This window comes from Alexandromys fortis, unplaced genomic scaffold, assembly GCF_014885135.2.
Source record: "Alexandromys fortis isolate MF-2015 unplaced genomic scaffold, M_Fortis_MF-2015_v1.1 scaffold_160, whole genome shotgun sequence".
Lineage (NCBI taxonomy): Eukaryota > Metazoa > Chordata > Mammalia > Rodentia > Cricetidae > Alexandromys > Alexandromys fortis.
In genome coordinates, this window is record NW_026068035.1 from 3410754 (window position 1) to 3550796 (window position 140043).

General features: G+C 49.0%; 4 protein-coding genes across 10 annotated transcripts; 2 read left to right on the forward strand and 2 right to left on the reverse strand.

Annotated features, from left to right (window-relative positions):
* Positions 1–13132: 13132 nt before the first annotated feature.
* Kcng2 (potassium voltage-gated channel modifier subfamily G member 2) lies at positions 13133–78490 on the forward strand. 3 transcript variants are annotated; one of them, XM_050165024.1, is made up of 4 exons: positions 13133–13227; positions 36989–37081; positions 54422–55119; positions 77430–78490. In XM_050165024.1, exons 3-4 carry the CDS (start codon positions 54457–54459, stop codon positions 78207–78209), a joined length of 1443 nt encoding a protein of 480 aa, XP_050020981.1. In that variant the 5' UTR covers positions 13133–13227; positions 36989–37081; positions 54422–54456; the 3' UTR covers positions 78210–78490. The 3 variants fall into 3 exon arrangements, with proteins under 3 accessions (XP_050020981.1, XP_050020982.1, XP_050020983.1); XM_050165025.1 differs by lacking the exon at positions 13133–13227 and adding an exon at positions 13252–13614; XM_050165026.1 differs by lacking the exons at positions 13133–13227; positions 36989–37081 and adding an exon at positions 54173–54249.
* Positions 78491–81255: 2765 nt separating this feature from the next.
* Slc66a2 (solute carrier family 66 member 2) lies at positions 81256–120436 on the reverse strand. 5 transcript variants are annotated; one of them, XM_050165033.1, is made up of 6 exons: positions 119577–119705; positions 118782–119114; positions 112558–112691; positions 102846–102899; positions 90195–90411; positions 81256–82368 (listed from the first exon to the last, which is right to left on the reverse strand). In XM_050165033.1, exons 2-6 carry the CDS (start codon positions 118982–118984, stop codon positions 82161–82163), a joined length of 816 nt encoding a protein of 271 aa, XP_050020990.1. In that variant the 5' UTR covers positions 118985–119114; positions 119577–119705; the 3' UTR covers positions 81256–82160. The 5 variants fall into 5 exon arrangements, with proteins under 5 accessions (XP_050020990.1, XP_050020991.1, XP_050020989.1 ...); XM_050165034.1 differs by having other exon boundaries at positions 119492–119584; XM_050165035.1 differs by lacking the exons at positions 81256–82368; positions 90195–90411; positions 119577–119705 and adding exons at positions 96008–96030; positions 120416–120436.
* Positions 120437–127977: 7541 nt separating this feature from the next.
* Hsbp1l1 (heat shock factor binding protein 1 like 1) lies at positions 127978–133880 on the forward strand. The gene is made up of 4 exons (XM_050165038.1): positions 127978–128539; positions 129760–129826; positions 131732–131826; positions 133653–133880. The coding sequence occupies exons 1-4, from the start codon at positions 128336–128338 to the stop codon at positions 133656–133658; spliced, it is 372 nt and encodes a 123-aa protein (XP_050020995.1). The 5' UTR covers positions 127978–128335; the 3' UTR covers positions 133659–133880.
* Positions 133881–137100: 3220 nt separating this feature from the next.
* On the reverse strand, positions 137101–137534 carry LOC126515406 (thioredoxin-like protein 4A; the record flags this gene model as incomplete). Its single annotated transcript, XM_050165041.1, has 1 exon — positions 137101–137534. A coding segment is annotated over one exon (255 nt), but the record flags the coding sequence as incomplete, so codon positions are not given.
* Between the last annotated feature and the right edge of the window lie 2509 nt (positions 137535–140043).

Here is a 140043-nt window from a genome sequence, read left to right on the forward strand (position 1 = left end):
ATGGAACTTGAAAGGTCAAATTTAGTACGTGTGTTTCCATATGCCTGTAAGCACAGAGGACAGACCTCAAGATCATGCAAGAGAGCTTGCTGTGGGATGTCTTTTCTGTACGCTGTGAATATGTGTTGTTTTCATTGGTTGATAAATAAAGCTGTTTTGTCCAATAGCCAGACAGAATAAGGTTATGCAGTACATTCAGCCTAAAGATGGATATGAAGAGGGGTGGAACTGAGGCAGACTTCAGCCAGCTGCTGAAGCAAGATATATATAAAATGAGTTAATAAGCCACGAGCCATGTGGCTAAACATAGATAAGAATTATGGGTTAATTTACATATAAGAGCTAGCTAGAAATAAGCCTGAGCCATTTGCCAAACATTTATAAATAATATCAAGCCTTCAAGCCAATTATTTGGGAAGCGGCTGCCAGCTTTTTGAGAACAGGCAGGCAGGAGAGAAATGTCCGATTTAAGAGCTGCTTGTTTAACCAGTGTCCCAATACCACTTTCAAGTCTAGGCTCCCAAGACCACCCTTAGAGGGGGAATTCATCAGAGTGAGGTAGAGCTCACACACCATCTTGCATGCATATTAAAAGAGACTTGGACAAAGCGCAGACTATGCCAGACCAATGGGGAACATAAGAGGTGTCATTCCCGTCCTGATCAATGGTTACAATATGGTGGGCTTTCTTCAGGGATCCTGCCCAGGCCAGGGCCCCAGATTTATGTGAGGTTTCACCTCAGGACTGCAGGACCTCCTCAGATCACTCTGTGGTACTTTCTAAGTGGCTGTAAGTTCCAAGCTAGCGATGGCAGTGGGAGGTGACAGTTCTGCAGGTGAAGTTGGCTGCAGGGCTCAGGCTAAGGCAGAATGGCTATGGTACCGCACCAAGAGTCCTGCTGGCCAACTCTGCAGAGGGGCATCTCACATGGGAGGTGTTAAAGGGACTTGTCTGTGGTCACACACTGATGTGGCAAAGCTTTAACTGCATCCACCGTCTAACCCGGGGAGGTGTAGTAGTTTGAATATAATCGGTCCCCATAAGTTCATAGGGACTGGCACTATGAGAAGTTGAAGGCTTGTTGAAGCAGCTGTGGCCTTGTTGGAGGAAATATCTCACTGTGGGTGTGGGCTTTGAGGTCTCTTTCGCTGAGTTGCTTAGTGTGACCATTAGTTGACTTCCTGTTGCCTATAAGCCACAGCCCTCTCAGCTCCACGTCTACCTGTGTGCCACCATGTTCCCCATCATGACCGTCATGGACTGAACCTCTGAAACTGTCGGCCAGCCCCAACTGAATATTTTCTTTATTAGAGCTGCTGTGGTTGTGGTGTCTCTTCACAGCCGTAGACACCCTAATGAGACAGGAAATATCCCTTCTGCCCTCTGAGAGACCAGAACACTCTGTCCCACTAGGGCCTAGTCAGCCTGGATTGCAGCAGTAGGTAGAGAGGCTCCAGGCTTCCTTTCCAAGGATGGCATGCCAAAAAACAGTAGCTAGTTACTAACTTGGATATTTCCCCCTCAAATATGAGTCAGTCATAATATAGACGGCTTTCAGACCACACTCTGTATACATATATGCACGCACACGCTTGTGGGCTGAGATGTACCTTCCTTTTGCTTCTGAGAGACGTAACCAACGAGAAGGATCTACAGGCTTCAGAAGGAGCTCAAGTTGGCTGTGTGGGTTGGTAGGAGGTGGGGGAAGGACAACACCAGAGATATATTTTAAAAACACAACGCTATTTAAGCACTTCCTTATGGTAATAGCTGACTGCTATGTGAGGGGCAGGTTTTATGCCACACACTTAAGTTCCATCTGAACTCCCTCCCATAAGCCAGAGAAGCCGAGGGCTGGGATGAGTGCTGAAGTCAGCGACATTTATTTATGAAGCGGCTGGGTCACAGAGGCCTCAAACCTTAATACCTTCTCTGTCAGTTCAGCTCTTCTTCAAGGCTTCAGAATGGATGGGCCCGAAAGCCAGATGACCCAGCTCTGAGTGGGCCAGAAAGCAGCCCAGGCCAGTCCTCAACTGGCCCCCTGCTGACAGGAAGGGAGTTTGGAGAAAGACACTCCCAAACTCAGATTTGGCTTCTTCAATGAGCCGTCACTCTGCAAACTGGGGCACAGGCACAGAGAAGCTGTCATTAGGCGTGACCTGACTCAGCACTTTCTAGATAGGAAGTTAAGTGGTAGCCAGGGAAATTTCTAGAAAGACACAGATTGATGGGTGAGGGTTACTGCAAAGGCAGGCCAGTGCCTGTGCAAACGGGGCAGGAAAGCCAGCGGGCAGGAAAGCCAGCATGCAGAACGCCTCTAGGGCCTCTGAAATATTGAGGGCTTCAGCAACAGAGAGAGACAACTGGGGGAGGGGCGGCGTGGTCCTGAGCGGAGCCCAAGACCAACATCTAAGCATTTGCCTCCGGGCCCACCCTTTACATCACTCAAAGAGTGAAGACACCCAAGGGACACCTCACTGCTGGATCCCTCCTTCAGACCGCCTGGATGCTCAGGCTTCAAGACAGCAGGCAGCCCACCCTACAGGAGAGGGACAAAGACCAATCCCAGGGTGTAAGAAAAGGGGAACCATCCTGATGGAGGGGTCCTCAGTCTCACCTGCCGCTTGTCTGGGTATCTTTCTTGCCTCCAGCATCAGCAGTCTTCAAAGACAGAAACCCCCTGGCAAAGCCCAGAACTCTGTGTGAAGTTAAGGGAAGGTTTTTTTTTCTTTCTTTTGGTTTTTCTAGACAGGGTTTCTCTGTGCAGTCCTGGCTGTCCTAGAACTCACTCTGTAGACCAGGCTGGCCTCAAACTCAGAGATCCTCCTGCCTCTGCCTCCCAGGTGCTGCGATTAAAGGTGTGCACCACCACCTGGCCCAGCCGTTCAGGGAAGTTCTTGAGCAACTACAGTTATTTTCCAATAAGGGGAATTTACTTGCCAGCATCCATGTCTGTCATACAAGCAGGGTTCCTACCACGATGTTGACACGTCAGACTCATGGAATACCGGAGGGAAATTTGGGGCTGATATTCTGAGTCATGGCAATTGAGCTGCTGTAAACCGCCTATGGAGGACAGACAGAGCGACACCCTCATCATGTCCCAGTTCACCCCTGCTTGTAGGGAAGATGATTTTCTCTGAGACGTGTTGGTCGGAACTCTGTTGAGTGCAGACAGACATTCCTATACAGAGATACACCCATCCTCCTTACTATCCAGCCTTGATTCCGACAGGCCCAAAGCTGGGCTGCACTCTGGACCCACAATGCTAGAGAGAGGGGGAGTCTCGGGGTGGGTGCTCCACAGCCACGCAGGCAATTGTGCTGCTGGCGGATACATCCTAAGAAAAATTGCTAACAGAATTGGAACTCCTTAGCTGGGAGCAGGGGGAGGCGGGCTGCAGCCATTACCCCGCTGCACTTCACAGCTCTATTTTTGGCTCCTGCAATCCCTGTATTGCAGGTTGGGGAATTTGAAGACTATTAAGGCAGTCACTGGTTAGTACTGCTGAGGCCAGTTCTCAAGCTTGGAAGAGGGACTTCATGCTTCTGCCCGTTTCCTGGCCCTTCCTAGCCCATTTTCTCCCGTGTGCACCATCAGAATCGTGTTTCCCTTCACCACAGTGAGTTACCAGCCTGCAACAACTGACACAAACAAGAGCTTTGTCTTTTTCTTTCTCTAAATTGTATTTGAGATGGTTCTGAACTCTTCTCACCGGTGAAGCGAGAGCAGGGCAGAGCCGCTGCTAACATTAAGTTGAAGTGACATCACATCTCATCCTGCTCTGGGATGCAGTCTCTTCCTTTTGACTCTAACAGAGAAGTCAGGGAAGGCGCGTTGCACAGTGTAGAGTTCTCCCTCAGAGGACATCAGGGCTGCTGCTCAACACCCAGCATTCCAGAACTTATCCCTGACCATGGCCACACCCCCAAGCTCCTGCCAATGGCAGCTGAGAGACCTTGTTGTCATCCCCGGATATTCAGCAGCACTGTGCTGGCCTGGACCACTCACTGGTTCCACGACAACCTTAGTCCCCATCAGATCCTACTTCCTCCAAGACCTAAAACACATCCCTTTGCTGAGCTAGTCCCCGCTTCCCCCCCCCCCCCCCCCCCCCCCCCCCCCCCCCCCCCCCCCCCCCCCCCCCCCCCCCCCCCCCCCCCCNCCCCGTCTCAGTATCCTCCATGCTTCCGGACGTGGTACTTTCGTCCCAGTCAGGGCCTCCTTAAGAGTTCTGCCAGACTCTTTATTTGGGTAGAATTATTCCAACAAAACCTGGAGTCATTGTCTACATGGGAGCATTTGAGAGCAGAGCTGAAAGACACCCCAGCACGCTGGCGATGGAGGTTAGGTCTCTGCACACGTCACACGAATTTGGACATGGTTGTCAGTTTCCACCAACAGTCCCAGCTGGCCCTCGCCTCTAATAAACGCTGTTAGTGAGAGGCAAGATGGTTCCAATGAAACATGAAACCACAGTTAAAGCCTCAAGGGGCAGAGGAGACAGTGTTCAGAAAGCCAGGCATTAGTTTAATGTGGTTCAAGCTATTTGCAGACTTCCCCTTCCTTTTCCTTTTTTTAAAAACTAGGGTGAGGAAGTCTAATGAATTAGGAGGATTTATTTTTCTGTTTTTCACTTGTTTGTTTTATAGTCACTCAATAGGTCCATGGTTAAGAATAGTACTTTACATTCTTCATATTTCACACAATAAGATGATCCGTTAGTGAAATATTTCCAAGACCTCCATGCCTTGGGGTCTACTCAACCTCTCAGAAGATCAAACCACAGGATCAACCACAAACGGCAGCTCTGGGGGATGGACTCCGCACAGGCTACAGAAATGGGACGACCAGAGAATGGTGAGATCCTTTTGCTGCTGCACACTCCTCATTTCGTGTGGCTAGAGAAGTTACAGAATTCTTTGTAGAAAACATAGAAAAATCAAAAAGGAACAGAATCATTCAAACCCATTATCCCAGAGGCTCCCCCATTTCCCTGATCCCTATCTCATGTTATCCACATAGGGAGGCTCGCTGCTGCCCTGTCCATGTTCTTTTCACATAGATCAGCTCACTACATCCCAGTCCCTCTCTCTCACACACAGGGCGGCCCTCTGCAGGCCAGGTGCACAGCACCCACACCAGAGTAGCATTAAGCTTGGAGTTCAGACCAGGAGCATGAAGGTTCCAGATAGTCCAGACTTTCCCAGACGTGGTGAAGTAAGTAACCAAGCACATGAGGTATTCCATCAGCCACCGGTTGCTGTGACTGTTCCACCACAACTTGGGGTCTACTCAAGATGTCTACTATGGACATCAGGCCGTCACAGGTCTACATATGCCTTTTGTCAGAGTGTCATGAGTTATGGCAGTTTTTGTTGAATACCCAGCTGACAGACCAATAGGCAGATCCACGGGAAGTGTATACATCCACGTCCACATGGAACAGCCTGTTTTGCAGAGCTGTGGGAACACTTGTCTTTTGGAAAAGTCACTGTCATATCTGTAGAAACCTTGTGAAGCCATGATTCTTCCCTTCGAAATGGGATTCGTTCCCAAACACCTCAGTAGTATGACTTGTGCACAGATAGGCCATGCTCCATTCCCCCAAACCATGAGGCCTTGGAGTGACAGCATCCACTCTTTGTTCTAACAGTCAAATTTACATAGAGTCAGTCTCACAAACTTACCTGCTAACAGACCACACAGAAATTTCTACAGAAGACAGGCACAGAATAGGAAGGCAGCATTCCCCACCTTTGCTAACAAACAAATCTGGGCGTCCCCAAAACTGGCTATCACCAAAGAGATTGGATGAGGAGAATGGGGGGATTCAGGATTCAGGGATGTTTAGTAACTTTATCTAATGGTTTGGGACGTCAGGTATTTCCCCTTGGATGCTGGCTCTTTCCTGGGTCGGGTCACCTGTTCCAGAGTACTGCTTTGTCAGGTTCTACCTGCCCTTTTTGTGGTTTTGATATGCATAGTATCATTGTCTTTGCTTGTGGCATTTTCCAACTGTGTCTGTAAAAACTAGAAACCTCGTGGAGAGCAGCCCTTACTCTTGCTCTTCTTCTTCTTCTCCTCGCTGCTTCTGTTTCTTCCCCTTTTTTTCCTTCTTTCTTTTCCTTCTTCTTCCCCTTACTCCTCTTCTTATTCTTCCTCTCCTCCACGCCCCCTTCACTTCATTTTTTCCCCTTGCACAAAAAAGATGCAGCAGTAACCTACTTGAGTTAATTTTTCTACCCTTAGATCCTCGCCTGCCATCGACATCCAATTCTGAGCCCTGAGGGGGTACTGAGTCTGGTACTCAAGGACCCCAATAAGTTTTATTCAAAAAAAATCTTTGGATTTGTTGTTAATGTTTGGTTTTGGGGTCTTTTGGAGACAAGGTCTCATGTGCCCAGCCTGTCTTTGAACTAGTTATACAGCTGGAGGAGACCTTAAACCCCTGACCCAGCTTTCCACACTCAAGCACTGAAAACAGGTATGTACTACAATGCCCAACTTTCCAGAATACTTTTAATAGCTGCTTGGTTCTGTGTATAATGTGGCTGTCACGTGATCGAGCAAATCAATCTATTGTTGCTGGTTCTGATAGTACTGGTCTCTCAGTACTATAATGGAGACATTCCTAGACATAAATATCTAGCACTTCAAGGGCTAGGTAAGGAAGTTAGGTGTTTTGTAGCTTGGAAACACTGACAGCATTTTTGTAAGAAGCAGCAGGCTGGGAGAGGGAGGGGCAAACCTGAGGTAGCCTCTCCTCACTCCTAGAACCCTGTGGCCAGAGCTGCTGCTAATGCCCGGCTGACTACACCTCTCTTGTTTCCGCCCCGATCTTCTCCAGGCCCCTTCCGCACCCCAGCCTCACTGAAGGAAGAACTAACCTTCCTCAGAGTTCTGCAGATTTATTAACCTCCAAAGGGAGGTGGCCATCTCCCTAGCAGGCAGAAAACCCCTGCTGGGAGCTGCTCACTCATGGAGAATGGTTTTGTTCTAATTGGGTTCCGGGGGTGAGAAGGCCATGCTCCCACACCCCTGGCTCTTTCCAGGTGCTGGGTCTATCCTCTGTGACGAGTCTGAGGGGGAGAATTTAAAGCGGTACTGTAATCTCACTCAGCCTCTCTCTCCAGCTTGCTTTTTAACCATCTCTCTGATTTGACTTGCCCTTTGGCTAAATACTTGGATGTTTCTTCTCTGACAGTTTTTGAGCCTTCACCCTCTCAAGAGCAGTAGCTGTTTGAAGCTTCTGTGTCCCCACGTCTGACCTGGTGGGAGGGCGTGTCTCTTGGTGTGACAGGTGACCAGACAAATGTACGACACTGAGTACAGACAAAGATCTACCCCAAAATGAAGAACGGGTTTCTGTTATGTACAAGGCATGAGGCAAATCTCCTCAGAATGTCTCCATTACCATGGAATGTGAGGAAAGACGGCACCCAGCCCCCAGCACCTCATCCCCTCACCGGTCAGCGCTCAGCAGTGCAGATACTTCAGCACGTGACTCTGTCCAGACTGAGATAGCTTCCGTACCTCAGAAAAACTGATCGCCAACTGGTCAGTATCACAGCAGGTGGGGGAAGGGTTCTGTGTCCCACAGACCTGTGACCAACAGGATGCTGCAGAAGAAACTCTGGGTGCTTTCTGGACACAATTCTGAATATTAAAAAAACAAATGAACAAACAAACGAAACAACAACAAAAACCTGTGCTGTGAAGCTGGAAAGATGGTTCAGTGGTTAAGAGCATTTGTCTCTTTTGCAAAGAACCTGGGTTCAGTTCCCAACACCTACCAGATGGCTCAGAATCATCCATAACTCCAGTTCCAGGGGATCTGGTCCCCTCTTCTGATCCCTGTGGGTACCAGGAACATCCTTACAAGCAAGCATACATTCACCTACATAAAATTAAAAACTCTTTTTTTAAAAGCTGTGTTGTGAATGTCTTGTGACTCCTCCATAGACCTTGATCATGAACATTCACAAGCATAGCACCGCACAGCCATGCTGGCTGGCTTCAGTCACACAAGTGGCTGCACTTTGCAGGGGGCCAGGAACCCTGTCACAGACAAAGCAGGCTACTCTTCCCTTGTCCCCTCCCTTGCCAAGTAGTGAGAGACTGACTGCTCATCCCCGAGACGTCACAGAGAGGAACACTCTGCAGGGAGTTGTTGCACGGAGGACTAGCATGCAAACATTTCGGTTTACACAGATTTCAGGAGCACATCGCTTTCACACATGAGACTGGCTGCTCCTTCTGCATGCAGGCACATGCCCAGAGGACAGAGTGAGCTTTACCTTGCAAAGTCCGTGTGCAGAGATGGGAAGAAAAGCTGGAGTGACGAGGTCTACATTCTGGCTGCCTCCCTTTGGAGCCCAGACGAGGTGAGGACACAAAACGATGATAAATGTGGAGGTGGGGAATCTAGGAGCCAGGATTCAAAGTCACGAACAAAGGTGGGACATTGAGGAAGCTCAAAGAAAGTACAGATTCCCTAGGATGAAGGATGTTTGATCTATCAAAAGCTGGGTGGTAGGGAAAACAAGAAAGAGGTGTGACTGGCAGACAAGAGCTCTGGTGGGACAGTGGAGGAGCAGATCTGGGGGCGATTGGGGCGGTTGTGTAATGGAGCAAAGACGTGCAGTGCAGCACGCAGTCGACAGAAGAAAAGCCAGAGACCAGAACAGCAAGAATTGCACACAGCGTTGGAGTTCGTGGGAAAAGAATGACCGTGGAGATGTGGACTGCTCAGGAAAAGGCTGCCTGTGGGTATAGTGAGGTCCACAGATCTTCGCTCAGCATTCAAGAGGGGTGAGGCTTTGGAAGCAGAGCCGTGTCTTCTAGAAGAGAAGACTCTATGGGGATTCCAGAGCAAGGCAGACTCACAAAAGAACACATGTTTCCAGAGTGGACTGATGTCCAAGAACAGGTGGCATATTTAACACAAGGCTCCTCCAGGTTCCCTAAGTTCTGGTCCAGGAAGAGGAAGGATGGACAGACAGAAGCAGAGGCACCGAGTGTGGGGAAATGTGTCCAGGTTTCCTTAGGGACGGCAGGCATGTAAAACTGGCTGCAGAGATGGGGGCACATGGTAAAAGCCACAGAACTGGCCACCATGAAGTGCACAGTGTCTAATTGGATCTCATTGAAGCTGTTAATGGCAACAGAATGGAATATATCAACTTCCTTTGAAAAGCAGCCAAGAAATGGAAATTGTAGTTAAATGTCTAGGAGGAAACCACCAATTTAGAAAATGCCAGCAATGAAAGTAACTTGATATCTGCTCAAGTTAGATAAAAATGGAGTCCCAAGCCTGAAGAATCCTGAGCAGATGGAGCCAGGCAGGACTCTGAAGCGACCCAGCGCACTTGGTTTGCAAACATCAGGAACACTTGGCTGTGCCTTGTAAATGCCTGTGTTAAAGAGAAACAGAACCTAAGCTCAGGCAGTCCTGTTACGTAACTAGTGCTCTCCAGCAGAGATGCTGTCTATGTGGCCCCACCATCATACCCAGTCCCACTTCTGCCGTTTGCCACATTGTATCGCTCCTGTGACATCCTCACTTCTGGGCTGCAGCTGCCCAGTATGCTAATCTTTGTGGACTCAACGTCTCTACAGGTTTATTGTGCTTCTGTTTACTTTATAACACACAATTTACAACAGTATCCACTCACCTCCTTACTGACACAAACAGTAAGGATCTATTAACTCACAAGCTCACATGGTAGGCCCTGTACTGAGGATCAATGATGCAGAAATAAAGCATGCCCCATCCTTGCAGGCCAGTGTTTGCTAAGACAGAGAGGCCAACGTGCTCATAGTTTCCTGGTTCTTCAAAGAAATAATTTTTCAACTTCAGGTCAAAGCAACATTTATATCTGAGACTTTTGGCTAACAGTGTGCCAACTGGGATTAGGTAATACGTTAACATAGCCAAGAGAGGAAACCCAAATACGTCTATGAAGGTAAAGTTCTTTGAGAGTGGAAAGTTGGAAAGAATACCACGTCGATTAATAAGGCATGGTACAAGTCCCAGAGATTGGAATTCCGTTTCAGTAACTCCTAACTTTTATGTGGGACTGTGGAAACATGGGGAACATTCATTACCTGTTAGGTGGTGAAATGCCAATATATGTTACATGCTATTATTGTATATAAATGAACCCAAAGTATTTTACATAAAAATGACCCAAATGTTTTGGTGTCAAAATAGGACCAAAATATTAACAGTGGTTTACATAACAGGGCTACAAGAAGTTTGCTATTTCCCCTTTTGTGTTGATTCTTTGCAAGCTGATTCTTTTTCCCCTATAATAATAATGTACCATGGACAGAAATCATTCTAGAAGATCCCTCCTTCCTGAAACAGTGGCTACCCCAAAGTGTAAACGCCTCACCCAGATGTGAGCATCATGTCATTTAGAAAAAAAAACAAAAAACAAAAAACAAAAAACAGAGTAAGCCCATGTTGGCAGGATCACTACTACTTCCCACCAACTTCCCAGGGCTTCCACATTGGTGGGAGAAGCTCATGGTGGCATCAGCAGCCAACAGAATGTCCCATGTCCTCCCTAGTCAGATTCTTCTGGTACAGTCTAAGACCAGCATACTCAGAAGTCCAGAGATGAAGCAATTTGAATTGGGAAGGTGGCTCCCAGTCGGGGATTATGGGACCTGGAGAGATGGAGGCTGGCTGGAAGAAGCACAGGCATTCTGCCTACATGGAGAGCTGGTTTTCTGAATGAACACTCCTTAGAATATCACTATGCCTGGAGACACCATGGTTCCTAGGGCAGGAAGCTGAGCCGGTGACCTCACCACACCTGCTGGATCCTGCATCCCAAGTTCTCTCTCCACTGCAGCAACGGTTAGTGTGTCAACCTTCCTGAAACATTTTTACAAAACTTGTAACATTCCATTTCAGTGTTTTGCAAGTTTTTAACAGTTTCAGTGCCTTTACAGAGGGCCTGGCATTCCCATTACTCCATTAAGTTACCAAAGGGAACAACACAGAATTCTCGCCATCGTTCTCAGCCTACAGACAAGGGCACTCAGACAGAGGTAAGGGGTGCAGACTCCTATGAAACCAGAGGCAGATGAGCTCACCTGCCCCGATCTATAAAACATGAATTGGGGTGGTAGATACTGATGAAGTCATGTTGGGTTATACGTGTTGTCCTGTTTGGGGATGTATGTAATATTGGAAGTAGGCTTCTCAGCTTAAACGTCGCATCAATTATATTTCAATTTCAAAGGATAGCAGATCAATGCTGCCATCATTCTAAAACACATGAGAAATATTGGATGGATAAAGCAGCCGAGTGGGGACCGGCATTGAGGCTGGTATAACACCTGAGCCCACAATTGTTAGTTCTTGCCAGAATTAGAGCCTGCCCTGGGGTGGAGTGCTGGGTTGTAGCATGTGTGTGTGTGTGTGTGTGTGTGTGTGTGTGTGTGTGTGTGAGAGAGAGAGAGAGAGAGAGAGAGAGAGAGAGAGAGAGAGCACGCTATTGAAAACCCCACCCACACTGAGAACAAACCACCCTAACCAATCAGTTTTGTAGATGTCCAGGGAGCTAAGGGGACAGAGTAAAGCTAAGATTCTAAAGCATCTGACAAGCTCATTAACAGGGGAAATAAAAAATGAATGAGATAAAATTTAATAGGAAAAAATTGTAATCTATATTTTAAAGAATTAAAAAACCCTGAAGATTGCAATGCATCAGGGAAATGAATACCAACGACCACATGGAAAATGTAGGGACCTGGGTTGGACAAAGATGGGGTCATCTGCAGGTGTGCTGGGTGCCAGGGAAGGGTAATGAGTGCTTTGGCTGAGTACACAGAAAAGTGAGGGAGACAGGTTAGGTCCAGGGCATGGTCACTGTGACCCACAAACTTGACACAAGGCAAGGGTCTGAAAGCTGGACCTGGACCTTTCCTACCAGGAAGAACAGCACAGGGCCAGAGAATAAGAAGCCCAGACATCACCTGGAACCCTGTATCCCTGTGAGAACTGGACCAGCTGGGCACTGGCTGCCAGCTTCCTGAGAGCTGCCCGGCATCTCAATCTGCTTATCATTGCATCAAAGGCATCCCCAGCCTGCCCTGCCTCTGTCGCCACAAGTATCCAGAGGGCTGGCCGGGAGCACCTGTCCCCAGAGACAGAGTGTGTTGACAAGTGGGACTGCCTCAAAGCGCACAGGTCCCAAAAGCAGTCATTTCCTGCGGAACATGTGGCCTTCTAGAGATAGCAGTGCCTGGGCTCCTGAGCTCTACACCCAGTGAACGGTTTCCAGGGAGAAAATCCCTCTCTTGCAGGCCTGGTGCAGGACAGAAGCTGGAAAAGGGCATTGCCATCTCCACGCAAACAATGACACAGCGGCCACAAGAGGCCTCCTGCCACCAGATCCATATAAGGTCCCTATCAGAGCGCGAAGCCCACACCTCCTGCTTGACGCGTGCCTCCAGAATCCACAGTTGGAACTTGTCCATAGACTGGAAACTCAAACCTCATCCTCCCAATGTCTCTGGAGTTTGTTTGGAAGAGCTTTGCTTCCTTCTCTTGGGGCATGGGTATGTAGGAGTCTGTTCGAGCATCTCAAATGGCACACGGTGTGAGTTCAAGGGAGTGAGCCCCTTACTTGGTATGAGTGACTGTGCGGGTGTGTGTAAGAATGAGTGTGCCATGCCAGTGTGTCTGATTGTGTGCACTAGAGAGCACCCTGTTAGCTCCCTAATGTGTGTGATCAAGTGCTATGCATAAACCATGAGTGTGTGCCTTGTGCTTGTAGGAGTGCCCTAGGTTGTAGACGGATGGTGAATGGGTGCACTAGTGAGCATGGGAGTTCATATGTGTGCACCTGTGTAGCTCTGTGTTCCTTTCTGAGTGTGGTTGAATGTGAGTGAAGAAGCCCATGTGTTTGGGTGTGTGGGTGCGGAAGTGTACGTCTTTGTCCTTCCATGGTCCCAAGGTCCCGCATGGTGCCCAAAGAAGCCAAACTCGAGCTCCCCCGGCCATGACGGGGGTCCTCGCCCTGGGACCCTTTGGGCACGAGGGGGCGCCTCGCTACCGTAACCGGGACGCGTTGGCCTGGGCGGCCCGGGGGTGGCTCACGGGGCGGTGCCGGACTCTGAGCTGTGGGCTCTGGGGACGCTGCGCTCCGCCCCGAGGAGCCACGGCCGGGCACGCGGAGCAAGCAGCCAGAAGCCCGCGCCGGAGGTAAAGTTGAATTTCCAGTGTGTGACCCAAGTCTGCACCTATCGGCCCTGGGACCGTTCGGGAATAGGGGCGTAGCTGAGAAAGGGGTCCGTGCGGCCCGGCCCGGGTCCGAGCAGAGCGTGGGTACCTGTCCGCGGGCGGCCACCGGAGGGAACACAGTTCAGTTAGGGTAGCTGGCTGCGCTGAGGGCGCCGAAGCCCACAGAGGGGCGCTCGAGGGGTCGGTCCGGGCTGGGGCAAGCGGAGCGGGGTCGCCCGCGCTCCACGCGCTGGAAGCCGGAGGATCGGGCTTGGCCGCGTAGTGCGCTTTCATGGAGGTTCGGGCGGCTGCCGGAGACTGGGTCCTGCTGCCGCCCCGTCTGCCCGCGTCGGTTCTACCGGATCCTGGGTAAGAAGGGGAGAGGAGGGCGCAGGAGGTCTGCACCCGGAAAGGGACCAGGGCTCTCCCGGACAGTCCCGGGCTCGAAGGCTGTGCGCATCGGCTTCGGGGGAGAGGTGACTGGGGCGAGTCCGCGATGCTGGTTCCCTTTTCTGGTCCGAGACGGTGATGTGAACGCCCACCCACCCACCGCTTACACGCGCAGTCGCGCGCACACGCGCCTTGCACGCTTGGCTGTCCTGTCCCTCTCTAACCTACCAGGGCACCGGCTTGAATAGGATGCGGGGCGGGGGCGGGTATCGACTTCCACACTCCGAATTCTGCGAAGTCTCTGTCCTCCCCGGCTCGGACAGCTACCTCTGGTCGGGACAGTGGCCCTGAGAGTGAGGAGTGTTGGGCGCTGAGGGGCTCTGAGCCTGGGCAATTGTATGTGGAAGGTGAGCTGGTTCCTTTACGCCCTGGAAGATTGTCCAACCTCGCGATTTTGAGGGCACCCTACACATGTTTGCCATCGAAGGATTTCAGAGTTTGGAAGCCCCTAGGTCTCAGTCGAGTTCTGACTCTTGAAGCACTGCCCCGCGAGGAAGCACTGAGATCATGTGCTGTCCTCGGAACATTTTTGGTCACGTCCAAATTCGCTTGCTCTTGGACCCTGGAGTTTAGAAGCTCAGAAGCAGCCTTGTCCTTGGCCCTTGGAGGCCCTAGAAATCCTCTCTCGCAGCCTCTGTCCTCCTTTGTCTCTCCTTTGCCCTTGGCTAAAAAAGGCCAGGGTAGCTTCCGGAGCAATGGCATGCTGTGAATAATGGATTTTGATCCAGTCTGGAACTCTGGGAGTGATTAAGTCGTGGCTCACACTGTGGCCCTGCCCTTGGGTCAGTTAAGTACCCCACTCCACCTACCCCAACAGGAATTTGTCTTCAGCAAGTGGTTTTCATTTCCACTGTTGGGGGTGGGGAGGAATCCATAAGCCTCAAAGGCAAGAGGACTGTCCTCTTCCCTCTAGGGCCATGCAGGACTTTCACTGACCTTTGATGGATTGGGTAGGTAGTCACTGGCCTCTCACCGGCTTGGGTAGGTTGTCAGTGGGATTGCTGTGTCCCTTATGTTATGACTCCCGGGAGGGGGGGTTGTTGCACATTCAGGGGTGAAACCCACTTCTTGGGGGACCCCTCTCTGTATGGTCTACGCAGACAAAGAGGCACACACTCAGTGCTGTCTAGAGACGATTCTCGTTTCTGGGTCTTTTTAGGGAGACCAATGACAGCTTCCCAAGGGCAGTGCCAATTTATACACTCCATTTCGAGTTTTCACACCCCCCACCTTGAAGTTGCCATAATTTAAACAAAACAAACAAAACAAAATAACAAAACTAAGTTGGGTGTTTGTGGAGGCAAGGGGGGAGAGGAGAGCGAGTTCCTAGTTGACACAGAGCCGAGCTGTGTGGTTTCCTTTCCCAGTGCCTGGCAGAGCCATGCGTGGGCCAGATGCTCAGAAAATGTGTGCTGGTTGATTAATTGTTTGAGTTATAATTAAGAGGCTCTACCTAGTGTATGGCTGGGAGAGGCATTATCATAATTACAGGTGTGTGTGCCGTAATTAGTAGGTCCCATAAAACACATAGGTTGATAGGAAATGATAAAATGTTGGGGTTTGCCCTGGCAAGTGCAGGTCCTAAGCTCCTGGGAGTTGGAGGAGGATGGGTTGAGGCAGATATGATGAAGCCCGGGATCCTCCCTTCCCCTTCTACTGGGCTGGTCTTCTGGACGAAGTGTGTCTCACCAGGCACCCAAAGGGCAGGGCAAGCCATGGGATGCCCGGAGAGGAGAGTGTTGTCAGCTCGGAAACCCTGTGCAGATTATGTGGGAGCAGACTGGAGGGGAGCAGATGTGTGGCACTGAGCGTGGAGGTACTGAAGGTGGGCGGATCTGAATGATGAAGCTGGCCTCTGGTTCAAAATGGCACTTGGGGGCTGGAGATCTGAGTGCCTGCCCACTGATGGTTGTTTGGTGAGGAACAGAAACATTTAGAGCTAACGCTATCAAGGGACATTGAAAAGGGTGGGGTATCAGGGAGCTCCCCACTGCTAGAGTGGGAGTATCTGACTGAACAGAGACTGCCCTCAGATGGCCCCAGCGCCATGTTGCTAGGGGCTGGTTTGCTGAAGCCTCCACAGTGGCTGACAGCTACTGAGCCACAGCTGACTTGCAGCCCCCGAGAGGCAGAGTCAGAAGTCCCTTTAACAGGGGATTCATCTTCACCTTCCAGAACTTGAGGGTACTTGGGATCCCTTTCTGTGACAAGAACCCCAGCAGTCTCTCGAACCCATCAATTTCCTTAAGCAGAATTCCAGAGGTTCCTTTTCCCAGTCAGGCCAGGAAGTGAGCCAGTCCTTTACCATCCAGACACCATCTACAGACACTAACATCTCCACTGAGATGGGGGGAGATATGATGGGGCTTGAGGGGGTGATCCTCTCCCCCTCTCTCCTAAACAGCTTCGAAGAAGACACTTGAAAAGCAGCCATCCATCCAGTTAGCGGTCACCTTCCCCTGAGGACATGGGTATAGCGGATATGGGGCTCCGTGTCCACAGATGTGGGGCAGTCTGCAGGGTTCATGTCAAACTCGGTCCCTGAACCGGAGGCTGTACCACAAGACAGCGCTGTACTCTAGCTTCAGGGAGATTTGCCCATGTAGTAAAACACAAACCACAGCTCGTTAGAAATACCCAACATTTTGATTTGATTGCGAGTTTAGAGAAAGTCGGATTAAAATGCGAGTGTGCTACAGACAATTTTGTGTTGCTTCCTTCCCTGTAGAGTGGCAGACACACCAGCAAAGCAGAGGCCTGGCTCCAGTGGCTCCAGGGTCTTGGACAGAGCTTCTCTCTCTCTCTCTCTCTCTCTCTCTCTCTCTCTCTCTCTCTCTCTCTCTCTCTGTCCCTGTCTCTCTCTCTGTCTCTGTCTCTCTCTCTGTCTCTCTGTCTCTCTCTCTGTCTCTCTCTGTCTCTCTCTCTCTGTCTCTCTCTCTCTCTGTCTCTCTCTCTCTCTCTGTGTGTCTCTCTCTCAGCATGCCAGTTTCCTCCACCAAGGCAGCTCCCTGAGATCTGGGCTCTAGTGAAGAAGGCAGGGTGCAGGCTGCAGCCCAAGAACTCAGTGACTTCTGGATACTCTCAACCCCCTTAGACATTTGAATAGCGGCGTTTAGATGTTAGACTAGACCCGAGTGGTGCCTTGAATTGGAAGGCTAGAATTCAGAGGCTCCGCTCAGCCTCCAAATCCTCTGGCTGATGTGAATACGGGGGCAGTTTTAGCTGAATTCCATCCCTAAGAGGCAGATTTATTTTTGTCAAGGCTTGGCTGTGGTGGGAAGGACTGTGGGATCCACTTGTGCCTGACTCTTTGCCTCGCTCTCCCAGTGGCTTCCTAGCTGTGAAAACTTCCTCTGCTGGGCATCTCGGGGTTCTGTGCCCACTGTATTCACATATCATTCTACCTCTCAAGCAGAGGGTCTTTCAGACAGCTTGGCATGCATACCACGTGGCCGTCCCTGCCCTGCGTTGTAGAGATGGGGATGCTCTAGTTTGGTGGTGAAGATAGAGCCTGGGAATGTAGATGAATATGGATCCTAAGTCAGTCTGCCTGTGTGTGTCTGTGTGTGAGCGTGTGTGTGTCTGTGTGTAGATCTAAGTCTTCCAGAGTGTGTGTGTGAAGGTCAGAGAATAACCTCGGCTATTAGCCCTTACTTTCCACCTTGTTGGAGTCAGGGTCTGCTGTACGTCACTGGCACTTGAGTCTCCGGGGCTTCTTCAGCCTCCTGTATCAGAAGACAAGGCTCCTCATGTATTACCCTGGCTTTTTACACAGGAAGCTTGTATGGGATGGACTCCCTTACCATGTGGTATGTCAGCATCTTTAGTCTCTACATCTTCACTATGTGATTATTGTGGAAGTCATCCGGGTCCCTCTGCAGTGTTCCTCAGGGGAGGGGTTGCCTCTGACAGCAGTTCCCTGTAGATGGAGCTGGTTGTGGTCTCCACCTGTGTTAACAGAGACAGGCTTCGGTCACCGATTTGATGTCACTGAACTTGGAGATGATCTTGATGTCTCTCTGCCATCTGTTTTCTTTGACACAGCTCTGCCATAAGCTTCTCCCCAGATCACTTTCTGCACCCACCATGGCTGGCCACATGCTGCCTGTCTTCCAGAGCCATAGCGGACACTCTGGTGCTTGGTGGCTTCACGGCCGTGCAGTGTGTGCCAGGTGACCAAAGTGAGCTCAGTGAGCGGATGCACCCAGGTATGAGCTAGAAGCTGTGCTTGGATCCGTGTGCTCGAACTGGGGAAATGCCTCGACCGCTAAAACCCAGGCTTTCATTGCATAAACAAAGAAATGCGCATGGGTGCGTACCTACACACGTGTACGCATGCGCACACTCGCGAACACAGGCCTGGTGGGTGGGGCTGATGTGAAGGCCTCGGAAGGGGGTGCAGAGAGCCTGAGCTGCATGCTCTGTGTTTGCCAGCATCTCTCCAGGCTATATTTCCAGAACAGAAGATAGCATAGCTGTTAGTCATCTTTTATAGCAATGCTATAACAAGATATCTGAGGTAGGCCACTTTATACGCACTAGATGATCTTTCTGTTTTTGCTTTCTGGCTCGCTGTCCCAGAGAGATATGGTCCGTCATGCTAAGGGAAGACATGACAGCCAACAGGGAAGAAAAGGTGGCAAGGTCAGGATGCTGGCGGGTCGCGTTATAGCCGTACTTTGGGAGCAGAGTACGAATAGGTAGTAGTGGGGACAGGATATGGAATCCGAAAGCCTGCCCCCGACGACTCACTCCAGCAAGGCTCCATCTTCCAAGGTCTCGCTCTTGTCTTTCCCCAAAGCACCAACAGCCGGGGACCAAGAGCGCCTCTGGGGGACATTCCCCAATCCCATGTTCAAACCTCCTTATTTCCTCTCCTGTGAACCCATCAGGATCCAGCCACAGTTCCACCCTGACGACTCCATCTAATCCAAATACCTCTCAAAGACTCTGCCCCTAGACACACAGTGGGGGTAGCAGTTCACCTCCTTAATACAATAGCCTTTGGGGGCCTAAACTCCTGAATGGGTTAAACCATATTCGAAACCACAGAGGGTGATGAGCATGGTGGTGCATGCCTTTAATCCCAGCGTGGGAAGGCAGAAGCAGGCGGATCTCTGTGTGTTTAAGATGGTAAGAGCCTGTGGTAGTTTGAATGTAATTGGCCCCCATAAACTCATAGGGAGTGGCACTATCAGGAGGTGTGGCTTTGTTGGAGTGGGTATGGTCTTGATGGGGGAAGTGGGTCACTGTCAGGGTGAACTTTGAGGTCTCATATATGCTCAAGCCACATGCAGTGTCTCAGACCCACTTCCTGTCGCCTGCGCGTTAGGATATAGGAATGTTAGTTCCTTCTCTAGCACAATGTCTGTCTGCACACCATCATGTCACGCCATGATGATAATGGACTGAATCTCTGAAAGTGATGCATGTATAAATATGTGTGTGTGTATGAGATCACTTGGATGTATATATATATATATATATATAAAAATATAAAAATAAAAATATATATATATATATATGCCATTTGTGGAGGCAGTATGAGCAGGTTAATTGTTGGGAGATGGTGAAGGCCAGAGGGTGACATCAATTGTCTTCCTCTACTGTAATTTTTGGGGGGGCTAGACAGACTTGACAGCAAACCCTTAGGATCTGTCTGTCTGTCCCCTCCCTCCAACCAGTATTAGGGCTATGGCATACTACCTCATTTTCTGTGTGAGCTGGGGATCCAAACTCGGGTCCTCATACTCACACAGCAAACCCTTTATCCACTGAGCCATCTCTTCAGCCCTCTGATGCCTTTTAAGATAAGTGCTGATAGGATTCACCCTTGCTAGGAGGAAGCTGGAGAACACTGGCTGCTTCTCCCTCCAAGCGTTAATCCTCTCTTGCTGTCTCCCGGGCACAGCTTTTAGACTGTGTAGTGACTTTCTTCAGGCTGACACAGAGGCCAGGTATGCGCATCTCCCCTAGCAAATTAGTGAGAAGGAAAACACGTCCCTTTCTTCCTTGTTAGCTCAGGGCAGCCGGCTTTTAGCTGTGTGCCTCAGCTCAGGGCTAGAACAACAAAATTAATAAGTGAAATGTTTCTGCCATTTTCTTCCCACTTGTCCTCAAGTATCCAGAGACTGTTCAGGGTCTTGCAGTTCCAGCAACAACGGAGCCCTCCTCTGTGTTGAGTAAATCTGAAACCTCTGCCCTCAGACTCAGACCCTCAGAACTGGAGAGGTGCCCAGCCAGGTACGCAGGTCTCCTGTCCGGGTTGGCCCCGAGGTTAGCCGTGGAATGTTTGCACACCCAACACTCAGACATCACTTGTGTCTCTAGACATCATCGTAATGAGATGTCATCAAAACCTGAGGTTGGGATGTTTATCTATAGACAAGAAACCAGTGTTACTGAGGGGCATCCGGACCCAAGTGACTGCCAGCCCTTTTTTGCTTCAGGTCCTTGTGGCTACTTAAAATACTACTTCAGAAGCCGGGCGGTGGTGGCGCACACCTTTAATCCCAGCACTCGGGAGGCAGAGGCAGGAGGATCTCTGTGAGTTCGAGACCAGCCTGGTCTACAAGAACTAGTGCCAGGACAGGCTCCAAAACCACAGAGAAACCCTGTCTCGAAAAAAAAAAAAAAATACCACTTCAGATAGTGGAAGAGCAACTGCACTCACCTAGCCCAGAATTTAACCAGCTGCACAGTTGCCGTACATTTCTAGAAGCTTCCTTCAGCGAAGTTTTAAACTCCTTTTATCCATGTGATTCTGGGTTCAATGGAGCCCTTGGGCTCTTCCCAAGGTTTTCACCTCCTGCGTGTCACCTGCACATCCTCACAATGGTCATGTGACTGGGCTCGGAACAGAGAAGCAAGCCCCTTACTCTCTGCGGGGCTGAAGGAAGACAGAGACAGCTTTCTGCCTGAGTCAGGGGAAGGAGCTTCCAGAAGTTCTGTTAGAGCCCTGATCTCATATGGGAAGATTTCCTGTCTATCTGAGGGGGAGCTGTGTTTAGTTTCCTCGGCGTGTAATTAGTGCACAAAATGTGCTTTATTATATAATGCACTTTTTAAATCGTATTCATGGCTCCCAGTTACCCCCTTCTGCACCTCCCCTTCCAGTCCCTTTCCTCTAGGCCTCTTTCGACTTTCATGTCTTCTTTATGTAAATCTATCACAATCCGAGGTTTTTTTTTTTTAAATAGGAACTTAGAAATAGCCTAAGAGATAAAAGGAAGCACAAAGGGGACAAAGGGAATTTTTTTTAAAAGAATAGTTGAAAAAGAGGGAGGGCTGGCATAGGACAGGGCAGGAGGATCAGGAGTTCAAGGCCACCCTTGGCTGAGGAGTGAGTTTAATCTCCTATTGACTCCAGTTTTGTTGTCCTTCTACCCCTGGGTGTTGGGCCACCTGCTGGCATGTGCTCAGCTTGCCAAGAGCCACATTAAAGTAAGCTACCTCTCTCTTCCCCAAACCGTCAGCTGTCCCTAGTCCCTAAACTAGGAGTGGGGGCTCACGGGCCACGTCTCGCTCCATGCTGCAATGTCGCCTGCCCTCAGTCTTGCGCAGGCAACAGAGCTGCTGCGTTCTTGGGTTCAGCGGTCCTGACACATTCGGAAGACGCGGTTTCATTCCCATCACCCCTGACCTTTGGCTCTTACCATCTTTCAGCCCCTTTTTCCGTGCTCCCTGAGCCTTGCAGAGGAGGTGTGATAGAAACATGTCCCATTTGTCATTGAGCTCTCCACAGACACTCCTCTGAACTGTGACCAGTCATCAGTGTCTGTCCATGTTAACCCCCCCTCAGCCGCACAAAGAAACTTCTCTGCTGAGGTCTGAGGTCAGTGCGGATATGGGAGTAGAGCTATCTGAGTTTGCAGGGCCTTTCTTTATTATGTCAGTTCAGCAGATTAATGGTAGTTGCTTCACGATTTGAGCAGCTTTATAATGCCAGGCATATGTTCCCTCTGCTGGAGCAGGCCTTAGGGCCAATCAGAAGGCGGTTGGTTACCCTCAAGACGTCTGTGCCACTGTGGCTCCCCATGGGCTTATCTCACAGTAGTAATCACTGCAGTTCACACGGTTCAGCTGAGTAAGACTGCTCGTTGATCACTTCTCCACCGCCGCCGCCTACATATAGCACCTCCCGGTGCTATGCAAGCTAGTCAGCAGGGAACATGTTTCTAGGTCAGTACCAACTGGATTTCTCCACGTCTTATGACTATTGGGTTCCTTATCTTCAGCAATATTGTGAAAACGGCTATCCTTCTAAAAGCAATCCATAGATTCAATGTGATTCCCATCAACATTTCAATGCAGTTCTTCACAGAATTTTCTTTCTATTCTTAAAGTTTATATGGAAGCACAAATGAGCCCAGGTAGCAAGCAAAACAAAACAAAAACAATCCTGAACAATATAAATACAGCAGAAGGTATCACCACCATGCCCTGTTTCAAGTTACGCTACAAAACCATAGTACTACAAACAGCATGGTACTAGCACAAAATAGACTTGATGGACAATGGAAGGCCATTGAGGGCTCAGTTATGAGTTCATGCAGCCTACTTGAGTTTTGACAAAGATGACAAAAGCATGCACTGAACAAAAGACAGCATCTGGACCCAATGCTGTTGGGAAACCTGTCATCTTGCACACAACCAATTCCAACGGATCAGAGATCTCAGTTAGACCCGGAACTCTGAAACTTCTAGAAGGAAGAGCAAGGAGTGCTTGTCAACATTAGGCTTAGTAAGGATTCCTGGACAGGACTCTGGTTGCTCAGGAAATACTACTCCAATTAGTAAGTGTAACTGCATTAGGTTACAAAGTTTCTGTGCTGTAAACAATACTGTTAGTCAGCTGAGGAGGCCGACTGTAGGGTGATAGCTAAACCCGAGTGATGGAGGATTAGTGTCTACAAAACACAAGAAACTCAAAAATCAAACACCAAGAAAACAACTCAGTTAAAAAGGAGAGTATTGAAATGAACAGTAAGTTCTCAGACAAAATACAGATGGTTAAAAATTGTTTTAAAGTTGGTCGGTGGTGGCGCACACCTTTAATCCCGGCACTTGGGAGGCAGAGGCAGGTGGATCTCCGTGATTTCAAGGTCAGCCTGGTCTACAGAGTTCAAGGACAGCTAGGGCCACACAGAGAAATCCTGTATCGAAAAACTGAAAAACAAAATTGTTTTAAAAAGTGTTTGCCATCCTTAGCCATCAGGAGAATGCAAATGCAAATTGCTTTGAGATTTTGTATTACTGTAGTTAGAATGTCTAAGATTAAGAAAGCTAAAGACAGTAAATGCTGGTGAGGATGTAGGGGACAGAGAACCCTTGTGCATTTTGCATTGGTGGGAGTGTGAATTGGTGCGGACACTGGAAAGCGGTCTGGAGTTCCTCAGAGAACGATAAACAGATCTACCATGTGACCCCACTGAAATACTCCTGAGAGTCAAAGGACTCTCACCTCCTACTACAGAGACACGTGCTCATCCATGTTCATAGAAGCTCTATTCATAACCCGTCCATACTCATCATCCAGCAACTGGTGAATGGATGATGATATCATGTGACCTCTATGCAATGGGATTTTATTCAGCTGTTAGAAAAAAATGAAATTTCAGGTAAATGTATGGAACTGGAAAACAGACTAAATGAGGTAGCACAGACACAGGATGATAAATGATGCCTATGAAATAGATTAATTTTAAATAAGTGTGAGCCAGAGGAAAAAGTCAAAAGAATTATCGTTTTGCAGAGGTCTCACAAGGTAGCCCAGAATGTCCTCTAACTAACTATCTTCTCACCTCATCCTCCTGAGTTTACAAGCATGACCTACAATCCCTGGTTTCAGAGGAAATTTCTAAAAATACGTATAACTAAATGAAAATTAAAATACAACAAATCAAAATATTTACGACAGAACTGGAGCACTTGGGAAACTTAACATCACCAGATGCTTACAGCAGAAATAGAAAAGAGTTAAAGCCAGTGATTTACATCCAGATTTGAATCAGATCTTTTAAAACTCCTAGAAAAGAGATGCCCTGCACTCAGGGTCGGAGAGATTTTTTTCATGGAGAATTCTACCAAATGTCAGAAGAAGAGGGAACGTCCCCTAACTCACTTGGTGAAGTTACAGTTACCTGGTGGCCACATGAACAGACAGAATAGAAACAGCAAACTGCAAATAAAACCCTCCGTGAGTGCTGTCTTGGTTTGGGTTTTATGGCTGTGAAGAGACACCATGACCATGGCAACTCTTATAGAGAAAACATTTAATTGGGGTGGCTCATTTACAGTTTCAATGATTCGGTCCATTATCATCATGGTGGGGAGCATGGCAGTGTGCAGGCAGACATGGAGCTGGAGCCGAGAGTCCTACATCTTACAGACAACAGGAAGTCAACTGAATGTCACACTAAGGGAAGCCTGAGCATGCTTAAGGCCCTGGGACCAATCCTAATACCACAGAAATAGGGGAGAAGATATCCAAGAGGCACCTGAGTTGAAAGTCATACCCTGTTCATGGATTAGAAGACTGGTGCTAGTGTTGGTTCCCAAACTGATGTAGGTTCAGCACAACCTGTGGGAACATTCCCACAGTTTTCTAGAGGAACTGCACATATGCATATTAGCCTCATTCTGAAGCTCATAGGGAAAGTAGGCGTGCCTTAACAGCCCAAAGAACCCCACAAAGGCTAATAGTGGCTGGAGTCATTCTGGTCATATTTGTCCTTCCTCTCCAGCTACCATTATCCAGACAGTGCTATTGATTGTGTCCTGGAGGGGTATACAGATCAATGACAGGACACAGAGCCTATATATTATGCCCAGCTGAGTTTTGGGCTGTTTCAAAGTCAGTTCAATGGCAAGTCAGTTCAATGGTGGACCATCTCAGTACAAGATGCTGGAGCAATTGGTCATCTGTAAAGCACTGGGCTGACCCTCACCCTAGGCCTGGCAGCAAGCAGCACTCTGAAGTCTGGTGCACAAACCTCTGTATGACTAGGAAAACATCTTTCTGATCTAAAGTAGGCAAAAAAAAAAATCTTAGGTTTAAAACCAAGACCCATAAAAGACAAACCGGATACATGAGACCTTATTAGAATCAAAGACTACCCTACAATGACCCTTTTAACAGTGTGGACGGAAAACTACAGAGAAGGAGGATATATTTGCAAGCCGTACATTCGTGAAAGAAAACAAGAATATGAAGAATCAATAATCTGTCAAGGAATTCCAATTAAAACTAGGCAAAATATGAGAGCAGAAGAGGAAATCCAGATGATAAATAGTCATGACAACATATTCCACGTCATTAATCTTCAGGGATGTGGAAATTAAACCACAGTGCGATGTATCATGGTGCATCTATCAAAACGGCTACAGTAAACATACTGGCAACACCAAACGCTGACAGAGGGGCAGGGGAGCTATTGCTCACACAGGCTGGTACAGCGCCTGTGGAAAACCACTTAGTGTTTTTGTTATAACAAGACAAAACCAAAAAAACTGAAACAACTAAAAAAGCATATAACTACAATATGGTTTAGCGTTGTAATCACTATCTTGAAGTAGAAACAGGACCAACATGAATGTCTAGTGAGTGAAGGCACTTCTGCTAAGCATGGTAGTCTGAGGGGGCTCCCCAGGACCCCCACGCGGAAAGAACAAGTGTACTGTCAGACCGTTCTTTGGCTTCCTCATGCATGCTGTGGCATGTGTGTGTGTGCGCGCGCGCCCGCGTGCACGCATGTGTGTGTGTATGTGTGCATGCCCCCCCCACATACACACACATATACACATATAATTTTTAAACTTTCAAAGGAGGGAACACCGTACAAAGCCTAGCCATAGGTTTCCACAGTGCAAACATGTTCCTAAGAAACCCAGATGATCTTCAAGAGGCGATGGTTAGCCAGGGTGCTGTGACTGCGCCTTCCACCCTCCTTGCCTTTCTTTTCCCTTGCTCCAAGGATCCTCCTGGAGCAGCCGCCTCCCTTCATCCCTGATTCTCCTTTCCTGTCGCCTGGAGATTATTAATTAAGATTCTTTCAATTTTCTGAGCAAAGTTGGTGTGTGAATGAGGCGTTTGTGTAATTCTCTCTCACGGTTTTTCTTCCAGAAGTGGATAATGGGCTCGTTTCAAATTGAATTAAGAGATAATTAACACACGTGCAGGCACAGACAGGAGAGTAATGTCTCTCTCTCTCTCTCTCTCTCTCTCTCTCTCTCTCTCTCTCTCTCTTTCTCTCTCTCTCTTGTGTTAAATTGTTCCTACAAAGGCTTGGCTGTGGGCCTGACCAGGGGGATATAAAGAAATGGCCCCCGAGCCTTTCCTACATAGACCATGGGGACCCTTGGAGAGCACGTGAGCTGGAAGGGACACAGCAGCCCTGGTGGCATCTGGGCCACTAGGAAGGTGATGAGGACCCAGCCTCACCAGGTCTAGCATTCCGAGTTAGCTGGTGTATCCCCAGGAGAGCATTGCCTGAAGGCTTCCAGGGAGGTAGCTAAAAGGCATGTGTCACCCACTGCCGCACAGTTGTCACCCCCTCCTGTTGTCCTATCACACCCTGTTGTCACATAGTGATGACACCCTATTGTTGCATGCTCTCAACAGACTGGCATGACTTGTCACTGTTCCTGTGCTGGCCCCAGACCACTCACTCACAGCCTGCGGAGGAGACACTGGGGACCATTCCAGTAGCTCTGGCAGTTCCATACTCCTTGCTCTACTTTTGACAACTTCCCTCTTGACCTTCTGAGGGTTGAAGGAGGCCTCATCCCCCAGTCAACATCTCCCCCATCCAGAGACTCCTTGGCTTACCCCACCATGCTTAACCCAAGACTATGTGTCTCATTCCCACTTATGAGCCGGTTAGAAGCCGCGCAAGGCAAGGTGGCTTCAGGTCATCACCAGGTAACCATTTCCAGTTCTTTCCTGGAAGGCATGGGGCAGCTGAAGCGGGGGAGGGAGTCTGAGCCTTTCCAGGACCCATAGCCTCCTGAACCCCCCTCCCCCCAGTTTACCAACTCCTTCTTTAGGTCTCTGCTCACTTCCGCCAGGACAGATTGTCCCCTCCTCATTTGGGAATATAATGAGGCCAGAGTTGCTGCTCAGGCACCTTCTGCCAGACCCCAACTGTTCCCCTGGGCCACCACAGGATCAGCTTCTCAGAGAAGGTATAATTGAGGCATGTTCCAGGAAGAGGCCCCTCCGAGGAAGCATCTGGCTTCCTCCTGGAAGGCAGGCAGTCTATGGCATCTCTGGTATGGTGGCCAGGAGAGCCTCTGCTCTGGTCCTGATGATCAGACCTGACTCATCTCAGACCACATTCAGCTGTAAAAGCCTCAGCTGATGAGACAGGAGCATGGTTCGGACATACAAGCTACAAATCCCATCCCCACAGGAAACAGTATTTCTTCCAGAAAAAAAAAAATGTGTTTTCTAGTCCTGAACATCTAAGCAACCCACACACAAATTACCCAAAGGCGTGGGCAGGAGTTCCACTGGGGCCCTAATTATACCGTACAGCATGGGGGAGTGTCAGGTGCTTCTGTGATGAGCGCTGCAGGGCCCATCAGGCAGAGCTCAGCTCTGGCAATGATCCTGGGCTCAAGCCTCTGCCAGGCAACCCGCTTCCACCCCCAGAGTGCCCAATGCTGCTCCCCAGGCTGCCGGATAGAGCCTCAGAGCCCAGCCAGCAGAGACCGCCACTCTAGAGTCCACCTGTCCTGTGCTTCTTCATAAACTGTGTGTAGATATGAGTGACAGACTGACATTTTAGCCATCTTAGTGTATGGTTTAGTAGCACCAATTGCATTCACCATGTCATGCGGCCATTACTTCCACTCCAAATTTTCATTACTCTAAACAGAAACAACCCCAACCCCACCACACACACACGTTACCATACGTTCTAATCGTTCCATCTTTATAACTTGGCCTGGTCTAATTCAGGGCTTCTTAAGCTTTTCCCATTTGCAATCCCTTCTCACCCGGAAAATTTTTATGTGACCCTGGATATATATATATACACACACACATACATACATACACACAGTAGGTATAGAGATAAAACATTTACTGATAATCATACTGAATTTAAAAAAAGATTCTTTGGCGTGTGTGTGTGTGTCTATCTATACACATCTGTATTACTGGTTTTGTGTGTCAACTTGGCACAAGCCAGAGTCATCAGAGAGAAGGAGCCTCAGTTGAGGAAATGCCTCCATGAGATTCAGCTGTAAGGCATTGTCTCAATTAGTGATCAATGCGGGAGGGCCCAGCCCACAGTGGGTGGAGCCATCCCTGGGCTAGTGGTTCTGGGTTCTATAAGAAAGCAGGCTGGGCAAGCCATGCAGAGCAAACCAGTAAGCAGTGCCCCTCTATGGCCTCTGCATCAGCTCCTGCCACCGGTTCCTGCCCTGTTTGAGTTCCTGTCCTGATTTTCTTCAGTGATGAGCAGCAAAGTGGAAGTATAAGCTGAATAAACCCTTTCCTCCCCAGCTTGCTTTTTGATCATGGTGTTTCGTCGCAGTGATAAAAACCCTAGCTAAGACAACATCTAATGTTCACCATGAACTGAAGATGAAAGCAAACTTGCATATTACTGTGATAGAGAACTTTTATTTTTACAGAAAGGTTGAACCTTGCCTGAATATATGACTGTGTGGGTTGCGGGGCATCGTCGGTGTTTTTCACAGTTGACTAATGTTTCAATCTTATAGTTAACAATGTTGAGAATGCTACTTAATGTAAACATATAGTACAAAATGACAGTGTATGTTTAGGAACCATTCAAAAGTTGTCGGAAATGTTGTGCTAATCTCAAGCCAAAGTTCATTTAATGGCTTTTTTCTTTAAATAAAATTTAAGTCAGCAGCTCAAATGCTGACTTTTTAAATTAAATATTCTAACACAGCAGAGTGTCAGGGTATTCTAACATTCTCGGGAATAGTGGCAGGAATATATTGAAAGTCTCTTTCTGTGATTAGACCATTATATTTCTGGAAGAGTGGAGAGCATCGCATGTACAGTTAAAAGCCTGCAATTCATAGCACAGAATGGTCTTGAATCTGAGCCAAGGTGTTTTAGGTGGTGCTTATTGGTACTGTGTGGCAGATTGGCACGCACAGTGCAGAGTGCGTGTGTTGAACACTTAGGCTGCACTAAGGCTGCAGAAATGAGCGGTCCTGGAAATGGCTTGGATTCGTGTCTTGTTTGATTTTGTTAATATTTGCCATGGTTTGTGAATTTAGAAATCTCTTCCTGTTGTCAAATGTTTCACGGCACCCCTCCCCCACACATTGTTACGTGAGAAATGGTGGCCCTCAGTTAAAGACGCTGTGCTCTCTTTAACATGTGCGTAGTTCACGTCCTGAAGCCGTACACGGCGTGAGGCTGGACCTTCTGCACGTGGATTTCCCCTTTTCCCGCACCATTTGTGCAGGCAACTCCTTGCTGACATTCTATACTCTCCTTCCCAAGTGTGCTGCCCGTAGACAGCAGGATCTATGTCTGGGCTCTTTGTACTATTGTGTTAGTATATATGGTCCCACACTGTCAAAACTGCTATAGTTTTTTAGATCCTTTGGCAACTGGGCAGGATTCCAGTGTGGTCTTTCCATGCCAGAATATGTGGGCTTCCCACAGGCCACTATGACTCCATATGCATTAAGATTAGCCTTTTCCATTTCTCTGAAACCCTCTGAGATTTTGACGGGCTGTTCTAGAAAGGCCTTGCTTGTGAGGAAGTCCCAGCATGAGCATTTGGGGTGTGAAGACTTAGGTTAACACATCGAATTCTGACTCGGGGTGCTTTTCTTTCCAGGACCCCAGGGTTTAAGCTGGAAAAGTTAGGTATTTTTAGACTTGCAGAAGAATTGGGGAATGTGTGCCGTTTTCTAAGCCGGTGTCCTCCGGTGCTGGTGTCTCTTCGTGGGATGAACAACACAGTCTGTTCCTCTACTGGCTCACTGTAAGGGCTCTGTCCCGACCTGGGACACATCGTGTTTGTAATTCTTGGTCCCCTGCTTTTCTAATGACTCTGCAGGTTTGTCTGGGTCTTTACGATCTTGACATTTTAAAAGGGAGCCTCTTCTCAGCCTGGGGGGCCTTTTTGGCTTGACGAGGACCTTCAGTCATAGATTTTGTCTTCGTGCCCACTGTTCCTAATGATCATCTGGTAACTGGAATGCTGTTCTGCCCACAGTTCCCGGGGGCTTTGCGCTTGCCTGGGATGGGTGCTGTCCTGTATGGTCATGTGACTGTGGTTCTGTCTGTGGGGTGGGAACCGGTGACTGACTATAGAGACAGTGGCCTGTTGGATCCTGTCCTCCCTCCCACCTGCAGCTCAGGACCAGTGTGTACAGTGCCTCAGCCCTGGCCACTGCCCTTATACCCACCCAGTGTTCTTTTGCACCAAGGCTTCTCCCTCTGCAATAGTAGTCCCTGTACCTTGCTCTGGGACGGCCAGACCCTCTCCCTATGGGTGCACTGTGTTCCTGTGGGTGCCCATGTTTATCCAGACTCTTTCCTGTGCCAGGAATTGGGATCTTCCTTTTGCTTGCCAGCTAGAGCCGCTTCGCAGTGAAGAGCCCTGTGTGTGCATTTGAGGTTGCTCTGGGGTTCTATCCTAGAGTGGGATGGGCTGAGCACTCCTAGACTTCCTGCAGGGAACTGGGCGCAGAGTGGCCTCACAGCTGAGTGACACCATCCCATGGTAACAAGGGGCTCTTCAGTCATGTGCCAGTTGGCATGTGCCTAAATAGGGGTGAGTACAGACATTTTCATCCAGACACTTGAGGGCCATTTTTATCCTCTGATTGTCCCTCGTTCTCTGTGGAGTTTGGTCCTTAGTCACCCCATTATCAAGAATTCCTCAGGCCGGGCGGTGGTGGCGCACGCCTTTAATCCCAGCACTCGGGAGGCAGAGGCAGGCGGATCTCTGTGAGTTCGAGGCCAGCCTGGTCTACAAAAGCTAGTTCTAGGACAGGAACCAAAAACTACAGAGAAACCCTGTCTCGAAAAAATCAAAAAAAAAATTCCTCAGTGTCCTTTCATGCCTGTACTTTATTACTCAGGTGTCGTCATTCAGAATTAACTTATTTTGTTTTACGGGGAGTGGATAGGATTTAATTTATAATTAATGCCTAAAGGAGAGCATCCTGGTGTGTGTGTGTGGGGGGGTGCTTAGTGGAAAACTCTGAGTTAGGATCAATGGCACCCAGGCAAAAGCTAGGATGGTCACATATGTCTGAAACCCCAGACCTGGGGATGTGGAGACAGGAGGATTGCTGGGGCCTGCTTGCCAGCTGGTCTAGGTGAGCGTGGTGAGCTCCACGTTCAGTAAGATCCCGTCTCAGGTGAAAAAGGTATAAAACTGATAGAACAGGATACTCAGTATCCTCCTCTGCGTGGGTCTTTCAGAAGGGGGAGGGGACATCACAATATCGAGCGGTCTTGTCCAAGAACAGAGGATTGTGCTCCATTGTCAAGTTTGTTCCAACACTGGATGGAACCCAAGCCTTACATATACCCAGCCAGCACTTGACCACTAAGCACACCCCTAGGCCACCTCTGTGTTTCCAGAATGTTGTCAGTTCTCCTTGTTAGAAACTGTGCACACGCCTTGGGAAACTTACTCTTCTGCTGTTGTTGTTGTTATTTTAAGAAGACTTCTTTTCAGTCACCGTGCCCTCTGTTTGTTGATTTCATCACCAGCCATTTTAATAAACTCTTTATTCATTCAAGGCATGTCCCCTAGATCCTTGAGGTCTGCACCCTCTTCCAGTCCTGTCTGTAAACAGAGGTGCTCATGCCTCTCCAGCCCAGCCCAGCCTGCGCCACCAGCTGCTCCTCTGAGGCAGAGGCTTGGCTGCTGCCTCTCAAGCAGTGACAAATGGGGCCAACCCTGTCCCATCCGTTCACTTGCTCTTTGCTTTCATTCCTCCCCATTAGACACAAGAGTGGCTTTAGACCCTGGCGGTTCATCCATCTTGACCCTTGACTCCCTGAGCATTTGGAGAGGGCTTTCTTGGCATCCGTGGAAATAATCATACGTGGCAAGCGACAGAGTGTTGCTCACACTCAGCTGGCACACACTGATGGGCATGTACAGCGGTGTGTTTTTGTTCTTCTGTCCTGTGGGTTCAAGACTTGCAACATGAATATCATCTTTGTTGCTGGGAACTGCAGAAGAAGGGACCAAGCCCAGGACCACTAACATCCTGATGCACTCTGACTCTTAGCTAACCCCAGGCCATCCATAGGCTTCACACCGGACCTCAGGTCATCCACAGGCTTCACACCTGACCCCAGGCCGTTCACAGGCTTCACACCCGACCTCAGGTCATCCACAGGCTTCACACCTGACTTCAGGTTATCCACAGGCTTCACACCCGACCCCAGGCCGTCCACAGGCTTCACACACGACCCCAGGTCATCCACAGGCTTCACACCTGACCCCAGGCCGTCCACAGGCTTCACACACGACCCCAGGATAGCCACAGACTTCACACCAAGGATGTCCATGAGGGTTTGGGTGCATAAGATGACTCATTATCATTTCACAGGGACTACACTCTCCTATAAAAAAAACTGTAAGATGATATTTTCTCTCCTAAAATTGGAATGGTTTCAATCCTTTCTCTTGTTACTAAAATTACCTGTATCTTTTGTTCAAAAGAATCTTAAAGGGAAAAACACAACAGGGAAAAACCAAGGAAGAAGTGAAAATTGCCTGGAATTCCATACCCAATCTGTGTACTACGAAGCTTCTTCGGGTGTCCACTCCTGCCATAAGTGGCTCCCTATGACCTGTGTATCGCCCGAGCGCTGTCTCGGGGCACTGTTCCCACTAGAACCAATGGAAAGACTAAAGAAAATGCGTAGTCTTAAGGGAAGGCTTGGATTTCTGAGTCCATTTCAACTCCATGGGCCTGCCCCCTGGATTGCCTCAAATATTGTCAGGAGGGGGGTCCAGCTGATGTGATGCCTGTGGTCTTGGGGTGCAGGGGCATAAGGGAAGGATTTTGTATTTGCCAAGGGTGACAAATACAAAAACATTGGTACCAAAGTGAGAAGAGTTTTTCTGAGCATAAGCCAAGGTGAAGGAGGCTGATGCTAAGGAAAGGTTAGCAGTTCCAGGTCTGGGGACCATGCATAACCCCTAAAGAGTGTCCCCTGGAAACCAGGCTAACAGGGTGTTGAGAGCCCAGCATTGGCCCTAATACATAGCTACCCACATAGCGCAGTGTGGTCTTCAGAATGGAGCAGCAGACACCCCAGTTTAACACTGTGTGCCTTGCATGTGATGAGGGGCCTGAAATAATTACTCATTTATTCAGTAAAGTTGGAAAAGACATCATCAGTTAAGAACCATAATAACTGTGAAGTAAACTCTCGGGGCTGGGAGATGTCTCGGTTGGTAAAGAGTCTGTCATGCGAGCATGAGGACCCGAGCTCAGATGATGCCCAGAACCCATGTGAAACTGCTCACAGCAGCCCACATCTGCAATCACAGCTCTGCAGAGGAAAGTGTCTCTCTGGAGCTCATGGTTAACCAGCCTAGCCAATCAGTGAGCGCCATGTTCAGTACAAGACCCTGACTCAAAAACTAGAGTGGAGGTCAGGGGAGCTAAAGATGGCTCAGCAGTTAAGAGCACTTGTTGCTCTTGCAGAGAACCCGGGTTCAGTTCCCAGCATTAACGTGGTGGCTCAGAAACATCTGTAACTCTAGTTCCAGGTGACCCAATGCCTTCTTTTGACCGCCATCCATGCCAGACACATACATACATGTAGGCAAAACACCCATGTACATGAGATAAATAGATATTTTTAAATTTTTAATAAATAAACTGGGGAGGAATCAAAGAAATCACCTGATGCTGACCTCTGGCTTCCAAAGATGTGCATCTACCAAGCGTTTGTCCAGACATTCACATAAGCACCTCACGCTCCCGTAAACTTAATGCATAAAATTTAAAAAGTAAAATTTAATTGTCTGAAATGTGTCCTGGTTTTTGGTCATTTTCTGTGAAGTGCTGGGTTTGCTTCTCAGGAACCTGGTTTAATCTGTGTGTGCTGGGCATTGACCTCCGCTGGCCAAGACCCAGACTCTCCCCAGAGGCAGGCTGCCAGCAACAGCAGACTCTTGGGAACAGAGCTGGAGCTTGGAGGAATCTACAGCCAGTTCAGGCCATCCTGATCTTTGGTGTGCCCACCCTTGACCCTTATGGTTCTGTTCTAGCCTGGCACTCAGTGGTCATTAGTGGCTCCATGTCTACCTTGACCCTTGATGATTGACCCTCAGTGCAACTACGTCCACTCTGATCCTCCGTGGATCTGTGTCCAGCCTTCATCCTCCGTGGATCTGTGTCCAACCTTCATCCTCCGTGGATCTGTGTCCAGCCTTGATCTTCCGTGTATCTGTATTCACCCATGGTCCTCTGTGAATCTACATCCACCCCTCACCTTCAGTGAACCTGGGTTTATCCCTGGCCTTCAGTATGTCTACATTTATCCCTGAACCTCAATGCATCTGCGCTCACCCCTGATCCTCAGTTGACCTGTGTCTACATCTGGTTCCCAGTGGGTCTATGCACATCCGTGTCTACCCCAGCCCTCAGTGGCTCTCTTTGACCCTTGGCCCTTGGTACACACCCATCTTGTATTACAGTGTGTAGTCACATGTACCCCCAGTGTCCCCTCTGGACACCTTGCCCACACATCTAAGTTTCTTCCTGGTGTAGGACATGCCATCGATAGTGACACACTGCTATCACACTGACAGGCAGGAGTGGACCCTCTCCTCAAGCAACCATGAGAATTCCAAATCAGATCCTTAGTTTCTCCATCGCTGTCATCATCTCTGCCTCTGAACATCCTGCTCATTGGTCCCCATCCAGGGTGAATATATCACAGGCAGATGGTCTCCTTGGCCTTAGGAAGAATTCACTCCAACCCCTGGTGGAGCAGGAGGCCAGGACTTGGTAGTTGGTTACCATGACTCTCAGATGTGACACCTTAAGAGGGCTCAAGATTATCAGGACTTATATCCATGAAAGAGAGAACAGCATCCAAGGTCCAGAGAAGAGGGACTCTCAGGTGTGCCGGGGTGGTGCGAGGCTGTGTTCTTAGCGCGGTAATGCCCTGTTACCCTTACTGCCTGCAGGTCCTCAGACAGAGCTCCGTGGGCTGGACCTAAGTCCCTCTTCTCTGGGCTCCACAGCAAAAATGCTGACGTAAATAACCACTTCAGAGGGGAAAAATGGTCTTAACCGTGCATTTGCATACAAATACACTAATTATCCTCCTCTTCCTATGTGCTGGAACGGAATTAGCAGTTACAGCTATTCTGGAACACAATATTCTTAAAACCTGTAGGCATATAGGCATGCAGAGATGCCTGAGTACACATGGAAATGTGTTTGTACATGCATATATGTACACACTTTGCATCCATGTGTCTGTATAAATACCTGTGTGTGTGCCTTTATACCCGTATGAGCATATATGTGTCGTGTGTGTGTGTGTGTGTCTGTCTGTTTGGATGTGCCTGTGTGAACATGTGTGCATGTGTGTCTGTGAGAACATGCATGTCAGTGTGTGCCGGTATATCTATTTGTTATGTCTATGTATGTCCTTGCACATTCGTGTGTCTCTGTGTGTGGTTGTGTCTTTGTGTCCATGTGCATACATATGTGTGTGTGTCTGTGTAGCTATTCATATGTACCTGAGCACTGGGGACAAAGGCTTCAGCATATGAGTCTAGGGGGACATCTCATGTCAAACCCATGCCAATGCTGAGCATCTTTGTAGCTGGTCGATTTGTGGTTATTAGTGCCTGTGTGCTGGGGCAGGAGATCTTTGTATTTCTGAAACAGATGAGATCGGGCATGTTCAGAGTGGCAGCTAGCTGTAGACTATTTCTGAAATAGAACCATGAAGTTCCTGGGCCTGTCTTTGAAGGCCTTGCCTTCTGTTGACACCCACTTCACCCCACCGCCACACGATCTGTTGCTGCGTATTGTGACTGCCCTTTGGAAGGCAGCAGAGAGAGCAGCTGGTGTTCCTGATGAACTCCAGCCCCCTCACACGCAGGGAGTCACAGCAGCAACACCTTAGTAAAGACTCCTGCTGTCGGGGGACAGCCTCGGGGACTGCTTTGCGGTGGATGGAGTTCGCTAGAAAACCAGATTGGACTGAAGGAACAAACTGCAGCCTTCCAGGGAAGTGTAAAGTCCTGGAAACAGCCAAGAATGAGCATCCTGTTTCTTTTTTATCCTGTTGTGGCCACAGCATCCAAGCTGAACAGCCACTTTTCTAAGTCAAGAAGTCAACCAAGCTAAACAGAGGAACAGCTAAAGGTTCGGGGAGTGGAGCGCAGTGGGGATGCCAGCGATTGAAGGGCAACCTTCAGGAGGGAGGGCAGGGAAGAACAGGACATGGGCATAAACAGAGAGCGAAGCAGAGGGGGCTTTGGAAGGGGGTTCTGTCTAGTTAGGACCCTTAGATGGATGATCCACGAGGCCTGTGAGCCTGGGGTTAGGCACCACTTTGGCAGTGGTAGGGTGGAGGCCCTCCTTCAGAGATATGGGTTGGAGAGTGAGAAACAGGCATAGCCTGGCTAGAGCCACAGGTCTGAGGGAGTTTCTGTCTTTCTGGAGAAGGGAGAACCTGGCAGGGGAGCTTGGGAAAGAGGAGATGAGAAGAGCCACTCCTCCCACTGTGGGCGGGTGGGATCCACAGTACAGAGCAAAGCCCTTTTCCTGAAGGAGCAGGACACGTGGCGTGAACAGAGAGCGAGGCAGAGGAGGTTCTGTCTGGTGAGGACCCTTGGATGGGAAAGGCTGGGATTTGGGTCTGAGCTTCGGGAGTTGGTTCTTGCCTTCTCTGGTGTGATGTTCCCGAACCTGTGTCTCATTTGCTAACGGAAGACAAACCGCTAAGGAAGAGGAGCCGATTCCAAGAAGCCATTATGTTTTCATTCATCTTGTCAGAACCCTGCGCTGGGAGGCTCATTTGCACAGTGAGGACGTTGTTGGGAGAGAAAGCACAAACCACTGTGATTCAGTTAAATGCTCTCAGAATAGATGTAAAAGGTCCCTGAAATGGCTTTTAACCAGGGGTCAGGGCGGCGGAGACTAATTCCATGGGGTCCCAAAGCCACATGAAAATCAAGGCAGTGGATGGCTGTGTGCATGCTGTAAGGAACGGAATGCTTCCTGATTTCTCCAAGGGCTGGATGTCCCTAAACTAAACATGGGATTTGTCCTATCATTACAGGGGTTTGAGAGGCCCGGGCAGAGATCTCACGAGATGGCACCAGATGACAATAGGCACGTAGGATGAGGCCCCGCCTGGAAACCATCATCACGGGTAAGGAACGGGGCTGTTGAGCAAGGGCCTATTGCCTGGGAAGAAGCAAGGGTCCACCATGTGCAGCCCCAAGGCAACATTAAATGGCAGATAGCATTACAGTTGGACGGTAGACTGGATGTGGAGGAAAAAGCAAAGGATGAACATTCAACCAAGGATGCCCGTGGTGTTCTGGGAATGCCGTCCCTGCTTATGGGTTGGGGAAGCTGGCACGGGGGAGCTGTTTTTGGAACTAACACTGAGTTTCATGTATTAAAAACCCACATGATGGGTATGTGTGGGAAGGTATCATCGTCCTTCAGAGAGCTCAAAGCCTCCTCAACCTGCCTCTCTCTTACCTGCCTGCCTTGCGGGGGCAGGTGTTTCTTGGAGGATGGAGCTTGGAGTTTCTGCCTTCCTCCTGCAGGGACACGGGCCCTTCTGTCACCCCAGCCTCTGCGGGAAGAACAGCAGCTTCACAGCAGGGAGAACCGTTAGGAAGGCAGGTGACCACTGTGCCGCAGCGGCCCTGCCCACTCACGGAGCGCAAAGAGTGTCCACCTGCCTCCTCTCAAGTATGCCCGCTTCAGTCTGGTTCCTGGAGCTCTCCCTGCACCCCACACTCTGTCCAGGGCCAGGCTCTCCTCACCTGCCTTCTTCCCTTCCCTCCCTTCCTCCCCTCCCTTCCTGCATCTCCTAACTCCTCCTCCTTACCTCTCCCCTTTACCCTCACCTACTCATTCTCTCTTCCTAGCCTGCCCTGCCCACCCTCCCTCCTTCTTCCTCCTTCCTCCTTCCCCTCATAACCTCTCCTCCTCACCCACGCTTCCCCAGCTCCCCCTTGCTCTCCCCTCCTCTCCTCCATCTTTCCCGTTCTTCCCGGTCCCTCTCTGGGTTTTGTTTTGTGTGCTCTTCTCGGGTGTTTTCAGGTCCTGCATATGTTCTCAGGCATGACTGACAGGTGAAGAGACAGGCATGGTGTGGCCAAGCTTGACCTGCTCTTCCCACTCAGTTCCTGGTCTTCCACCCAGGGAGTGGAGGGTCCTCTTCTGCACACAGCATGGGTGCTCCCGGAGCCATGCCTGGGTAGATGAAGGAGGCCGTCTTTCCTGCAGTCTTGCCTTGTGCCGCCCATAGCTCTGTCTCCATAAGTCACCACCTCTTCAGGCTGACCCAAAGGTGCCTTGGTGGGGCACCCCGAGCTGCCTTCTTTACTATCTCAATTAACATAGCCCCCAGACTAGAGGTGGTGGAGGACCATAATTGCCCTAAACTCTGGCAATGAAGGAAGGATGTTTTCTAATTTCCTCTGCTGTGTGCCCCAGCATTCCTCGAGTCAGTCATTAAAAACGTCTTGATGTCTAACCTGAGTCCCTTCACTGCTGTTTGTTGACTGTGTTACCGTCGCTGGGAATTTTCATTGAGAGTCTAATTGTTGTTTTTCTTTCGACACCCACACTGTTAGACTGTTAGTACTATGTTTGGGAAGTGAGAAATCAGAGACTGTGAGCTGCAGAACAAAACCCAAATTTGTTTGGCCACAATAGTCTAAAAGAAGCAACCTTTTCCTCAGATGTTGGTCTCACTGACAGACACAGTTGAGGAAGTCAGCGGGTTGTGTGAATGAGTGCCTAAGAGGACCAGAGGCCTGCACTTCTGTGATGGGCTAGAGTCAATGTGGGCAGGAAGCCTGGTGCCTACCCTTCGAAAGAGCAAGCATATGCTCTCCCTGCTCCCCTGCCCTGTACATTTCAGGGGCTGGAGATGGACCAGGTTTCCCATGAGAAGCTCCACAGCACCCCACCCTCCCAGTCACGGGATGCCTATGGAAAGCTTCTGCCCGGAGTCTTGAGGCGCCATCCTCGGATGTAGGCAGAGGTCACAGGGGAAACCTGGGCTCCTTCCACCTGCCAGTCACTAGCTGTTGTTCAGTGCCTTGCAGCCTGGTGTCAACAGGACTCAGCCACAGTGGAGAATCTGGCAACATGGGACACAGGTGTCCAGAGTCCAGCAAATTCTGCCACCATACAAAGAATTAGAAAGATTTCAAAATGAGGAAGAAAGGACAATCAGCAGATCTGAGGTCAAGATGGCCAGACACTAGAACTTCCGGACAGCGATATAATCCCCTACTGTGAAGATGCCCCAGTGAACAACCAGAGCTGCGGAGGGATGTGAGCAAGTGGAGCCACCACCGTGGATCAGAGACACAAATACAAACTGGCTGAGAAATTTAGAACTGAGAAATACAAGAAATTAGATGGAATTCTCCAGGGATGAGCTCGGCCAAGGTTGGCGTAGACAGACGGGAGTGAACCAGAGACAGAACAACCTATTGTGCTTGGTCTTCAGCCGTAACAACAAAATTCGGAGGTGGTAATCAGTTTTGGCAGTGCCAAGGACTCATTTTGCCCACAGTACTGATGGGATGCAAAATGGTCCAGCTATTCTGGAAGACGCCTTGGCAATTTCCATTGGAAATAAACTTGCAACAGTCAGCCAATCTAAAAAAAAAATGATAACTCAGACCTTGGTCAAATTTAAAACTTGTTCTCTCCTCAGAGCTGGTCAGGGAGGGTGGGGGCATATAGGAATGGTTACAGCAGCTTTGTTCATAATAGCAAAGTCCTGCAAATAATCAAAATGCCCTTCAGCTCCCGGATGGTTGGTCAAACTGTAGTTCACCCTGCCAATTAGTTGCGAAAAGGTGCGTGTGCACAGAGGACCGGGTCATCTCCAGGGAACTATTGAGCTGATCTCAGAATAATCGGGCTCCATGATTCTGTTTTCTCAGCCTCCCAGAATGGCTCAGCTGGGACTAGAGAGCAGGCTGGTGACATCACGGGTAAAGAGTGGATATGGCCAGAGTACAGCAATGGGGGAGCCAGCAAATGCTGGTAAGCTGGATGCTCAGTCAGACTGTGCCCTGCTGTGCCCTGCTGTGGGAGCGGCCTATAGGTTTTCAGGTATTTGTCGTCGTATGTACTGGGGAACGGGGCAGCAGGATCTCTCCGTGTTATACTGATGACTTTATGTGAGTCTGCAGGGTCTCCAGGGCAGTGACAGCAGCCTCGCCTTGTGCGTGGGAGTCATTAGTAACCAGGTTCCCTCGTGCCTATGGATTTGGAGAGTTATGTCCCATAAATCATAACTGAAAAACACTTGTCAATTTCTCTGTCAACATTATGGCTAAAAAAATGGATCTAATTAGCAAGTTTTCAGTCCGGTTCATTACACACTCTTGTGTATATGTGAAAATTAACACTTGGTAATTGTGTTCCTTTGACAGAGAAAACAAACCCATTTCAAAAATAAAATGACCAAACTCATATATGAGTTTAACAATCAGAAAGATGGGTCGGGTGGTGGTGGCGAACACCTTTAATCCCAGCACTCGGGAGACAGAGGCAGGCAGATCTAGTTCCAGGACAGGCTCCAAAACTACAGAGAAACCCTGTCTCAGAAGAAAAAAGAAGGAAAAGGAAAAGAATAAAAAACAATTAAACAACTAGAAAGCTGACATTATAGGCACTGGGGAGGCTAAAGCAAGAAGATTGCTACAAGTTCAAGACCACTCTGGACTACAACATAGTGAGACCCTGTCTCAAACAATAACAACAGACAAACGAATAAAACTATTTCAGCTGCTTTCTCAATCCATAAGTAATTATTACCCCAATTCATATGATGTTTTTCTTGGTAGAACAGGTAAGACTGAAAGCAAGGCGGGGCTGGAGAGATGACTCAGTGGTTAAGAGCGCTGGCTGCTCTTCCAGAGGATCCAGGTTCAATTCCCAGCACCCACATGGCGGTTCACAACTGTCTGTAAATTTCAGTTCTAGGGGATCCAGCACCCTCACACAGACATACATACAGGCAATACACCAATGTACATAAAATGAAAATAATTTTTTTTAAAAAAGTAGCAAGGCAATATCTCAGCAAATGTTGAGCGTGGCCTCCTGGTCGTCATGGTCAGACGCGTTTTAGTTTTAAACGATTCTCAGCTGCAGTCATTCAGGAATCGGTTAGGAGAAAGTTAACCTCTTTTAGGTCACATGTGGCCTGTGTACTTGTGAGACCCTCTCCTCTCAGCGCTTGTCTCTGCCTGGAAAAAAGACAAAACCAGTGGAAGAGACGAGAATAGCTCCTTGAGAACCATCAGATGTGACTCGTTCTCCTTGAACCAGATTTATGAACATCCCAGAGCCACATGGATGGGGAACCATCCACTGAAAGTTTTATATGAAGCTGGGAAGATAGTCCAGTCAGCAGAGGGCTTGCAATATGAGCATGAAGACCTGAGTTCAATCCCCCAACATCCATGTAAAAAAAAACAGGCATGACACATTCTTGCAACCGCAGAGCTGAGAAGACAGGAGAGACGAGAGGTTCTCTGGGGCTTACGGGTCAGCTAGTCCAGCCTACCTGTTCTCTCCAGGCCAAGTGAGAAACCCTGCCACCACACACACTCACACACATGCGTGCACACGCACAAATACATACACACTTAAATTGTTGAAGCCTAAGCTTAGACCAGAGTTGTCCTCAGAGCCTCCTCTTTGGAGTGCTCTTGCATGGTGTGACGGGTCCTCTGACATCTGACCTACCCCAGGCGCTGTCATTCCTGGCAAGACTATTTTCAAAGTTGTTCACTCGCTGATACCGAGTGAGTTCTGGCCCTTGGCACCATGACACCTTGTGTTGGGTGCTGTTTATACCCTCTCTGGGAGTGATAAATGTGGACAGCTTTTTGAACTATCACTCGGCATGAGGGGCACTTCTCTCGCCACCAATACAAATGTCTGTGGAGATCTCTGTGTGTCCCCTGGGAAGCAGGGCCTGCAGTGGGTCCCAGATGAATCTGATCTGGAAGCCACCTAGGCTATCTACCTAACAAGGACTCATTAGTACAAAGGGAAGGCTTGCCTTTGCTTCTCCAGCTCTGACAGTGCGTGTTGCGGGGTATTTGATTGCACTGTGACGCTCCAAGACAGTTAATACACTTAAACCTTCAATCAAGGGTGGAGTCCATGACTAGCTGACTGGAATTAGCCATAGAGATTTTGGAGGACCCAGATAGAGAGGCACAGGAAGAGATAGGGAGTAACTGGAGAGACTTGTGGCCTTTTCAATCTGGGAAGCAGAGAAAGAGGGTCAGATAGTTGTTCTGCTGCTGCTTTCTTGATCTTTCATGTTTGAACCTCAATATCTCACTCCTGAGTTTTCCTTAATAACAAAACTATTTAGGTAAATGCTTCAATTGCCCACTTGCCACATTTCCCCATCTTTCCTGCCTTTGATAGTTCTCACAAATGTCATTCCAGCCTTCCAAAGAAGCTGGTGCCTCTGCCTGGACCCCTCATGTTCCGGGGCACCTCCCTCCCCAGGACACTTCCTGAGCTCTGGAGTCTATGTGCAGATACTTCACAAGCCACTGTCTACGTTGGGGCGTTTTGGGTGGGGTGTTAGTCTATGGGGGAGGGTGAGTGTCCAGGCACGCCTCATCTACACTCTGCAGAATTCACCCTTGTGGCAGTCCCAGCTCCCTGACTCTCTACCTCCCTTCATAGCCTCATGTACACATCTGTACACACACACAAGTGTGCACCCATAGACACACACATGGAAGTAAAAGATATTCACCACCTAACCCGCGCTCCTCCCCCATCTCTGCAAATCCACTGTTGTCTAGTCCCACCTGAAGGCAATTTAGGTTTCTAGAAGGTTGATTTGTTCTAATCCGTTGCTGTTTGGTAGAGCGCTCAATAAAATTGTTTGATGGTTTTAGAGGAAAAGTAGATATTTAATTACTGTTTCCATTTTTTCAGTGATTGTAGATGCATTTGGGGTTTCTATTTCTTTGTTCTTCTCTGGAGTGTACCGTGACCCTGCCGCCCAGGTTAGCCTTGAACTCCTGGGCTTCAACAACCCTCAGGCTGCAGCTGATGGGCCCCACCACACCCAGCTGGGGTTTCCATTTCTGCAATCAGTTTTAGTGCTGTGTAGTTTTGTGTTGGGATATTTCTTTCCTTTTTTCTCTCTAGGAGTATAGAGTCATCATTGCGTTTCTTCGGTGTGTTGGTCCCTGATGGACCTGTGGCCATGTCTCTTTTTCAGATCCAGCTTCTTCTCATTTCTCTCCTTCGTTAACCCTCCAGTTTGGAGTTTTTCTGTCTGGATAAGAGCTAGAGCTTAACTTTGTTTTCATGCTTTTTCTTTGGGCTTTATAATGAGAGAATCTTTAACTGTCTCCTCGATGTTGTTAAGTTTAAAACCTTTGTCGTGTACATTACTTTTCCCTTGGCGTTTAATGGCTGCTGCTGGTGGTGGTGGTGGTGTGTGTGTGTGTGTGAGAGAGAGAGAGAGAGAGAGGTGCGTGTGTGTGTGTGTGTGTGTGTGTAAGAGAGAGAGAGAGAGAGGTGCGTGTGTGTGTGTGTGAGAGAGAGAGAGAGGTGCGTGTGTGTGTGTGTGTGTGTGTGTGAGAGAGAGAGAGAGAGAGAGAGAGAGAGAGAGAGAGAGAGGGGTGGGGGTGTGTGTGTGTGTGAGAGAGGGGGGGGGGGGGGCGTGAGTGTGTGTGTGTGTGTGTGTGTGTGTGTGTGAGAGAGAGAGAGAGAGAGAGAGAGAGAGAGAGAGAGAGAGGTGTGCCTATATGTATGTGTGTGAGAGAGAGAGAGAGGTGTGCCTGTGTGTGTGTGTGTGTGTGTGTGTGTGTGTGTGTGATAGTTTGAATAAGAATGACCCCCATAGGTCATATGTTTGAGTGATGCTTGGTCTCCAGTTAGTAGAACTGCTTGGGAAAGATGAAGAGATACAGCCTTATTGAAGGAGGTGTGTCACTGTGGAGGCCGGCTTTAAGATCTCATATATGCTCAAGCCACAGTGTGTCTCAGGCCACTTCCTGTTAGCTGTGAGTCAAGATGTAAGAACCCTCAGCTCTTTCTCTAACACCGTGTCTGCCTGCATGCTGCCTTGCTTCCCATCATGATGCTAATGGACTGAACCTCTGAACTGTAAGTGAGCCACTACAATTAAATGTTTTCCTTTATAAGAGTTGCTGTGGTCATGGTGTCTCTTCACAGTCATAGAAGCCCTAAGACAGTATATAAATGTGTGTGTGTGTGAATGTGTGTGTATGTGTGTGAATGGGTATGCATGTGTACATGCACGTGTGTGTGTGTGTCCACACAATGACAGATATGAAGGGCTGGCTATGTGTCCAGAGTGCTCTTAATGATCTCAGTGTCTTTCATCTTCACAATTGCCTTAAAGCACGAGCTAGCTTTTTTTTTTTCTCAGTGTGACAAAACGCCTGGCAGAAGCAGCGTAAGAGAGGAAGCATTTGTTTGTGCTTGTGATTTCACGGCTTTCAGTCCCTCCTGAAGGAGCGGAACAGCTCGCATCATGGTGGCCAGGAAACAGAAAATTTAGGAAGGGATGAGGGTAAGATACAGCTCCCCAGTGCAGTCCTCCAGTACCACGCTTCTTCCAGCTCAGCCCCACCTTCCAATAATCCATTCTATTATAAATCCATCAGGAATTAATCCACTGATTAGTTTGGCACCTTCGTGATCTAATTGTCTCCAGAAAAGCTTTACAGACACACGCAGGTGTGCTTCTTAAGCTAACCCTTCGACAGCCAAAACCAGCCACCACACATTCACTGTAAGACAGGTACGATTATACAAGTGAGCCCCCCACCCAAGCGATGTTGGTTTGACTTTTGACATGTCAGTGGCATGAGCACCACAAGCGCTCGCTGGAGACGGCACGGAATGTGGGCCAACTGTTCAGAGTGGCCCTCACAACTACTGTTCTTCACTTTCAGCAAAGCACTCGCTGAGTCAGCTGGGGTGCTCACCGGTTTATGCTAAAACAGCCTTTGTGTTGGGTGCCTAGGCTCCCGCTTATGGCTGGTGTGGATCTCCCAGCGAGCACTCTAAGGGGAGGTGGGGCTAAGTTGTCTGCGGTGCTTGCTGCACTAAATGCACTTTCAAAGGTCCATTTATGATGAGCTCATCTGTAGCCCCTGAGAGCAGAGGAGCACCTGACCATCCTTTATCCTGCTCTGTGAACGTGGCAGAAGTCACCATTACAGGTTATGAGGCCAATAAGCTGGGAGGCCAGGCTTTGCTTGCCTTTAACTAGATTTTCTAACGTCCTGCGATACCTTGGGCTGGAGCTAGCATTGTGGGGACTCAAAGTCACCACGGTCTACATAAGTAAGGTTTAATTACCACCCACAAGCTCTGTTCCCTCCCAGCGGCCTCCTTTCAGGAAAGCTCTGTGTTTTCATAAGTGCTGTGCCTCCAGGGAGAAGATAATGTCAGCATTGATGCTTCAGATAATGTGCCATTAATCTCCAGCAGTGCCAAAGATGCTGGAGCTGAGAGTCTCCAGAACATTCTGTATCCCGCTTGATCTTTGCTTTACATCTGTGTTATCAAATCCATCTAAAGTGCCCAGGGCTGTCAGACTGTATTCGGGCAGATTTAGATGGTTGCTAAGGTAAAACAAAGGAAGAACTGCCCACAACAAGCCCACGTCCAGGGATCTGGAAGTTTGGGTCCCATCTTTTGTCCTTGGGAGGGTCGGGGACCCATTCCTTTCAGGACTTGGTGTCCTTGGTTGTCCCCGGCACCTCCTTGTTTTTACCTTATAAGTGCTGGCTGCGTTCCTCACACAATTGCTGATATCCAGGGACAGCACGTCACAGCTGGTGTTCTCAAGCCAAGGGTGACACTAAAGAAAGCCAGAGCTGGGCTCTTAACATGTTGACAGGAAAATTAAAGCGAGCAGAGGCCCGTGGCTGTCCCACCAGAAACAGAGAGAGAGCTGGCAGGCTTCACTGCCTCGGTGTAGGCTCTTTCCTGCTTCCAGCAGGGCAGAGACTCCATGTTTTCCCTGTAGGATGCATATTTTTTTTATTGAGAGATGCATATTGTTTTATTCTGACTGTTTTATACTATTTTGTTCCCCTCTCTGCATACATCTCGAGCAGCCACAGCGCTGAATGTGGCAAGCCGGCTATTGGCCACTCTTGGTTCCTGGCTTCTAAATGCTACTGTGCCCACCAAGACCGGCACATTCAACTCCAGATCTATCCAAGCATCCTGAGGCAGTGTCATGGAGGAATTTCTAGTGATGCTCCGGTTCCCCGTCTGCTTCAGGGAAGTCAGCAGTCACAGCAACCTTCTACACTCTGTCCTCTAACAGCTTTGCATCCCACAGATAGAATTCCAACTCCTCCACACAGTCAGCTCGGGCTCTGAGACTTACAACTTCATAAAAATAAATAAATAAATAATAAAAAATTAAAAAAAAAGCTTAGAACTAGAGAGAGAAATCACATAACCTCCTTTCTGGATAGATTTTCTTTTAGATGTCCCTTTTGCCAGTGCTGTGGCAAAACTAACTCTTCACTTCATGCAGTGAGTGGCCAGCCAGCAACCTGTCTTTTAGATGGAGTTTGACTTTGCCTCAACGCAGTGCCTTTGGGTTACTGTTTGGTTTTGCGGCGTTTTTTCACCTTTGCCTTGACCGGGCAGTGGGTGGAGTTGCCTATTTTTTTTTTCCTCCAGTGCTCTCAGGTTTCTGCTGTGATGGAGGAACCTGTTCCCTGCAAAGGGTGGGGAAGAACTTCACGGCCTTCAACTTTGCCTTCTTAATTCAAAAGGAAGTTGGCTTTAAAAACACTTGTAACGTATAATTACTGTCCGTGTTCTCAGATGTATGTTCTATGGGAGGAAAACTCAGGCAGCAGAAGCTGCTCAGCGATTACGCGGCTATACTCATCATTATTCATCCTTCCGTACGAACACTTGGACTTGCCTCTGGTGCCAGAAGGATCCAGGCCATCCTGTCACAGCGGAAGAAGACATGGGGGTGGGAGCGTGGGGGCAGAAGGCAGGCAGTGGCAGGGCCTCTCTCTAGATGTGACGTCCCCATGGAACAGGCAGGCATCTCCCTTCTGCCTCAGGCAGAGTCCTGACTTCGGCAGGTGGAGAGAATAAACGGCCTCCACGGGGCCCTGCAAACCCACAGGATGTGGCAGAAAAGCTCAGCAGTTCCTCCATGGCTGCTCTTTAATTCTAGGAATTTGAATTCCAGAAAAGCTAGTGTCTTTGACTAGCTTTTGACTAGACACTGACGCACATTTGCCAGAGGCATACGAAAGGGGCACAGGAACACGGTGCAGTGCCTTCAGGGAGCCCTATCTGCAAATGAGTACAAATTACTTCTGCAAGGACACAGCAGGGGGCAGGACGTACAAACAGAATGCTGGGTTCAGAAGCTACCCTTCCTGGACAAATCAGGACAGTTGCCATCTATCCCCGATGCCCATCTTCCCATTCGTTAATAAGCTTTGTTTCCAGACTGAACACCGCTCCAAGTCTCCATAGCACATGGCTGCTAAGTTAAATCAGTACCACCCAATGCTAGCCCTTCCAGCTTCCTCAGTGTTGTGGGCCGCTGCTCTGGGAAGCCCCTGACCCCTGACTATGCTCTACTCTCTGGGAAACATCCTTGCCGTGTAAGACAAGCCAGTATGAGACCTTTGACATCTCATAACTGGCACAGGGAGGTAAAAATGACTGTGTCCTGGGGGCAGGAACCCATTGTGTTGGTCTCGAGTGTCCCAAGGACTGAGTTCTTGGAGGCTGCATCACACTCAGCACAGACTGTTGGAAGCCCTTCCCCTCCCCTCCCCATGCAGTGGTCACACTAAAGTCACTCCTCATGCTCAGAAGCAGCTTCTCAAGTCCTCCCTGGCACACGGAACTGACTGGCAAGCATGGGCACATTGCTTACTTATTTATCTATTTGTTTTGCTGTGACAAAATGTAACCTGAAAGAGAAAGCTCTGGTTTGGCCCACAGCTTGAGGGCACAGCTTGTGGCCGGGAAGGTGTCGTGGTAGGAACATTAGAATCCTGGTGACGTGATGTCTTAGTCGGTGCTCTATAGCTGTGAAAAGAGACCATCACTGCAGCCGCTCTTAGAAAAGGAAGCATGTAATTGGGGGCTTGTTTTACAGGTTCAGAGGTTTAGTCCATTGTCGTTATGGCCAGGAGCGTGGCAGCGGGCAGGCAGACGTGGTGCTGGAGAAGTAGCTGGGATCTCTACAATAGATCTGCAGGCGGCAAGAAGAGAGAGACCCTGGGCTTGGAATGGGCTTTTTGAAACCTCCAAACCCACCCCCAGTGACACACACACTTTCTCCAACAAGGCCCCATTGTTGTTTTTCCGTGGGCACAAAGCCTGCACTTTAATCTACGGTTGCTTTAGCCGGCAATTTCAGCTCCACAGTTACTGACCTGCTTCTCTGGCAGGGGCCAGGCTGCTTACACTGCGACCTGGCAGGAATTGTGTTCCCATAGGTACTGGCTGTGTCTCTGCCGCCAAATATAGCTTTTAATTAAATCTCTATCATTCTGCTTCTCAGTAAGACTTGGGAGTCAAAGGCTAGGGTGAAACCTGCTCGCTCAGAAAGGTGGAGTAGCAACTAGCTGACCTCTTTCTTTTTCCATGTCTCCAAAAGAGACCTTCCTTCCGCTCCTTCTGCTCAGTGAAAAGAACAAAACCTCACCACTTAAAGCTCCTCCCTCCTACTTCCTGTTCATCTCTACCATCTTCCAGATACTCTGATTCTCTATGATTACTTTCTGTCAACCAGTTGCTAACTCAGGCTCCTGCCCCAAGGTTGACTTCATTTAATTAACACAAATGCAGAATCGGGGTTCACAGTGTGATCAAATATCTGGCAATAATTTTTTGAAGTAGCGCTACTCCCTGGTGACCAAGTATTCAAATCGATGAGCCTGTGGAGGTCATTCTCATCCAAACCACCACACTGGACATGCACAGTCAGGAAGCAGAGAGAGATGAATGCTGGGTCTGTGTTTGGCATTCTCCTTTGTACACAGCTTGCGATGCCGGCCGTGGAATGGTGCTGCTCACATACAGGGTGGGTGTTCCCATCTCTCTGGAAGCTCCCACACAGACACAGGGGTGACGCCTGTATAATTCTGAGTCCTGTCACACTGACAACCAAGATCAAACGCCACTTGGTGGGAATCACGCTTGGTCAGCCTCTTCTCTGCCCCCTCCCCTCTACACCTGGACCCAGTGGAGTCACAGAACGGCACACGGCAGACCCACTGGGACCGGTGTACGTTCAGATCCTGTGTTGTCTGAGTGAGAGGTTTGTGCTTCCCTGGGCAGTGCCAAGTAAACAAACCGCTACCACAATGGCAGGCCTTAGTCCCGACAACTGAGAACAGTCATTTTCCGAGCCTAAATACTGTCGTTCCAGGGGATGGTGCTGGATTTCACCTGGACCCGCTCGCTCAGCAACTTTTCCGACTGAGATGAAATCGCATAGCATTGTACTTACTGTTTCAACCATTTTAAAGTACGCAGCTTGCTGGGTTTTCAAAACCACATTAAAAATGTTGTAGAATCATCGCCACTGTGTGCTTTCGGACCACTGTCATGGCACCAGCAGGAATCTGGGCCTACAGAATGCTTGTGCTCGTTACCTCTCCCCCACTGGGCAGCTGTTAACTTCCGCGTCTGTGACTGACCACACCCATTTCATATCAGTGGGTTCATGCTATACAACCTTTTACAGGTGGCACAACACGTCCAAGTTTTGTCCGTGTGATCGGAGTACTTCATGGCTTTTGTCTCAATACCATGTCGGTGTATAGAGGTGCCAGCTTCTATAAGCATGTAAATACACCTTTTCATCTAGATATATGTATTCATTTCTCCCGGGTACTGATGTAGGAGGCAGTCGCTGAGTCATGTGGTGAGGTGACGCTGCCTGATCTTGGGGACACCGCCAACTGTTTGCTGTGGGCCATGCTGTGTGGTTTCCCCACCACGTGGGAGATTCTAGTGTTTCCACGTCTTCCCCGACATTTGTTTTTACCATCTGTTCTGTGTGTAACTGTATGTGTTTTCGTGCATGTGCACATATGTGTACATACGTGTGGAGGCCGGAGGTCAACCTCAGGTGTCATTCTTCAGGAGCTGCCCACCTAGGCTTTTGAGATGGCGTCTCTTATTGGGACCTGGGGCTCACCAGTTCATCTAGGCTGGCTCCAGGGAACCCCAAAGACCAACCTGTCTCTGCCTTCTCAGACCTGGGGTTGGAAGCGCTCATCACTGTGCCTCTGGCTTTTACATGCGTGCTCGACTGAACTCAGGTCCTCGATCTTATGTGCAAATGCACGTGCCCGGCACTGCATTTCACCTGGACCTCCTCACTCTGGGCGCTTCCCAGTGGAAATAAAATCTCACAGAGTTACTCTTCCTGTTTTAATCGCTGGAAAGTATGTGGGTCAGTGTTTTTACAATGCGTGGACGGTACTTTGCGACTTCCACAGCGTGGCTTGTCCTCTGAGCTACTTCCACAGCTCGCCTTATTTAGCTATAACTAAACAAAGTGGCATCTCTCTGTGTGATGCGGGCCACTCCTCCATCTGCTGGCCTCAGGGCATCTGCTGGACCGCTGACAGTTTGCCCTAACGAAGATCCCTTGGATGAATAACAAGTGGCCTCTCTCACTGCTTTCCAAACACTCTTGTACACTGTCTTTAGATAGTTAATGTGAGCTATGCCATTATGGGCCTCTGGATTTATCCGGCTTGGAGTTTCTTGAGGCACAGAAAAAATGGTTTTCTTTAAATGTGGGGATATTTTTATAGTTATGAGAATTTCATAAACATATAATGTGTCTTGTTCAAGTCCATCTCCCATTCCCTCCCCTCCAACTCCTCCTCTATCCCAATAACCACTATTCTCCCTTCCCAATTTTATGTGTGTGTGTTTTTAAACCCTGCACGTCCACTTAGTACTGCCTGTATGCAAATGGGTGCTGGGCCTTTTCTCAGAGATCGCATCCTATAAGAATGCTGACTCTCAGTTTTAGGGATTTTGTTTTTTAAGCGTTTTCCCAAGCATTCTCTTCGCCTCCCCCCCCCCCCCCCACTTTTGGGATGTCTTGGCTTCCTGCAGGCAACCCTGCTTCCCATTCTTCAGTTCCCTCTCTTCGCCTTAAGGGGGCGCTCTCGTGGAACTTGTTTTTGCTCACAAATATCACAGAGACTTATTGACTATGAAAGCTCAGCCTTAGCTAGACTTGTCCCACTAGCTCTTATAACTTAAATTAACCCATATTTTTATTAATCTACATTCTACCATGGCTTTTACCTCTCTCCCATTTTGTGAGTCCTACTAGTTCTGCGTCTAGATGGCAAAGGCGTCTTGCTCACCTTCATTCATCTCCTACTTCCTCTCTCTCTGCCTGGAAGTCCCGCCCTATACTAGCTGTTGGCCCCTCAGCTCTTTATTAAACCAATCACAGCAATATATCTTCACCCAGTGCAGGAATATCCCACAACCTTTTGACGCTATCTAAGGCTGATCGGTTCTACAGCTTGTGGTCTTATTTATTACACTCTTCAGCTCCAGAATTCTCTTGCTTCTTTTTTATAATTTCTGTCTCCTTATTGGTACTGCTTGGATGGTCATTCTCATAAATTTCTTTAGGTTTCAGGGCATAGCTTCCTTTAACTTTTTTTTTTTTTTTTTTGTCTGTTGATTTTTGTTTTTGAGACAGGATCTCACACTGTAGCCCAAGAGGACCCGAAACTTACTTTGTAGCCAAGGCCAGCCTCAAACTCGTGGCTCACAATCAGTTTCCCACGTGCTGGAATTACAGGCTTGCATCATCACCCTGGGCTATCTCTTGAACATATTTAGTTTATTTAATCTTATCTGGTGAAGCTGCTGCTGTACCGGTTTCCTTAGGGACAGCTCCTTTTAGCTGTCCTTTTCCTGCGTGGCGGCCATATCTTCTTCAGTCTTCATTTTCTTTGTAAATTGGTGCTGTTGGAAACTGGACATGTTGAACAGTGTAAGTGGCAGCTCTGGAAATCTGGTCCCCACTCAGCGATTTGTCACAGTCACTGGTGTTTGTTTGTACAGCCCATAGTTTACTTAAAGCATCGATCTTGTGCCGTCTGTATGCCTTGCCTTGTCTTACCTGGCCATAGTGTCTCTGTTCGCAGACAAAGCAAACCCAGTCTGGGCAGATGGGCTGTGTGAGCCGGGATCTTGCCAGCAGTCAGGCAGCCTGTAGAACTCCCCTGGTCACCTGTTTCCGTGCCTAACGGTTGGCCCCGGAAAGCACCGGAGGCTTCTCTGATATTTACTGAGTAAACACGCAAGCGTATGTGTGGCGCCCTGAATCCCAAAGCATTTTCCAACTCCTTGTTCCCCAGGCACCGCAGGTCCAGCCTGTCCTCAAAAGCTCTTGCTTGTTTCCATTGCCTCAGGCAGTAACGGCTAAAATGTCCGCCAACGAATGGCTTTGACAGACAGTCTTAAGCTAGCTGTGTTGGCACCAGGCAGGTTTCTGGTGTGGGAGATAACGGCAAAGCCTTTGGGTCGGTCTTCCTGGAACTTGGAAGGAGCTTCAGGGAATGGGGACCCCTGGTGATACCAGTGTGTTCTTCCAGTACCGGCGCTGGTGTCGTTGGTGGTACAGGCTGTGTTTTTTCAAGGACACTGTTGAGCTGGGAGCATGGGATGGACAAAGTGAGTTCTCTGAACTAGACATTGACAAGATGAGTCCTCCACGCTGAGATCAGAGGGTGAATGTGGGGTGAGAACCCCATGCTGAGATCAGGGGTGGAGGTAGGGTGAGCCCCCTGCACCTGAGATCAGAGGGTAGATTTGGGGTGAGTGCCCCATGCTGAGGTCAGGGGTGGATGTGGGGTGGATGTGGGGTGAATTCCCTAAACTGGAGTAGTGTAGACACAGGGTAAGTCCAGTTGCTGCAAAATGTCATTGTTATCAAGATTCAGTTGCCTTCTCTGAAGGTCCTCATGGTCACTGATAGTTTTGGTTAGTCCCAAAGCTCCACAAAAGTTGGCTCTAAAAGTTTTTACATGTTTTTCATTACCTGAAGGCTGGATTTTGGAGTGCTTTATTGTACATAGGGTACTAAGGTTGGGGCTAAGAAAATTCGTTCCTGGTATGTGCGCTGACAATTATCATTTGTCTGGCTGTTACCGTGAGAACAGTGGGGAGGAGCGGTCCCCCAACAGATATCCAGAGTGTCCTCAATGGCAGGTTGCTCCAACCTGAACCAACTTGCCTGTCAGCCCTACTCTTGCTGCTGTTGCCACAGCTCTACGAGCCTCTGCTGAACCTCTGGCCTCGCCTTTCCAGCTGTAACCAGTACATTGGAGGGGGTGGGGAGTCCTCTGGGATGAAGAGCAGACTCCTCCGTGCAGTCCAAATCTTGGATGTTAGTAATGTTGCCCACCACCACCTTTTTATATAGCATCCTCTAGGAAAAGTGAGCCCAGTGCAGGAAAGAAAAAAAAATTGTGTATGCCAAACAGTTGGCATAGAAACCTAGAAGGCTCAAAGACCATCTAAAGAAATTTCTATGGGTACCAAACAGTTCCTTTGACTTAGAAATCAAGGCTGGCAGAAAAATCAAGCGCCGTGGGTTTCCGTCCTTCTTGATTGATTGGTGTTTCTCAACCCCAGCTGTGCTGCAAAATTACCTGGAAGCTTTGTTCCAAGCAGAGCAGACCACTGCCATCACGGCGATGTCAAAGCTGCATAAAGCCTAGCAAGGCCTGTAAACGACTGTAAGATATAGGCAGCTTCCTCTGCGACCACCGGTGTCCCGGGACACTCCCCCGCCCCGTCCCCTGTGAATAAGCAGGCAGGACCTCTAAGAAAAACTGCCCCGGTTTCTCCTACACAATTATCATATCTTTACATTTTCTTTTCGTTCCTACGTTGTGCTCAGTGTTTCTCATTTGGCTTTAAATGTCTTTTTTTATAATTGGTTCCTTTAAATCCGGTCCAGAGCAGTGTACACGCGGCGCATTTGCTGGAATTTCAGAAGCCTGTTTCTAATTTATGACAAGCCCCACCCCACCTCTATTTTCCTCCTTTGTTGAAGGGCGGGGTAGACGCTCGCTTTTTAAATACTGATCAGCTCAGGGCAGACCAGACCTGGGTTTTGAGAGACGTCTGCTACCAGATACATAGCACAAACTCTGTTAAGAATCTAGGGTTTCTTGAACCCTTTCCATCTATGACCCCTCCTTGCTTGGGAAGTTTTATATGTTCCTGCCCTCTAGGAGATGAAGTAAGGTAAGGAGTCCTAAGGAGAGTTTGAGGGAATCCCAAGTCTGGTTAAGGTGGAGCTTGCAAGTGTGCCAGAGGTGGACCTGGGATAGGGAGGAGCTCCTGGTCCCAGAAACCTAGATCCTTGGCAAGGCCGGCTACTCTGCCGTCAGTTCTAACACTCGGATCCTTCTTACAGGCCCAGTCTCCTGACAGCAGCCGGCATATGGGGCCATGGCCCGGCTCCCGGGGCACCCGGAGGTCCCCGGCCCAGAGCCTGGCAGCACAGGCCGGGGAGGTCGAGGCAGTCGAGCGGCCCGAGCGCGACACGTCATTATCAACGTCGGGGGCTGCCGGGTGCGGCTGGCCTGGGCCGCGCTGGCCCGCTGTCCCCTGGCACGCCTCGAGCGCCTGCGAGCCTGCCGCGGCCACGACGAGCTGCTGCGCGTGTGTGACGACTACGACGTGAGCCGCGACGAGTTCTTCTTCGACCGCAGCCCGTGCGCTTTCCGCGCCATCGTGGCGCTGCTGCGCGCCGGCAAGCTGCGGCTGCTGCGGGGCCCGTGCGCCCTGGCCTTCCGCGACGAGCTGGCCTACTGGGGCATCGACGAGGCGCGGCTGGAGCGCTGCTGCCTGCGTCGCCTGCGCCGCCGCGAGGAAGAGGCCGCCGAGGCGAGCTCCGGGCCACCCAGCCGCGGGCCCCCGGGGAGCCCGGTGCGTGCCCTGGGGACCGGGCGGCTGGAGCGAGGCCGACGGCGCCTGCGCGATGTGGTGGAGAACCCGCACTCCGGGCTGGCAGGCAAGCTCTTCGCCTATGTCTCCGTGGCCTTCGTGGCGGTCACAGCCGTCGGCTTGTGTCTGAGCACCATGCCTGACATCCGAGCAGAAGAGGAACGGGTAAGTGTGGGCATGGGCTTCAGGGCAAGGGTGGGACAGAGGGGGAACCAGAATCATGGAGGAGTGGACAAAAGGCCACATCTGGTGGGGTGTAGCGATTTAGAGGGTGCATGCCGATTTCTAGTTATGGCTGTCCTCTATGCCCCCTGCCCTGGCTGGCTCCACCACATGCCAGGTCAGGAGTGAGGGTCCGATGAGGCCCCAAACTGCATTAAGTTTCAGAACATGGACCCACAGCTTTTATCCTGGGCCCCCCTCTGCATCTCCAATAACTCAGCAGGTAATACCTACAAAGTCTAGACAAAGTAGAGCTAAAAAAATACCCGTGTCTTAAGGATCTACAACAGCGGTTCTCAACCCTCCTAGTGCTGTGACCCTTTAATACAGTTCCTCATGTTGGGGAACCCTATTTTATTTTTATTTCATAACTATACTTTTGCTACTGTTATGAGTCTGATATGTCACCCCTGTGGAAGGGTCGTTCGATTCCCCCAAAGGGGTCGCAACCGGCACATTGAGAACCACTGGAATGGAGGCTAGTACGGGTCGATTTTGGATATCCCAGGGTTAGAGGCCCTGTATGGAGAAACGAGATTCTGATCCTTTTGAGGGATCTGTTTCCTGCCCTCTGCTCTCTGTCTTGTCCACCAATCCTAGAGTCCCAGCATGGGAACTGGTCTGTTGTCTGTGGTCAGCCAGTTCTCATGACAGGCCAGAGGAGATACAAAACAAACCACCTTAACAGCCTTTATCCTCATTGATCATGGTGGAAAGTTCTGGAAAGAGCGGGGGAAAGACATTATGTAGCAGACTAGGGTCTGTGTTGGGGGTGTTGGGATTCCTGCAGAAGAGGGCATTCTACATTCGAACTTAGCTGAGTGCTGCTCCAAGTCCTTCCCGCCCTTCTTTTGACACCTTTCTGTCCCCCGAGCAGACACGCCCTCCGTTGCACAGGGCTCTTGGGCTACTCCTTGGAGTCCTGTAGTGTCCCTAGCCATGCCCAGTGCCCACCTAATGGGATAACTCATTCTAAGAAACCGAACTGACCAAGAGCATGGCAGCCCTGACTGCAAATTAAACTTAAAGGTACAGTTAAGAAAACTGGTTTGGCTTCCTTCGTTATTGGTTGTCCCGAGCCTGACCATCTCAGTCATGTTAAGTAGTCATGAGTTTCTGGTTCTGCTTCTAAGATGATACTTGAGGCATGAAGTTTGGCTCAGGTAACACGTTCACCTGCTTACACCATGGAGGTGGGGGTGGGGGGTATTCAAAGTGTTGGATTTTCGTGGTAGTAATTCCATATCTTACTCAGGATGAAAGTATTTGTGAAAGATTGGGGAACAGAAGTTAAGTGCCTCAGCGAGTGACGACAGATCTGGGGACCCAAGCCCTGGGTCCTCTAGAAATACTGCTCACCTCCCTGTCCTCCACCAATGTGCACTTCCAAACACCATCTTCCTAATTCAGTTTCTGTGCCGGGCTTTGGGGGTGGGGGGCACTGACCAGCTCCCAAGTCATGATATGGAGACTTAGTTTTGAATGCTCAGCCTGGCTTAGGCATCTTTCTGGCTAGCTCTTTTAACTCAAATTAACCTGTTTCTCTTTGCCTACATTTTGCCTCAGGGTTTCTTTTTCCTTCTGTATTTCTTACCTTCACTGCTTCTCTTGTCTACTGACTGGAGGCTGCCTGACTTTTTGCCCTAGGCCATCTCTCTCATTCTCTCCTCCTCCTTCTCCCTCTTGTTCTTCTTCCTTCTCTTTTTGAGTCAGGATTTCTCCTCCTATTTATTCTCTCCCACTTGCAGCCCTGCCTATCCTTTCCCCTGCCTCACACTGACCATTTGACCTTTTATTAAACCAATCAGGTGCCTTAGGCAGGCAAGGTGAAGCAAATGCCACCCATTTTTACATAACTAAGCACACATTCTTACACGGTTAAATAAGTGCAGCGTAAACAAAAGTAACACACCTTTACACAGTTAAAGTAATCGTCCACAGCGTAAACAAAAGTAACACACCTTTACACAGTTAAAGTAATCGTCCACAGCGTAAACAAAAGTAACACACCTTTACACAGCTAAAGTAATCGTCCACAGCGTAAACAAAAGTAACACAGCTTTACACAGTTAAAGTAATCGTCCACAGCTAAAGTAATCGTCCACAGCGTAAACAAAAGTAACACAGCTTTACACAGTTAAAGTAATCGTCCACAGCGTAAACAAATGTAACACATCTTTATGTTGTCAACCTAATAGTCTTCGACAAGTTACAGTTACAAAGTGGTGACCTTTGGAGAGAGGCGGCTTGCCAAGGCATGTCCACATTGCTACAGTGTGGCCTCTACAGTCTCTTTGGAAAGCTGTTGGCAATAGATGGCTGTAAAAAGATGCTTCTCCTGAATCTGTCTTAGAGACCCTAGGATGTTTTGACATCTGCTCTCTGGCATGTTAGTGACAAAATGGACACCAGACAGCTTCCAGTGGTCTGGTTGAAACAAGCTTGGCAAATTCCTTCTCTCCTCCACCTGGGATGTGGGGAAGCCATGAAATGTCAATAGCTCGTCCGGAAAATTGCTCTCTGCTCAGCATACCCAAATAGCAGCCGATCACCCTCATGGTAAAACCATGGCTTCCGTGTGATCAGAATAAGTTCTTTAGCCTGTGGCTTGGGCCCGGATGCTCAGCATACTGAGACTACATGAGCATGAATCTCACTCGCTTGCCAGCGCTTTCAGGTTTGCTACTGAGACATTAGTTCCTGTGGAAAGTAGTTGTGGCCCGTTGTGTAAGGTCTACCTGTGAGAGGGTTCTGGGTAGACAGAGCTCTCTCAGACTGTGTGGGTTAGGCAGTGGGAATCCCTAACTCCCCCTACACCTTGTCCTGTGGTACCCCTTAGGAGAGCTTGATCCGGAAGCTGCACAGATTGGCCCTCTGAGGTCTCTAGTGTGCAATGGTCAGAGGTAAGGGCTCAGGGTGGAGCACTTAGGAGATGTCTGTCCTCTACATGCATGAGGTGCCACATAACTGGCGATGGCGTGACCATCTCCCAGGAAGAAGAAGCCTTATATCCTGCCAGCTGCTTTGATTTTAGTAAAGCATACATAAAACTTGCAGTCTTGCAATTCTAGCACACAGCAATGGTGCTACACAAGTTCACTGGTGTGTGGCTTTTACCTACCCATCTCCAGAGCTCTCCACCTTCTTAGGAACAACGAAAGTTCTGTCACCAGTCACCAAGTGGGTAGACCTGAGGATATTATACTGAGTGTAAGAAGAGTGTCACAAAAACCAGCATGGGTGAGGACTGAGGAAAGCTGCATCCCTGGGGCTCCTTGCCTCGATTATGGACAGCCTTGGGAGTTGAGAAGCTGATTCAGCAGGTAAGAGCACTTAGCTGCTCTTCCAGGGGATCTGAGCTCCAATTCCCAACACTCACATGACAGATCACAACCATCTGTAATGCCTTATCCCAGGGGACCAGACACGTTCTGGCCTCTGAAGACACTGTATGCATGTGCATACATGTATGGTGCAAGCAAAACACCCATATGCATAAAATAAAAATAAGGGGAAAATTTATAGGTAGCTTGACCAATCAGAGAATCTCCTCTCTCAAGCAATCACCAATCTTACATAACTTTGGGAAGGAATTTAGTGAGTCCTGTAAATTTCAGGAGCTTCTTGGGCCTTGTAAGTAAGCTACTTCCTGAATCTTATTAGCCTGCCTCCCCACTCTAGGAGAGAATGTTTCAATTGGGAGGAGATAGCTACATAATATCGGAGCCCTTAGGGATCCCCAGAACAGTAGTGCTAAAAGAACTTATAGCCAACCCAGGCCCTGACAATGACTGTCCCCCATTACTATGGAATCGTTTGGAAGTAGATGACGTCTGAGAATTGTACACACAGGGTCCAGAGCTAACCATGGAAGTGTGCTCTTCTCTGGGGTTGAAGGCGCTCTTGTTGGTAGGAAACGCACAGGGGCAGGCTTTGGGCCAGGATGGTACGTTGCAGTTTCTCTTTTGAGCGATTCAAATGTGTGGAGAGATGGTGCAGAGACAAATTTATGCCAACGGAGAGCTGCAAAGTTCCTTCTCCGTGGCGGTGGCTGCTGTGTTGCCTGGAGACAGAGCTGAGCGCCTGCCTGGGCCTTGGCGCACAGCGGGGACGGGCTGTCCTTGCCAGCCTGCCTGAGAACAGCCTGTCGCTGTAGAAGGCCCATGGGGTGCCGGGTGCTTTTCAAAACTCCATCATTTCCTTTGGCGCTGAGCTGTGTGACTGTGCCAGCCAGTATTTCCTTTTGGTCACATGATTAAATTAAAGCTCGTTTAATGAGCTATGGATTTCATGCCTGGGATCTCAGCTTCGAATTCACTGGGGTTGTTCCTGCGCAGCCTGGAAAGCAGGTGACAGAAGTGTCTGCCGCGCAGATACGCTCCAGCAAACACAAAGCCCTGCCACCTTCTGGCAGGCTGAGGGCTTAGCGGTCTTTGGGCCAGTTAGAGTTCCCCAGAAAAAGGATGTCCGTGTGCATAGGGTTCCATGTGAGGACTCAATGCAGACAGTCTCTGGCTGAGCTGTCCTAGATCTGCAGCTTCTGCAGGAGACCCAGAGGGCCTAGGCAAGGCTTAGAGCAGATGAGGTCCTGGCCCCACAGTCACTTAGGACTCTCGGTCACCCGGGAGGGAGGCCTTCTATGTCATTCATGATTCCATATGACCGGGCAAGGCCAGTTACAGGGGAGGAACATCTGTTTTGCACCATTTTATCTAGACACCCTCACAGGCACATCTGGAGTTACGTCTGACCAACCTCCAGCCACGCCAGAGTCTATCCAGTACACACAAATTTCCCCATCACCTGAGCTCCAGCTTTCGGCCCATGTCCACCCTGGTGTTTCTAACTGGAGGTTCTCCATTCACGGGGACGCCACAAGAGCCTTGCTGGGTGACAAACTGCACTCCTAGTACCAGCTCAGACATACTGTGCCTTTGTGTCCCTGCCTGGGGATCATGTCTAGGGAACCTCCAACTGGTTTCAAGGGATACGAGGTTGGAGGCTGGAGGAGGGTCATCTCCAGGGAGTGGTCATGGAAGCTTCAGTGCTGGCCTTCCCGTCCACATTGGCATGAAAGTGGCCCTGTTACATGTGGCACAGAGCTATACTCTGGAGCCTCAACATCAAGGCTCCTTCCATTGTCCCAGCATGGCCAGAAGCATGTTTTATTTTTTTCCACATTCCCCAAGAGGCTCTAAGGCCATCCTTCCCAGCCAACAAGGGCAGAAGAATGTAGGACAGATGGCTTTGAGTGCGGCTAGAGTCAGGCAGCTGGATGTCTCGAGTGGAGTAGCAAGATGTTTGCAGTGCAGTTGGCGCAGGTGGGGATTGTCTTAATCAGGTAGCTGTGAACCTAAGAAAAGGAAGCCTAATTGCTCTTTGCTGAGAGAAAAGACATAACCTGCCCAGGAGCCTTACCATCACTGACAGTGACAGACTATGGCCCTGCACCTCTGCTTGGGCACCTGCCCTAGGGAATGTCACCAGGTCCTGTCACATTCAAAACCACGGGAGCCTGGGAGGTTAAGGGTAGGGAATTGGCCTTGCCTGCGGTTGGGGTACTACAGAACCACTGTGTGGTCAAGTCAGTTAGCTCTAGACTCCAAATCCCCTGTCCAACCAGTAGCGTGTTTAATTGGCTTTCCTGCCCGGTTGCAAATCTACCTATCAGTAAACCAGCAGGGGTGTTACAAAGTGAGTCAGCAAAATGTAGAGCCGAAGTCAGGGATCTGAGCAGGTCTGTTTGCACTTCCCTTCTGGAAAACTATGGATTGTTCTTTAAGTTACTGGCACTATGAAGTGGGCATGGTGGGTGGCTTTGTGCCCTGTTCAGGGCAGCCCCCTTTGCTGTCATGGTCCACCCCACTGCTGACAGTCGGGGTGGGAGCCCATGGCCAAGATTGCCGCTCGTTTCCATGGGAGGCCCTGTGGGCCCTTTCAGAGGTGTGGGAATAGTGGGGCCTGGTCAGTTTGCTGGACACCAGCTAAAGATAAAGTTAGGGCATTTGTTTTTCTAGGCTTCCTACACAAATTTAGCATAGAAAATTTAGATTTGTGTTTTGGATTTTTGCCTTAGTTTGAAAAAAAAAATGTTAAAGATGTATCTAAGAGCCTAGGAGAGAAACTGCAAGAGCTAACTCCTCCCTTCGTTATCTGCCCAAGGTCTTTCATCTGTCATCGGAAGAGTCAAACTGGACACTGGTTAAATCCTTACACTAATTGCCTTTTCTTTTTTTTTTAAATTAATTTCAAGTGTGTGTGTGCGTGCGTGCTGCATGTCTGCATGCAAGTGTGTGCACATGTATGTGTGTGTGTGTGTGCATGTGCACGAGAGAGAGAGAGAGAGAGAGAGAGAGAGAGAGAGAGAGAGAGAGACTGAGAGAGACTGAGACTGCATGTGGAAGCCAGAGGTGTTGGATCCCCTGGAGCTGGAGTTGCAGACAGTTATGACCTGCCTGGTGTAGATGCTAGGAACTGAACTGGGGTCTTCTAGAAGAACAGCAAATGCTCTTAACCACCAAGCCACCTCTTCAGCAGCCTCTAAATCCCGATTCTGACTGTTGTGGGACTTTAAACATTTATTTCTCCTCTAGATCCTCCAATCCTCCATCCATCAAATGTAGATTTTCCAAAGAGATGAGATTCAGTAAGAGAACTAGCGGACTCGTTAGTCCTTGTGGGTAGGACTTCTACCCACAAGGATACAAACATACCTCAAAGGGCAGCGGTAGCACGTCAGAGGGACTTTGTGTGGTATGGGGCCCCAGCCCTTTATAGTGGGCAACATTGCCGCACCCCGTCTGGCTCCAAAAGGTTCTGATAACAAGCAAAAGTTGTTGGTCTGCAGACACGGTGAAGGCTGTTGATCTGCAGTCACAGCGAAGGTTGTTGTTCTGCAGACATGAAGGTTGTTGGTCTGCAGAGACGGCAAAGGTTTTTGGTCTGCAGAGACGGCAAATCTAGATAAGGATGGCAATTCAGGACAACCTCTGCCTCCACTGGTGACGTGCTCAACTCACAAAGAGCAGCAGTTCTGCCCCAACACCCCATTTTTGTTACCCATCTCAGAATGCAGAGGGTATTTTGCCCCACTGTCCTCTACACTGGCCAGTGAGCGCAGCTGCCATGCCAAGGACTCATTGGAACTGAGAGAAAATGGAAGAGTTTTTTCCTAGTGTGTGTGATTTCATTGCCCCCCAGCATTCCCCGAAATAGGACTGGATTATTTTGACAGATGAGCTGTATTTTTAAGAGAACTCAGTGCACCCGAGTGTAAATTCATCAGGCGCCAGCCACCCAATTTGGAGAACGTATTTGAGAAGTTGGAATTAAGATTTTGACAGCAGCTAAGCCTGAAATGTTGGGGTGTCGCATAAAGGGGAAGCTGTCAAAATTCACCAAGTTAGCCCTGGCCATCTTAGGTCATTTAACCAAAACCATTCCCCGTGAGGCACTGTGGAAAACTCTGCTGTGGTTTGGAGTGGGACTCTATAGCAAAGACCCAGGTGAACCTGTGTCCTCTGGGTTTCCTGTCTGCTAGGGAAAGCCTGTCCTTCCCAGAAGCACACTCTAGAAAGCATTTAACCTGGGAGTCAGAGTTTTCTCACTTGAACATGGCTTGGACATCTTGAAAAATAAGCCTGCCACCTCCATGGGAGCATCTGTTACAAACCTAGTATATACAGAGCTTGGAGGAAGCAGCTGAACCTCAGGTCCTGGTACCTAACCTGTCTCCGTTCACTAGTCTCCCTGTAGCCTAGAGAACATGCAGACTCTCAGAGTGGGTATCATTATTATTATTATTATTATTACTATTGTAGATGAGCATTTGTTTTTATAGACAGTTTTAAAATGCAAAGCCTTCCCGTAACAGAAAGAGAGAAAGAGATTTAACTGAGAGGAACAACCAGGCTGATGGGTTTCTGTTAGTCACCCTCCTCATGACTTCCCTTTCCTGCCAGAATGGTAGCCCACCCCCAGCCTGGCAGCCAGCTGGGCTCGCAGCACCATGGCCAGAGCCCCCTCTGCACACCCCTGCGTCTATCTGCACAGCATCAGGGGATACGACGTTAAGTGTTCCCTTGTGGCTGCCCTTCCCCATCTCCTCACGGTTGTAACTGACTCTGGGGTGATTGTTCTTGTCCACAGATGACTTTGAGGGATTTGATCGTGTGGCATGTCGCTGCTGTGACTGGGCCATGTGGCAGCTCCACAGGCTGCTCCTCAGAGGTCAGATCAATGATCTGGGGTCCATTCATCCATATGTCCACTCAGGTTGCTAGACCAAACCAATGAAGGGGGTCCTTCTCCATATTCACCTGTCTCAGGCACTATCTCCTATCTGTTTAAGTCTCTTGATCACTAGGCAATAAGCGTGTTTTTACGTATCTATCTGCTAATTGCTCCTTTGAAAATTGCTGGCCCTTCTTTGCCAACTGTCCTTAGGTGGTTGTCGGTCCTTGATCCTGTGCACGCTGCAGGGCTTTCCCATAGACCACATGTGTACCTCTGCCTGGGTCTCGCTTGCAATGGACACACCCTCCCCAACTAGCTTCTCCTGTCACTTAGACCCCACCTCAGCTTGAAGCTCCACCGGCCCAGTGTCCTCCTCCTACTGGGCACCTCCTGGACAGTCCCAGACTGACTGAGCTCAGTGCACGCCCACGACAGAGATTTGCTTGTGCCTTTTAAAACCAGGTGAGGGCCGACTTGACCCTGGCCACTGGTGCCCTTCTGCTTACAGTCCTGAGTAAGACGCTCCTGACCTTGCTTGCCTTGGATCTGCATGATTCGTGAACTTGACTCGGTGGACATCCGTGTGCCTGTAACTGCTGGTCAGCGGGCTGAACAAGGAAAACTAGAAGCAACTCCATTAGCCTTAGAGGTCCTAACATTTAGTTTTGTCTTTAATTAGTCCTAATATGGGCCATAAATAAGTTCTTCATTTTAACATGGCATGTTAAATGGTACATATGGATGACTAGATAAAAGTAAACGTTACTCTTTGTACTCTTGAGACTGGTCGTATGTATACATGATCCAGCATAAGCATTGACCATGCATTAGCAAAGTTACTGCCTCTGACTCCACCAGTTTGGGACAGGTCCTTCTGTTCTTGGGACGTACCTTGAGCAGGAAGTGTTTTACTAGTTCCTTTCTGGTTTCTGTCTCTTCGGTCTGTGATTGCATTCCGAAGATTCACCTGTTGACAATGGGCAGGGGCTTCCTCCTCACAGGCTATGGTCACCTTTTGTATGGATTTTGCTGCAAATCCAAGTAGCTAAAAATATATTCAAAATAAGTGAATTTGTCAAGATGACTGTTTAAAAATAAACAGAAAAAAATCAGTCACTTCTCTGCATATCAGAGTATTAAAAAAAATAGTGAGAAAACTGTTCTGGTCAGTATTAGAATAAAAATGTGAAGTGCCTAGGAGCAGACTTATAAGAAAGACTGTGTGTCCAAAAGAGAAGCCAACATGAGGGTGAGGCATAGAAAGAGCGAGTGAGTGTAGCATCTTGTGCTCTTAGATGGGAGACGTGGCTCCCCAAATTGATACATACGCACTATGCTGGCTGTCACAAGCACAGTGAGTGTTCTTGGAACCTTCCAGGACGTCCTTAGGGACCTAGAGAAATGCATGTGCTCAACTAGCTATGAGCTGTAAAGAATGAGGAAAACAGATGAGCAGGAGGCCTGGTGATCTTGGTGTCTAACAACTTCCTAGACTTGGAGTTTGTGAACGGTGGTCACATGCTCACTAGTGGCTGTGGCTGAGATTCAGCTGAAGTCAGCTCTGTCCCTGTGGTGTGTCTCACTCATGGGAACCTGGCACATGTTTGGTCTCACTTTCTAGACAGAAAAAGGGGTTCCTGGCTATGCAGAGCACAATCTTTCCCACAGTCTTACTGGGGACACAATTACCTAACAGCAGCATTGACACGGGAAGGAAGGCAGGAATCTTGGGGGACATCATCCTAATATTTCCCAGTTCCTATACTTACCGGATACAGGAACATAGTATAAATAAAATTAAACAGTTACATACTTAGTAACAGCTCTTAGAAATACTAGATGCAAAATTAAATATGTTCTCAGTAAGAAACACATTGGAAAGTGCAATAAGTAAAATGAAGCAAACATATGCTTAGTAACGACAGCATGCTCACTCTGGCAATTTGGAGAAGATCACACACAGAAACAGGCAAATCTGTGTGGCAACTTAGTGTACGAGGTGAAGCCTTCCCACTTCTGTGAGTGGTCACCTGAATAGATGCTTCCTGAAAGGTGTTGTTGTTGTTGTTGTTTGGGTATTTGTTTGTTGTTAGTTTGTTTCAAGACAGAGTTTCTCCGTGTAACAGTTGTGGCTGTCCTGGGTTCTGTAGACCAGGCTGGCCTTGAACTCAGAGATCCACTTGCCTCTGCCTCCTGAGTGCTGGGATTAAAGTACCACCACCACTAGCCTGAAAGATATTTAAATAAATTCCAAATATGTTAGAGACTATGGGGGAAAAAAAACAAAACCCATGTAATTAGTAAAAGAAAATGTAAGTTAATATACCCAGTCTCATGGGTGTGGGGGAAATCATTTTAGCCTCCACAGGAAAGCCAGAAACCATAAAGGTAATAAAACTACAATGTATGTGACTATAGGCTAATAATGTTCATATAGAATAAACTCAAGTACATTCATAAGAAAAATGATGTCTCAGGGAGGAGGATCCGATACCTGGGAGCCTGCTATGAAGGTTAGCAGTGCCCAGATCTCGGTAGTAAACAGGCTAGCACCTCCCCTTCAATGATGGAGAGTGTCTTCCTTTAGGATTGGCAGAGACGCCAATACTTGTGCACACTGGTGTGTGTGAGGTCTTTGGAAATGGGTCTTTAGCAAACAGTGAATGAATGCAGAAGAGGGGGATTTCACAGCTGAGCCTATCCAGAGGAGAAAAGAGTGAGTCTCCAGTAGGAAGACCACTTCTGAGACCGGGGGATCTGCCTAGTTCAGTGTTCGAGTGTTGGCCTAGCATGTGGGAAGCCCTGGATTTAATAAAAATAAATAAATAATAAAAACAGAAAACCTATTTCTGGAAGCTCTGCCTAAGAAGCGATGGGCTTTGTGTGTTTAGGATGTCTCTGGTGCATTGTTTGTAGTCGGTAAAAAATTTAATGAGAGAGAGATTCCTAGTAATTGTAGTTAATTGATTCAAACCAACCCACCTGCTTCAAAGTGCTCACTGGGCTGAGCCAGGCCCAGAGCAGCAAGCCCACCCTAGTCCCCAAACAGCTGCAGTTGTGGGGCATGGCCTTCAGGAAGCCGCTAAAATCAACAGCTCAGTGAAGAACAGTGCCTGTGCATTTTTGTGCCGTTGTTAAACCAGAGGGTAATCTAATCCGCTATCTGGGACTCTGCGCCCTGTCTGTCTGTAGCCTGCTGATTCTGTCTGTCCATCTATCTGGAACCTCGGTGCCTGGCTCAAAGCTGGGGAACGGCAGGCTTGCCACACTCCCAGGGGTACAGCCGAGCCCCCAGCTGCAGAAAGCACACGGACAGGCTTCGTGTGCCTGTTCACGATGCTGGAAATCCCCAACCTCAGGTGCTTGCCTCATCTCTCAGAAGAAACCCGCAATATTTGGGGCGAGGGCCCTTGAAGGATTTGTTTATGTAGCATAACACAAACCAGTTAACAGTGTTGTCAGGAGGGAGGACTGACAGCCTGCCTCGTGCAGCACGGATTCGGAAACCAGCCACTCAATATTTCTGCTTAAATGACTGCGGTGATGCTTTGAAAGAAGAGCTTCTCCTGAGTGGATTTTCCTCTGCTACTTTCCTGCTTGACCAAATCTGACTACGGGAGCTCTGTTCCAGAGGTAATTAAGAAGAATAAACCTCCAATGAGTTCAAAGTCAAATCTAGAGTCGGTGAGATGAGCTAACAAGCGCCTTGTTCCAGCTCTTCTGAGACAGAAGGTACAATCAGCATGGTCATTAACAAGAGTGTGTTCGGCTGTGGTCTCAGCCTTCCTCGTGTCCGCCTGTGGACAGCACCAAGTTAAGACTGCTGGCTGCTGGCTGCAGGAGGCCGGGTGGTCCTGCAGACTATTCTACCTTGTGACCTGAAGCAGATGGTTGGACTGCTGACGTGCTGGGAGGAAGTCCAGGCGGTGTGCAAGCTGGAGTCAGAGGTACATGGAAGAATTTAGTCACGCACCAAGGAAGACAGACTTACGGTACATCTGTCTTCCTTGGCTCCCCCTGCCTCCTCGTCCGCTGGCTGTGTTTAATTTGCACAGAGTGAGACGCACAGGTAGAAGATAGCTCCTTGGCAAGCTGCTGCCACTCATTCTCAGTCACACGAGACAAACGCAGGGGCAAAAGTGAGCCTGCGTGGGCCGGCACGTTAGTGTAGCTCAGTGGCACACCTGCCCCGAGGCTGATTGACGTTCCACCGCCATCGAATTGACCCCATCTTTTCCTTTCACTGGAAAGTGAGTGAGACCAGCGCGAACACGAGCCCCAGGTCTATAGGCCTTGCTCTCCAGAGCATTTGTCTTTCCAAAGTGTGCCTGTCCTGTTTACTAGTTGTGAGCCAGCCCGGACTTCTTATTTCTTTCCTCTGCTACCAGGATGGGTACATTAGTCACGTTCTTTTCTGATTGCTATGCTGGGCACAGAGTTGCTCAGATGTGGCATGTGTGGGCCACGCGCTTGAGTTTTGTTTATTAATGCGAATACTGCAATTCAACGGCGGAGGCAAAAGCTGGGGCCTGGTGGGCGTCTTCAGCATTTGGAGAGAGAATTGTTTCCTACTCTGCATTCCACAAGCAAAATGAGTAACCGTGTCAAGACAGAAGAAAGACATTTCTAGATGTGCAAAATCTAAAAGGAATCTACCCCACACACACACACACTGTTTTTAAACTGCTGGAGGGTGTGCTTCAACAAAATGGCCAGTGAGGGAAACATCTTGTGTAGGAAACAGGAATCCAGAGCTGGAAGGAGAGGCCGGAGGTCCAGGCAGGTGCTATCTCCTGGAAAAAAAAAAAAAAGACCAGTCACAATGCCACATTCCTGTAACCCTACTATTTAGGGTACTGTAAAAGGAGGAGGGAAAATTCAAGCCTATCTTTAGTCACTTAAGTGAGACCCTATCACAAAAATAAAGGACTAGGAATGTATCTATCTCAGTGTCCAGTGCAAAGGTTCAATCCCCAGTACCATGCAGGAAGAGGAGGAGGGAGGAAAGGGGAGGAAGGAGAGGGAAGGAAAGAATGAAACAGAGCATCTGCCGGCTGATGTGCTGGCACATTTACAAAAAAAAAAAAAAAAAAAAAAAAAAAAAAAAAAAAAAAAAAAAAAAAAAAAAAAAAAAAAGCACCAGGACTTAAAGAAAGCCAAGCAGTTTTAGAATAAAGTCATAAAACATCACATCTTATGAGAGAAAAAGTAGACCATTGCCTGCCTTAGTCAGTTCAGTCTTCTGGGTAATTTCCAGTCTTTACAGGGACAGGTGAACATGAAGGATAGAGTGCTCGCTCCCTCTCTCATTCCCAGGCTATGATCTGCTAGATACTCTCCTTTGAACATTGAAGCAAGAAAATGGAGAGCTTGTGATCCAAGAGCCGAGAAATCCACAGAAAGTCTGTAGAACAAGTGACTGGGTCGGGACCCAGCTGTACGACCACAACCCAGCTGTACGACCACAACCCAGCAATGAACACATAGAAACTGTTTTTTTTTTTTTTTAAGTACTATTCAGCCCTGCACTGAACATCAACAGACCTGGCAGGGAGCTAGGAGTCTGTTGAGGTGTGTGTGGGTTTTCTATGTGCCCAAAGTTACAAAACAGACGGGTTAATACACATACTGATAATTCTGACACATGAAAAGTAATAGCAGGAAGGTTAAAAGCTCTAGGACAACCTGGGATTTGTGAGATTCTGGAGAGAGAGAAGTATATCACTGATGCGAGATATCCATTACCAAAGTGGGCAGGGGTACTTTGGGAGATGAGGTGCTATGGGACTCACCCCAGCTGAGTGCTAGGATCTGTAAACTCACATTCAAACCTGTTTGGGTTTTTGTTTTTTTTTTTTTTTTGTTTCTTTTTTGCAAATATCAGCAAGCTGATTCATAAAATATTTGTGGGCAAATAGAGGAGCCATTTTTTGTTAGTTTATTTGTTTTGAGCTTAGCCTTTAATGGCTGAGCCATCTCCAGCCCGAGAGAAGCCGTTTTTAAGGACTGAAGAGTCATACCTCTTAACTTTAGGATTTACTACAAAGCCGCAGTTAGACTCTGTGACACTGTGAGTGGTAAGACCTGCAGTCAGCACAGAGCGCAGACAGGCATGCAAAAGGTCAACTGGATTTTTGGTTTTGCCTGTATCTGTGAGTCATGTGCTTGCCATGCCCGAGAAGACCAGAAGAGGGCATCAGAGCCCCTGGGATTGGAGTTACAAATGGTTGTGAATGGTGTATGTACACTAGGAACTGAACCTGGGTCCCATGGAAAAGCCCCGAGCCATTTAACCACTGGACCATCCCTCCAGCCTCTTGCCTTATATTTTATTTATTTATTTTTTAAATTAAGCTCAAAATGGACCATAGCTATAAACATGAAATGTAAAGTATAGAACTTCTACAGTACAACCCAAGAGGCAGTCTTTGCTTGTCTGGATTGGAGCTTTCAGATCCTGTATCAAAAGCTTTTCTACAGAAGGAAAATTGGTAAATTGCATTTCATTCAAGTTAAACACTTTGCCCGTGAAAGATTGCTAAGGGAATGAAAAGGCAGCGCTTGGGCTGGGGAAAATGTTTGCAAATCACAGATCTGACAAAAGACTTGCAATTAGACCATATGACGAGCCTGTGCAGACTCAGCTGTAAGAAAGCCCATCTTAAAGGGAACAAAAGATTTCAGGCAGAGAATACGTACAGACGACAACACCCGAGAAGAGGATGGGCTCCGCCAGCTACCAGGGCTATACAAACTAAACGATTTGTGAGCTCACGCACTGTGTAAGGGCAGAGAGAGGGAGAGAGAATGAGCAGATGTGTAGTGGACCGTGACTGGAAACAGCAATCGGGAACAAGTGCTCACGAGGCTGCAGAGCACTGGAGTTCCCGGCCCTCCATGGAGAGGCAGGGGCATGGCTGTAGTAGTGTGCTCTGATCCTGACATGCTCTGATCCAGCCATCTACCCGAGAGACTCACCCAAAAGAAAAGCAAAGGGCCCCCGGAGACTGACTCATTACCGATCTCGCCAGCTTTATTTGCAAATGCGCGTGCACATGTGGGCGGTGGGTATACACTGGCACCGTCATATAAAGGGATCAGTCAATTTACCTGGAGCAGTCAGGGTCAGCACGCCTCGGAGGAACAGCCAGCCCTGAGAAATCTGTGTTGGGTGGGACCTTATGAACCGTCCTCCTGGGAGGCGCCTTGGTGTACCATCTCAGTTCACAGAATTGCACTCTTGACGTGTGGGGTTCTCCTTATGCAGAAGACTCTGGACCCCTTTCTAATGTTCCCTAAGAGTCTCGTCCCCAAAGGGAATGTCCAGATCAAAGTGGACAGTGTTTGACCATGTTTGAAATTTACCTGAGCAGAGTTTTTGCCGCTGTATATTTTGTCTGGCGTTCTAGACCTCAGCTGGACGACCCAGACTCTAAAGCCTTAGCCTCAGGCCCAGCTGACCCATGTGTAATAGAGAATGGGTAGACTAAAGGAACAACAGCTCAGAAATGTCTAATGGACAAGGAATGTGTCTGTCCTGTGAAGCTACATCTCACATCCAGCAACCCTAGAGAACCCCTGGTGTGTGAACCCGGGGCATTCCCAGCAGGTTTGGTTTTGTAAGTGGTTGAGGTCTGGGGAGGGGGTTGTTTCTGTTTTTGGTAGTTGTGGATGATTCTTAGTGAAATGCACCAAACGCGAATTCAGCTCCAGGATTCTTACCTACAGAGGGAAATGGGGCCGGAGTAGACATTTGCCTCCCATGTTCTCATGGGTGTCCAGTCTCTGACTTTCCACTGAGCCGCTTCCCTGGGAGGCAGCTGACCTTGGTTTCCTAAGCCTTGAGTAACTAAGAAGCTGTCGTAGAAAAAGGCCCACACACTGGGTTTTGATCCTACTGCACATACTGGCTTTGTGGGAGCCTAGGCAGTTTGGATGTTCACCTTACTAGACCTGGAAGGAGGTGGGAGGTCCTTGGACTCCCCACAGGGCAGGGAACCCGGTCTGCTCTTAGGGCTGATGAGAGAGGGGGAGTTGATTGGGGGAGGGGGAGGGATATGGGAGGCGGTGGTGGGGAAGAGACAGAAATCTTTAATAAATAAATAAATTTAAAAATTAATTAATTAATTAATTAAAAAAAGAAAAGAAAAAAAAGAATTAATAAGAAGCCTCAGATACTAGGCCAATCAGTTAATAAAAAAAATAGAAAAGAAAGAAAGAAAAAAGAAAAAGGCCCACAGTGTATTTTCTGGGAAAGGGGGTTTATCATGGGACCAAATAGTCAAACACGGTTAGTGCTTCCAGAGTCCGAGCAGACAAGCCAGGCAGAGGAAAGAAGAGGAAATAGTCATTGCTATATGGCCCACACATTGATCGCACTGGCTAGCCAGTAGCCCCTGGTTTGCCCAGGAGAGTCAGGTGTTGTGAGAGTTCTACTGTACCAGGCTGCAACTGGGGGAAGCCCCACCCCCAGCTGAGTGGCTGAGTGAGGACCAGGTGTGACCTGTTTGGCTGGAGCTGCATCCAGATGGCCACCAAAGTCTCATCTCTTTTCACCCCAAGCCTGTCTCCTGTACAAAAGGCCCAAGGTCTGACCATTGCTTCTTCCTGCTCCTCTTTGTGGAAAAGAAACTCCTCCTAGTCCCCCAAGAACACCCTCCTGTTCCCCAGGACCCTATTCCTAGACTTTCAGAACCCCTTGCCCCCCAGACTCCCTCCTGTTTCCCATGATCCTTTTCCTGATCCCCCCGATTATCTCCTGTCCCCCAGGACCCACATTCTGGTTCCCCAACATTACCACATGCTCCAAGGCCTCTCTAGTCCCTCAGGATCCTCACAGCTCTTCTAAGTCCCCTTTCCTGGTCCCCTAAGAATCTCTTCCTGGTGTACAAATGAATAGGCCCTAAAAATAGACACATCTACGCTCACCCTTCCAGATGTGGCCGCCTATGCTTACCAGAGCAAACAGCTTTCCGTCACTTTCAGATTCATCTTCAGCGAGAAACTTTTGGGCTCCTCAACCTAGGACCCGGCTTCTTCGTGCAGAGCTCTGTCCTGGTCTCCCCGGAAAGGAGCTAGCCTTGAAGGGAAGAGGAGGGTTCTAGAGATAGATCAAAGGTAGGACTGTAGCCTAGTGGCCACTGTTAGTCCAGAGAAAGAGGAATCTAGAATCTGGAACTTCCTGTATTGCTATATTTGCTTCATGGAAGCTGGATGCGGCTGCAGCTCCTGGGTAGTCTGGAGTGTGGCAAGTGCTGGTCACAGAGCTGGCCATGCTGCCTCCTCCTGGACACTGCGTGTGTGCTGCTCCAGGGACTCTTGACTGTGGTGGGGACTCCTTCCAACCCTCAGGCCTTCCCATCTTAACACTGCACAGGGACATTACAGCTTGCAGAACAATCAGAGCTCCAATGAGGAAAAGTACTTGCAGATGTCAAATAAAATTTCACGGGGAAGCTCTCCAGGGGCAATCGAGGATGAGTGTATCCGTATTCCTGACCTGCTTTTGGCCAAGTAGGGCAGATACGTCATGTCATGATGAATCAGGCTCTGCCTTCTGGGTTGAAAGTTCCAGAAACTGCTCCCTTACACTAACCTCGGCCTTGAAGATACCACCATCCTTGGCTCTACCCGGTAACTTCTAGCCAGGGAGGTTGCGCTGGATCCCTGGGTGGCAGCATCTGGGTCTTTCTCCCATAGCCTCCCATACAGGCCAATAGTGGGTATGTTCTGGGCCCTGGTACTCCCTGTTTTGTGGGTCACAGGGTTTCTTTGTTCCCACTCTGTGACAGCAGCCATGCCCTTAGGGTAATGTCTGTGAGGCCAAACTGCCCAATTCAGATTCCATGTGCGGGACCTGGTCAAAGCTACCCAAGCAACACAGGGATGGGAACACTGAGACAAAGATGGACAGGAGACCTCTGTAAACATCCACTGTCCTTTCTGAAATATGTATCGGAGTTTCCTTGACCAAGGCTGAGGCTAGACTCGAAGTAGGGACTTTGGCAGCAGCAGGCAGCAGTGGCTAAGACTGTGGACCAGAGCCGGAACTCTTTCCCCAGCCTGAGTGCAGCCTCCACTGCTCTCCACATTAGCAGGAATGAGAGCCCAGGGATGGCCTCTCCAGTCACACAGCAGGATACAGGTCAATGCAGGTTAATCTGTAGGTTAAGATGAGGGTCCCAGCAGCCCATGACTGCAGGAGTGGACAAGACAAAGGACTCTGCACACAGTACCTTTAGACACAGATGGCCAGTTACATGCGACTAACTAGGATTTGCAGAATTGAGCAGAGAAATTTGGATGCCGGCTCTCTGCATTCCTTTCAGACTAGTGATCGTTCAGAGTCCCACCCTGCATGCACAAGATGGCCTGCACATCTCTGGGTGTCCCGCCCACACATGGCCCACTGTGCACAGGTGTCAGTCATTGCTGGTGACCACTGAAGCCTCAGACCCCTCTGAGTGCAGGTTCCACTCGAGACAGAAGGCTGCAGGCCTTACCACTCTGTCCACTGGATGCTCACACGGACCCAGGGGCTGCTTGTAGGGATTGAAACCAAGAGCCTACGTGGGGCAAGCATCACCGTGGATATTTCCCCCATAGTGGAGGTGACCTGGTGACAGATTCCATTGCACAGAATCTAGTGCTCTGAGCCAGGATGGCCTGTGGGCTGGAGGTAGCTGTGGTAGGGTAAGAAACGAATGGGTAAAATGTGGCAGCCTGGAGGCTGTGTGGCCAGCTAGGTCTTCCCCATTTCCCGGCAAGATAACCATCTTCTAGGCTGTTTGATGAATGCAGTTCTAAGGCCCAGGTTGTATCCAACAGTGAGATGTCAACCCAACCTCTGCCTGTAGCCATTTGCTTATTTTCTGTAGCCCAGCTAGCCACATACACTGAGGTTTGCCTAGAGACTATTTCTAGTAAAAATATTGAGGTACAATTCACATACTGTATATTTAACACATTTGAAGTATCTTCTAGTCCATGGTTTTCAGAAGTAGTTCCATCACCATAAATGAAGCCCTGTGTCCCCCAAACCCTGTGTCCCCCAAACCCCGTTATCTCCCAAACCCCTTGTCCCCCTAACCATGCCTCCTCAACCCCAACCCCTGGTGGCCACTAGTCCACTTTCCTGTAGACTTCCTTAACTTGAACTTTTAATACAAATGAACCATTGAGTATGTCTTTTGTTCCTGGCTTCTCTCATGCACATTTCCAGGGTCCACTTACAATGGTGTCCGTTTATGATTCAGAATAGGTCATCATATGAACAGACATTTTCTTTTATCTTCATTCATAGATGTAGGCAGAAGTTCTGTCCCACAAGCCTCTCCCAAGTAACTGATGCAGAGACTTAATTGTAAATGCTCGACCCATAGTTCAGGCTTGTTACTAGCTAACTCTTATTTAAATTGACCCATATTTCTGTCTATGCTTTGCCATGTGGCCATGGCTTGTTACCTCATTTTCTACACGTCCTGCCTTCTCTTCATCTCTGACATCTGTCCCACTCGGCCTTCCTTCTTCCCATCACTCTGTTTGGCTCCTGCCTAACTTTATCCTGTCCAGCCATTGGTCAGTGTCTTTATTAAACCAACCACAGCGAAAAATCTTCACAGTGTACAAAAGGATCATTCCACAGCCCAGAGAATCACATTTGGGTTATTTTGCCTCCTGGTGTAAAGTCCTGTACGAGTTCTCTGGGGACATGCTTTCTCCAGCAGAGACCCACACGTGGAACTGTGGAGTCTGATGGTAACTGCTCATCGGAGGAGCTGCCGGAATGTTCTCCAGAGTGACTGGACCAGTCTGTACTCCATCGGCAGTGTATGAGTTCCAGCTCCTCCATGTTCTCACTGACCTGTTACCAGCAAACTCTTTCTTACTGTGTGGACCGTCCTTCAGAACTCATGGCACCAAATGTGTGTGTGTGTGTGCATGTGTGTATGAGAGTGTGTGTCTGTGCCTGTATGTGAGTGTGTGTGTGCTATGTGTATACCTTCTTTCATGGTATTGTGAATAAGATTTAAAAATTTCATTTTCTGGTTATTTGTTGAAAGTTTGTATAGATAAAGTTGACTTTTGTATATTATCTCATATCCTTCAATGTTACTGAATTAATGTTTCAGCCTTACTGTGTTCATTTATTTTAGTGGATTCTTTGGGCTTTTCTATACACAAAGTCATGTTATTTCTTCCTTTCCAAACTGAATTTATTTATTTTTATTTTTACCTCTTTATGTCTGACTGTCCTAGCTTGAATCTTCAGAACTCCTTCGCTCGGAGTACCAAGGGCAGACCTGATTATCTGGTCTTACTTGGAAGGAATGAGGGGGGTGAGATACGGTTTCTCTGTGTTGCCCTGGCTGACTTGGAACAGAGATCTGCCTGCCTCTGCCTCCCGAGTGCTGGGATTAGAGGTGTGTGCCACTATCACCTGGGTCTACTCTTGCTTTTTAATGATCCTATTATTACGAATTATATTAACCAGTTTCAGGTGCTAAGTCAACCTTGTTTCCTTAGCAAAAAAATCTTTCTCCATCGTATTTTTTTCTTATTACATGTATCTATTTATGGGGGGTGGGGGTGGCATGTGTGTGCCATGACTCACAGGTGAAGATTCACTTGCAGAAACTGGTTCTCTCCTTCCACCATATGGGTCTTAGGAATTAAATTCATGTCATCAATCTTGGTGGCAAACGCATTTGCCTGCTGAGCCATCTCCAAGGCCCTCCTTCCATCATGGTTTCTAAGTCCTCTATCCACTGCTGGGTTCTGTTTGTTATCACTTCAACCTTTTATTGTTTTTTTTTTTTTTTTTTTTTTCGAGACAGGGTTTCTCTGTGGCTTTGGAGCCTGTTCTGGGACTAGCTCTGTAGACCAGGCTGGTCTCGAACTCACAGAGATCTGCCTGCCTCTGCCTCCCGAGTGCTGGGATTAAAGGCGTGCGCCACCACCGCCCGGCTCAACCTTTTATTGTTGTTCTCATTTTTGTTTCTGAGATGGTCTCGTGTAGCTGACTCTGGCCTTCAAGATCGATGCATAGTTGAGGATGGCCTTGAACTCCTGATCCTCCTGCTTGCTTTCTTCTTCCCAAGTGTTGAGGAGGTTAGAGCTGGGCACCATCATGCCTGGTCTTGTTTACAGTTATGTTTCTGTAGTTTTCTTAAGGTCACAGTGTCTGGGTTTTGTGGAAAGGTCAACAGAATGAACTCAGCAGTGTTTCCTCCACTCTTGTCGTGGATGGTAAAGACTTGGTGTTTAACACTTGGAACGCTGAACGCTGTGTACAGGCGCCTGGACCCCTGATTTCTGTGTGGGCAGACTGCTAAATTAATCTACCAGCCTCTGTCTGTCGTCTCCAGGCTTGCTCTATCTAGGTGTGTCCAGATCCTCTTTTCTTCGCACACTCGTTTTTGCTTGTCATTTTAGAATTCACCCATTGAATCTAAATCACCCACCTCGCAGACACATTATTCACAGTGTATCCTCTGTCCTTTTCCTCCTTGGTAGCAGTAGCAGTGTCCCGGCCTGCATTTCCTGTTCTAGTGGTATGAAATGTGTCGATTTCGATCTTTTCAGGAACCGACTTCTCAGCGCTGCCCCGTTTTGGTGCTCCCGTTCTAATTTCTATCGCCTCTTGGGTGCACTGGGATTCCTTTTCCTCTCCTTGGCCCGTTTGTCCAAAAGTGGAACGTTAGGTTATTCATGCCAAAGCTCTATTTGTAGACATCTCACCGATCAAATCAGAAGTGCTCAGAGGTCAGTGGTTCCAGGTTTTAACTACCTTTCCAGTTTCCCGGACTCACCCTGCTCATTCCCCACGTACGGAAATGATGTCAATTAAATCTTCAAAAGAGCGGGGGGGGGGGGGGGGGGGGGGGCTTTTCTGTCAAATTCTGTATTTCCCATTCCCACATGTCGCTGGCACGGGGTCTGTGTGACATTCCGCATCCCTGACTGACTTCCTTGTAGCCACCACCTGTCTGCCAACCGGGTGTCCCTCTCCTCCACAGGGCGAGTGCTCCTCGAAGTGCCGCAACCTGTTCGTGCTGGAGACGGTGTGCGTGGCCTGGTTCTCCTTCGAGTTCCTGCTGCGCTCTCTGCAGGCCGAAAGCAAGTGCGCCTTCCTGCGGACTCCGCTTGCCATCATCGACATCCTGGCCATCCTGCCCTTCTACGTGTCGCTGCTCGCGGGGCTGGCTGCAGGGCCCACGGGCAGCAAGATGCTGGAGCGCGCGGGGCTGGTGCTGCGGCTGCTGCGGGCGCTGCGCGTGCTCTACGTGATGCGCCTGGCGCGGCACTCGCTGGGACTGCGCTCGCTGGGCCTCACCGTGCGCCGCTGCGCGCGCGAGTTCGGACTGCTGCTGCTCTTCCTCTGCGTGGCCATGGCGCTCTTCGCGCCGCTCGTGCACCTGGCCGAGCGCGAGCTGGGCGCTCGCCGCGACTTCTCCAGCGTCCCGGCCAGCTACTGGTGGGCCGTCATCTCCATGACCACCGTGGGCTATGGAGACATGGTACCGCGCAGCCTTCCCGGCCAGGTGGTGGCGCTGAGCAGCATCCTCAGCGGCATTCTACTCATGGCCTTCCCGGTCACCTCCATCTTCCACACCTTCTCGCGCTCCTACTCGGAGCTCAAGGAGCAGCAACAGCGCGCGGCCAGCCCTGAGCCGGTCCTGCGTGAGGACAGCACACGCGACGACAGCACGCGTTCGGCCAGCGCCACCGAGGACAACTCGCAGGACCCCGAGAGCGCAGGCACAACAGGGAGCTCACCAAACCGGAGGGGACCCTGAACCGAGTGCTCTGCTTGAGAGCTTGGGAGGGAGGGGGGGTCCAAAGCCTCGGAGGACACCAAGGGTCTGCTGACCCAGGAATCTCAAACTTGGTCTGGCATGTCGTTGCAGCCGGCCTGGCACCCCAAGCAACCCCGAGCTTCGCGTAGCCTGGAGGATATAGCAGCCTGGTCTTTCTCTGCTTTTTATTTTCCCTCCAGTTTTAAATTTTCTATGGCTAATTAAAAATAATTGAGTCCCAGAAAATCCAAGCCTGAAGCAAATACCAGACACTCTAACTACCCCCCCACCCCTAATCTAGGGCAGCCCCCCCCCCCAGAGAACAGAGGGTGACATCTACCATGTGACCCTCAGTGGGCACTATCCCATGTAAAGGACACCCGACACAGCCCATGTCCACATCACCTGCCAAGTGATGGGGCAGAGGTTTGACGAGGTACTTAGCCCCCAGTTCTGCCTAACTGCTCTTTTGCAGAGAGAGGAGAACTCAGCGCTGTTCCTCCACACCATTCCAATCAGGTTTCAGGTTGCTCACGGTTTGCAGGGTTTGCAGCCTGGCCTTTTAACCCTTTCCCTGCCATCCCAGCTAGCCTGTGGGAAGGCTGTCTCCAGGGCATGTTCTCTTCTATTGGAATGTCTCCCTCAAGTGAGAGCAAAAACCCGGGTGACAGGTCTAGTGGGGTACAGGGGCAGTTCGAGGAGATGGTGAGGACACCCTTAGGAGGCTCTTGCTGGGACACTGATAGATCAAGGAAGCATGGCCTTTCTTTGCTCCGTGGAGGCTAGGAAAATGGAACTTGCTTCGCTCTTTCCAACAAGCCCACACCTGCCTGTAATCACAACACCTGGGAAGTGGAGGCAGGAGGATGAGATGTTCACCAACATTCCCCACCCGCACCACACACACTCCATACCTGAGATAGACCTCCTCCATCAGGAGGGAAGATCCTCTGTCTTCAGGTCATCATCACTGCCTACTGCATAGTAAGTAGCTTCCAGCAAGGCCCCTATATGAGCTCAGTACAGGTCCATTTGGGGCCCTTGTACCACCGGCTTTGCAAGAATCTACTGCAACCAAATAAAAAGTTGCTAGCCCTTCCTCACAGTAGAAAGCTGAGTTCCTCTCAGTCGGGTATCATTTATGTTCTGTGGGATCCACACTGAGCCTGGGGTTCCTAGAGCTAAAAGGGGGTTGGTTTCCTATGATGTGGGGGAGGGGTGGCAGGGGGTAGCAGACATGCACACAAATGGGCTTCACCTGTCAAGGCCCTGGATATGAGTGATAAGAGGCCTGGGAAGCAAACTGGTAACTTGGTCTTGCCAGTAGCAACCCTCCAGGGCCAAGGAAGAGATGGAGGCCCGTGACCCACACAAGGCAACCTTCTCCTGCTTCTCGGGAATCTTTGGACAATCTCCTTGAGACAAAAAGAATGCTCAGCTTTCAGATGGAGAAAAGAGCTGCTCAGGATGGGGCTGGCCAAGCCTGGCTGAAACCTGGAGCCTAGCATGGGGTTTGCCGAGTCCGTGATTGCAGCCCTCTACAGAACAGAGTCTCTTCTTGCTAACGGGCCCACATCTACCAAGGCCAAAGCTAACAGAGTTTTTTTAAGGCACCTTTGAAGCAACTGGGAAAATGCAGGGAGTGGAAAGGCCAGAGCTTCCTCCAAGAGGGGGTAGAGCTAGAAGCTACCCAGTGGACCTTGGGCTCAGGCCTGCCTCCCTAGCACCTGTAGCAACGTGGGTGGACCTTGAACACACACTGGAGGCAGGTCTGGGGCTTCCAAGGTGAACTGCCCTTCCTGTAGCAATGGCTTTGGGCTTGCTTAGGTCCCAACAGGGATTTTGGTACCAGTAGACAGAGATCTAGCCAGAAGGGAACCTCCTGTACCAGGCTGGCATTCAAGATGGGTCTCTTCTCCAGGGACAGTATGGACTTGGGCTACACAGAGACACTGACTTCCTCCATGAAGACCCCAAAAGGAAACTTCAGGTTGCGGTCCCCTGGAAGTCAGGGAAGCCATGAGGAATGAGCATGGGATCCACTGTCGTTCTGGCCAGTAGCCAACAGGACTCTCAACCAGGGGCGTCAGAAGCCACCTTGAATTACCATATGGTATGGGGTGACAGCCAGCTCTGTCGAGAATGGTGGGCAGGGACGGACACATTCCTTTGAGCTAGCAAACCACCTGCTCTGGGCTTCTCTGCCTAGAGAGACCCAGAAAGACTCCGCCACCTCCTGAAAAACTTCCCAGAAGGATAGAGGGCTGAACATGCTGTGGCCTCAGCTTCCTGTTTGGTTTCAGAGAACACGTATTCCCCAGATTCCAACCAGTGCTCTTGGGACGTAGGTGAAGTCCATATGGAAACACTCGGCAAGACACCACCATGCACTGGCTGCATCCTCGGTGCCTGCGATCCTTACAGTGACCACAACCACAGCAATGATGGGGCTGCAGAAAGCAGGTCTTTCTCATACCCCAAGAGCCAGCTGGGCTTGTGTGTTCAGAGCTGTGGTGAGGTGCAGCCTCCGCCATGCAGGCAATGACCCCAAAGTCTACCGGCACCCCACCAGGCTAAAGAACAGAAGCAAGCCCAGGCAGTGCCTCACTCCCGAGCTTCTCTTTCCTCACTGTTGGTCCAGAGTGGGCCCCCAAACCTTCTACTTCCACAGCTTGGAAAAGCATAATCCCAGCCATGACTGTACATCTCTGGGTTACCTGAACCCTCAGCTAGTTTCATGGAGGGCAATGTGAGTCCATTTCATGACACAAGTCCACATCCTTAAATGCCAGACTGATGCCCTCATCCACCCAGTCATGCATGGACTGAGGTTCCTAAGGGCCACGAGTCCTTCAACCCAGTGCAATCCTGTACCAGCACCCGCCCCCCAAATTAGTGCCTGTCACCCTTCTACACAAATTGGTGGTACCACCACCCACTACCCTACAACTCCCACCCCTCCTGCCTTGTGCGTCTGCTGCGATTCCATCCTCCCTACCAGACCCACATACGATTTATTGACTTAAGAGACACCACACGGAGCATGTTCATTCAGCAGCTGGGCCTGCAACTGATGGCATTTACTTTGGAGGCAATTACCACTACAGACATCCCCCTTCATTTTTTTTTTTAAATAAACATCTTACAAGCCAGGGAGTAAGCAAGAATCTTGCTCACACACTTAGACTATCTGAGGGAAGCTTGAAGATGCACAGTGTGGCCTCTCCAGCCATCTGGTGAGCCACCACGACCATCAGAGCTAATGTGCTGACTGTGGATGGATGGCATCACTGTGTGCACAAAAAGACCTTCTGCCCAGCAGAAGAGAAGAAACTGTTATGCAGAAGCATCTAGAACATTCTGGACCCAGGAGCCAGCCAGGTCAGCACGGGGCTGCCAAGCATACATGATCTCATGGTGAGCAAAGAGAGGGGCAAAATACAGTGACCAGTGTCAAGCCAGTGACTTCCATCTCCACAGGGTGCAGCAGACGCACCCGTGGCACACAAGGGCAGAACAGGGCTTGAGGACAGACAAGCCACCAGCAGCTATGACCGCACACTGTCTAGCGCGCCACAAGCCCTGCTAGGAGACGAGACTCGCTGAGGGAAACTGGCTAAGAGAAGGGACTCAGCGGGTTGCTGTGCCTGCCATCTTGCTCGGCTGCATGAACCTCTTTCAGGGTCAGGCCAGTGTTTGTCTGAAGGAGGTAGGGAAAGACACCTGCCTTTTCCATCACCTTGAAAACACCCCAGAGCCAGCCCTAGCTCCACTGTCCCCGAGTCTCCCACCTGAAGGCTATTGGGACAAGCACTCAACTTCATATCTCTGCCCACACCTGGCCTGTTCATCTGTGGAGTGCGCAGGGCCAGCCTCCCTAATGCGGAAGCATAGGTTGGCACTCAGCACCCACGGCTGATTGGTCGCATGTCCTTGTCTTCCTCAGATGCCTCAGAGAGCCTTGGCACTAGCAGGGTGTACTGCATGGGGGGCGGGCTTCTGGGGATGGTGAGCAAAGGCATAGGCCTGCCCCAGGATAGCCAGGTCCACCATGACCTGTAGTAGACCACAGACTGAGAACTGCAGAGGTGCGCCGTTGAGCAAGAAGTAGGCTGTCTTGAAGGTGTCACCACTTGTCCACATGAGCACCATCTTCAGGCTGTAAGAATACAAAGGGGCAGTCAGTGTTGACCCAAGAACAGGGACATATATAGAGGTCAGCTGTGTGGCCCAAAGGATTAGGGCACATTAGGAAATGGGAACCACAGAAGGAGGTGGGATCCCCTGACCCAAGCCTGTCCACCCTACCACCTTGCACTCTTCCCTGGTCCCAGAGAGAGGGGACAATCTACCTCCCACTAGGACATGGGTGTTCTGACCCCCCATGGGTCATACCATGGCTCTGGCCAGGCCTTCAGAATGGCTTAATCACAGAGAGCAGTAAAGGCTGGTACCCAGGGAGGCCAGGACCTCAGGGGTCTTTAGCCTGGCCCAGTAGGTTTCCATACTGGGTGCTACGGATGTGGGGGGACGGTGAAGGCAGAGGCAGGACACAAAGTATAAGGCGGCTGCCCTGGGGCCTTCTCTCAAGAGACTCTTCCATTAGAGAAACAGAAACGACCACTATTGTCCCACACGTCCCTTGTCTTCCCATGGCATTAGATAACACAGATATAATGGAACTGTTTTGCTGTATAATAGGTGCAAACAAACCCAGCTTCCCTGGCAGCTGAACCTGTGGCACTAACTTAAACCACAGGCAGTCCAAGTGTGCAGGCTGCAGCTGATGCCCCCAGGCAAACAGCTGATTGGTGCTTACAGCTGCAAGCCCCCTAATACACTATGCAGAGGAGACATCCCACAAGCTAGGCACAACCACGTTCGTCGGCCACCACTGTGCAGTATGCCAGCTTCCTGTCCTCTTGGGGACACCAGCTTACTCCTTCCTGAAATGGCTATCTCTTTCTGCCAATCTCAGTGCTGCAGCTCAGATGCCTCAAAACAAAGGGGGGTGTTGAAATAATGAGCGGCGGGGCTGCGTCCCCAACACCCCGGCCGCTTGGCTAGCTCATGCCCGAAATAACAACACACAAACTGTATTCATTTAAAGAACTGCTTGGCCCATGAACTCTAGCCCTTACAGGCTAATTCTCGCACCTGGACTAGCCCATTTCTAATAATGTGTGTAAGCACCCCAAGGTGCGCTTACCGGGAAGATTCTAGCCTCTGTCCATCCTGGGAGAGTGTAGCAAGAGTTGAGCATGGCGTCTCTGCTCCAGCAGAGCTGTCGGGTCTCTCCGGGAGCAGAGCAGAGTCTGACCTCACTTCCTCTTCCGCCCAGAATTCTATTCTGTTTTCTCCTCCCATCTATGTTCCAAGCCATGAGGCCAAGCAGCTGGTTTATTATAACTTAATCAATGAAATCAACAGATTGATATATGACACTCCCACATCAGGGGGGGCAGCATACCCAGGTGTGGGGGCACTTGAATGGTGGGGGCAGATGGATTATGAGTTCAAGATAAGTCTCAGCTACAAGACTTTGTCTCAAAACAAACACACAGCATTACTGGAAAACCACATTATGAGAAGACACCACACACATGGAGAATCCAAAGGACCCCTGATGGGTAGGTATGATAATGTAGGGCCATATGGAGGTTACTATTGCCTAATGTTTCTCATGTGGTTGGACAAGTCTGAGGCTGCAGGTGGCTAAAGTCAGTCTGTAGGACATGGTCAGGAACCCGAGATTTCACCTCTTGGACAATGTCCCTCATAATCCTACAGCACCAAATGAATAGGAGACAACTTCCATAGGATCTTCTGTGGTAGTAAGGCTTTCTGTTGTCATTTTAAAGTCAGGTAAGGCCAGGGGCTGGAGCGACGGCTCAGCAGTTAAGAACACTGGCTGCTCTTCTAGGTTCAATGCCCAGCACCCACATGGCAGCTTACGTTAACTGCAATTCTAGGGGATGCGATACTCTCACACAGACATACATGTAAGCGAGAACATCACTCAATGCACATAAAATAAAAATAAGTCACTTTTTAAAAACTGGGTGAAGCCAAACTGTTGGGTTCAGAATACCCAGAGTAATAGAAGCAGGTAATGGGAATGAAATCTGGGTCTTGTTGCATGGGTGACGCAGCAAGACCCTCACACCTCAGCTGCAGTCCCTCAACAGAGGAACAGAGCATGGGGAACGTTGGGGTCACTCCCTGCTTAGGCAGGAGGCATCTCTCAGAGACCAGGATCCCCCTACAACAGACAGACCTGCCAAACTTCCAGAGGCTTCTGGGACAGTCACCCCTGTCCAGGCCCGCAGGAAATGCCTGGACAGTCATGTATCCCAAGCTGAAAGCAGGTGCTGAACTCTCAGGGTTCAGTCTTAAAGCCAATGGCACACGTCCCTGGGTTGTACAAGGGACATGCTGTGGCCTAGAAAGAAACTGGAACCAGCTGTGACTCATGCGGTCTTCTGCAAACCAACATCAATTAAGAAGAGCCTGCAGCAAAGGTGGCCGACCTGCTCCTCAGAGTCACAGATGTATGGTGAGCATGAGCTGGGACCAAACATGCATGAGACCTGTGTGACCCAGTTAGACACACAAAGATGGGGCTCAAATAATTCGCCCAATGTCACATACTAAGTAGGTTGGGATCCCTTGGGCTCGACTCCAAAGTCCAGCAGCACAGGACTTTGAGACAGGTCGCAGCCCAGGATATACAGCTGTAGCCCTTAGCCCCAGACCACCTGTCCCTGCCCAGCCACCTGCCCAGCTGCCCTCACTATTAAGATCCCATCGGTCCCAAACACATAGTTGTGTCTGTAACACCAAGTGGAGACATGAGGTAATTGCTGGAGCATGGCACTGCCCAGTGACAGGGATATTCTTAGCCGCTTGGATCCTTCCTTCGGATGGTCTCTATCCTCCAGCAAAGACAGCTTGCTGCTGACGCCAGCACCATTCTGGTCCTGGGACAGGAATCTAATCATGCTGAAGTTTTGACATGCTCTGAATGGCTCAGAGAGTAGCAGGGGGAAGGAGACCACGGTCTACACAGGAGAAGCTACAGGGCCACTGTACACAGGGCAGATTCACGGTCAATTTCCTGGGACTGTTAATGCTTTGTTTGCTCTGGGGCAATGGACACCAGCTTTTCTCCATGCAGGAGCTCCCCAATCCTTTACATCAGTGGTAATCTTTACGTGCAAAGAGTGGGCACTGCCCCTGAAATCCCAGTACTCAAGAGATTAAAAGGCAGGTGGATCCAGTGTTGAATAGGCCAGGCGTGATGGTGTGTGTACGCCTTTAATTCCAATACTTAGGAGGCTGAGGCAAGAGGATCTCTATGAGTTCAAGGCCAGACTAGTCCACTTAACAAGTTCTAGGACTACACAGAGAGATCCTGTCTCAAAGCAGAGAAGGGGAGAAAGGAAGAGAGAAAAAGCCCAAGGGCAGTCTAGGAAAATGATGGGGGCAGGGTACAAAAGTATATCACATCCTAAGAAGTCCATTTCTCATCCTTGGATGGAGGAAACAGCTGCCCTGGGGTCTCACCAAAAGCTACCCAGGGTACAGGATATCCGCTTTCCCAGGCAGAGAGCCTTGCAGGGGAGCCAGCGTGGGTGTGGAGTAGGCTGTCATCCCAGAGGCCTCGATTTTCAACTTCAAGATCAGGGAGTGGAGGGAGGGAGATCAAGACCATAGGGAAGCCTAGCCATGGCTCCAGCTCCCTCTCTGCCCAGGGCTGACTGCTCTCTCTCCAATGGGCCTCTTGGCCCGACCCAACTGTCCTCCCCCACTGTTTTAATCTAGGCTCTCATTACCTCATTCCTGGCTCCAGCATTTTTCTTCCGAACCAGGCTGCCAGATCACTGCTCTTAAAATACCTCCTCACCTCATCTTTGCCCTGGGCAGCCGACAGGGGTGCCTCTCTTTGGCACCCAGGACAGTAAAACCAACTGTTGCACCTGCTCGCCTTGCCTCCCAGCGTCAGCCCACTGACACGCTGACCATGCTGACCTCAGTCCAGGACTAAGCCGCCACCACCACTGCCTACAAAAGCTCCCCCAGGACTGACACCCACCCAACTCATATCCCCTTGGAGGTATTTGTAACCCTGGGTCAGACAAAGTTCTCTTAGATGAGACACCAAAAGCAAAAGCAATAAAAGAAAACGCAAACACACTCCATCAAAGTTGACAGGGTCTTAAGTCTCCCAGACCGGCCTTACAATCCTAACATAGCTGGGGATGACCTTGAATTCATAATCCTCTTGCCTCCGCCTCCTAATGCTGGGTTTATAGGTGTGTGCCCCATGCCTAGCTTGTGTGGTACTGAGGATCAAACCTCCAGGGCATGCTAGGCCAGCACTCTACTAACTAAGCCACTCCCATCCCCTAGAGTTGAAACTTGGGCATCACAATAGGCAACCCTGAAAAGGTAGGCACATAAGCCAGAGTAGGATATAAGAGAAATATTTATAAATCATATATGTGATATGATTTTAATACCACAGAATGTTTTAGCTCTTACAGTTCAGTAATAAAACACTACGAATACACATTTTAAAATGGGTAGGGACCCCGGAGAGACCTTCTTCAGAGACATAGCCAGGGCTACAAGATGTTCACCATCATTTGTCAGTGAAAGGCAGAGCAAACCACCGTGAGCCAAGCACTTCACACCCACAGGGATGCTGGGGAAAAAAGAACAAACCAGAAGACCTGGGAGGGACCGGCACGCCCCTCTCCCACACAGCTGGTGGAACATGAAAGTGTGTCTCTCTGGAAAACAGGCTGGCAGTTCCGCAGACGGTCACACGCCAAGCCATCACGAGACCCATTCTATGCCTCCATGTTTTCTCAATGAAGGGAAACATAGTGTGTACGCAGGAAAACCTGTACAAGTCAGGAGAGCATGAGTCATAGCATCCGCCAACTGAAGACAGGCAGACACCTGGTCCAGCCACAAAAGGAAGTCATGGACAGGAATGAAGCTCACGCCAGACACAGACCGCCACACGCTATGTGGTTCTACAGGTGTGTAATGACCAGAACAGGCCAATCAGGAAAGACAGGACACAGGTGAGTGGTGTGGAGGAGTCTGGGTCGGGTGGGCATGGCTGCTAATGAGTTCGAGTTGCTCAGCCTTTTTGGTGAAGAGACTGTTCCAAAATTAGAACACGGTGCTGGCTACCAGAGCCCGTGCCTGCACTGACATGCACCAGAAGGTACTCGGCAAGCAAGCAACTTGTGGTATACGCACGGTATGCTCCAGTGGGTGGTACCTGGTCTTCCTGCTGTGGGCACTAAGGGCCCGTGCTTCTTCTTACAGAGTTAAGCAAACAGAGCAGGCTGATTACAGAGGTCTGGTAGTGACAAGGACATGGCCCAGAAGCAGCAAGCTGACTTTCCCAAAAGGCTATATAAACGCAAGGGGCCTGCTCAGGGGACCAAGGCTAGATCTGTGGGACCGGTTAAGCAAAACCCAGTTTCTGGGAGCATCTCACTATAGCAAGAGAGCCCAGAGTCCCAGCTGGATCCTGCAGAGTGGCCTGGTGGCACGGTCCTGGGGCCTGTCCCTCAGCCTCCTTTTTAACTGCCCACGATCTAAATCCGCCCACCTCCTCCTTCTCATTCCGTTCTCACGTGGCCTCCAGGCCTCACTCACGTGAGCCCTGCCTCTGAGCACCTTCGCTGCTGGATTCTTCAGACTCTGCAATGCCTCTCCCTCCCCATTCCGCACTCCCAGGGCCTTCCCCAGCTACTCCTTCCTGTTCTGCGCTGCTGAAGGCTGCCTCATGCTAGCCTCCCTCTTATCTTTCACACCCACCCCTGTGCTCCAGTAATTACTTGTTAGGGAACAGTCTTCAAATCTAGTAAAAACCTGGAGGAAGGAGAATGCAAATACCCCCGGGATCAGCCTTGTAGGGGTTTGCTGCATTAATTAGTAAAGTCATTCCAAATGTATCATCATTCATCACAGGCTCCAAATCCACAGCCAGCTAATGTTTTTCAAGAGGGAAATTACTCAAATATATCTCGAGCAGTAGCTCCGAGGTAGGAACTCTGTATATGTGCCTATTGGGCTGTGTACATACATACATGTGTACATACATACAGGCGTACTTACATGACGGTGCAATGGGGGCACGCAGTTCCTTAGAGGAAAGTGATAAAACCTACCTGGTTGTGTGACCACCTGTCAGCAGCCTTTAGTTTCCAGGTGTGTTTAAGTGTTTACGTGTGTGCACATGTATTAAACACAACATTTCAATCCATCACAAGAAGCACCCACACCCCATCAAATTTATTTGAAATTGCACTTCCTGTGGTTTCAAGAGTCACAACCCCAAGATCTTAGGTAGTCCGGCACTCCATCTAGAGGTGAGGACATGGGGGACCTGATCTGGGGTAGTCCGGCCCTCCATCTAGAGGTGAGGACATGGGGGGGACCTGATCTGGGGTAGCCCAGCCCTCCTTCTGGAGAAGATGAGGACATGGTGGAGCCTAACATATCCCCAACTAGGATTCCTAATAACAGCATCCACCCCAGCAGTAATGGAAGCTTGGCCGGCAAGTGCCTCTGTGACTCTGCCCCAAGGCAGCAAGCACCCTGCCCCTAGAGGATACCTTAGCAGGGAGCCCCATATCTCCAAACACTGGCTCCTCCTCGGCCCCAGGACACCTTCTCTAAAACACCTCTGCTCTCAGCTGGGTAAGGGTCACCCGGCACTCACGTTTCGGAACAGCAAGGAGTTAGTGATCTCCAGAAGTCACCCGTGTCTTTCCTCTGTGCTCTGAACTAACATGGACTCCCAGTTGGAGTTCTACCTGTACATCTACCAGCTCCAAACCAGAGCTTTGGGATCCTCATAGCTTCAGCCTCCACAGATGTAAAAAACCGTCCAGACTCAATTCAGGGCTCCATCCATCCTCACTTGGGAAACTTGATCCACTGTGGTCACAACTGTCACCCTAATTCTACCCTGCTCGTGTATCATGTTAGAGCTTTAGTGGCACTAACGTCCCTCGCCCTGAACCACACTGCACTGCACTCTATACCTGAACATACACCTCACATGGACCTACACTCCACGCATGCACACAAGCCTCGGACTTGCAATCCTGCATCCAATAAAAAGAACCTCAGAGAGCTACTGAAATCCGAAATCTGGCATCTGGCACCACCCCAAGCCTCAGCACTGTCCCTTCTTCCCAGGATGTGGTTTACACAACAAGACAGGAGGCTATGATTCCTCTGACATCAAAATGCCACCACTATACACAAGAGCGCAAAGAACCCTCAGAGAAGGGGGCCTCTAAGGGTCTTCCACAAGAGGTGGGGTGACCTTGGTGAGGAGGGGACAGGGTCTCAGGTAGAAGCAGGATGGAGGCTCAGAAGTGGATGGGATCTCTGAGAAGTTAAAGGGTCTCAGTGTAAAGTTCCATGGGTTCCTCAAGGATGGTGCCAAATTAAACACATGACTGGGTTCTTCCCTCCAGCTCACCCATGGATCTGCGCTCAGTAGATGCCCTTTTCTTCAAGACTTTCCAGTGCTCTATGGGGACTGTCCTGTTAGACAGATGTCTCCAGATATGATCATGATAGCACAACTTTATCTCCCCCCCCACTCCGCTTCTCCAGACACTGTATCTTTGGTGGACTGTGGCAAGACCCACTGTGAAAAAGTCATAGCTGGAACACCTTTGGTAAGGTCACCTGCTCTGTCATAGCTAGTTGTATAGGTACCATACTCCTCCATCCCTCGTCCTGGGACTGATCTGCAGCTTCTGGTGGGCCATGGCCTCCACAGAGGCGGTCCTCTGCTTCCCTCCCCTGCCCCATCTATAAACCTATCTTCTCAGACAAGAGTCCACGGCCCAGTGTGCTTAAGCAGGGTGGTTTCATCATGCTGCTGGTGCTCAACGGCCCCAGGGAATGCTGCCGGAACCTCCTCAGGAAAACCCCTACCTCATGCCCTCCGTGGAGCGGTGGCGGTAGTTTCGATACAGCTGCGGCACACCCAGCATGGCCTCGGTCAGCACAGCCAGGAAGCCCAGCGTCTCCACAAACAACGCCGAGTCGATGGACAGGTAGGTGATATAGCCTGCCACGCCTGTGAAGGCCAGGACACACTGCACGTAGTCTGCAAAACTGCTCCAGTGCCAGAAATGGTGAGGGTCAAAGTCTGGGGACGGGAGAGAGAGAGAGATAGAGACACCTCAGTTGGGTGAGCCAGCTGAAGCTTATGGGGAGAGAAATACCAAGGCATGGGCAGGTCAAGTCAGTGTGAGGAGTCGAACCTCGGGACACATACAGTGAGGAGACATGAATGGGTCAGAGCAATCCAAGGTTAGTGTGGAGAAAAAAAAAATACAAACCGTGGGAGGAGAGTTGAGTGGGTCAAAGCCGGTGGGGAGATGTGAATAGCTCAAATTCAGTGTGAGAAGGGACATGAGCAAGTCAAAGTCAGCATGGAGAGCAAGCAGGCTGAGGTCAGTGCGGGGGATGAGAGCATTCCAACAAGGGCCCAGAGACTCTTGGTACCAACGTTAAGTCAACAGAGAGGCTACTAAAGCCCTTTAACTTAATCCCAAAAGTTCTAGGAAGGAGCGTTATACATTGTACCACAGCCTCTGGAATCTGATTCCTGGGTTAGAACTACAGCTTTGTCCTCTATAACTTAGGTTAACCCCATGTCTCCATCCACTTGGGGTAATGCACCCACCGCCCGGGACTGTTCTAAGGGTTAAGGCACCCACCTCCCGGGACTGTTCTAAGGGTTAAGGCACCCACCTCCCGGGACTGTTCTAAGGGTTAGTGCATCAGTCTATGAGTCTTATGGTGTTTTTAGCCCATGGGAGGAATGCAGTCAATGCCCAGCACACTATTACTACATACTTGGTGGCCACGGCAATATCCCTTCTTGCTTGGTGATACATTCTGTGGAATAGTCACAAGAAATCACACAAATGAACTAAATGACACTTCAGCAGATGAATACTTGGGGCCCTGGGGACCGTGATAGCTTCAGGGAAGCTTCAGATGAGAAGAGAAAACCTCCTCTAAGAGGGAGTGTGGCAGGGCTACGTCTGATCTAGTTCTTAGATGGCAAGTCCAAGACAGGCACAGCCAGCAGGTGTAGGTGGGTGGGGCCAAGGGGCGCCGGGGCACTAAGTTCTTGCTACATATGGCTGTTTTTATGAGGAATGGGATTTTCTTTTTTTCTATTTTTGTCATTGTCCTGGGGACCTCACCCATTCTAAGCAAACGCTCTCCCACTGAACCCCAGCCCACTGAATACAAGGAAAACAGCTAGCAGATGACGGACCTGGTGCCCCTGTTTGCAATTGGAAGCTGGGCTGATTGTAACTTGCAGACCACAGCAAAGCTGCAGCCCTGGGGTTTTCAGAGGCCCGGCCTGCCCTGCATCAGTATTTCTGCAGTCTGCGTCTGAACTGTGTAGGTGAATCAGCAGGTCACCATCTCCCTCTGCTACAGGAAAACAGCCTGTGCTGGTGTGGTACACATTAAAGTGTGTGTGCGTGTGTGTGTGCACATGCATGTGTGTGCGGTAGGGCGGTGGCTAACTTCCTCCCAATTACTCAGACTCAACACATGTAAAAAGTCGTTTCTAATACTACCCGGGAAGCTCTTTTTTGGTTTTGGGGGTGGATCAGGACAAAAAGGAGTAATCTAGAGAAACCCCAGAAAGCACATACTGACTAGGTTACCTGCACCAAATGGCATTTGCTGTGCGTCACACACGATCTAGCTTGGAGGTAATGTGGCCCCATACCCACCTCACTTACCAGGCTCAGAGACGTTAAGGAACCACCCTGTCCAAGGTTACAAGTCTCACTGGAGCCTGGGCCCAGGAGAAACTCCACAATAAAGACCTGCCTTTCTGGGTTTGGGGTCTCTGGGGTCCCCCTCCCCAGCCTCAGCAACACGCATATGAGCCTAACAGCCTAGAAGTGCCATCAACACATCAATGAAAGCTTGACTCAGGACTCACTACAGGGCTACAGCCATGCAATATGGGAGTATCACCACACGCCATGTACAGTTAAGACTCAAGTGCTGGTGGCCCGTGGACTATGCTTGGCTCTAGTTTATCTCCATTCTAGAGCCTTCTTGATGACAAGCCGGCCTGGACTCACTCGCAGCACCAATGCATCCTGATGATGGCCTAAGGGGCAGCAGGCACTGGGCCCTCAGATGAGAGGCCCAATCCTGAAAGGAGCCTGTTCTGGAGCAGCAGGTGCGAGCAAAGCTGCCCTGAACTACAGGGCAGGAGTGGGGGCTGGTCCAGGCTGCACCGTCTCCCTGTGTGTTCCAGCACCTGCAGGGAGAGCTCACTGACCGTCGGAGGCAAACAGATTCCCATCAGAGTAGCAGAAAGAAGCCATTGGCTCAATGCAACATCATCACATATGGCAGGCGGTGATCGGGGACCTGGAAGTCAGAGGTAGTCCTTCAACAGCAGGTAGCAAGGGATAAGGGGACAAGGGATAAATCCCAGGACAGCTGTTTGCTGAGAGGCTGTGAGAAGACTTGGAGATGACAGGGGAGGCACAGCACCCCAGTGAAGACAGACAGTAAAGAGAACGCTGCAGGACACTTAGACTTCATAACCTAAAAGAAGCTTTGCTGAAAGCCCCGATGTCATTCTGAATCTATGATGTGCAAATGGATGGACAACCCAATAAAAAAATGGGAAAAAGAAATGGACAGAAAGCGGCCAAGAAGCACATGGAAGAAAATACAGCATTCTCAAGTCTAAGGACAAGTCAAGTCCTCCTGAACCCAGCCAGCAGAACCTGAACCCAGGGTAGCCCCCACACTTTTGTGACAGGGAAAAACACTGGGTCCACCACATTGCTGAGAGCAGAAAGAAACCAAAGCTAGGCCAGGAAGCTTTTGTTGTTGCTGCTGTTTGCCCTCAAGGGCCCATCGCTAGGGCGGTGGAGCATGCCACCCCCACCAAGAACAGCACAGTTACACAAGGCAGCTTTGACACCTGAGGTTTACAACCCAGGGCCCTTCTTACGGCAGACCGCCAGCACCCTCGTGTGGCTTGTCTGCGCCACTTCAGGCAAAGCCTTCCCGTTCCCATAGGAGCAAAGTGAGAACAAGATGCATCCTCCAGAGAGTGGCGGTGTCTGGGATGCTGGCAGGCAAGGCCTGGGTTCTCTGAGCCCCTGTCAAAAGTTCAAGCCTGGCATTGAATAGAAGACCCGGATATCAATCCACACATCTTTGAACACCTGATTTCTGACAAAGAAGTAAAAAATATCAAATGGAAAAAGGAAAGCATATTTAACAAATGGTGCTGGCGTAACTGGATATCAACATGTAGAAGAATAAAAATAGACCCATATCTATCACCATGCACAGAACTCAAGTCCAAATGGATCAAAGACCTCAACATAAAGCCAGCCACAATGAACCTTATAGAAGAGAAAGTGGGAAGTACACTTGAACTCACTGGCACAGGGAACCACTTCCTAAATAGAACCCCAGCAGCACAGACACTGAGAGAAACAATTAATAAATGGGACCTCCTGAAACTAAAAAGCTTCTGTAAAGTAAAGGACATAGTCAACAAGACAAAACGACAGCCTACAGAATGGGAAAAGATCTTCACTAACCCCACATCAGACAGAGGGCTGATCTCCAAAACATACAAAGAACTCAAGAAATTGGTCACCCAAAGAACACATAATCCAATTAAAAAAAAAATGGAGTACAGACCTAAACAGAGAACTCTCAACAGAGGACTCTAAAATGGCTGAAAGAAACTTAAGGAAATGTTCAACATCCTTAGTCATCAGAGAAATGCAAATCAAAACAACTCTGAGATTCCATCTTACGCCTGTAAGAATGGCCAAGATCAAAAACACTGATGACAACTTATGTTGGAGAGGCTGTGGGGAAAAGGGAACACTTCTGCACTGCTGGTGGGAATGCAAGCTGGTACAACCCCTCTGGATGTCAGTGTGATTTCTCAGAAAATTAGGAAACAACCTTCCTTAAGACCCAGTAATACCACTTTTGGGTATATATCCAAAGGATGCTCAATCGTGCCACAAGGACATGTGCTCAACTATGTTCATAGCAGCTTTGTTTGTCATAGCCAGAACCTGGAAACAACCTAAATGCCCCCTGACCAAAGAATGAGTAAGGAAAATGTGGTACATTTACACAATGGAGTACTACATAGCAGAAAAAGTAACAACAGCTTGAATTTTGCAGGAAAATGGATGGAGCTATAAACATTATTTTGAGTGAGGTAACCCAAACAATTATCACATGTACTCACTCATAGGTGGTTTTTTAAATATAAGCAAAGAAAGCCAGCCTACAAACCACAATCCCAGAGAATTTAGACAACAATGAGGACACTAAGAGGGACTTACGTAGATCTAATCTACATGGGAAGTAGAAAGTAGAAAAAGACAAGATCTCCTGAGTAGATTGGGAGCGTGGGGAGCATGGGAGGGAGGGGGGAGCAGAGAAAAATGTAGAGCTCAATAAATATCAAAAAAAAATTTTTTTCAAGCCGATGATCATCAGCCCCTGAAAAGGCAGAGCAAACCCAATGAGGAACAGGGTACACGTCTCTCAACTTTTCTCAGAAATGACTACCGCCAGGGCCAGCAGTAGCACTCACCTCAGGGGCGGGGAGAAAGGTGCTAATACTTGGTTGGCCCTGACATGAAGTAGGGCCCAGGAGACTGAGCTGATAGGGGAGGCGAGCCGAGGAAGGACAGGCCACCCTATGACAGCATGGTACCACATGTAACCTCCCAGCTCTACCTGGCAAGCGGGACTGCGGCATGTTTCTCTCCAGTTCCCTAAGGTACTCAGCCCCACCATGGCAGAGCCACAGCCCAGCTCCAGAAAGGTTTCCTGTGGCTGCCATACTGTCCCATAATATCTGTGGCAAAGACACAAGTCTAGACTATGGACTGGAGTGAGCAGGAGCCCAGCTGGCCACCCACACCTTAGTCTGTGAATCTGGGAGTGCCGAGAGGAATTCACGTCAGCTGAAAGTAACACTGACCACTCTTGTCCTGAGCCTCACTGAACAAGGCCACCTCATGAGGCCACAGGTGATTCTCACCCAAAAAAAAAAATGAGCATCCCGTGGCCCGCAGTCCTCAGAGAGTCCTGGGTCAACAATCCAGAACAGCTCCCACCATCCTGGGGGACAGGGGCATTAGGGGAGACAGCTTTAAACCATCAGAGGAGACAGGAAATATAGCACTCTGCCCCCATCTGGGCAAGTCAACAACTGACCAGGGTTCTGCACAGGAGACCAGGAAGAATCAGGCTCAGCAAGGCAAGGGCAGAGCCACCTCTCAAACCCCCTCCCTATGAAGCACACACACCTGTTGCAGGAGGTCAGACCTAAATTTGGGTGGAGTGAAACCTGGTGCTGCTGCTGGCCTATAGCAGGCTTGGGCCAGGTGGCTCTTGTCATCTCTCTAGGTGAGGCTCCATACCCTGGAATCTCCTGCAGGCTTGGCCCTGGGACTAGGGGCTGTGCCTGTCAGTCAGAGTTCCTGTGAGCATTAGTGGCCAGAAGGAAGGTTGTGCATGAATCTCAAGCAGGCTGGCTAGGCTTGGAGCTTTTTGTTTTTATTTTATTTATTTATTTATTTATTTATTTATTTGGACATCGCCAAGTTAAATTTGGACTAGAATTATTATTTTTCCCTTGAGCCAGTTGTTATTTCCCAAACACAAGGCTGTCTCTCCACAACTTCCCAGAGTGTTGATGTCAACAGGTCTCAGTGTGCTGCAGACAAAAGAGCCCAAATAAATTGCTGTGACTCTGTTATCGTACCCCCAGGAGTATACCCCCAGGAGTGTACCCCCAAGAGCTGATCCCTGATTTGCTCTTGACCTTGGTAACAGTGTGCTGGGCTCTGGTTTCTGCTTGTTTGAACTTCCTCTCTCTGGTGCCTGACATGGGACGCTCTGACTCAGATGGTTTTCTGACCTAGGGTCTGGCCTGCCCTGAGGGCTCCAGGACAGCCGAAATGGCCTTCCTGGCCTTCCAGACCAGACTGGTGGTCTGGACCCTCCCCAGCACAGCCCTCACCCACAACAGACAAAGGACTGGCAAGGACGACTCAGCGACCCAGAATCAGCGTTCTGAGAACGGAGCCCTAGCTCACCAAGGAAGCTGGACAGCATTGCTGGCGGTGTGCCATGTTCAGTTCCCCACTCCTGGCTTCCAGACAGGGTCCCCTGGGAAACTGACTGGAAGCACCCACTGCCTGGCCAGAGTAAGGCAAGCAGCAATGGAGGCCAGCGTCTCAATCTGAAGTTGCACAAATAAGGCCGTATGTCATGGCACTGGCGCCGGTGATAACCACATCACTGTGGCAGCGACTCCGACAGCCAGGGAAGCTGGAGTCAGGGTGCTCCGTTTGTACAGGCTGTTGGAGCTGTGGATGCTGTCTCTCTCTTCAGGAGTCCTTTCTGACTCTCCTTACCAACATACCAGAGTGTTGGAACACTCAACTCCAAGTTTTCCCCTCAGTGGCACTGACAGGTAACACTGGAGGGTGAGATCGGTCAGCACAATGTTCTTCCTTGGCGGGGCTCCCTTCAGCGGAGAGCTGAGCCGAGGAGAGAGGGTTCAGTGGCCCAGGCCTGTCACGTCACCCTGCAGAGAGCACTCTTCAGGCCACCAATACTGCAGTGGATGACAGTGACCTCTGCCCCGAACAGTTCCACACAAGCTCACTGCAACACAGCTCACAGACAGCTGAGAGGGCCCAGCAAGGCTCTGGCCCAGGGGGCGTCACAATAAACAGCAGCTCTACCACCCAATATGGTGCCTTCACTTCCAACAAGCTTTAAGGTTCCTGCTTTGCGGCAGTTGACGAACAACACTGCTCAGTGTCGACAGTGCGCCACCATGGAACACTCCACCCGAGTTTATTCCTCGATGGCACTGACAGGTAACAGCACCAAGGCCTGTGGTCAGCCTGGATGAAGCGCCCTCCCTACTTCTAACCCCAGGGGTTCAAGTTAGACAGAACAGTGAGGTAAGTACTTGCAGAGAACTGAGCTGCCAGAGACAGCTGGTCTATGCACGCAGCGGTGGTCCAGCTGCGGTCAGCATCTCTTCCCCTGTTTAGCTCCTCTGCTCCGGGCTCCATGCCCAGCCAGCACACTCGGGACAGGAGCTCCACACAAGTGTACAGTTGAGAATACTGGGGGCCACCATCACAGCATTCACAGAGTGGGGACTCCCTCCAGGAGGAGAAGACCAGAGGTCACCCAGGGCCTGTTCTCAGAGGAAGCTGTTGACTCAAGAGGTTCACTACTGTTCTTGCTACCAGCTCTGGAGCAGCATCTGAGGTTCTGTCCTGGGGACAGGTATGGGGCCAGAGAATCCAAGGCTCTCCCCAAGGGACAGATACTCAGAGCAGAGCACAGGTGTGGGCTCAAGAGGGCTAGCAAGAGAATGAAGATGTGGGTCCTGAATGACAAAGAGGGGACTGAGGTGGTCGGGCACCCAGAATTTTTACACTTGGGAACTAAGTCGGGAAGATGGCGAATACCTGGCTGATCTGGGTTACATAGGGATACCTAGCGAGAAACTGTCTTGAGGGAGAAGGGAAGCAATAAGAATGACCCCAGTGCCTGCTGATGCCCCCCAGTGCCCACTGCGATGTGGCATCACCCAGAGTACCATCACATCAACAGAGCCATCATTGCAGGTAGTGGAGGCCAAGTGCGGTGCCAGTGAGGGCGGAGCATCAGGAGTGCAAAGTTGACCAGAGAGAACTATCAGGCATACGGAGGATTGGACTCAGACTGCCCTGTCCAACCAAACTGGGACACTAGCAAATAAGACACCCTCGCCCAGGTATGAGATTAGTGTCCATGGCTGTCACAAAAGTAACCTTAAATGTAGGGAGATGTAGTCCCTACGGAGGGGAAACAACAACAACAAAAAACAAGAAACATTATTTGTGAAAAGAGATTAGACTAAGCAGGAAAAAAAACCAAAAAACCAAAAAAACGACAACCAAAACAAAAACTTCAGAGTAACAAGTATATGTAGAATAGCAAATATATGTAGAACTAAAGAAAACCAAAGACTAGATATAAAGAACTGACAGAGGTCCAGGATATCATCTCACCCGACGGAAGAGCATTTCTAAAGGGAGAGCAATCACTGAGAACCAGGAGCAGCTGGAGTCGGGCGGTGTCTGAACTAAAACCCGTTATCTGGGCTCAACAAGAGACCTGCGCTAACAGAAGGGCCAGGGAACTTCAAGATAATTCTGTGGACATTACACTGCCTGAAGAAGGACAGTACCAGTGCCTGTGAGAAACACAGGCCGAGTGCAGCAACAGGCATAAAGAGCATCCTGACGGGGAGGAGAGAGGGGAAGAACAGGAGAAGGACTCAGAGTCTGTGAGCACAGACTCTAAACAGACCTGCCCACCCGAGGAGCCCCTTACCTTCAGGTACAAAACACAGGTCCCCATACCTCACCAACCACGGCTGAATGTCAGAGACAGAGACAAGATCTTGAAAGCAGCAGGAGAAAAATGGGGTCACTCACAGGGAACCCCAGTAAGATGAGCCACTCACTGCCCTCTCACCAGACACAGCCGAATTCAGAAAGCAGAGGGGTGGTGGTCAAAGTGCTGGAGAGGGGGGGCTGGAGAGCTGGCTCAGTGGTTTAGAGCACCGTCTGCTCGTCCAGAGGTCCTGAGTTCAGTTCCCAGCAACCACATGGTGGCTCACAACCATCTGTAATGAGACCTGGCGCCCTCCTCTGGCATGTGGGCATACATGGAGGCAGAATGTTGTATACATAATAAACAAATAAATCTTTAAAATAAAAAGCGCTGAAGAGAAAAAACAACCATCAGCCAGGAATCAGCTCCTAAGACAGCTCTTTACTGAAGAAGAAAGCAAAGTCCCCAGATAAATAAGAACTGGGGAAACTGTTGCTTTCCGCATGGAAATCAAGTGACATCAGAGGTCACATGAACGGACCCAGAGGACAAAACTGGAATGTGTACATAAAAATGAAAGACACAAGTGAGTGGGTCCCACATGTGATTCTGGCACTAGGGGTAGGGTAGGAGGCAGAGGACTGCCTCGGCTGCACTGGAAAATCTGTTTCAAGAAAAAAACATTCCCTCCACACACAAAAAGAAGATTAAACAAAACTCTAAGAATACAAGTATACACATGCACGCCTTTCTTGTCTTAACCAGATTACAAAGGAACTGCTGAAAACCAGTATGTTATAGTACTATTGGGGATGTTTTAAAATGCCTTCCATGAAAGAGTTTCCAAAACAGCACAGGAGGAAAGCAATGCTTGAGGTGGTAACTCAAACCCACAGACAGAAGGGAGGCTGGCCAAAACTTGTAAGGAAGCAAGGGACAGAGTAACTAACTTCTTCCCTCCCCTCATCTTTGAAAGGAGTAAAATCTATACATAGTAACAATTAGAAGATACATGCTTACGTTTGTAACACCCATGAACAAACTGCAAACACAGTCCTCACACCAGCAAAACACTGAGGGAGGAATTAGGCAGGATTTTCCATTATCTCCCCCCCCCCCAAAATGAAGTTAGGAAAAATTAAAAGGATTCTGACAAGCAAAAATCTGTATGGTAAGCCTTAGAGAAACTACTGAAAAAATAAAAGCTATCGATCTATAGTTAAAAAAATTACTAAAGGAATTAAATACCACACTATTAGTGAGTGAATTGTCTACAAAAAACTATCTTAAAGTTAAAAGAAGGACACACAAAAAACAAAAATAATGACAGACATAGATTAAAACATTACTTAAACATTAAGCAGGTAATAGGGTAGGAATCATTTTGATTTTTAGTGTGCATTTATCTGTGTAAGTGCGATGCTGTGCACATGAGGGTCAAAGGTCAGCATGTGAGAGCTGGTCCTTTCCCGCCGCCACATCGCAGGGGTCCCAGGACACATCGCAGGTCTCCATGCTCATCAGCAGTCACGTAAAGCGGACCTAACCAACTCACTTGCCCTAGGGTTTTTTTAAAATTTTGTTTTGAGACAAGCTCTTGCTATCTATGTAGCCCAGGATGCCCTTGAACCTGCCATCTGCCTACTGTTCAAAGCGTAACCACAGGTGATCCACAGAGGCTAGGCTAATATTAGAGTAAGGCTTAAGCCAGAACTGTGGGGTGGGCCAGCGACTCAGCTACTTGGGACTTCACGGCCTGCTTGGACTGCAGGGTCAGTTCTGCCTAGGCAACCGAGCGAACCCAGTCTCACGAGAAAAAAGGAGGCCGGGGTGTTGGTACCTCGGTGATGGTGCCTACCCTGCATGGGGCCCTGGGTTCAACACTGAGCAGGAAGGGAGACTGTAAAACAAAACCATGTCCTAGGAGACATTTTGCACCGACAGGAAAGGTCAGCCTAGCAGGATGACACACTAAATACGGCCCTAACAACTGTCCAAAATCATAAAAGCAACAACTGTCAGAAATGAAAGGGGAGGAACACAACTAACAGACATTGGGAAATTCCAGTGCCAACTTTCAAAATGGATACAGTTGGGCAGACCGAATAACGAGGAAAGAGAAGACCACAGTATCACTGTGAACCATGACTCAACAGGCACCCTCCTCCCCTCAACAGTGAATCCTCTCTCTGCCAACAAAGACCATCTCCCGGAGGGGGAACACCAGAGGAGGGGCCTGGAACGAAGCTTCCCCTCAGAATATCTGAACGCACTCTCCACAGTGACAGCAGGTGATCCTAGAAACCAGCAAAGAGTTGTGAGGGGTTCACAAACCTGAAGGGTGGGATGCATTCTTCAATAGTAAGTGGACGGAAGAAAATGAGAAAACACTTTCAGAGAGGAAAAAGTACAACCAAAACACACAGGAGGCCAGTCCACCATCGCAGGGTGGCTTTATGGCTGTGAGCACAGATGTTTCAAAGTAGTGGGAAAAAAAAAAAAACTAAAATCAATATCCTCCATGTTAAGAAACTGTGGCAAAACCAGGTGGGAAGCAAACAACCAAAGTGGGTGAGTCAGAGTGGAATTAAGTCAACTAGATAAAGAAAAACCAATCAAACCAAAAGTTGGTTCCTTGAAAAATCAATAAAATTGACATTCAAAAAAAATTGACATTCCTGTAAGTAGAGTAATAAAAACAAAGGGTGGAGATGGGATTAAAGTCACCAGAGTTGGGAATAAAAGAAGGACCAGCACCCAATGCTCAGGGGAGATTACAAAAGAGCACCAAGAAAAATTACGTCCTTGCTGGGCGGTAGTGGTGCACGCCTTTAATCCTAGCACTTGGAAGGCAGAGGCAGGCAATCTCTTTGAGTTCAAGGCCAGCCTGGTCTACACAAGTGAGTTACAGGACAGCCAGAACTACACAGAGAAACCCTATTTCAAAAAAAAAAAAAAAAGAGCGAGAGCGAGAGCGAGCGAGCGAGAGAGAGAGAGAGAGAGAGAGAGAGAGAGAACAGAAAAACTATAGGCCCACAGCTGGAGAAGTCTGTTGAGATGACTCTGAAACCAAGCCATAGTACTAATGGACCATGATGGGTGGAGAAAGCAACAGAAGATCTAGAAGGGCACAGAACAACAGGTGGGGCTGACACTGTTACCAGCCTTACCAGGTACTCATACCAAAATTGTAAAGAGCCCAATCCTTCACAAACACAAGAACTTACTTCATTATCCAGTATTCAGAATAATTCTAGCCTACATTTAAGATATACTAAAACCAAAGCCATGGCAAGAAAAGGACTCCAGACCAAAAACTTTCCAGGAACAGAGACAAAAAAAATCCCCAGCATAGTATTAACAATGGCATCCAGCAGTTAAGAAGTAACTAGACACCATAATCAAACGCCAGTCACCATAAAAATGAATAAAAGGCAAAACTCACGCCATCATCTCCACAGACACAGCACAGTGCTTAGCCAGTGCCGTCCACGACAGCAGAACAAACCCCCTCTGCTCGCAGTAACAAGCACTCCCTTCAGCCATTAAAGGCAACTGTGAAAAGACAAAGTGACCCTAAATGAGGAAAGACAGAAGTCGTCAGTGGAACCAAGAGTGGAACACACACGTCTTCTCTCATCTCCATCCAGCCGGGGTGATCAGGGAAGGCGGGAAAGGACACAAACTGCTGTCCCTTCTTGCAGATGACATGGACCTTTTATGTGGGCACTCTCAAGAAGTCCAGGAACTGGTCCAGAACCAACAGTCCAGGAAAGCTGCAGCACGGATCACTAGAAGCCAGCATGATCGCTACAGAGTAGCAATGAGCAATTCAAGAGGGAATGGTGATGATAATTTTCTTTGCACACCACTGAAAAGAATTAGCTCGTAATAAACTTAAAAGCTTGCAATCTTGAATTTTCTGCATCCATTCTTCTTTCCTTTTGGTCCACCCCTCCCTTGAAAGCGGCAGGTTCTAAATATTCCAGGCTGAGAGCAGCAGAGCTGTGGGTTTAAGTGTATCATGCGTGAACATGCTTGGTGAAGCAGCTTGTGAGGACAGGTAAGTGCAGGGAGAAGTGCTGACAGAGGGAAATGAAGCGAGAGTCTTGCAGTACATACCCAGGAAGGGCCGCCTGGGGGGGACTTTGAGTTCTTCATCCTTACTGTCTGTGGCTACATTTAAAAAGAGAGAGAAACAAAACAGAAAGAAAGGAGACAAAAACAGACTGTTTTTAACACTGGGAAGTGGGTGTTCCTGGCAGAGACACATTTCTTTAAAAACAAACAACAACAAAAACACCAAGGCAGAAAAGAGGTTTTCCTTTCTGTGCGTTCAAAAGTTCACTTTCTGAACTGTTCTCCAATCTACCCTCTCTTGATAAGACCCTCAGACAGTGCACGGGAGAACGAGGGAAGGGGACGAGGGGGAAACACCCACCAACATCTAAGCCAGCAAGTTCTCTACAGCCAAGGGACATTAACTACTGTGGTGTGACAAGCCCCAATTCTCACGTCCCTAGAAGCTCAGGCAGCCTGGGATTGAGAACAGTTAATCTGGGGCTAAAATGCTCTTACAGGCCACGTGGTACAGCTATTTTAGAGCACACAGAGCCACAGGTCCACCGCCAAAGGGCAGCCGATTTCACGGTGAATATGGCAGGCATGGTTCAGCGACATCATGATGAAGAAACTCCACCTGCCTGGGCAGACATCTCACCTGGAACAGGTCACAGTGCGTCAGGATCAATCAATAGTTATGCTTTAACCTCCCTGCTGGCACTGCGCCAGGTCAACAGCCCAGAGCCTTCCATGCCAGGGCACCTCGGGCAGCTGGCAGACTCTCGCTTTCTGGGGTTTAACCGGCTGAAACAGAGGTGAGGTCAGCACACTGTGGAAGTAAACAACTGGAAGCTGACAGCAGATGACCTCTCCCCGAGGGGGTGGCTACCAAAGAGGAGTGAGAACCTGTCACCAAATCTGTGGTTTTCAGACCACAGGCACCACACAAAGTGGAGCTGTCTGGCACCCAGCTATGAGTCAAGTCAATTTTACTGGTGCCTCTTTTAAAGATCAAGACCCACAAATGCAGAACAAGAGAGAGGACACGCTGGAACAGTCGGGCACAAATGGACAAAGCAAAGGCCCAAGGGTGGCCCAAGACTGAATCGTGCAGGACATGTGATGCCCCTAGGCGCCTGAAGGTCCTCTGGCCTCCTGTTTTCAGAGCCAAGCAAGCTTAGAGTTGAAAACTGCTGAGAAAGCAGTTGCAGCCATCAAGCACCGTCATGCGTCTCTACAGATCTGTTCCATTCGCCGCTGGCACTCGGGGTCTGGATCCCCAGAAATGGCTGGATGCCCATCAGGAAGTGTAGCTTGTGTCTTACCCTTGAGTGAGTGAGTGAATGAGTGTGTGTGTGTATGTGTGTGTATTTATGTGTGTATGCCTGTGTGTGTTTATGTGTGTCTGTGTGTTTGTGTGTGTGTGTCTGTATGTGTTTGTGTTTTGTGTGTGTGTGTGTGTGCGCGCACACACATCCTTTCCAGTCCTCAGATGCTATGTGACTTCCAAGTCTGCAACAAAGACACAGCCCAGGTTCTTCTTCCACTGCTTCAGTTTTTAGGGTAACCCAAAGATGAGGCCTAGGGCTCATGCGGGAGGTCTTAAGAAGCAAGTACTCAGCTGATGTAGATGTGCCCCATGTCCCAGACTCAGGAAGGCAGGTCTGCATAGCAGGACCACCTGGATTGGCACGTGCGTGGCAGGCTGTGGACAATGGCTGCAGGTGGGATGGATGGCGAGGGCAGCTCAGGTGATAAAACCAAGGAGAGCCAAGAGCCAAGCGTAGAGCTGGGGTGGGATGCAGGCTCAACACGGAAGTTCCTACCGTGACTCCCAGCAGCAGCAGAGAAGCCCTTGCAAAGGCAGTCCTCTCACACAGCACGCCTTAAAAATCTCCCTAGGAAGGTTTACAGCTCAATGGCTCTAACACACCCAGAGGGGCAGTCACTGTGACCACCAATTTAGAACATTTCATCACAATAAAAGAAAGCTTAGCCCGTAAATGGACCTTGCCCATCTACCTAGAAAGTCCCAACCTGGAGGGAGCTCTGGGCACTGGAGTTGAGGCAGATGCATTTAACTATCTGACTTTGAGGAACAATTTATCAAATAACTACTTAGAGAAATTTAAAATGAAAAATACACTATAAATACAAATTTTAAATTAGAAAACAAGCAGAAGTGAGAAACAAAGCCACTCAAACGGACACGCATATCCAGCTGGCGGAGCATCTGGTTAAAGGCACTGCTCATGGTGACTCTGAGGCTCATCTCTGCCAGAACATCAGTGAACCCCGAGTGTATAACACTCCAATCCACCCACTGCTCCAGCAACCGCATTGTTGGCATCTTTCTTCTCGCTTATGAAAGCAGCATGGGCTCTGGCCCACATCTCAGAATGCTTTGGGTTCCTAAGAAACATGGTTGGGACGCAGGTGGTGGAAGAGTGGAGCCCAGTTTGAAGCTGAGCTGGTTTCGCCACAAGGGCTCAGCAGGAAGAATCTGTGCAGTAATGAGGGGCTCCTTCTCCAAAACACACCTCCCACCTCGACCCACTGAAAAAGCCAGATGACAGCCATGGCCTGTGCCAGCGATATCCAATACTAGAGCTCTGCGAAGGCGTGATCCAGCGTAGCCTAGAGCAGAGATGATGCTAGCGTCCTGCAGAGATGGAGCAAGGGTCCAAAGACCTTGACCCAGGCATCCCCACCGGCCAGAACGACTGGGCACCAGCAAATATAACAAAAGCAGCCAAATAGAACATACCATGCCACCAACCGGGTTTGAATTCATATCAGCTTGATGGCAAAGGCATCATTGCAGCTTCTCCAAAGTCAGCTGCCAAAACTGATGGAGACCTCCATTTCCTCCACAGTCAACCCTAGCAGCTCAGAGTGTGCAGCCCTGGTCTGCTGCTGTTGCTGCAGAATGCAGAGATCCACATGGAATTGGAGACCAGCAGATACACCACAGTTAATGGTGGACAGTGCAGGGAAAGGGGAGTTGGGAAGGGGTTCTAGATCAAGAGTAACTAATGTTTAAAAAAAGGCAAAGGCTTGGCCTAGTGACAGAACAAAAAAAAGATAACCAGCCCTCAAGAGTGCTCAGACCCTGCCTCAAGGGGACCACGTAGCTAAGTCAAACGAACCACCAGAAACTTCCGCAAAAACTGAATGTTTAAGTATATGGAATTGGACACTGGTATTTTGGCATGGGTAGTTTGACCGTTTCCTATACCAGCTTCTAGAGCAGGGGTTCTCAACCTTCCTAACGTGGCAACCCTGTAATACAGTTCCTCATGTTGTGGTGACCCCACACACACCATGAAATTATCTCGTTGCTGCCTCCTAACTATAATGTTGCTACTGTTATGAATCTCAACGTAATTATCTGTGTGTTCCGATAGTCTCAGGCAGCCCCTATGAAAGGGTTGTCGGATGCCCTCCCCCAAGGGGGTCGTGACCCACAGGTTGAGAAGCCCTGTTCTAGTGCTACACTTGAACCATCCACAAATGCAGTGATGTCCAGAGCGTGCCTCAAAACACGCGGGGCTGAGTTGGGATACTGCCTGATGGTAGAGCGCCTGTGCAGCATGCACAGCCCTGGGTCCCAGGGTGTGGGTTCAAATGGGGGGGGGGTTACGGTGGGCTCCCAGTGTGGGCTGAATCACAAGTGGGCTTCCTTCGACTCGCTCCCCACTTCATAAACATTAAAATCCCTACCTATCAAATTTTATAAAAGCCCCACCTATAAAATCCCCATCTAGGCGGCTGGAGAGATGGCTCAGAGGTAAAGAACACTGGCTACTCTTCCAGAGGTCCTGAGTTCAATTCCCAGCAACCACATGGTGGCTCACAACCATCTGTAATGAGATCTCACACCCTCTTCTGTACTGTAGGTAGAATACATGCAGGAAGAACCCTGTATACATAAAAATAAAAATCATAAATAAATAAATAAATAAATAAAATCCCCATCTATCAAATCTTATAAAATCCCCACCTATCAAATCCCCATCTATCAAATCTTATAAAATCCCCATCAATCAAAAACTGAAACTGGAAACCTACAGGACAGGCCCACTCTCCACGCAGAGGCACAGAGCACCTGCCTGGCAGGAAGAGACATCACGTTGTCCCATGGGGCCACCCTTGTCCCTGCCTCCCCAGATTTGATATTTAGAGGCCCTCATTCTAAGTGAGCAGAGGGAGGCTGGAAAAGAGTCTCAATGGAATGCGTGGCATTTTTAAGTTGGGTTCTAGTTTTGGAAATTACACAGATTTTGTGATAAGCCACTGGCTGTAAAAGAAAAAACTTGGAAAAGGTACGAAAAGGTTTAAAATAGCCACAGGGAGCCATTTTCCTGTTTTCCTCTGCTGTCCTCAAAGTCTACTAAGAGCCTCCACTCTGTGTGTTCTGTATAGCAAGACAATAATACATCGTGTATTTGATGCTTTAGATTGCTCTCTTTCCTTTTTGTTTTTCCTTTTTTTAATTTTTTGATAAAGGAGTCTCACGGTGTAGCCCAGTTTGGCTTGCAATTTGCTGGAGTCTCACAGGTTAGCCCTGTTTGGCTTGCTTGTTGACCAGGCTGACCTTGAACTCAAGAGATTGACCTGAGTTAGCCTCCCCCGCGTGCTAGGATTAAAGGCGTGAGCCTTCACGCCCAGCTGCTTTTATTTTTGTTTTGTTTTTAATCTTAACTGGCAAATTGAATTAATGACCTTCAAAATAAAAGGTCTATAATACTGAGGGACCTGGAAATATTTTAAGCTTTTTTTAAGGAGAATGTCAGGTTACAGCATTGCCGCCCAAGAAAGGCATGGGTGAAGACATTTTTAAATAGCTGTAACTCAATGTTCTCATCAATCAATCAATCATCAGTTGATAGAAGCTTAAAATTTTCCCAATTGTCTTAATATCACAGAGACTTTTAATCCTGAAGGCAGAGGCAAGAGGATCTCTCTGAGTTCAAAGTCAGCCTAGTAGACATAGTGAGTTCCAGAGCAGCCAGGACTACGTAGAGAGACCCTGTCTCAACACACAAATGTCTTTATGGGGTGGGGAGATGGCTCCGTGGGTACAGCACTTGCTGTGCAGGCATGAGGGTCTGAATTCTGTCCTCTACAACACACACAGAAAGCGGCTATGGCTACGCCAGTCTAGCTGGAAAACGCTGAGTTCTAGGTCCAGTGGGAGACCCTGCCTTAAGGGAATAAGGCAGAGTGCAATAGAGGCCACCTGTCCTAGCTAGTGTGTCAATTTGACACAAGCCAGAGTCATCTGAGAGGAGGGAACGTTCATTGAGAAAATGCCTCCATAAGATCTAGCTGTACGGCATTTTCCTAACTAGTGATTGATGGGGGAGGACCCGGCCCATGGTAGGCTGTTCTATCCCTGGACTGGCAGTCCTGGGTTCCAGAAGAAAGCAGACTGAATAAAGCTATGAGGAGCAAGTCAGTAAGCAGCACCCCTCCATGGCTTCTGCATCAGCTATTGTCTCCAGGATTCTGCTCTCTTTGAGTTCCTGTCCTGATTTCCCTTGATGGTGAACTGTGATGTGGAAATGTAAGCCAAATAAACCCTTTGCTCTCCAACTTACTTTTTGGGCATTGTGGTGGTTTGAATTAAATGGCCCCCATAAGCCCATAGGAAGCAGCATTATTAGGAGGTGTGGCCTTGTTGGAGGAGTGGGTGTGGCCTTGTTGGAGAAAGTGCATCACTGTGGAGGCGGCTTTTAGGTCTCATGAGCTCAAGCTGCACCCAGTGAGGCTCATTTGGTCTTCTTTTCTGCTGCTTGCAGATCAAGATGTAGAACTCTCAGCTCCTCCTCCAGCCCCGTGCCTGCCTGCATGCTGCCATGTCCCTTCATGGTGATAATGAACTAAACAAACCACTGAAACTATAAGCCAGTCCCCATGAAATGTTTTCCCTTATAAGAGGTGCCAAGGTGATGATGTCTTCCCAGCAACAGAAACCCTAACTCAGACAGTCTTAAGTGTTTCGTCACAGCAATAGCAACCCCATGACAACACCCAAAGTCCTCCTCTGACCTCTGTATGGCGTGCACCTGTAGCATACGTGTACACATACACATAGCACAAACAAGTTTATAGCAGTTGGTTTTTCTCAACTTTTTAACACTTATGTATCTGCGTATGTGTATGTGCACATGCATGGATGGTATACATGTGGAATTCAGAGAGAGAAACATACAGAGGTCATCTCTCTCCTTCTACCATGTAGGTCCCAAGGTTCAGACTTGGGCAGTCAGACTGATGACAAGCGCCTTCCTACCAGCCCTTCGTGAGTTATTTTCACAGCCAGTTTGCCTGAACTGTGCCTCATGAGGCCCACAGGGCTCCATGCCATATTTATGCTTGGGATGGTGCTCAGCGGCTCGCTAGGAGGCACCGGCCTTCTGTGTAAAGTCAGCTGCTGGTGTAAAGAGAGGTACCTCCTGCAGGGCCTCGGCAGCTGCAGGACTGGGACACCATGGGCTGGCACCAGAGTGCATGTCTGAGTTTCTTCATGCGCCACCCTCCTCCTCCTCGAGATGACAGGAAATGGACCCCCCACAGTTCATGAGAACTACACTCAGAAATACACGAAGCCCAGTGACCTAAGCAAAGCAGACACGAGCCCTGCAAATATGAATTGGACTCAAAACATGAAGTGCTAAAGACATAAACATCAAGAATTCTCTGGCTGAGTGTGGTGACGCAGGCCTTTAGTTCCTGCACTTGGGAGACAGAGGCAGGAGAATCTCTGTGAGTTTGAGGCAAGCCTGGTCTATGTGGAAAGTCCTAGGATAGCCAAGAACCTATCTCCAAAAAAAAAAAAATAATAATAATAACAGCAAAAATATAATTCTCAGACAAGCGCCACTGTCCTCTGCAGAGGTCAAGAGGTCTGAGGGCTAGTGACCCTCAAATTCATGAGGTGGGTCCTGCTCTAGTCCTTCAAATTAGACTACAAAGGGGACCCAGAATAATGTTCTTTCTCATAATCCCCAATATTAATCACACCCACAAAGGCCCTTCCTAAATTAGGGGGACATCCTTGGGGTCAATATTATGCCCATAATGAGTCCCTGATAAAAATTCCTATTTCGGGCCTAGCCCTGAAAACTGTGGTCTACTATTTTAATGCAATCCTAGTTATTAAAATGCAAATATTGCCTTATACACACATAGAACAGCACACAAGAGGCCAACTGGGACTCCACTGCCCACACACTTTTGTCTAGATCATGCTGTGGTATGACACTCCCAACCCTGGTATGTTCTTAGAGCTCCCTGCACTCACCACAGTCACCTGAGGTGAAGGGACAAGTAGAATGTGGTTCTGAGTAAACAAAAGCCACGCTCTACATCTGCTGCACTGCATACGGTGCAAGCCTTCTGTAGCTATCATCTGACATGGGTCACAATCAGAGCCAAACCACATAGCAATCGAAGCCACAAACCTGTTCTTGTATTTGCAGCCCAGAAGCAGTGCAAACATACAGCAAGTCTCTGGCATCCCGGGTACAACTTAGGTGTTCAGCATCCGCATGTGTAAGCATGGCTAGGGACCCACCATCCTGCAGCCACGATGGCATCTGTTTCAAGTGGACGCTGAGGCTCAGAGGGGCTCAGATCTAGCTATATGGAAGCTTGGGGAACAGAGAAGTAGGGCAGGCAGGTCATGCTTCTAGGAAGCAAGCCGGGGTACCACGTCGAGCCACGAAGCCTCAGCTCCTACATGATATCCTGTTTTCTCTTGAGATAGAATTCTTAATACAATCAGCGCCAGCACTGGTGTTGTGCTAACAAAAATCACACCAGGAGGATGGGGAATACATACTCCAGGGAGATAAAGGATGCTCTCAATGGGAAGAATAAATGAGAACACAGCAGAAGATGGACATGAGCTATCGACCTTACAGGCTTCTCCCCCAAAACCAAGTGTGGCCACTTTCTACAAAGACAGAGATGGCATCAACCGTTCTACTAAAGCCAGGTGGGAACAGAAACACAGAAGGATCTGGTTAATGGGAAAAAATAATGACCAGAAATAAAAATAAAGAGGCCCAATGTTGGGCGCCATTATGTCGGGGTCCAGTGCTAGCCCCAACATAAACTCTCTCTCTGGACCAGTGTGGAGGCACGGGAATAAAGACACAACTCACATGGCTTTATCGGGAGGGAGGTTCTCAGTGGTCCCTCATGGAATCCTGAGTTCACATTCTGAAAATTCCTCATTTATTCTCCAAACAGCCTTTATACCAAAAAAAAAAAAACAAAAAAACAAAAAACAAAAACAAAACCTCAAACTGAGGGGGAAATTCATTAGCATTCTGTTTCCTAGGTAACCAGGTGAATGGCTTTAGTCAGGTCTACACCTTGACCACACCTTTCTATGCCCATTTTGTCAAGTCTTCCTCTCTTCCTGCCCTATATGCTAGCTCTGTCACATAGGCCTGAACTGGCATCTCTATTCAGGCATCCTCCAAATTACTAAAGAGAGCCAACAACATCCTTACCCTTTGTTGGGGTAGCAACAGCCTGTCTGGAAGGCCACCTCAGGTGTGAACTATGTCTTGAGAGCCTGTCTGCCATACCATATAAAAATATGGGCCTACACCACAGCAGCTCCCAAACTAAACACTGAACCAAGTATTTCTATAAGCAAGACGAACATACTCTCTTTCAGACGAGAGAGAGCTGTGCTAGCTAGCTCACTAGTAGAAAGATAAAGGAAGGCCTCTGATGGGTATGGCGGTATGTACCTATAATCCTAGCACTGAGGCAGGAGGATTGAGGGTTTAAGGTCAGAAAGGAGGAGGTGGAGGAAAATTAGAACTAGGAAGAAGGGGCTGTAGAGATGGCTCAGTGGTTAAGAGCACTGACTGCTCTTTCAGAGGCCGCAGGTTCAATTCCCAGCACCCACATGGCAGTTAACACTTGTCTATAACTACAAAATCTCTGACACCGTCACACATACATGCAGGCAAACACCAACACAAATAAAAGTAAACAGAATTAGAATAGGAGGCAGGATTTTAAGTCTTCTTGTGAAGCCAGCCAGGCTACGCTGACTCCAGAGTGCCAGATCAGAGCTTTTGGGAAGGAAAGGACAAAAACAGAGAGTGTTTTGTGTTTTCTTAGCTGTGCTTAGCAGGCATCGTGTGCTTAGCAGGGGAGTGTCGTGTGCTTAGCAGGGGATGGCTCTTGCCCAGGTCCTCAGACCACAGAACACACAGACCCTGGGTGTGTTCTACCTTCAGTGGGTGCCTGTGCATGTGAGGCAAGGCTAACGGGCATACTGATGGGGCTTCCTTCACCGGGCAGCTGCACACAGACATGACTCTGCCTTCTCCAGTTCCTCTGTGACAGCACGCAGTCAGGACGTGAACACAAGCGCCGGAAGAGGAGTTAAAACCTCACGCGATTCCAAGAAAGTCTTATCTTAATTGTTTCAAACTGTGAAATGTTTACAGTATGGAAAAGTACTACTATCAATTACAGCCAATTGCCATTTAGGGAAATAAAAGCTACCTAGATAATGCTGAAGTGTCTTTTCTCTCTCTCTTTTGTCTTTCTTTCCTTCTTCTTTCTTTTCTTCTTTCTCTTCTCTTCTCTTTCTTCCCTTTCTTTCTTTTCTTTCTTTCTTTCTTTCTTTCTTTCTTTCTTTCTTTCTTTCTTTCTTTCTTTCTCTTTTTGCTTCACAAGAGCTAAGTTTTGTCTGCTGCCTAAGCAAGACTTTCTAGGAAACGCTACCACCTACCTGCAAAGGAACGGCGTTTAATGTTCAACTCATTGGCCACCCGGACCTCAGTGCAGAGCTTCAGCATCAGTAGCATGGTGAGGATCATCACTATGCTCTGCCACAGCAGCGGGGACTCGAAGTGCCTTCCAAACCTGGGGAGGGAGAGAGCACGCCTGCATCAGGAGGGAAGCCCGGCACCGGCCCTGCCAGCACTTCCACAGCCCTTCCTCCACCAGAACCTGAGCTTCACACTGGAAGGGAGGGCAGAGGAGAGTCTGTGCATACCACAGCCCTAGCACCAGCTGCCTCCCCTTCCAGGGTCTGTGTGGAACTGACTAGAAAGGGGAAGGGCCAAGGGACCCAGGCCAGACTCAGCAGGAGACCTGGAACATCATCCCCCAAATGAGGCTTTCCAAAGCCACGTCTCCCCTACATGGACTCTGTGACTTAGTCTCAGACACCCACCCAGGGCCACATATTGGTGTGAGGGGACCCTACATACCTACCCTCCTGTCAAAATCTAATCTTAACCAGACAAGACTCTATTTCCAGACCACAGTAGCTCTGCTTCCTGCCTAGAGAGGAAATGTCTGTGAAGGCATGTAGCCTCGTCCAATTTCCACATACATCCTCCACTAAGAGGAGAAGGCAGTCAGGGGTACCCCACCAAAGGTCCTTCCTCCACCCCAGGGCCACCTTCCCTCCCTAGTTACCCCTCCCCCAGCCACTCTGGTGGCTTCCACTAGGGTTGAATAGTTTACAGACTGGGCCACCGGCTTTGGAGAGCAGAACTGCCACTCAGCAACCACCAAGGTCTGGGGATCACACCCTTGGCAGAGCAGAATTCCACCAGGCTGTGATGCAGAGACAAGCCCCAACAGGTCATCTCCAAAGGCAGGTCCCAACCCAGTCTTAACCCCACCGCAGTAAAGGTGGGGTTAAGCATTGGCCTCGGAGTTTGCTTAGCTAGAAAGTGATTTTCAAGACCTTAATTGGTGGTTAGCGCATGCAGTTTAAGAGATTCTACACAGTAGCCCAACTACTCCATCCCCTCCTGAAAACTGTGGGACCTAGCAACAGTGCCAGCCTTTCTCTTCCCCGTCCTGCCCCTCACGACACTGGTCTCCAGGGACAGGAGGGCCCTCCAGGCCTTGTTAAGGCAGCTTCTGACCCCATACAGAAGGGACACAGGGAAATAGTCCTGTGGATTCACAGCCAGCGCCAAGCCTGCTCAGGGACACAGCCTATCACATCATCCATGCGGCTGCTACGATGCCAGGAGCTTGCTAAAAATTAATCCACAAACGAAAACCAAACCGGGTGAATGGTACACTCCAATAAACACACACTTGGGAGACTGAAGCCAGAGGACCATAAGGTCGTGCCTAGCTTGGACTACGAAGCAAGTTCCAGGCCAAGTCTGGCAATAAATTAATAATTTATACAATAAAAGCATCTCACAAAACTCTGCGGTGACAGCAATTTGTAAAAGATCAGCTGGAGACAGGGAGACAACCTTGCCTGTATCTCAAAGACTCTGTGGCCAGGAATGCGCATTCCGTGAGGAAAAGCTGTCCCATCATGCATGGCACACAAGTCCTTTAACTGACCCGAAAGCTACCTTCAGTTCCTGAAAGTTGTGCCTACAAAAGCAGTTCGGTCAGAGAGAATCCTAGCCAGCCTGAGGGCCTTCCAAGAGCTCTGGACTTCCTGTAAAATCTCCCCATGGGGTGTGCTACGGCCCAGGGAAGCAGAGTCAGCAGTAAGGTTTTCCACGAGGGAGGGCATCCTGTAGGGAGGCTTCCCTCAGCAATGGGGCATATCTCAGTTTCCTGTGAGGTAGCAAGCCAAGACTGTATCTCCTGAGTCCAGGACAGGTCCTCTGTGCAGGCCTCAAGGCCCAAATGTCCCCTGGGAGTTCAGAAGCCCCACAGACTAAGCAGCTGCCTGAGGTCAGGAGAGCTTAGGGAGCTGGCAGAAAGACAGAGAAAAGGGACAACCTGGGTACAGAGTGGAAACGGAGCTGGCCCAGGCAGACGAGCTCTGTTCTTAAGTATGTTCCAGGGTCCTGTGGTTCCAGCACTGTCCCCAGATCTCTGCGTTTATGACCACCATCTCAGAGCCTTGGTATCTTCACTTGAAAACTGTGAACCATAACCTCAGAGTTACTGGGAGACAGAACCGAGCCTTAGTCGCCCTAGGAAGTATTATTCCTCACTGGCTATCTAGCTGGCAATTTGCTCACAAAGATGGTTACAAGGGGAGATGACATGGGAAGGTGTCACTTCGGGGCCACAAGAGGCTGAAGGCACCTGCTAGTAGAAAAACTCCAGAGGAAAAGGTCAAAGTTTAAGCTACCACGCGCCACATCAAAGTCAATTCCAATGAGCTTGGTGGTCACAGGAAACGAGGGCACCACTTCACAGGGTGCCAGCAAGCAGAGCTGAGGATCTGACTGGCCTTATTTATGGGAAGGCAGCTGAAACAGGGCACAAACTCTCAAAAAGCACAACTCTGAAAGGCATAAGGAACAAAATAAATAGGAGAATTTTAAATCATCAATTTTCAAAGATATAGAAAGGTGCCATTTCTTACCAAACTAATGCTAACCGTCTCCTCCTGAGGGTATCTAAGAATGCTGCTCCCCTCCTGCTAACCCACCTGCGGGCAAGGGGTGATTGCCATCACACAGCTTGGGATGGTGAGTTCAACCACTCTCAGAGGGAGGAAAGCTGGTTCTCAGGTGCTGGAGCCAGGGGGCACAAGGTTGGAGAAATCCAGTAACTGGTTCTATGGACAACTTCTCCAAGCCCCAAAGTAACAGAAAAACTCCTACGGAGGAGATTAGATATCTCTACAGCTACTCCCTCCATATCAAAGGAAACTTATCGCCTTAGTAGCAGAATGTTACCGCCTCTCAGTGTTTCAGGCTCACGGCCAGGACCTACTGCCAGCAGTGGAGACTCAGCACCACCATCCTCAGATCTACCAGGCTGGGTGGCGGACTTTGCTCAAGTGGAACCTGGGCACCAGTCTTGCAGCCCCATCTGGCCCTTCTCTGCTGAATGGATCACTCGGCCCTAGCGTCTAATACCAAAAGTGTAAATCCTGGAACTCCCGTTTCCTGGAGAACAGTCTGTGAAAGGTGAGTTCCATGACATGACAAGGATTCTAAGAAATAAAGGCTTGAGAGTTTCACAAGTTCCAGAGATCCTGGGTTTGCAGTTAACTCAGCCTGAAGGACTGCCCAACCGAAACAAACACAAACCAAAAAACCATGCACTCACTCCAGTGAGTTCTGTGGGCTGGGTCCCTGTTAGTGTTGGAAAACAGCTGAAGGTTCTAACTCTTTCATAGTTTTGAGGACTCCAAACTCATCTGGAGTCTGCCACATCCCGGACCTGCTCTCCACTGGGGAGAGGGGCTGTGTAGACAGGGAAGGGGTGCATGTTCCAGTATTGCTCCCACTGAAGCATAGACACTGCCGCCTTTGGCTATGTGACATCTGAGAGGATGCTGAGCTGCGAAACCTTGAGAGGGACCCCAAGTCTGGGGCTACAGAAAGCTCTATGGAGAAGCACAGGAGAGCCCCCACATCACCTCAAAGCATCAGTGTGGCTACAGGTGGGCAGCAGTGTCCCAGACACTGGCCAGACTTCTGGCTTTCATCCTGTGAGAGCCTGGAAAGATACTTCCCAGGTGGAAACAGTCAGGAGGGCCAGGACCCTCAGCACCTCCCTTCCTCACAATCCTCTAGAATGTTCTGGGAAACTGAGGCCCTGTGCACAGGGCCCACAGGAGCCCTGCGTGGCCCAGGACATCCTGGATATGCATTCTACTAAAGAGGTTATGTGTGGACAAGGCTTGGCCCCCACAGCCACAGAAGGCAACTGAACCCCCATGATGAAAAGTATTTGAGGTCTTCCCAGAGACCCCAGCACAAAGGCAGGGGGACCAGTCCCAGTGTCCTCTCCACTATGGCACACAAGGAAAATGGCCTCACTTCTGATGGCCCCAAACCAGGTCAGTAGTCAAACCTCAGGCAGTAGTTGGAGAAAATGTGTTCCTCAAGCCAAAAAGTGAATGTCCTGTCCCTACATAAGCTCAACAGTGAGGCTAGACTACACTGGGCAGCCTGCCTGAAAGCAAGGCTCCACCCTGCGCACACAGAACCACCAAGAAGAGTATGCGCATGGTTACACCAAAGGATCTGCTTCCATTCAACCTTAGATTTAATTAGGGCTACTTCCTTCACTGCAGGCAGTCAGGGAGACAGCCAAGCCGGGGACCTCTACCCTCCTCTCAGGGGAAAGCAGGAAGAAGAAATCTTTGAAATGCAATTCCCCAGCTTTTTAAAAAACGAAAGTGAGAACTCAAAGATCCTTTCCTTGGAAGTCACCTGGCCCAAAAAACAAACAGCAAGGTGACCCCAGTGACCAACTCACTCCACTTCTATCAGCTCACTAGCTCACTGTGACTCACAGACCCAGGCCAAGAACCCACTCTTGGGACACAGGGGGCCCAGCGCTGGGACAGAATGCAGAAGTGCGGAGCGAACTCTCTACTCATAAAATGCAGGGTGGACGCCTTTGACAAAGCTCACTAAACTGTACAAAGTAGGCGTGTTTTTATTTAATGTAGAGTTATTACATTTATTCCTGCTTGTGTGGAGGTCAGAGGACAACTAACAGGAAGGAGCTGATTCTCTCCTTCCACCAAGTGGAGGAGACTGAACTCAGGACTGGCAGCAAGTTCCTTCACTCGGAGCCATCTTCCTGACCTAGTGTGATCGGTTTTAACTGATTTTAATACTAGTGAGTAAAACCTCAGGTCATTTCCAACAGTACACAGAAAGGTCAAATGCAAAGAACTTTGCCACTAACTCTCTGGATCCCTTCTCTCCATCCCCCTTCTCCCTGGCTCCCTTCTCCCTAGCTCCCTTCTCTCCATTCCCCTTCTCCCTGGCTCCCTTCTCCCTGGCCCCCTTCTCCCTGGACCCCTTCTCTCTGTTCCCCCCTTCTCCCTGGACCCCTTCTCCCTAGCTCTCTTCTCCCCGGATCTCTTTTCTCTGGCTTCTGCAGGCAACTGCCTTCATGAGAAATGCAAAGCCTTCCTATGTATACAGAGGATTTGGAATAATAGACCAGAAAGAAAACTACAGATATTTAGCATGTAGTGAGAACCTTTTTTTAAATTTCCTTTGAAAATTCATCTTCTCAAGTATGTACAGTATAGGTGTGGTGGTCTATGCCTTTCATCCCAGAACTCAGGAAGCAGAGGCTGGAGGATCTGAGTTTGAAGCCAACTTAGTCTACAAAGTGAACTCCAGGACAGCCAGAGCTACATAATGAAACCCTGTCCTAAGATAGCAAAAACCTCAAATACATACGGTTTCAACAATTGTTAAAATTAATCTCAACTTCCTCAGCAGAATGAAAATGAAAATGAGAGGAAGGTGGCCCAAGAAGGGCTAAAGAAACAGACTCCACCTTAGTAGTATGGGGAAAGACTGACTTCCTACGTGAGAAGACTCGAACACGTAAGACAAGCAGCTGGGTGGTGGTGGCACATGCTTTTAAGGCCAGCACTCAGGGGGCAAAAGCAGGTGGATCTCTGTGAGTTCAAAGTCAGCCTGGACTACAGAGCAAGTTCCAGGACAGCCAGGAAACCCTGTCTCTAAAAATAAACAGCAATAAAAACACAGGCCAGGAGCCCCGTAGCAGCCACACAGGTCTTTAATCCCAGCACTTGAGAGGCACAGGCTAGAAGATCTCTGTGAGCTGGAGGCTAGTTCCAGACAGGTTCCAAAGCTACAGAGAAACCCTGTCTTGAAAAGCAAAAAAAAAAAAAAAAAAAAAAAAACCAGGTCAGGGAGAAATGACAGCAGAAGGCAAGCCCGGAGAAGAGTCCTGTTACTAACTCACTTTACATTTATTATTTTCTCAACCTGCCACCCCACTCCACACTCAGGAAAGGAAAGGCGCAAGGGTTTATCAGACAAAGGTAAAGCACGCATTAAATGAAAAGGCAGACTTGGAGATTGTATTTGACTCTCTGCTCCAGCCCTGCCAGTCTTCCTGGAAATGACGCTCAAGCTACTCAACCACCATAGAAGAATAAGCCTGTTCTTCCAGAGGTCTTTCGGGGAAGAAGACAGCTCCACTCGCTGCCACTTGAAACCCCAAGAACAAAGCCATCCATCTCTCCAGCAGCGCTCCCAGGTAGGAAAGTCCTGAACTTACCAGAAGAGTATCCGTAAAATATTGGCCACCAATAACACCAGGCATACGTGAGTGGAGAAACCGTCGGCATTCTGAGTTCTCCGGATGTCCCTGTATTGGGGTATGTATGGCACCACCCCTCCGAAGACCATGGCCCCAGCGGCCACCCAGGAAACCAGCTGGTGCAGCGGGACCAGAAGCCAATCCAAGCCTTCCGCTTCCATCGCCAGCACCGAGACCGCGCTGTCAGCCAGCGACGTCCACCTGGTCCAAGCTCCTTTGCGCTGAGTCCACAGGCTGACTGTCACCTCCACATGGCCGCCACTATCCTGCGCAGTCCGCCACCATCCCGACCTGGAAGGGGGAACAAAGGTAAAGCACTGACAGGAGCTGGACCAAGAAGCACCTGTGCGGGACTTGAAGTCTAGGCAGGACCCAGGGGAGCAGCGCTCCGCACCCACAGCCTCGGAAGCCCAGGCTCCCAGGGGCGCGCCGCGGGAGATCCCAGCACAGCCAGGACCCGTCCTGCGCCCAGGAAAGCTGGGGAGATGGAGATGCGCGCCTGGCCCTCTGCCAGCCTCCTGGACACTAGGAGTGCACCCCGCCGGGTTAGGGGGAAGGATGGGGTACACGGTCCCAGAGCGATTAGCCGTGGGGGTGACACCGCCCCAAAACGGGTTCAGCTAGTGGGGGGAGGGGTGGACGCGTAGCCCAGAGGGAAGCGTAGCGACCTGGACCCCGAGTCCTCAGGCTCCCCAGGGAGGATCCGCCAGACTGCGAAGAGCAACCAAAGTGAAGCAAATCCACGACCCTTACCAGCCACGCGCGCCGGACGGTCCTTCTGTCCCTCAGTCCCAGCCAGAGGAAACCCCGCCCCGTGGCGTCACAATGGACGCCACGCCCACTCCAGGATCCCCGCGGCTACCCCACTGGGTCCTAAAGCGCGCACTGCGGGGGTGAGACCCTAGTGGCTGCGGGTACTCAGCTCTGTTCTGCTGTGTGTCCCGGATTAGGAAAAATCTACAGGGAGGCGCTTTCAGGCCAAGTGACCACGTGAACCCGTCTCCAGCTAACGCCGCGCTCTGGGCTTCATTACAGTGCAGACGTAATCCTGAGCCACTAGCAGCTGAGAATGAGATACTGGGTGTTGAAAAAGAGCTGTCACAGTGGCCAGCTTAGGCCTCGGACGCCATCCTCTCCTGGATTCCAGGGGTCTTTGAAAGCCTCTGAACAAGCCTATGGAGGGCGGCAACCCTTACCCAAGATCGGAGCTTGGAACTACTCACTGACTACCCCAGGTGACCGACTACAGGGCCGGCGTCAGCACGCTACAATAACTGAGCCTCCTCCATGTGTGAGGTCAGTCCTGCTGCAGGTCCTCACTTATAGGAAAAGAGCATCAGAATTTCCAAATACGCCTCTGACGTCAGCCGGACCCTGGTAGGCTGGGCAAGTTGAACCAGAAGAACCCGTTGCTCTGCCTGTCAGTAGGGATCAATGCGATGAGGTGGCACATGAGAAGGTGACAGGAAACAATAGGAAACATATCAAAGTCTGCCTGGCGTCCTTCTGCATGGGAGGGACAACATTAGCAGGGCAGCCCCTGCCCCGCCCCGCCCCGCCCCCAGAACACAACTGACCCCCACCCATCTCACCAGGTATTACCCTTCTTTTCACCAGAGTTGGCCCTCTTTCCCAGGGAAATCATAGGACTGTTTCGTTATGTGAGAAATCATAAGACTCCCCCTAAGATCAGTTTCAAAGAAGCCTGTTTGTCCAGGGGCCCCGAGAAAACACAGGAAGTGCTTTCCCTCCGGAGGAGCCCACAGCCCCCCTCCCCCCAAACCACTTCCTGAATCAACACACTTAATACTCAACACCAGGAAGGAACAGGAGGGAGAGGAATAAACAGAAGGAAGCCCTGGCAGGACTGGCTGTAGGGGAAGTAGGTGTTCCCATTTAGGACGCGCACACACCCCACCCCCGGCTCCAAAGTCTCAGGGATTCCCTTGCCTCTGCTGACTCTCACTACGATGATGTTGCTTTAAGGGGTCACATATGGTCACCTTGCTTGTCCTGACTATTCCAGGGGCTGTGGGCATACAGATGGAGGCATATGCTCAGCATATGCCAGAGGCACCACCAGGAGCACAAATAAGTAAGTGTACACAATCTTGCATTCTGGTCCAGTACTGCACACCCTGGTGATCTCTGGTAAGGCAAGCTACCATCTGGAGAGGTAAAGATGCTTTTTAACATATTTGGATGTGGAGCCCTTGGTGTAGAGTATCAATGCAAGGACATTCCCTTCTTCCCAGGGGCTCCACTAGCACCTGAGTCCCTGCGATCCCAAGGAAAGAAACCAACAGAGCTGTACAAGGCTGAAGAAGGGCTTCCAGACACAGTTCACCATAATTTCTGACAGCTGAGCAAGCTATTGTATGTGGGGAGTGGGGAATCTTGTTTTTGCAGGTGTCACTGTGTTAAGCATCTTGAACCGGGCCCACTCAGAATGGGAACTATCCAGGGACCAATTAAGTACAATCACATGAGTCTTCACAGAAGAGACCGGACTTAGGGGTGAGAAGGCCAAAGAAGATGGAGCAGAGAGAGAGCTCAAAACACAGCCTTGAAAGCCGAACTGAGCCAAAGGTAGTCTATGGCCCCAGGATTTGGGAGGCTACCTATAATTCAAGACTGCATGTTAAAAAGTATACATTATGAAGATATTTCAACCATTTTAGAATAAATGAAAAGAAATAAAAATATACTTAAATCTGCACACTCAAACAGTTACCCCAAAAGAATTCTTTTACAATTTTTTAGTGATAATTTTCAATAATAAAAAAAAAGATGGTGGCACACACTTTTAATCCTACTTGGGAAGCAGAGGCAGCCTGATCTATAGAGTGAGTTCCAGGTCAAGCTCCAAAACTACACAGAGAAACACTGTCCAGGACGCCTGAGCAACACAATGAGACCCTGTCTAGAAAACAAAGGATCACATGAAAAATCCAAGGGTGTGAGTTTGGTTGTTCACTTGAGGCAGGTGTGGTGGTTTGAATACAATGCTCCCCCCAGGCTCATAGGGAGAGGCACTATGAAGAAATAAGACTTTGCTGGAACAGGTGTGGCCTTGTTGGGGGGGGGCGGGGAGTGTGTCACCAGGGGGTGGGCTTTGAGATCTCTGAAGCTCAAGCCTGGCCAGTGTACCACAGTCCCTTCCAGCTGCAGATCCAGATGTGGAACTCTCAGCTACCTCTCCAGCACAAGTCTGCTGTCTGCCAACATACTTCCTGCCATGATGATAATGGACTAAACCTGTGAACTGTAAGACAGCCCATTTCAAATGTTTTCCTTTATAAGAGTTGCTTTATAAGTGATCATGGTGTCTCTTCACAGCCATAGAAACCCTAATTAAGACAGCAGATTAATTAGTGGTGGTGCATGCCTTTAATCCCAGCACTCAGGAGGCAGAGGCAGGTGGATCTCTGAGTTCTAGGCCAGCCTGGTCTACAAGAGCAAGTTCCAGGACAGGCTCCAAAGCTACAGCAAAACCCTGTCTTGAAAACAAACAAACAAACAAAGACAGCAGATTAAACTGAGTACGAAGGAGACTAGCGGTCTTAAATCTTTAAGAGACCTTAAGGTATATGATTAACTTATCTATGAGGTCCTGCAAAAATTCCAATCTTTTAGAATGTAAACTATTTTTTTCCTTTTTTGGTTTTCTTGGTTTTAGAAACAGGGTTTCTCTGTGTAACAATCCTATCTGTCCTAGAACTAGCTCTGTAGACCAGGCTGGCCTTGAACTCACAGAGATCCACCTGCCTCTGCTTCTATCCCAAGTGCTGGGATTAAAGGCCCACCTCGGCCCAGCAATATTTTGATAATAATGTGTTGGATGCGGTACCAACCACTTTTTGATTGGATTTAAGGCCCACTCCACGAGATGGAACCCATACCCAACACTGTTAATGAGGTCAAGAGTCTGAGACTAGATAGGTCATGAGCCCTAGGGGAAAACCTACTCTTATTATTCTGCTAAATTTACAGTGGCTCTCAACCTGTGGTCACAGCCCTTTTAGAGGCCAAATGACCCTTTCACAGGGGTCACCTAAAACCATTAGAAAACACAGATATGTACATTATAATTCCTAGCAGTAGCAAGATTACAGTTATGAAGTAGTAATGAAAATTTTACAGTTGGTGGTCACCCAACATGAGGAGCTGTAGTAAAGGGTCACAGCATTAGGAATGTTGAGAACTTTCAGCACAGAACATTCTGCTAAGAGAACGCAGTATAACATGACTCCTAATGACATGTTGCTATAACCACAAGTCAACACATTCCTCAATACTCATTAGAGAAACTTCTTGCAGGAGATGCCAATTAACACAGAACCTCGACAGCTAGTCAACATGCAGAGAATAAGAGAATCTGGAATGTTCGGCCCCAAATGTGCTGTCTACATCACACCCCTCTTCTCCAGGCTCGGGGATGTGTGTGGAAGAGGGGCTGGAAAGATGGTAAGAACTAGATATTGTGAGTGACTTCAAGGAAACCATATTCTCCAGACCCTGGAGGTGAGACGCACATCCGAACTCAGATACCATGATAGCACACATAAAACCTTCATAAACCCAAGCCAGACAAACCCCAGAATAGAAGGGGAAGTGGACACAATGGCCCTCCCCTTGCCAAGGAGTTCTTGCCATTAGGCAGCTGCTGGGTGAGGAAAAATCAGTTTCTGTCGGTGGAGTGTCGCTGGTATACTGACTACATTCCCGTGAACTGGACTCCACAAGTTCCTTCTTTCCTCCCTCCTTCCTTCCCTCTTTCCCTTCTTTCTTTTCATGTGAGAGAAGAGAGAGAGAGAGAAAAAAAAAAACCTGAAATTGGGTGGGTGGGGAAGTGGGAGAGGATCTGGTAGGAGTTAGGGAGGAAAACGAAGTGATCAGATTATATTGAATAAAATTCTTAAAGAGTTAACAAAAAACATTTTAAGGTTGCATGAGAGTCCCTTGAACATGCCAGCAACAGGGTTACTATGCATGGGCGCGAATGAACTTCCAACTGCCCATAGGCAGCTGCTAGCATATGACGAAACCCTAGGACCAGAGCCTTTCATTGCTGAGGTCCGGAGGGCAGGACAGCAGCTGTGCTGGCCAGCAGCCGCCCCTTCCCCAGCTTCCTCCCGGCCTTGGTTGTACTGCGAAGCACTCACCTACCCAGATGAAATGTGTTTTCTATTTTTTTTAAGTATTTATTTATTTATTATGCATACAATATTCTGTCTGTGTGTATGTCTGCAGGCCAGAAAAGGGCACCAGACCTCACTACAGATGGTTGTGAGCCACCATGTGGTTGCCGGGAATTGAACTCAGGACCTCTGGAAGAGCAGGCAATGCTCTTAACCACTGAGCCATCTCTCCAGCCCTGAAATGTGTTTTCTAATTTAGAATTAGATCCACGTCATTCTTCTGCTCAGTGGTCTGCATCTTTGACAGCGCAAATAGGAACTACAGTCTTGGGCTATTTTCTTGAGAACCGCGGCATCTCCCTGGCTTGGGGCAATAGCAGGGTAGCAGAGGGGAGTCTCGGTGAGGGCACAGTGTTGATGGGCTAGAGACAGAAGCCATTTACTCCTTTTTGTTGTTACTGGGTAGGTGACTATCCAGAAGTAGAATGTGAGACTCTCTAGATAGATGTGCCGGCTTACGGAGTGTCCTCAGCTCTGTCTCACAGAGCAGGTTAGTCCTGAGTGCCTCTCATTCGCCCTTGTGAGTCCTCCCTTCTCCATTGGTACAGTTTTCTAGTTGCATTTGTCCTGAACCAAGCATGTGGGAAAGCAAGATTTATGCGGAATGACAGGTGGGACTGGGTGGAAGGATGACCAGAACCCCAGCCCAGAGCCATGCCAGGTGGGTGCCACTGTAATGATCAAGCTTGAGGTGGAGACGTGGGAGAAGCAGACGGAGCTGTGGAGAGGGGCAGAACGTGAGACGCAGGGTGAGGAACAGGCTGGTATATCTCCTCTCCTGCCTGTAAGTCCCGCCACATTGTTCCAGCTTCTGACCCGGCCCAGTACAAGGAGACTCCTCTGTGTGTTCATAAGCAGGGCTCTGCGTGGCTACTGTGTGCACCACTTTCAGATGAGAGAGGGATCATGGATGCTCCCATCCCCCCTCCTCCAAGGCTTGTTGTCTACCTGACCTCCTGAGTCTCTGGTAGGGTCTGGGGGCCCGGGGAGGTCTTTGCCTTCATAGCCTACAGGACTATGCTTTATCTAGAAGCCACTTGGCTCTGCTCTGGCTAGTCTGGACACAGCTGAAGTATCCAGTGAGGGTTGGCCAAACATGGGAGCCTCCTGAGAGTCCTCGCTAGTGAGGATAGCCTCTGCTAGTCTGCCTGTCTGGTGCTAGGCTTCTGTGGTCCAGGCTCTGCTTGCTGCTTGCTATGCTTACGCTGTCTGCAATGTGAAAAGAAAAATAGGTGGAGGATGTGTGCATCCATTAGACAGAGCCACACCGAGGCTCTTACTGCTTAGACTGAACTGAATCTGGCTCCAGGGTGTCTACCAGTTCTCTGATGCCCTGCCTGAGCTGGCTATGCTGGCAAGGGATGTCGGAAACACCGTGATTCTGTGGACTGAAAAGGCCCAAGGGAGTGAGGACACCATTGAGAAACAGACCCATGTCCTAAAAACTGGAAGACCCTCTGAGCTGGGCTGTCATAGACTGAAGCCAGGCCAGCAAGGTGAAGCCAACCTTGCCAAAGCCTTGGTCTTGCTCTCCCGAAAGATTTTCTTTTGCTCCTTAAAGTGGCTCTAATGAGTCCCGGGCTTTGAATCTATAGTGTACTTCCGATAGAATACCCTGAATTAGACTCTAGGTTCCCAGCTTTCCTTATAGCTGTCTGCAAAGAGACGTCAGTTGCTGCTGCTTCTGCTGCTGCTGCACAGGCTAACTCAGGCTGCATAGACTTACTGGGGGCCATGCAGGGCCAGCTCTCACACCCCTCCCTACTTGTCTTTGTTAGGGTTTCTATTGCTGTAAAGAGAAACCATAACTGTGGCCTCTCTTATAAAGGAAAAACTTAATTGAGGCTGACTTACAGTTCAGAGGTTTACTCCATTATCGTCATGGCAGGAAGCAAGGCAGCATGCAGGCGGACACGGTGCTGGAGAAGGAGCTGAGAGCTCTTACATCTTGACCCAAAGGCAACAGAAAATGGTCTGTCTCAGTGGACATGGCTTGAACATATATGAGTCCGCAAAGGGAGATTGGGGGTGGGGATACTGGGCCTGACATAGGTTTTTAAAACCTCAAATCCCACCTTCCAGTGACACACTTCCTCCAACAAGGCCATATCTCCTAGTCCTTTTAAAAAGTTCCACTCTTTGATGGAGTATGCATTCAAATACATGAGCCTATGGGGGCCATTTTTATTTAAACTACCACAGATCCAAAAGGCAGACCATCCATACTTTTAAAATTTATTATTTGAACTCATCCAGTGGTATACAATTCATGTACTATGCAATTCACTCAAATAAGTAATCCCATGGTTTTTAGTACATACACAAATTGTGCAGCCATTACGGGAGTCCAATGTCAGGAAATTGGTTCCTCAAGAAGGAACCCTTTGCTATGAAGCAGCTTCCTCTCTCCCCTCTTCCCCCTCTCCCTCCTCACACTATAGCAACCACTGAGGCACTGTCCCTGTGACATTCTCAGTTACTGATGTTTCTTATAACGGGGTCATTTAATAGGTGGCTGTAGTTGTATATTATTTGTGCTTTGATAAATAAATCTTTCCTGAAGACCAGAGGCAAAGCTAAAGCCAGTAGAGGTCAGGCAGTGGTGACCACACCTTTAATCCCAGTATTTGGGAGACAGAGTCAGATGGATCTCTGGTTCAAGACCACCCTGGGCTACACAAAATCAATACAGAAACAAATCCAAGTGGTGATGGCCTACGCCTTTAATTCCAACTCGCCCTTAATCCCAGCACTAGAGGGAATATAAAATGAGAGGAGAGAGAGGCAGTTCACTTAGTTTATGGTCACTCAGCCTTGGTAGAGGTAAGACTTCTCTAGTGGCTTGACTACCTTGCTTTTCTGGTTTTCAGGTCCACCCCCAATTTCTGTCTCTGGGTTTTTATTATTCGTGCTACAGGCGGCCTTTCTTCCTTTGCTGTGTGTGAAGTTTGTTCGTGTCATAGGTACCGTCGTACATGCCTGTTGTTGAGTGGATTCATAGGCACACATACCTCATCTGTTTGCCGTCAGGCTGTCTCCTCCTTGACCCTTGTGATGAGTGGGTGCTGCTATTAAAGGTTGTGTGTTTCTGTGTGGGTTACGTGGCTGTTTCCTGTACACACCTAGGAGTGGAATGTGGCGAACCCTGTTTACCTATATTTTCCGAAGGGGCTGCACGATTCTGCGTTCCTCCTGCCATCCCCGTGGATGTGAAGCAGGGGCTCATTGCGGCTGCTGCTGATTAATGGCATTGGGTGCCTCTGCCTGTAAGCATGTTCTGTTTTTAAGTTTTTTAAATTATTTTACGCGTCGATGTTTTCTCTTCATGTTTGTAAGCACACCATGTATGTGCCGTGCCTATGGAGGCCAGGAGAGGACATGAGATCTCCTGGAACTGGAGTTACAGACAGTTGAGCAGTCACATGGTGTTCTGGGAACCAAATCCTAGTCCTGCGCAAAAGCAGCAGGTGCCCTTAACCAACAAGCCATCTCTTCAGCCACACCGCACTGCCGCCCCATCTGTATAGACATTCGCAGTGCGCTGGCATCCATGTGTTATCTTTGCGCTAGGTCTAGAGTACTGAGGTGGCCTGAATAGACACAGTCTGCTCACCCTTCCGACCTTCAGCCCAAGGAGTGATAGCAGATAAACAAAACAGGTAACAGGGTGGCCCTGGGAATCATCCACAATGTGACCACAACTCAAATTTAAAAAGAAAAGGGAAGAGAGGTAGTGGTGGCCCACGCCTTTAATCCCAGCACTCAGGAGGCAGAGGCAGGCAGATCTCTGTGAGTTCTGGTCTACAAGAGCTAGTTCCAGAATAGGTTCCAGAGCCACAGAGAAACCCTGTCTCGAAAAACCAAAAGAAAAAAAAAAGAAAGAAAAAGAAAAAGAAAAGAAAGAGTCGTGAGATCATGTTTCCAGACACACGTGAAATCAGACTTGAGCATCTGTGAAGATACTCAGCTCTGAAGCTTACATCTTTAGCCCTTCAGAAACATCAGATTTGCAGTAACAGATTCAGTTGTTCAGTGTGGTGTGCCATCGTCCCCAGTAAGAGCTGGCGCATCATAGGAAAGTGTGTGCCTAGACAAAAGCTAGCAAGGTGTGGGATAAATAGGGGAGGGTCCCTTGCTTTTGATGGGCACTGAATATCAGTGGGAGACCAGAAGCTCTGGAGATGGAGAGGCAGGGTGGTTGTGCATTCAGAAGTGGCTAGGAGGCTCACTATCTTGCCGTGTTTACCGTGTCACAGTAACAAGAATAACTAAGTACCTACAGAGTTCCTCCCAGGTCACCTTCTCTGAAGGATGAAAACACGCAGCAAAGCCGGATTGGCCGGCTGCCGGTCCGGTCTGCACCTGCCCCTGCGCTCTCTCCAGGGTTGCCAGGGCTCTACCCAAAGCTCGACACCTGCTGGGTTCACCCAAAACCCAGGACCCCAGACTGCTACGCCTGTGCAGATGGACGCCCGGGCGCCGGAAGTTCCTTGCGGGGACGTGCTGCAGAACGCGGTGAGTGACGCGTGCCCTAGGGCTCCGTGGACCGAGGTCAACGGCTTTAGGGTACTGGAAGGGATCGAGGTCACAGCCATAAGAGTGTTGGGGAACCGAAGTCGTGAGCCAAAGAGGTAGGTGGCGGACGCTGAGCTGCTGGGGATGAAACTTGTTTCTACAGAGCCCGGATCCTTGTCCCATACCTTGCTCAGCCTCTCCCCTCCCCCACTTCAATTCTGTCCTAGTCCCTAGCACTCTGAGAGTGCTTTCCCCTTTCTAGGTCCCACAGCCTTGTCCCAGATCTCGCCCACCCCTCCTTTCCCTCCTAAAGGCTCCGCCTCAAGCCGAAGCCCCGCCCCATTCCTTCTCCTGGCGTCTCCTCTGGCCCCTGCCAAAGCAGTTCCTACTGTGATGTTTCTGATAACCCCTGCCAGCATAACCATGAGGACCATGGCAGGTCCTTGTGTTTGTCCCCATTTAAGAGAGTCCACTAGAGCCCACTTAATTTACATTCTTTCGGAAGGCTACCTGCCACAGGGGACCTACACAGAAGAGCGCAGGGTCCAGATTCCAGGACCCGTGCTTCCATCCGTAGGACAGGCACCAAAGTTGTTGGGACAAGATCACACAAGGTAGACACATACAGGATGTGTGGACTATAAAGCATCAAACAACCTGAAAGCCTGGCAGTCACCACAGTGGCATTTCTGTAGGCGTTGCGCCGTACACTATTAAACAGCCAAAGCTCAAACAAAGGGCCCACTGGCCTTTGATTCGCCCTGAACTATTTCCTGTGCTCACATCTCCAGGGAGACGAGTTACAGCCCCTCTGTCTTGTTTAGATCTTGTCCATCATAGTGCTCACGCTGGCACAGGCCTGTAATCCCCGTGTTGGAGAGCCGAAGCAGGAGCATCTGAGTTCCTGGTCAGTCTGGGATACATAAGCAGACCCTGCCTCAAAAAAACAAAACAAGTGCCCTGCATCATGGGGAATGACTTATTTTCCCAAGACTGTGAGGCAGAAGGAGATTAATGAACGTTGGAAGCCATCTGGGTCCATACAATGAGTTCCAGCGCAGCTGGGATGAATAGGGAGGCCCTGTCTCAAACAACAACCACCACAACAAAAAAACAACAAAACAAAATCAATGGGCATGTATGTTTAGGTAGTCCATGATATTTATGATGTCCTACACTAATATAAATATCTCATTCAGTTACCTAAGGTTTATTTTCAGGCAGAAAATCTACTTCAGGAGCTTGAAGAACACTTCCGAGCTCTGACCACAACATTAAACCTCAGAAATATCCTTTTCTGGTCTTACCAAACACTAGCAAGCCGTCGGTTGGTAGATTGCAGCGGAGTAGTGTCTTGTTCTCTGATAGCAGCGTGTGACTGCTTCCACGTGATGTCCTAGTGTTTGCGTTTGTGCCTCTATGCTTGGCCTCCGACTGACTGGCAATGCAAGGCATTGAACGGCCAGTGGAGAAAGCTGAGAGAGAACTGAGCCTGTCCGGCTGGCAGCACAGCCTCCGCAGCAATTGGGAACCTGAGAGAGCAGTGTTGATGGTCTCCGGCGTGGAAGGCCGTTTCTAGGGCCTACCTTTGATTTGACTGGAACAAGCAAGTCGGTGTTTGTCTCAGAAGAACTGGCCCCACGTGTCAGTGGGCCTCTTCATGTTTAGAATGGCAAGCTAGAACTGGGCAAGCATTTCAGTGACTTGCTTAAACTGGTTCTGCGATGGCTTTACTTGTGAGTTCACTAGGATATAGTTATTTTATAAAATTTAAAAATAAAATATAGTGCCGGATGGTGGTGGCGCACGCCTTTAATCCCAGCACTTGGGAGGCAGAGGCAGGCGGATCTCTGTGAGTTCGAGACCAGCCTAGTCTACAGAGCTAGTTCCAGGACAGGCTCCAAAGCCACAGAGAAACCCTGTCTCGAAAAACCAAAAAATAAAATATAGTGTGTAAATATAGGTTAGCATCTGCCCTAAGACTTGCCTAATCGAAGGGTTTTTTTTCCCCCAAAGGGGTTTTTAGACATGATTTTTTTACATGATTAAATTCACTTTAAAAATCATATTAAGCAGGGGCTGGAGAGATGGCTCAGTGGTTAAGAGCACTGCCTGCTCTTCCAAAGGTCCTGAGTTCAATTCCCAGCAACCACATGGTGGCTCACAACTATCTGTAATGGGGTCTGGTGCCCTCTTCTGACCTGCAGGCATACACACAGACAGAATATTGTATACATAATAAATAAATAAATAAATAAATAAATAAATAAATAAATAATCATATTAAGGGACTGGAGAGACGGCTCAGCTGTTAGGGCATGTGCTGCTCTTACAGAGGGCCCAGGTTTGGTTCCCAGCACCCACAGAGTGGCTCACAACCATCTGTACCTCCAGTTTCAGAGGATCCCACACCCCTTTCTGATCTCCTCAAGCACCAGGCCAGTCTGTGGTGAACATACATACATTCAGGCAAAACACTTACACACATAAAATAAATAAATCTGAAATAATAAATCAAGTGAAGTGGGCCATTGAAATGAGTCAGTCTGTGGAGTGCTTGCACCATGCCGTAGTTCCATCCACAGGCTCCCTCCTGAAAAGAGAGAACTGTTGCAGAGAGTTGTCCCCTGACCTTCAAACCTGTGTCATTTGTACACGTGCACACACGCATACACACACACACACACTTACCCAACTCACATATATGCACTAAATACCTTTTCTGATTGGTTTTTATTGAGCTCTACATTTTTCTCTGCTCCCTTCCCTTCCCCCCTCTTCACTAGTTTTTAAAAAATAAGCTACCAAGAAGTTGGTTTAAAAATGAGCTAATGTCCATCATAGTTACACTCAGTGACTCAGAGTTCGGCTATAGCTCGCCAAACTCAAGTCTTCAAGCCTATGTCCAAGCTGGGGGCACTGTTTTCAAAACTTAGTCCCCAGCTGAAGACACAAAATCTAGTCCACAGTTAAAGACAGTGTGCTAAGAAAAGCCAAGGGAGGGGTAATTACACGGACTTTGGACCGCCTGACTTCCTCACTGCGCACACCGCTCTGCCGTATGTCCAGGGCCATGTGCCGAGCAGGTGCAGGTTGAATGAAGCAGGAGCTTTCATTTGTACACGTGCACACATGTGTACCCGTGAGTCGGGCTAATGGGACCCACATGTACCATTCTCCTTGACATTGTACTGGAAGAAATGGGAAATCGCATCAAGGACCTACAGAAAAATGTTGACGACCTAATGGCTCAAGCTGGAATCGAGAATTCAGTCAAAGAACAGACGGTAAGGCCATGGTTAAGACACCGCTATGTGGACTGTCTGTCCCTGGTTACATGAAAAGTCTTCAGTGCTAAGGAGAGGTGCATCCATGTGCTCTTTTACCACTAAACCGTGATCGTCATTCCTTAAAAGTTAAATATTCCAAGTAAAAATTCTCATTTAAAAATTAGATTTTATAAGAGTATTTTTCATCCTTATTCCTCAAATCAGTTTTTTTTTTAAAAAAAAATTATTTATTTAGTATGTACACAATATTCTGTCTGTGTGTATGCCTACAGGCCAGAAGAGGGCACCAGACCTCATTACAGATGGTTGTGAGCCACCATGTGGTTGCTGGGAACTCAGGACCTTTGGAAGAGCAGGCAATGCTCTTAACCTCTGAGCCATCTCTCCAGCACCTCAAGCCAGTTTTTAGCCACAACACAATTATAATGAATGAAAGGCTGGGATTTATAGTCAGTTCCTGTCTGAGATAATACATTTGTTTGATCAGTTAAAGAAGAAAGATGCAGGCTGGAGAGATGGCTCAGAGGTTAAGAGCGCTGGTTGCTGGCAATTGAACTCAGGACTTCTGGAAATGCAACTCAGTATGGCATTGTTGACACATACGACATTCTACTTTCTTCTCACTTATCCACCCCTCCCCCCCACATGGTCATTGAACAGTTTAGATACCCCTGTTTACCTCTGTCTCACAATCAGTTAATGGTAAATCACCCCTGCTTACCCAGCTAAAGCAGAGCTCGGTCACCTATCAGTGATGCATGGCTATCCCAATCAGTGGTTTCAAAACACTGGAGGGTCGCGCATGGGGAGATCCCATCCCCCAAACTCAACACGACAAAGTAAAAGTAAAATTTCTGACTGGAGGCAAAACATGCAGCTTTCTTTACCTATGAACGTCCATTCAGACACGCCCGGTTCATCCAGGTGCCTCTAGGCACTGTGGACTCCAAATCCTCCACCCTCCCTCCAGCAAATTCCCATCTTTTGTGTCCAGGGCAGTAGCCAGGTGGTGGTGGCGGCTCAGGCCTTTAATCCCAGCAGAGGCAGGCGGATCTTTGTGAGTTCGAGACCAGCCTGGTCTACAAGAGACCAGGGCAGTAGAGTGGTGGCAGGAGCAGACAGGCCTCAGCTGATACAATGGCTTGAATGCTGCTCTGGCTGTCACCTGCAGGGTGAGCTCCTCAAGCTCTGGCTCTGAATCCAGTGGATTAAAATACTAACTAGATATAGGTTTAGATGTCAAATTGAGTGTTTGAGTAATTGTCAAAATGTTGCATTCCTTAATGCACACAGTCACCAAAGGCAAAAGCCGTGAAAGCCTTTCAGAACAAAGGCCTGAGTAATTAGAAGACTTACGCCAACTTGTGCTTGCTCAAGGCTGGGGTTGTCACACGAGGCTCCAGAAACCCTGCAAACCCTACATGGTTCTCCCACTGTGGAAACAGTCCCATACCCATACGAAAAACTTTTTAATCTGTGCTTCTAAATTGTACAATCTCTCCTGGCATGCAGTAAGTGCAGAATTTTGTCTAGAAAGTTTCTGTCCCCTACCCACCAGAGGACAGTGAGTTGGGGGTGGTTAGTCACAGTGACAGGCTCCATACTGCTGCCCCAGTGCCTACAGAGTGCCCTTATCTGAAGAAAAGGGATTTCTATCATTGAAGTATTTCTCTATACTGAATTTTGCCTATATACAAATGTTTAACGATTGCTAGTAATTATGGAATTTTATTGAAAACTACTCTAGGACTTATTTAACTGAACATTAATTAGTCTGTATATAAGCCATGTAAATAAGCTTTTCTCTTTAAATTCTCTTTCAGACCTGAAGATGTTAAACGAGCCATGTGAAATTGTGAAAATGACACCTATACTGTTTGAGTAATCTGTGCAGTATGAATTTTGTTTTTTAGAGACTTGAAATCAAACCCAGGACCTAAAATGTAGTAGACAAGTGGCTACCACTGGGCTATATGCTAACCCATTAAAAAACAAATAAAAAACAAGAGCAATAAAATAATAACATACTTCAGAGAGTGACTAATACCAAAGATGAGACTTGTAAATAAGGACTAAATGTTTTTCAATGCATATTTGTAAATCATGGAAGTAAAGCATACACTATATTAACATATTTTCCAAATAAAAATTCTACATTGATTTTTAAAAAAAAATCAGTTGTCTGATGTAACTGCTTTTAGCTGTTTTAATTTTTATTAATTTTTTTCTTTTTCTTACAACATATTTTATCATATTCTTTCCCTTCCCCTTACTCCTCACACTTCCTCCCTCCCCCTCCCTGCTCACCCAACTTTTGGTTCTTTCCTACAGCTGCTTTTATTATTTTTATTTTCTTTTTAATCAATATCTTCTAAGCAAATGAACCTGGTAACATTTTCTTTAACTTTCTTGAGATTTATTTTTTTTATTTTAAGTATGGATGTTTTGCTTGCGTGTCTGCAGTGTCTGATAGAGGGTGTTGGAGGCCATGGAACTCCAGTTAAACATGGTTGCTAGCTGCGATCTTCACGCTTGGGAGTCTCATCCAGGTCCTCAGGAAGAGTAGTTAGTGCTCTTAACCCACTGAATCATCTCTCCAGCCCCACATGTATCTGCTTTTAAACACCTATTCTAGCTCCCTCCTGCTCCTCGCTCGTGCCTTCTCAGTGGATAGTTGAAGAAAGTCATTAGTCATGAAAGCTATTGCCCAAGCCTGAAATCCCTGCAATAGGGAAACCGAGGCAGGAAGATCGTGAGTTTGAGGCTACCCTTGGCTCCATAGCAGATACCTGTCAAAATGAACAAACAAAACCCCCGTAGATTAAGATTATATATCCAATATTCCCGAAATGAGTTCTCTCCGGCCTTCTGCGAGCCTCTGCATGTTCATCCATCTTATTTTCCTTACCCCACTTTTGGTTTTAATTTAAAACTAATGGCTTGCAGGGGTTGCCTTTAATCCCAGGCAACAGAGGCTGGCAGATCTCTGAGTCTGAGCAGCCGGGTCTATTTAGTGAGTACTAGGCCAGCCCTGTCTCAAAAACAAAGTACAACTTTTATGTTTTCAGTTGGTTGAAATCTGGATTTATGGATGGGGCTCCTCCCCCATACTCTACTTTTTGGCTGTGCTCTGTATGCTTCTCTGCAGCTCCAGAGCTGTCAGGGGCTGCCCACCCTCAGGGCTCCTAAATGGCCCAGTGTGAACACTGCGTGTTCATGTGCTAGGTCTTTGTCTTGCATGCTCTGAGACTGCACAGGCAGACTGCAGCCTTCTGCACCTTGCTATTTGTTGGTCCCTGGGATTCTGGACCAACAACTCAGTGCCATGCAACAGTAACTGAGCCGCTTAGTTTCTCTTTGTGCCTGGTGCATCTCCGAATAGCACTGCAGTGAGGCTGCTGTTTTCCTTGTGTGCACTGGCAAAGTTGTTTACTTCCAAGCTTACTCTTCTCCCATCCAAGTACTAACCAGGCCCGACCCTGCTTAGCTTCTGGGATCAGATGAGATCAGGCACATTCAGGGTGGTATGGTCATAGATCCAAGCTTACTCTTCACTATCTTGAGTAATTCCTGGGCATTGCCTAAAGGGCATCCTGGAATGTTTGGAGACAAATCTCCAGGTGCTGAGAGGTCCACCTGAGGTTTCAGCTGGATTCAAGCAGGAATGCGAGATCAAGTCGACTATTCTGCAGTCTGAGAGCACCAGTGAAGTTGGTCAGAGCGAGAGCCAACTGAACAAAACTGCATCTGTGATTGTCTGAATGTTTACATGCCTTCAACTGCTATGTTGGGACGCTGGCCCCATGACAGCTGTATTTGGAGAGAAGGCCTCTAAGGAAGTAATTAGGGATAAATGAGGTCACAAGAGAAATGAGGTCACCAGGGCAGCACTCTGATCCAGCAGGTCTGGTGTCCTCCTAAGAGACAGCAGTTTGCTCTTTCTCTGTGTGCATACTAAGGACAGACCATGGGGACACAGTGAAAAGGCTGTCCCTGCAAGCCAGTGTCCTGATGCCGAACTGTCTCCAAACCTTGGCCTTGTACTTCCAGAACTGAGAGAATCCACTTCCCTTGTTTAGGCCCGTCTGTTCGTTCTGTTAGGACAGTGTAGTAGGGAGGGGGCCGCTTGTTCATCCCGGCCACCCAGAACCAAAATAACCACACAGAAAATTATTTAAAACACTGCTTGGCTCATCAGCTCCAGCTTCTTATTGGCTAACACTTATATCTTAATCTAACCCACTTCTAGTAATCTGTGTGTCGCCATGTGACTACGGCTTACCAGCTAAAGTTCTGTCTGGCTCCAGCTGGGTTACATGGCTTCTCTCTGACTCCGCCCTCCTTTCTCCCAGCATTCGGCTTAGTTTTCCCTCCCTAACTGTTCCCCTATAGCTCTGCTTATAGGCCCAAAGCAGTTTCTTTATTCATTAATCAATAAAAGAAGGACCTCCCACACCAGGACAGTTCAAGCATACGGTAACAAGGGGTATACAATGAACAAGGAATGTGGAAAGGAAAATGTTTGCTCACCTTTTTCTCATAACATCTGAACAACTATTATCAATAAAATGTAATCTAACTTCATACAATTCACCCCGCTCAATGCGCTATTTTATATGCGAAGTAAGATTAAGACTGGATCATGCTGTGGGTTTGTCACCTCGAAATTCATATACTGATGTCTAAACCCAGTATCTCAGACCATGATTGTATTTGGAGTGGTTATCATGTGTAAAGGTTGTACAGAAGGGGGTGTGACTTGAGCAATGTGACTGGTTTTCTCATAACTAGGGGTATTTGAGACATACACACATAAGAAAGCTTGTCAAGACAATGCAAAGACTGGGACAAAGTATCCTCAATCCAAGGACCAGCAGAGACTTCCAGGAACCTCCAGAGTCAAGGGGCGAGGACAGAGGCCCACGGCCTCAAATGGACCCCAGAACACCTTGACCTCAGGTTCACCTTGAAGCAGGAGGGTCTTTGCTGAAGCTACCCAGTCTGTGGTACTTTGTTCCAACAGCCCTAGCAACCACTCGACCCTGGGTTTCACTTCAAGAGTAAAGACATCTGCCGGGTGGTGGTGGCACATGTCTTTAATCCCAGCACTCGGGAGGCAAGTAGGTGGATCTCTGTGAGTTCGAGGCCAGCCTGGTCTACAAGAGTTAGTTCCAGGACAGGCACCAAAGTTACAGAGAAACCCTGTCTTGAATCCCCCCCCCCAAAAAAAAGTAAAGACATTTACAGTCAGTAAATCACACAGCAGCGATCGACTGTTCCCTACTGCACGTTTATTTGCTTCAGCTAGTTAAGGCCCCACAACCCTCATCTCAAGGATCCTCCAGCCTCCAGCCATGTTCTGCTGCAGGCCCTTCCCAAGGCTTTGAAGAGCTGAGTATTTCTACATGGAGGGGTCCCCAGGTCCTCTGCACAGCCTGTGAGGGCAGTGCTCAGTATCTGTACTTTGTAGAGTAGTCCTTGGGGGACACCACCAGACCCCGGCCTTTGCGGGCGCCACGGTACACAGTCTCTATGATGTCAACCATTTCCTGCTTGTCTTCCATGGCCCAGTTGATCTTGTTGTTGTTGCCAGTGCCCAGATCAATCATGATATGTTTGTTTCTGAAAGAGAAAGCAGCAGCAATGCTCACCAGAGACTTCCACAAACAAGCCCATTCTCCCTGCTGTTCCAAGCTCCTACAATGTCATTTAAAGGCACAAACCAAAGAGACCACAGTAAAAAGCCAAATAAAATAAAAACACTAAATATTATTCCCTAGAAATGCAATCAGCAGTCACACACTCTTCCTGCACTCTGCTGTATCTCCTATGCATTCATATATATATATGAATGAATATATACATATATATAATTTAGATTTTTGAACAGGATTTCTCTACATAGCTCTGACTGTCCTGGAAATTACTACATAGACCAGGCTGGCCTCAAATCAGAGATTCGCCTGGCTCTGCCTCCCAAGTGCTGGATTGAAGGCATGCACCACTGTGCCCTGCAATTGTGCATTCGTATCTTAAGACTATAAAGGCCAAAAGACAGTTCTATGACTTGGAATGATAAGTAGTTTTTCAAAGAGTTGCACTAATTTTCCTGAAAAGGCAATATGTAACCTTTGCATGTTTTGCTTACAGGAACTTGGTACAGATTTACCACAAGCCCTGTAACTGTGAGGTGAGGATGGTACCTTACATGCCTTGCCTGCTGGGACTGGGAAACAGAGAACCTTTAGAAGATAGCCCCACCCCCTAGGAGTCTGCAATGGCAGCTGAACATGTGGCACAGTAAAAGGCCAAGGGCATGGCCATCAGAACTGCTGAGTGAGGCCTGGAATGACCACAAGCCAGAGCACTCAGACACAGGAGATAAGGTGGGTGTCTCCCAGGTGTGGGTGGCTTTCCTGGTCTACAGGAGGCATCTGAAGCTGGGACACCGCCTCTGTTTAACTTGCACCTTCAAACTGTGAGGTCAGAAAGGACTGTGGAGAGAAGAGAAGTCCCTGTTGTGGCTGCAAGAGGCTGATCGACTTGTTCAGTTACAAACACCAATCAGAAGGAGACTTGGTCAGACCCCTTCCCAGAGAAAAACACAGCTAGGAAGGTAATAGCAAGCCATATTACCTAAAAAGTTTGTGTAGCCCTATTGGGTGTGTGTCTGGGGGGAGGGGGCGTGTTCCCACCCATTTCCTCTGAACCACAACTGCTGAGGCCTCCTTAGGTCTCTGCTTCACAGAGGCACAGATAAAGGGGAGCTGTGCCTACTCCACACAACTCAGGCCACGCTGACTCGAGTGATGTGGATTGCTGTTCTGGGCATGGGGTCTCAAGGGGTCCTTGGGAACCCTGGAGACAGTCCTGCTTTGCTTATGGGAAGGATGACAATCTCCAGGAGTAACAGGGAAAATCCTATGATACTTCCCTGTGACCCTGTGACTGCAGAACCTCTTCTTGCCTGTGACTCTGGCATGGGACACTGCGTAGATGTGCACGTTCCAGATGTGCACCAAGCTCCTCAGCAGCTGGCTTTAAAAAGGAGATTATCCCAATGACACAGGTGAGCATAACACTCCCTGAGAGGTGAAGCCGGAAATCAGGACAGTACAAAAAGGATTCACTGCAGGGCGGGGAAAATGGCTTAGAGGTTAAGAGCATTGTGCTCTTCCAAAGGTCCTGAGTTCAAGTCCCAGCAACCACATGGTGGCTCACAACCATCTGTAATGAGATCTGGTGCCCTCTTCTGGCTGAAGACATACATGCAGATACAACACTTTATATAATAAATAAATAAATCTTTGAAAAAGGACTCACTGTGACAGACAACGGATGCTGCCTCCTCCTGGTGGAAGAGCCTTTAAGAGCTGGGCAGCAAGCAAGCAAGAAGCAGCAAGAAGCCTTAGACACCCAGAAGGGCTTCCAGACAATTATGCAGCCTACAAGTCAGGCCTGGCAGGGAATCAGCTGCTGCCTCCTCCTGGTGGAAGAGCCTTTAAGAGCTGGGCAGCAAGCAAGCAAGAAGCAGCAAGAAGCCTTAGACACCCAGAAGGGCTTCCAGACAATTATGCAGCCTACAAGTCAGGCCTGGCAGGGAATCAGCTGCTGCCTCCTCCTGGTGGAAGAGCCTTTAAGAGCTGGGCAGCAAGCAAGCAAGAAGCAGCAAGAAGCCTTAGACACCCAGAAGGGCTTCCAGACAATTATGCAGCCTACAAGTCAGGCCTGGCAGGGAATCAGCTGGCCCTGCTTATTTCCAGAACTGTAAGGTCATAAATGAGAGCCAGCTTACACTGCTAAGTCTCTGTATAAGATGAAGCACATAACCCTGCTTAGCAATCTGGACACAGCTTCTGGAGGTCTGTGGCTATATACCAACTTATTTATTTGAAGGCATCGGAAATGCATGCAAGAATGTCTTCCATTTAATTATACTTCACACCAGTTTCTGCACAGTATTTCAATATGTAATGTGTTCCTGAGTGAATGTTAAACCTGGAATTGCTACTGCGAAATCATTTAAAAGATTCACATTGGGGGGCTGGAGAGATGGCTCAGAGGTTAAGAGCATTGCCTGCTCTTCCAAAGGTTCTGAGTTCAATTCCCAGCAACCACATGGTGGCTCACAACCATCTGTAATGAGGTCTGGTGCCCTCTTCTGGCCTGCAGACATATACACAGACACAATATTGTATACATAATAAATAAATA

What these genes read in the sequence shown, in the direction of transcription:
- Kcng2 (XM_050165024.1), top strand. Translation starts at nt 54,457, where the DNA reads ATGGCCCGGCTCCCGGGGCACCCGGAGGTCCCCGGCCCAGAGCCTGGC. An exon ending in TCCGAGCAGAAGAGGAACGG is followed by an intron (nt 55,120 to 77,429) that starts GTAAGTGTGGGC and finishes TCTCCTCCACAG; the next exon opens with GGCGAGTGCTCCTCGAAGTG.
- Slc66a2 (XM_050165033.1), bottom strand. Translation starts at nt 118,984, where the DNA reads ATGGAAGCGGAAGGCTTGGATTGGCTTCTGGTCCCGCTGCACCAGCTG. An exon ending in CCCCAGGCGGCCCTTCCTGG is followed by an intron (nt 90,412 to 102,845) that starts GTATGTACTGCA and finishes TCCCGTCCCCAG; the next exon opens with ACTTTGACCCTCACCATTTC. An exon ending in CGCTCCACGGAGGGCATGAG is followed by an intron (nt 82,369 to 90,194) that starts GTAGGGGTTTTC and finishes GTATTCTTACAG; the next exon opens with CCTGAAGATGGTGCTCATGT.
- Hsbp1l1 (XM_050165038.1), top strand. Translation starts at nt 128,336, where the DNA reads ATGAAAACACGCAGCAAAGCCGGATTGGCCGGCTGCCGGTCCGGTCTG. An exon ending in GGGACGTGCTGCAGAACGCG is followed by an intron (nt 128,540 to 129,759) that starts GTGAGTGACGCG and finishes GTTTATTTTCAG; the next exon opens with GCAGAAAATCTACTTCAGGA. An exon ending in CACAACATTAAACCTCAGAA is followed by an intron (nt 129,827 to 131,731) that starts ATATCCTTTTCT and finishes TTGACATTGTAC; the next exon opens with TGGAAGAAATGGGAAATCGC.